Raw genomic sequence first — 142,160 nt, forward strand, 5'->3', positions numbered from 1 at the left:
GAAGCTCGCTGAAGGCTCCCTTGAGCACTGTGCCAGCAGGGAGGGAGGGTCTGCTGCCTGCAGCCGAGGAATGCAGCACAGTCTGTTAGACCTGCCAGAGTGACCCTGGTAAAAGAGCACACACAGGAGCCCGGTGTAAAAGCCATGCATTAAACATGGCCCTCACCTCCACCTCCTCTGGAGCTCCTTGCCTTGATGCACATCCTTGTAAGATGGTCCCCTGCAACTGCTTTGTCATGGCCAGATGCAATGCAGAGCTCAGGTAAAGGTTGGGTACTCGAAATTTTAGGCAGGTGACCTGTCAAGCGGAATGGAAAACTCATAGGTGTCACAGGTTGAAACACTACAAAGACCAGCCATAAATCTGCACAAAGCTAATCAGAAAGGATGGGCAGGGGCGTCTTTATGCAAACGGCATGTCTGAACCATCCTCTCTCTATGCAGATTAAAGCCATTCCCCAAGGCCTTGAGGGGTTCACTCTCGCCCACTTGTCTCCTTCATTCTGACAGGAAAGGGCATAGGCATTAACTGGGTTCAAGTGGCTTAGTCCTAATGCCTCTTCACCAAGGAATTAGGGAGCGGGAGATGAGCACTCCCTAAAGACTGGGGCACTTTTCTTTCCTCCTGCTGACAGACAGGGGCTCCTCACAGGTGCATGTGTTCAGGAACTCCTGCTGTTCTTACCTCTTCGGAGTAGTACAACTCATCCAGCAGATATCTAGCCTGAAGCTGGGATCCCTTGGCACAGTACACTCCAGATACCTTCTTCTTTTGTTTCTTAGGCAAGACAAAGTTGGTGAGCTGTGCCCATTCCTGCACACAAGCTCTTGTGTTTTCCATTTCATAGCCTGAGCTACAGCAAATCCTCTAAATGAGTGCTAAACACCACACCAATCCACAGGATATGAGACTGTCTTCAAAACCAGGGGTGTTTGTGTGTTAGGAATGAGTTCAGGCCCAAGGTTTAAGGCTGATGGAGGAGCCAGCATGCCAAGGCTGGAGGGAGGCTGGTCGAATAGCCTGGGATGAGAAGACTGGAGAGGGAGGCTGGTGAAGGAGCCGGGATGCCAAGGTTGGACAGAGGCTGGTAAAGGAGCCAGGATGCCAAGGCTGGTGGGGAGGCTGATGGAATAGCCAGGATGCCAAGGCTGGATCAGGGCTGGTGCAGGAGCTGGGTGTTGCAGCAGTCTCAAGCACCCACTGCCTGGTTTCATCCAGGTGGAGAAAGTCGTGACGGGTAGGACTCACGGTGGAATCTGCTCTGGAGTCTGGAGCCAGCCTAGGGTCGGCTGTCCACACCCAAACACTTTCCCAAGGGGAATAACTTTCACGAGAAGGAAAATGTCTATGCGCTTTTTGTCCCTCCTCATTTTAAGGAAAGCCACACTTTTTTCAGCTGAGCGTCGTCCTGCCAGGCACTCGACATTTCCCGCCGCATCCCGGCCCCGTGCCCCTCCTCCCCGGTTCCCCCGTCCCGGCTCGGCGCCCGCAGGAAGGGGAGGGACCGAGCGCCTTTCCAGCCGCCCGTGGAGCCGGGAGCTACCCGCCGCCCCTGCTTCTCTTCCCCGGGATCGGCGGCAGAAGCCCCGCCAGCAATGTCGGAGCGCGGGACGGGGCAGCAGCCACTGCCCGGGGAGGTGAGTCGGGACCGAGAGGGATGTGAGGGATGCGGGGACGTGCGTGCGAGGAGGGCGGAGATGCCGCTGCCCCGGGCGCCCCGCGGCCCTGGCGGTGGGAGCGGCTCCGCGCCGGGCGCCGCCCTGGGGCGCGTCCCGGGCCGTGCCGGGCAGTGCGGGCAGGGTAGGGTGGCGAGGAGCAGAAGCGGCAGCGCCATGGCTTTCGCCCGGTGGTGGTACGCCATGGTGAGTGCGGGGGGGGGGGGCGGGGAAGAGACCGGAGCACCCCAGGGAGGGCCCCGTTGGCGGGCGCAGGATGCGGAGGGCTCCGGCGGCCGGGATGCTCCCTCCGCTCCCCAGCATTCAGGCTGGAGAAGGCGCAGGGAAAGGGGGTTGTGGTGGCTGGAGGCGAGCCAGTGTCTTTTTTAAAGGTTCCTGTAGCGGTGCTTCAGGTCAGATGGGAGCGCACACTTGAAAACCAGGTGTTTTGGTGCTCTTGGAAGTTTTTCGTCACAACGCGAAATCGAGAAGTGACGAAAGTGCACCACGATTTATGTGCGGCTGTGCCTGCTCTTCGGAAAAAACTCCTCACTGTGCCTTCTTTCTACAGAGGCATGCTCTTCCTTGCCAGGTGGATGGCGGCGCTGCCGGGAAGAGCCGGCGCTTGCCAGATCCTCCCTGAGTAAACCACATTTCTTTGATGGCTCCAGGCGGTGTTGGATGGACTTGGGTCCCTACTCGTTGCTGTGACGAGCCTGTGATTGCGTTAAAAAGCCTTTAAAAAACCTTTATGGTTTATTAGTCATAGGAGGAAACAGTCTCTGTATGGACTAGTGGGGAAGAAAAGTTTGTGTTAAAGTTTTACAGAAAGTATACATTGTGCAAAAGAAAATATCACTTAAATGTATTTCCTAAATATATAATCAGGTAGATGAAACCTGCTAAGTTTATAACTGTACTTTTAAGTTGCTCCATGTAGTTCGGATCAATGTTTAGCACTTTTCAGGTATCATTCATTGTCAAGTCAAATCAGTGATACTGTGGTAGAGGTGACACAAAGTCACAAGGAGGAAGGTTTGGAAATTGCTGCATTGAGCGATGAAATGGGTGTTAAAGGCCTTGATAGTTCTGGATCACTGCATCCAGGGTAAGAAAAGATGCTAAGATATGACACCTGTAGTCAGAAGGAAACTTCTACGTCTGCTCTTTGGAAACCCATCATTATGGTTTTTGGCACCAGAAGAGCACCTGTGGGAACACATGGGACTGGAGTTCTCTCTTGTCTCCAGACACAAAGGAGATTCCCATGTTCCTCTAGCAAGGTTTTTACTGACTGGTATATTTAAAGCAGAATGGGTTGTAAGAAGAATCCAGGTTTCACCTTTCCATTTCTTACATGGCTTGATTGTAGCTTCCCTGGCAGCTCTTTATATCTGTCAGTTTTCTGACCAGCATCAAAGATCTTTATCCTCTTCCCCATTTCAGATGAAAAGGCAGGTCAGATTCCCATCTCCTTTAATATCTGTAGTGCAGAATTGGTTGACTTCAGCTGAGAGTCTTGCAGGGAGGCTTCACTTCTCACCCAGTTAGTGTGCATCCTCTGAGATGCTGCGCAATGGCGTTGAACTGAAGGTTCGTTAATGCTGACGGGGCTCCTGAGGTGTAGGATGAATTTCTTGAAGGAAAGCCTTTAGTAAGAGGTTGGATTTTTTTTGCACGCAGAGGTGTCTAGTCAGTTGTTAGTAATCTGCTCTGTACTTTTCACCCAGGCCAGTTACCTTCTAGTTTATAAATGCTCTTTGAGTCAGAAGTTAAAAGCGTGTCTCAAAATAATAGGTGGTGACATTTTCTGTGCACTTTAGAACAGGATGAAGGTCTCAGGATAAACTTTCTTCTTCATGATACACCTATATTTTAGTGAGCATGTGATTATAGGTGGGTTTGTGGGTTTGTTTTTTTTTAGTTAGGAATGCTGGAAAATATTTTGGGCCAACTTAAAAGATACAAGGAATTGTTTTTAGCTCTTGAGTAAAACTAGACATGTAACTTTAGCTGTACGCCCACTGCCCGTGTGAGAGAGCGGGAGATGCTCTGACCCACTGGCTTGGTTATGGATGTGTATCTTTGGCGTTGCAAGGACAGATGAACAAGAAAAGGAAAGAGTGCCAAAAGAAGAAGACAGCTCGTGTCATCAGCTTGTGAATACGAAGGAGCTTTGCATGCACACTGTCCAAGGAAACCTGAGCTTAGCCTCTTGCCATGCAGATTGATTTACTGTCTTTATTTTATTTATATATTTATTTTTTTACTGAAGGATTCAAAGCTTGAAAATAACAGATAAGGAAGGAACTGTTGAAGGGCATTTTTGAAACAGGGTCCCTCCTCATATCTTACACATCAACTGTTCAGGGAACCAGCATGGTCTCCTCAGAAGGTGTATTAGGAAGCTGTGCTTTCCAAGGTTTCCTCCTCAGGATGGCAGACTTTCCTGCAAGGCAGTACTTTCACAAGCTGTTTTGTTATCTGAGGCCAGCGGGTATTAGCGGTTGGTGTGTACACAGCGCATGACTCCAACTTACCAGTACTTTGGTCAGACTGTATATGCTTTGTTCTCTCTGTTCGAATAAGCAGTATTGGGCCTCTAAGTCAAAGTCTCTTTATTATAGGTATAGTCTGACACAGCATTCTGGAGGGAAGATGGATGCTTTTAATCTCTCTCTGACTTGAGATTAGGGGTGGCAAAGTAGTGGTCCTTGTCCTGGTCCATTCCGTGTCCTCCCTGGACATTAAAGCTGCCCCGGGGTCCCTCAAGGACATAGAGTTGACATTCTGCTAGCCCCCTTCCATATTTTCCTCTTCATAGTCCTGGGACTGGGTGCCCTTTTGGATGCCATGCTCCTGTCTGCTGCGGGTTTCTTTGGTATGAAGATGAGGAGATGGACTTAGGGAAGAAGGGTAAGACCAGATTTACCCCTGGTGAAAGTCTGGCACACTCAGTAGGAATTAAGTATTTAGTTCCTACATTCTCTGACTTGGTTTACTAAAATTTAAAACTAAAAAACTAAAAAACTTGCACTTTGCTTGGTGTTGATGCTTTTAAAACCATGTCTGAATTTGAAGAAGAAAGTGAATGAAAGCAAGGAAATACATGTGGCGTGTGGAAAGACATGCTTGTTTCAATAGCTGAATTAGCTGGATTCAGAGTAGCATTTGGCTTCTAGAGAGTTGTGATGCTGAGGATATCCATACAAGAAGAGAGCCCCATCGACAGAGTTTTGCTGGCCAGGAGCTGCAGCTCCTGAGCCTTAAAGCAGTGCTGTCTCTGGAATTACTGTTCTATCAGCAACAGCACTCACTGATGTTGCTTTTACTGGTATGTATGTGATATGCTTTTACTGTAGCAGTAAAAAGCACAGATAAATGGGTTAATTGTGTCTATACTGAAAGTGCTGTTACAGGGCAGTGAATTAATTCATCTCTTACGTGAAAAGACTACCTACGGGGCTTGTTTTTCCTCTGAAGAGGCACAATTCAAATATGAGAACAGCATTCTCAATTTTAAAACTTGTCAAGTACCTTAATAATGCCCAAACTCATTTTAAAAACTGGAATTATTAGAGGTTGTTCAAAACAATTATTGAAATTTTTGTTGTGTTCCAGTATAATGGAAACAATTAGAGACATGCTACGCTTCTATTTCTAGTTTTATTTTTTCATTCAGCTATAGTATTTTCCCAGCCTGTCTGCAGATGTGCTAGAACAGATTTCTGTTGAACATAGTGCAGTGATACATGGATCATTACTTTCTCCCTATAGCCATGTAAAGAAAAATCTGTAGGAACTCATTACTTAGTGGATTAGCAAACTTTACCCCCTGCTGCTCAGTCCTCAAAACAGAAGGGAATAAATGAGTCTTGAATCATCTCCTGTCTTTACTTAACAAAACAGACCTGACGGGAATCCTTGCTCCCAGATGTCTCACTGGCTGTGGGAAGTTACAGTATCTGAGATACTAAATAGTAGCTACATTATGTTGCCTTTTATATTAATTTCTTGCTTTTTACTTTTATTCTATTATTTTTGAAAAAGGTTTTTTTGAGGGACCATATTCACCACTTTTCAGAAATGCAGAGAGTTGCAACGTGTGATGAACAAACTGTGTACATTGCTGCATGTGGGAAGCAAATGGGGTTGCACATCAGGTGAGGTGAAAGGAAGAGTTTTAGAGTCTTGGAGTAGATGAAAGATTGAGGAGGTTTGGGAATCCTGGATGAACTCTTATTTCCTAATGTGTACCCGTGCCTGAACTGTTACAGCATTTATTTTTTTCTATATCAGCACCAGAATTATGGAAATCATGGTAACAGCTTTCTTTCAGGTAAGGAGGGCTGGGCATAATGAGCATTTTAGCGTGTCTGAGGGAAGTTCAGGTATTGGAGAGGATTGCACACATCCCGTTGGTCTCCCTGGGAGCTGTTCCAGTTTCTGCTGAAGCCTGTGGGACTGACAGCATTTCCAAAGCTGTTGGAGAGTGCTGTGCTGGTGAAGAATGAGTGATAAGTTGAATATCTTCCAGAGCTTTTCACAAGAGCGATCATGTTACACATACTGTCGTGGAAGTCCTGAGCTTCTGGCTGATTCCACATGAAGTTACCCAACAGGTCATTTAGAAATACAATCTATTAGTGAGAAGAAAACCTTCATGTTTCCTTCTGTCATACTGTCGTATATGAAAGGAATCATACTTGCAATAAGATGTTTGGCAGCTTTGCTATATAGAGGGTATAATTTAAGGCCTTACTAACTACACATCTATTTTCTCTATTTACAGCATGGTGACAAGAAGGCAAGTGGAGATTCTTCCAAGCCAGGAGAGAAAAAAGCAGAAGTGACAGAGGTAAATTCAAGTGTTTGAACATACTATGAAGAAAAGTCAGTAACAAATTTCCTCCTGTACAGATTTTTGCCTTTTGATAGCAAAGGGGGAGTCCTCAGGAAATTAACTGGTGACTCCAGCCACTCACTATTCATTCCAGGAATGTATAGTTTTGTCATGTGCTGCTGAGAGGCCTACTGGGAATATTTCTTTGCTGTGTTCATATTTTCCAAATATTTCATGTTAGTATCCATGAAAGCTATCTCAGTATCTGCTGTGCAGTGCCAGGACACTGTGGGACAGACCTGGTTTTTCAGTTTCCCAGAGGTACAGGTGAAGTGAGGGCACTGTGATGCTTTCGACCTTGTTTGCATTCTGGCTTTTCTTCCACAGGCGGAAATTCAAATTCATGCATAGACGTTGCACATGTGGGTCATCTACTGACACACTTGCAAATATATGGTCTGTGCTGTATTTTAGAAAAGATACTTATTTTTCAAGATACTGCCTCCTAAGGAGCTGGTATTTACGTTGAGTTTACACAAGCAACTTTACATTTGGAGCACAGCATCTCTTGTGCACCATCAGAAGGCAACAAGGGTTGCAGGCAGTGTTTGAAGAGTTATTTGGAATGGTCATCTCTCTCCCAGAAGCTCCCTGTTAGCCACTGGGTGGTAGGTCCTTGTGTGCTACAGTGAGTCGGCTGATAATGCAAAGAGAAGGTGTTGTTCAAGCCAGGTCACGAGTTCCAGCAGTGATCATTTCCCCAGGAGCCTCTGCTATTCCAAGGAAGGCTAACAGCAGATTAAAAAAGAGAAGGGTTTGTAGACATGACTGTTACAAGTTGTCTATTTGTCTTTAAATGTTAGTCATTGGTCCAGGGAAGCCAGAAATAGATGTGCCTGATGCTTTATCCTTAGGAGAACCTATGTGGGAAATAGCTTTGTCTAAGCTTGTTTAACTGCATTGCAAATAAAGGCTAGTAAATGCTTTTATTGCAACCCTCTGAAGTAGATGATTTAAGCAATTGCCTTTCTTTCCTGTCCAGAAAAGCAAGGAAGGCTACTCTAGCCTGGGAACATGTTCCTCCTTTCCTTTCTATAGATATTTTAGTTTTTTCTTAAATACCATTGTTCATTTATACATTCTTGGTTTAATGCCAGATTCTTGGACTGAGCATTTTTACTCTTAATAGAGAAGTGCTGACTTTTTTGTGGGAAGGGCAGGAGTTGAGGCCTGTAGGTTGGAGTTGTGGAGTTGCTCTTTCTGACCTCTCACTGAAAAGATCTGTTTCCAGCAGCAGAAGACTCTTACTAAATTTATTGTCTGGATACTTCTGCTTTTTGAGTTCTTAGAATACTGTGTGTGTTTCCTCTTGTGAACTTCTTTGTATATTTCACTCCTTCCATTGACTTTGCAGTGCTTAAAAGTGAAAGCAGATCAAAACCCTCTTCCATAAACCCACTGAACAGCATCAGCTCCACTGTGGTTCACACCTACCTCCAAAACACTCTGATTTGTTAAGCAGTTGAGGTAGCAACTCACAATAGTTGTACACAGCTCCCAAGAGTCTGCAATGTTACATTTTTGTTTAAAAGTCAGAAGTTTTTTCCCTAGTCTTTGATTTTTTGAAACAGGCAGCTTTGGGCAATCTTGTCTATAATGTCAAGGTTGTTCACCTGCCTACTAGAAAAGGTTTGATAATGCATTATGAAATTGACAAAGAAATAGGAAAGTCTTTGAAGAGTTTATATCCATATTGAAAGGAAAATAGTAAAATCCCATATGGTTATTGTTTAACTAAAGGTAACGATAAAAAACTCTGTTTCTCAGATTTTTGGGTAAATAGTCCTGAAGGAGTGGGAGAAGAAGAGTAGAGCTTTAAAAAGTCTGACGCTAGGAGATGCTAATCAGCCACGACATCAAGGAGAGTGCAAAATGAATAATGTTAGAGTGTAGAACAGGCTTCTTAAGCTTTTCTTCCTCGGAAACTTAAAAGTAGATTAAAAAAACCAGCAGGCTTACTGTAGATAGAAACCTGCTTGGTAAGATACGCCCTTGTGCAGAGCTGCTGAGGAGATTAAATGGTTCCATAGGCTTTTTCCAATTTTAGCCTCACAATGCAGTAATATAAAATAATACTTTAAAAGATTTAGGAGTTAGCAGTGTGAAGATGATTTATTTAATAACTCTAAAGTTTTGGAATTACATACACTCATTGCAGGGAGTACATGCAATTTATCTGTTATATGCCAACAGACACTGGTTCATAGGATTGTTTCTTCAGGAAGTATTTACTTTTGAGGTTCTCAGTGATTTTCTGCTTAACTATCAGGCAGTACTTTCATCCTTGGATCTTGAAGCATTGTATAAAGGAGAATAGACATGTTATCTGAGTGACACAGATGAAATGTGGGGAAGGGGAGGTGCTGAAGCACAGAGCTGGAGTCGCCTTACTTAAGGTCATCCTGCTGCTCATCATTAGAGAGAAGAACCAGGTCATCAAAGTAGCAGGCTGGTCCACACAGATAAAAGCTCAGCGGGAAAGCCATGAACTCACTGAAGGCAGTGAGCCTTCCCCTCTGAATCCTGGAATTGGCTACCCTTCCTGCGTGTATGAGTAGCACAGCTGTAGCCTGTGTCTGTCACTTCAAAACTTTTCTACAATCCCTTGTGTTCCACTACACTGGCATGGCTGACGCTGAAGTCATACAGCTGTAGCTTGCAGACTGGCTGGAAGAGACAGACAGCAGGTGTGTTCAGCAGCTGTTTCCAGCAGATTCCATTCTGCTTGGTGTCTTTATAACTTGTAAAGTAAAGGATGCAAAACAGTCCCTCTCTAACTCTTCCTAAGGGTCCACTCTCGCCTCTTCTGCTTTGTTGCCAGAAGCAGCAGCTTATTGCAGTACTAAGGTTCCAACTCTTCTAAAGTACTAAATTTATAGTCTGTCCAGTTTCTCAAAATAAAAACTAAGATGTGGCCTTAAGGCTGTAATATCCATTTTACCTTAACGCTGATCCTTCACAACAGCCTGTGGTAGTTACTTGGAAGACCTTTGGTTGTGCTAACACTCAGTGTTATTGCATCTAGCAAAGGAGAGAAATATTGTGGACAGGTTTTGGAAGGGATAGAACTGTGATACCATTGCTCTTGGAATGATCTCATCCACTTCATTACCTAAATATGTTAGCAAAGGAAAGGTACTGCCGTACTTGTTTGTATCATTTCAGCAGTGCTGCTCAAGCCTTCAGCCTAAACGGGGGGGGGGGGGGGGTGTCTACTGGAATGGGAAGGGTCAGCTTTAGGTTGAGGTACACATTGTCAGTCTAATGGTGAGCAACTGAGTGTGTATCTGTGCATGGTGCCTTGTAGAAATAGGCAAAAGATGTGCCAGAGGGACAAAGGTGAAAACTGCAGATGCGTTTGAAAATGTAATTGGAAAAAGGTAGAGGCAGTTCTTCATCAGTGTAGTTGACAGAATGTTTTATGTTGTATTGGGCACTGCTCGAGGACAAAGGCTCAAGTCACAGGGATACATCTTGTATCTTTATATCTTGGTTGTTAGAACCTTTACATTTGTTGAATTCACGTCCTGAGTAGAATCAGACACTCATTGAAAATCTACATCAGCTTTAATGAAATGTTTTCATTCCTTATGGATGTGTGTATGGTAGATGTTAACAGAAACAAAATTATCATTGTGGGAATTAGTGGTTGTTCAGGCACTTGAAGCTGTTGCATGTTTTTGCAGCTGGGATGCAGCTGCCATCCAGTAGAAGTGAGTGATGTGCTGCACTTTTCCCCATATCTGTCCCCCTGTTTTCTCACTGTATTGTGACATAATGGACCTGAGTCAATATGACTACAGCATACCTTTCTTCTCCTTTACTTCTGATGTTCTAGGGCTTTCAGCAATTTGTTAACATGTGAGGGACAGCTGGTATGGTTTTTCCTTCCCCCACAGCCTACACCTTACATATGCCCTTCTATCAATTTCAGATCACTGCCCATGAGGGGACTGGTGCTCTAGAAGCTTTTGGATACTAAAAGATAAATTCTTTCAAGGGCAGATGGGACAAAATCACTGAAGAGAAACCCAGGATGGTTTATAAAATATAATGAAATTAAGAAGTTCCTGGCCCACACATTATCTGAGTCTGCAAGAGTATCAGGAAGAAATATTGACATGGACCTGACCTATTTCTACATCACTGGTTTTAGTTTTTTTTATATCAGCTGCTAGAGACTACTGCTAGAGACAGGGAAATATTAGAAGTGAAGCTCATCCAAACCCAGTAGGGCAGGTCTTGCATTGTAATGGGTTGCATGGTCCTGCTGTCCTGTTCTTGCACACCATGTTCAGTGTTGCCCTGTCAGAGGGCTGCCCTTGGGGCACAGTGTGCTCTGCTGCCCAACCACATTGTATTCCTAAGATCAAGGCAAAACTAGTGCTCCTGTTGCGTGTGACTGTGCTCTGAAACCCCTCTGCTCTGTTTTGAGTGGATGCAGGCTCGAGTTAATAACTGCACGTGATCTGGAAAGACCTATTCTTTTTTTGCTGTTGTAGAGGGAAATACCAGGGAGAGGTTCTTTATCCCTGTAAAAGCCCAGCCTGTGCATTGCTGCTGTCAGGATGTGAAAATGTGGTATTAAAAGACAGACAGAGCCATATATCTCAGGAATTTGAAGCCCCAGCTTAGAGTGAGGTCACGTTTTACGGTGTGACCTCTCTCTGATGTGTCCTGACATTCCAAGCCATGCTTCACAGCAGTGTAGACAAAATCCATGCTGCTTGCTCAGCTCATTATACTTTACTTTGCAGGAAATACATTCTTTACTTTAAGAGGACGACAGTGATAATTGGCGCTGAAGCATTTCTGTCCTTTTAGAATTGTTTCTTTGCTCTGAAGCCAGGATTTCTGTGATGCTTTTTAATCCTGATGCTTGTCATTCAGGATTCCTTATCCAGAAAAGCATTAGAGTCACTCAGAGTCCCAGGCCATAGTGCCGAGTAAAGGCATTAATTATGACTGGTGACAGTCTGTTGGAGTGCCCGCTGCTGGTCTGAGTTGTGCATAGGTAACTTTTGACTGTAGCATTTGTGAGGGTTTTTTTCTACTTTGGTACCAAATTATTTACTTTAAACTGCATTGTTTGTGTGTTTTCTTTCTGCCCCTGTACCCCACAGCACTGTGGGCACTGGCACAGGGGATCGTGGCCCTGGTCCACCCTCAGTGGAGGGGTTCTGAGAAGCTTCTTTTTTGTCTCTCTTTTCTGTTTTGGTGGTTCTTTGGCTAAAATGCCAAGGGTAGTTGAAAAATAACATTATTTCAGTTAAATTTTTGGTACTCATTGAGAGCTGTTGTGATGTGAGGCTCTTTCTGATGTAAGAAGAAATATAGTGTGATTGCTGCTCAAGCAAATCTTGAATGAAGGATTGATAGGGGGAGACTGAAGTGCTGCTGATGGTTGTCAGAGACATTTTCAGAAAAGAGATTGCACATACTTTCCTTTTGTGGTTTGTTTTTTTTCTATTAAGCCGACTGTACCATGTCTTCCCTTGGAAGATCTGCATATCAAAAGGATTTATATTTCATTTCTCCTTTATTAAACCTGCAGAATTAATATCCCACTCTGAAACAGTGTTTTGTCTTTTTGTTTTGAAGCCACTGCTGATATTGAAGAGTAGATTATAAGTACCTGTATGCCATAGCATTTATTTCTTCTCACACTATTCTTTACAGGCTTGTGATTCTTTTAATTAATTTCATAAAGAAATTGTGCTTTGATAATTCATTAGCTCTGTTATCAGGTTGAAAGGTGAGGTGTGAGTACAGCTGCAAGGTAATTCTTCAGCTGTTTGGGTCTGAGACTTTCACAGAGGAAAAATACTCTTCCACTTCTTGGAGGGGAGAAGATGGGAACAGCCCTGATGTATTTGTTGATAAAGGGTGTCAGAGCTGGTTTGTATGGAGGGAGCATTTTGGGAAACATATAACATCACTGTATCAATAAGAGTGAAAGAAGGATGAACCTAATAGCATGATGTGGCCAATCTTTGTGCTTTTACAAATGTATTAAGTACCAAAGAGGTTATTTTTGAAAGATGATCCTGGGAGCTAACACCTATTACTTTACTTAGTGTGTTGTGGACAGTATTCAGTAAATACTCATTTGATCTGGTGGCTTAACTTTCGATGTAGCTTATCGCTAGGTAGTCTTTCTCTACTCCAGAGGAGAATGTATTTGCTTATTTTTCTTCTCTCGCTCTCCTACCTTTATTTCTGTTCTGCTTACCGTGAAACACAGAAATATTTACATTAACAATTTTTTCTTTATTCTGTTTAATGGGTTAAAATAAGTTCATACTCAGGGCAAGGATTTACTTCACTCTGTTACTTGTTTGTTTGGTTTTGGGGTTTTTTTTGTACTTCAGGCTTGGTGGGGATGAGGAAAATTAGCCTTGTGCTTGAAATTTTTGAGGGTGTTGGTAGGTATCATAAAAACTCCTTCTGTATAACAGTACTTTATGTATGGATTTCTGGTATTTTGTGATTCTGAGATTTTTAAGAGCATCACAGCACCATAGTCTTCAGTACCAAAAGTACGTCCTGAAAACCATGAACCATGAGTCCCTGAACCAAAGGCTGCTGAGCCTGTGGTGTCAGTCAAGATCTATGGTACTGAAGGCATACCCAGAATACTGATTGCTCTTCAGAGGTCTGCTCTTTTTTTTGGTGATTTTTTTTTGTTTCTTTTCTCTCTGAAATTGGGAGAGTAGCACTTCAAATTTTTAATTACTTGGACAACCTAATTAGAAGTGGAAGGATCTGTGGATTACAGAGTCTGTACTGGGTAGTACTGGTCTCTACAGGGCAACACTGGACTTTAGCAGCTGTGCAGGAGGGTCCTGGGCTGGGCCACCAGGAGGAGGCAGCCACAGTCCTCTATAGCAGGAAAAATCACTTTTACTCTTGGTTTTTGGAACATTCCTGTGAAGTCTTACTGGGATGTCATTGTTTCCAGTATGGCCAGTACTAAGTGTGACATCCTTGATGTACATGTCTGTAATTGTTTCAGTTTGTACCTCTGGGCCATATTTTGGTGATGTTAATCTTAGCTAAATGGCCACAGTGGGTGGCCCACTGCGTGGGCTCTGACTGGAGGTGACTGTTGAATGTGCAGCTTTGTTTACTCCAGACGATCTCCAAATTTTTGAGCTAAATCAGAAAGAGAACAGAAGCTCCGCCTTAATGACAGAGGTCTCCAGATCCCCCAGTCTGTTCCAATATCTAGTGCCCAATCCATTAAAAACTGGTGCTACTGAGTTCGCTGGTGGAATCTTTTGTCCTTCTGCAGCCTTCCCTGCTTGTGGAGAGCAGCTGGAAGAGTGAATGCTTTAATTGTGTTGGAATCTTAAGCTTCTTAGAAAAACTATAATTTTGATTTTAGCATTGTACCTTTACCTCCCTCCCTGAGGGTGATGTTACTTTCTGGGTTATCATTCAAATTATGTCTGAACAGCAATAGCTTGACCTTCTTATTTTCATTGATATCTTTCATCAAATAATATATGGTTTCTGTTACTTTAACTGTTACTTAAAATGGAGTCACTCTGCCACAGAAAATAGCACAGATTTATATATGAACCATAGGTGCCCCGCGCGGTCCCCGGCCCGGGGCACAGAAAGGAGTGAGAGAGGGGGAGCTGCGCTGGCGTGGACTGTGCCCTCGTGGGAGATGAGAGTGGGAGCCTCAGAGCACACGAAGGAGAAGGACAACTCTAAACTTGGGCACATGGAGCTCGTTTAGCCCTGTAAGGCCATCCATCTAAGAGAAGGTCACTCTAATTAAATCTACGTCCTGAGGACCTCGCTGCCACCGTCCAAGCTCACTTGGCCCTGGCAGATGAACCTTAGGATTAAAGGGTGGGTTCAGTTCCGTGCATGCTGTGTCTCACCTAAAAAATCCACTGCACAGGCTTGAAGGCCTTACCCACATTTGCAAAGCCAAACGGCCATCTTCTACAGATGCAGTCACACAAAGATCAAAAGACAAAGGCAATACACCTGCCTCCAGAGGTGTACCTAAATTAACTCTAGCATACTGGAACATCAGAACCATGCTCGATTCTGCGGATAGTGGACGTCCTGAGCGTCGTTCTGCCCTAATTGCCCATGAACTGCCTCGTCTCAACATCGACATTGCTGCTCTCAGTGAAGTTTGCCTTCACAAGGAAGGCAGCCTCAGAGAACATGGTGCTGGTTACATGCTCTTTTGGTCAGGTAAGCCAAGAACTGAAAAGCATCTCTCAGGAGTTGGCTTCATGAGCAAAAACTCTATTGTTCCTAAACTCAAAAATCTGCCGACAGAGGTCATTCTGACCGAATTATCTCCCTACGCCTTCCACTACACAACAAGCAACACGTTGTCCTCTTTAGTATATATGCCCCAACTCTCCAAGCTGACCCTGCTGAAAAAGATAAATTTTACACCGACCTGCGCCTCCTTACCCAAAAGGCGCCTGCAGATGATAAGATCATTATCCTTGGTGATTTCAATGCCAGAGTAGGAAAGAATTTTGAAGCCTGGAAAGGAATATTAGGCAAGCATGATGTTGGAAGCTGCAATGATAATGGTCGACTTCTGGTAGAATTCTGTGCAAAGCAACAACTCACCATCACTAATACTATCTTTCAGCAGAAAAACAGTCTGAAGACAACCTGGATGCACCCCAGATCCAAGCATTGGCACCTTATTGATTATATCTTGGTGCGACGGAAAGATGTCCGCGATGTCCATCACACCTGCGTGATGCCTAGTGCAGAATGCCAAACAGACCATCAGCTTGTGCGCTGCAAACTTAACTTCAATCTCAAATTCAAACCTAAAAGGGGCAGCATCCGAAGGAGGAGACTCCCAAGTTAACAATCTCCAATCAGCCACAGTGAGAAACAAATTCCAGGCTAATCTTCAAACTAGGCTTGATAACCATTCCATAGATTCTACAGATACCTCTACTGAAACACTTTGGCACCATATTAAAAACAGCATCCTGCAGTCCTCTGAAGAATCCTTAGGGTTCTCCCTCAAGAAGAACAAGGACTGGTTTGATGAAAACAATCAAGAGATCCAGGAATTGTTGAGGAAGAAGAGAACCACCCACCAAGCACACCTTGCACTGCCATCCTGTCACACAAGAAAAACAGCCTTTTGTCTTGCTTGCAGCAAGCTCCACCAGAAACTCCGTGACATCCAGAACAAGTGGTGGATCAATCTAGCTGAAAAAACTCAATTATGTGCAGATACGGGTGATCACAGAGGATTCTGTGGGGCCTTGAAAACAGCATATGGGCCTGCGTACCAAGTCCAAAGTCCTCTACTCAGCACAGATGGTCAAACGCTTCTTACAGATAAAACCTCCATTCTGAATTGTTGGTCTGAACATTTTCAGACTCTTTTTAGTACTAGCTGTGTAGTCCAAGACTCAGCAATTCAGTCCATCACACAACCACCAGTGAAGTATGAATTGGATATTGCCTCTACTTTAGGAGAGACCCTCAAGGCCATACAGCAGGTGAAAATTGGCAAGGCAGCTGGGATTGATGGAATTCCACCCGAAGTCTCGAAACATGGGGGCCTTGCACTCCACGCTAAATTTTACGAGTTTGTGGTACGCTGTTGGGAACTAGGCAAACTACCATCAGACCTTCGTGATGTAGTCATCATCACTTTGTATAAGAAGAAAGGAGTTAAATCAGACTGTTCAAATTACCGTGGTATTACTCTGCTCTCCATTGCTGGCAAAATCCTGGCAAGTATACTCTTGAACACACTAATACCCGCTATAGCAGGAGGAATTCTACCTGAAAGCCAATGTGGTTTCAGAGCCAACAGGAGCACCACAGACATGGTGTTTGTTCTGAGACAACTGCAAGAGAAGTGCAGGGAACAGAACAAAGGTTTCTACGTAACCTTTGTCGACCTCACCAAGGCTTTCGATACTGTGAGCAGAAAAGGTCTATGGCAGATTTTGGAACGCTTAGGTTGTCCTCCCAAGTTCCTTAAAATGATCATCTCACTCCATGAGGATCAGCACGGCCAAGTCAGATATGGCAACACACTTTCTGAGCCCTTTCTAATAACTAATGGTGTGAAACAAGGCTGTGTTCTCGCACCAACCCTATTCACCATCTTCTTTAGCATGATGCTCCAAAGGGCCACAGCAGACCTCGATGATCAAGACGGTATCTACATTCGATACCGTACTGATGGAAGCCTTTTCAACCTAAGGTGACTGAAGGCCCACACCAAGACCTTAAACCATCTTGTCCAGGAGCTGCTTTATGCTGATGACGCCGCCCTTGTCGCCCACACAGAAGCAGCTCTGCAGCATTTAACATCCTGCTTTGCAGATGCTGCTGAGCTCTTTGGGCTGGAAGTCAGCTTAAAGAAGACAGAAGTTCTCTATCAACCTGCACCTCAGGAAGTCTTCCATCATCCCCACATCACCATTGGCCAGTCAGAGCTCAAATCAGTCCAGCAGTTTAATTACCTAGGCAGCCTCATCTCCTCAGATGGTAAGATTGATGAGGAGATAGACAACAGGTAACCAAAGGCATACAGTGCCTTCGGAAAGCTTCATAAAAGAGTATGGTGTAATAAACACTTGAAGAAAAGTACCAAGATCAGTGTTTACAGAGCCATAGTGCTGTCTACTCTCTTATACGGTTCCGAATCATGGGTCATCTACCGCCACCACCTGTGACTCCTAGAACGCTTCCATCAACGCTGCCTCCATTCAAACCTAAACATCCACTGGTCAGATTATGTGACCAGTACAACTGTTCTAGAACAAGCAGCAGTCACAAGTATTGAGGCCATGTTACTGAGAACACAGCTGTGCTGGGCAGGGCACATCTCCAGGATGAAGGACCACCACCTCCCTAAGATCTTGCTTTATGGTGAACTTGCCACCGGCTGCCGCAAGAGAGGAGCCCCGAAGAGAAGATACAAGGACTCCCTGAAACAACATCTCAGCCTTGGCCATATTGATCACCATAACTGGTCTACTCTGGCCTCCAATCGGGAGGTCTGGAGACACACCATCAATAACGCTGCTGCTTCCTTTGAGAACTTATGCAGGATCACTCTTGAGGAGAAAAGACTGCAGAAATAATTGTGTCTTGCAGAATATACCACCTAAGGAGTCTTTCTGCTGTGCCTTTTGCAACTGGACATGCCTATCTTGTATTGGCCTTTTTAGCCACCAGCGCGCTTGTAACAAACATGGGTAGAGCCCTCCCCAAATCTTCTTTTGCGAAGCCTGGCCATGATATATGAGCCATAAAACAGTGCAAGAGAGCTCAGCGTGTTCTGGGCTGGGCAACACTGTGTGAAATGTGCCTGCGTGAATTAAAGTTACATAGGGGAATTAATTTTTTGATGACTTGCCTTGCAAAAATGTTCTAATTAACATTTTTTTTAGTGTCCTTTTTTTGATTTTTTTTCCCCTTCATAAATATTTCTGATCTTTACTATGTGTTTCTTTTCTTTTTTTGTAGGAAAAACAAGCAACTGCTAATATCAGCCAACCCCCCAAAACACAGACAAGGGGAGCACCTTCTGCTGCTAAGGTAATGTATACTTAAGGAAGTGGTCTTTTTTACCATTTTACCAGTGAAGAGAATATGGTGTGGCTTCACAGAAAACCATTTGTTCAACAGCACTAGGATGCTCTTCATGACTTGCTAGAAATCATAGTAAATTGAAATGAAAGGGGAGCAGAAGCCACTGTTGACTTCCTGAGGAAATAGATGTGGTAGCATTCTCCCCTTCCATGTGTTCTTTGTTAGTGTCCTAGATATTTTAAAGAATCCTGGTCCCATTGATATGAGTGGCAAACTTCATTTGACTTTTACAGCCCTGTGGTTCTTTTTTCACCTTTAGCTGTTGTATTTTTGGATTCTGTTTACTTTGTGGAACCTGGTGAGATTGAAGCACTGAGAAACTGTCTTTGCTCTCATTGTCCCTGGAGCAAGAGGCGTTATAAAGCTGAGTTGCAAAGGAGTGCAGATGATACTCTGAGGAGCAACAGGGTGCTCAGGTCTTGCAGAGTATTGAAAGAAGGTTTTGAAAATACTCTTTCTGATGGTGGTTGATGGCTGTACTTGGTAGTGCTATTTGTCACAGATGACTGAAATGCAGCTCACTGGAAAGAGAAGCAGCAATATGTTTTATTGAGGTAAATTAATAATTTGACAGTTTGATGGAAATTAATGAAGATTAACGGTGGTTTGACAACATTCTGTAAGTTTGATTGCCAGGTTCATCTCGTTAATTACTGCATGGAAGAAACATAAAAAGGAAAATTGAGTTAGAATTGAGTTGGAATGATTCACACAGAGAGACGAAAAGGGTAATGGAGACCTTCCCGCTGAGTCACAAAGTTCAGAGTAGACCCCCTTGCTTTCTAAATTCCTGATGAACCTTAAGTGTGGCTGAGTCCAGTCCTAGTCTCAGATTCGGACAAGGGTTTATGTCTAGTGGAATTATCCATATAATGTTTATAACAGTATTGAGTAACTATATATGGATTGGTGCTGTTTCATAGCATTAATTCAGCACACTACCACTCACTCACTGAGGATCTGTTGTGAGTAAGGGGTCTCTCTGCCACAGGTAAGGAAGGATCTCTGTCTCAGGTGAGGGATCCCAAACTTCAAGAGGCCTCCCTGCTCAGGGGAAGGGTCCCTGGTGTGCAATGCTGCTGCAGTTCAGGGAGAGCTCAAATCAGGCCCATCTTGATGGCAGAGTGAATTATTTGGCTGCTGGTCAGTAGCAGAGACAAGACTGATGTCTTTGTTTTAGCTCTAGCACCTTGTTCTGCACTTCCATTATTTTCCACTTTCAGGTTTCAAAAGCACTTTGTAACATATTTTTCAACACATCTTCATTCCTTTGTATGTGAGCCAGGGGCTGTCCAGCTCATCAGTTCACACCACGGATGTGAGGCTGGTTGCTCCTACAGATTACTCCAAGTAGTCCATTAATCCACCCCAGTGTTCCATATCTGGAGATATAACCCATTGTTTGAAGGATCCTATCAGCAGGAAATGTTTCTGCTTTTGAGTGGGATTTTTATTTTCTTAATCAAAGCTGTTGTAAAATAATACTCCTAAAGATTTCTCTAAACCACTTAAGTTATTATTTTTCCTTTCCGGCTAAGGAAGGAGGAGACAAGGGTATAAATGCTGTTGTCACTTACTTTCAATGCTTTTGTCTATCATTATAAAGACATCCCCAGCTTATCTTTCTATTGCTTTTACTTTGCCAGGGCCTTTTGCCTGCTAGTCAAGGTGGATGTAGTTGTCCATATGTAGTTCTCATGACAGGTGAGACAATCTCAGGGATCATCCTTCTGCATGAGAATCTACAGCTGCACAGTACCGTGGAAGCACATATCTAATTTTCTAACTAACACATCTCTAAGTTTTCTTTTGGGTTTTTTTTTTTCAGTTAATGTTCTTTTTATGATAAGTGTGTCCTCGACCCTAAGGGTGAAAGGCACGATTTCTGGTGATGCTACTAAGGATAAGAACTGGAAGGTAGTGTCATGAAAATAATGCAATGCAATTGCCAGGAATTGCTTTATATTAGGTTATGACAACCTAGGCTATGTATTTCATCAGTACTGGGTGTTTCCCCAGTTTCTTTAACATTCCAAAATATTTATAGGTAAAGATTATATAGTGTGACAATACTTATCTCATGGCTGTCTAATAGTGACTGTTATTGGATAGTTATTTTAAGTTTACCCATTTTAGTTCCCACTCAGCCATTTCTGCTTTTCTTCACTTAGGCTAAATCTTCTGTTAATTATATCTTTATATCTTTTAAATAATATCCTGTGAGCCTGTAGTGTTATTTAAAATAGAGCAAAACTCAGAGATGTATTGTTCTTATAGTTTGTGCTACCTGTAGCTTTTTTATTTGGCTTGCTGTATTTCTTTCTGCCCTTATTTTGGTCTCTAAAAATATCTATTGGAAACAAAAATTTTGCAGAGGTTTTGTTTTTTTTTTTTAAATAGAAATTTACAGGAAGAGAAGTATTTCTTGAAGAGGCAAGGCAGCCCTTTCTCTTTTGCTGCAAACTGATAAAATCTTTTAATGCAATCAGAAATACTCCACCAGGTCTTAGACAATTTGGAACTGCTGTTTCTTCCTTTATTTTTTTTCCCCTGATGTAGCTTTAATGTGTCCTGTGTGCAAAACCTCTTTTGATTCTTTAATAATTCTGTTGGTCAGTAATACTTGTCATTGATGCATTTTATCCCAGATAAATTTCTAACTCCTTAGAAGAGGCAGGGGAAGTAGGATAGTTAGTTGCTCCAGCTCAAGCTGTTTATTTTTTTAACATATTCATACTCTCTGGTGAAATGACTTACTCTGAATTGAACAGCCAGAGGGGGTTTTGCTGCCTCATGTTAGGTCTAAATAATTTTTCCTTTTAGTCAGTAAGTAATAATAACTGATGGCTTGTTCCTTCTTGGGTCACTTGTATTTCTTAGTTTTAAGATGCAGGAAGTTGTGTGTGATGACGCCTTGTCATTGTGTCATGGATGTGCGTAGTCTGATTGTCCTGTGATGGTACCTGTCACATGGACAACTCCTAAGGGACAGCACTGCCCCGTCCAGCTTTGTTTTCATTGTGCTTTCCATCTGAACAGTTCTTTGTGCCTTCATTTTACCTCTGTGCTCTTCGTTCGGTCACTCTCGAGTTCCTGGCATTGCAGCCAGGATGTACTCATTGCTTCTGCTCAATGTGGAGGGATGTTATTTGGCTGCCTATGGCAACCTTGATGTGCCTAGTTTCTGCATGACTCAAATCTAAATTAATAATTTAAAGGTGTTTAACAGAAACAGATGTTTTGACTCCTTTGTATCTATCACAGGCCTTTCTTTCCTTTTCGATGTGGAGTCCTGTTTGACTGCGGGTGTTTTCAGTAAGCATTTGTCTGCCTTGTCAGATAAATGGACTAAAAAGGTAGATTCAGGTAAGGTTATGATCATCAGGAATATTTATTGGTTGCCTATGAGCAGCCTCTTCCTTCTATACATTAACTGCAAAGGTGCCCAAACTTTTGGAGGTCATGGCTTACTAGTATTATGAGCCAGCGGTGAGGAGGAAAATCTGATCCAACCTCCTCCCTCTGCAGAAGATCCCCTACCAGTGCTGCTTCGTTTTCTTTTACAGCCTTTAATGATGGTTTTGCCAGTTCCACAGCCAGTTTCTAGCTTAATGTTCAATCATAGCTATTAATAGAAGGCACTGATAATTGAACACAGATGGATCCAGCCACCTTTCTTGCATCTTTGTGTTCTTTTGTGGTAATTCCATTGATAACAGATGAAGTTTTGCTGCTTTTTATGTAGCAGATTTTTTGCATTGCTCTTAACAAGTAATAATTTTCTTTTTGTGGCTGGCTGCCATAGCTTAGAGAAGTGAGAGTCTTTGCTCATTTTACTATCATGGACTATTTTTTAAACAGTGCTGGAAGAGCTCAACAACAGTGGAAATTTAGTAAGAATTACTTTGATTTCAGATTTTCACAGAAAGCTTCTTGACCTTAATGATTTAAGAAATTTAAGACTACTTGCTTTCAACTGGCATCCAAATTATCGCTGTTTTAAGGGGCCATTCAGTCTGCTTTCTTATACAATGAACAGGAACACAAGACAAAAAAGGGCAGTTACTAAATACCTTTGAGTGAAGTCCCAGTATTGCTGCAGTGGATAAGTTAATCTAGTTTATCATCAAAAGTTGTTCCTACTATCAGTATATTTACTGTTTAGGTTTCTTTTTGTTGCATACCTTATTTAACTGTCACCCAGTTTTTATTTGGTGACCTTTGCAGAGGCACCTTGTAAAGGAATAATTTTTGAGTAAAAGGTATCTGAAGTTACAATCCCATATGACAAGTATTGAGAATTTGATTATAGAGCCAAAAAAAAAAATTCAAGAGCAGGTCACTATGGGTATTTCAGGAAGAACCTTTTAATTTATAAATTAATATAAATCATTTAGATTTGTTATGCTTAAAAAAATTCCTAGTCAGTCAAGTTCTGATGGCCTTAACTGGTCCAAACCATGATAATGACTTTCAGTTAGTAACATTTGTGTACTCTGGGAGCCTGGTTAATCAGTTCAAATTTAGGGGGGTATCCTGTAGACTTCTAATAGGAATATTGGTCTCTTGAGGGGAAACGAGTGGTTTCCTTTCTGTGGCACCAGTGCAACTATAACTCGAAAGGTGAACACAGCTTTTCGAAAGCTGAATGTTGCACCATCCCAAGCAGGCATTTCACCCCTGCTTTTGCTGTGTGACTCTCGCAGTGTCAGCCTGCTGACAGCTGTCCCTGCTGGGGGACCTTGGTCCAGCCACTTACCAGAAGTGACCCCGAGACTGGGAGGCAGGTTTGCTCGTTGTCGTATCTCGCTTCCCCCGCGCTAGCTGGTTTGGGTCCCCTCCCCTGGCACCGTGGGGCTGTGCTGGCAGGGAGGCAGCCGTGCTGCTGGGTGGAGATTGCGCCACTCAGCACACGGGCTGGGCTTTGCCTGCGCTCCCGGAAGCCACAACCACAGCTGCTCCAGCGCTGGGGCGAAAAGCAGCCGCATCCTGCCATTCCTGCTGCAAACAGAAGGCACACGTCTATCCAAAGTGAGTTAGCTATTTTTGTTGGCTCTGCTTTCCTGCTGCTTCTGCTTGAGATCATTTGTGTTCGTGTTGCAGTCCCTTTTTTATATTATTTTTTTTTCCTTTCTCCCCCTCCCTGTCTTCCTGGAGTTTTGTGGGCTGAAGTAACACAGGCTGCCAACTTCAAGGCTTCCGACGTGATTCAGTTGTCAGCAGACTTGAAACGCTCCAGAGCGAGCTGCGTGTAGTTAATTAGCTTCTAAAATTATTTTAACATGCTGGAAACACCCTTTTTAGACGCTGTAACACCACCTGACATAAGCAGTTGGAAGTAGAGAGGGAATGAGAAACAAACTTTTAAAGTGGTGTCTAAGTTGCTCTTATATTGCTGTTGTATTTATGTTTTTGTTTTGGGGTGTGGTTGGCATTTTTTTCTTGCTCACAGCCCACGCTGTTCCTGCTTCCAAGACCCATATAATTTTTTTGGCATACAAATGCAGAGCCTATATGCCTGTGGCACATACAGCATATTGCGTAGTCAGGGTGTGGTGATCTGTAAGAGCAACATCTTGGTTGAACTGTGCTTAGGTATCAATACTTTAGTATTCTTAAAAATATGTAACCTAAAAGATGCTGAAACATCTGATACAGCACACATATGGAAAAAATAATACTTTTCAATAAATTGTATTCTTTCTGCAGTAGTAGAAATTAGGTAGGTGGGTGTTGCTTGAGGTATGCCACTGTTTTTACTTCTTGTTGGTAGTATAATACTTACGCCTCTTTTCTCTGGAGAAAGTGAAAATAGTGCATTAAATAGCCCAGAATTCTTGAACATTGCAGACACCTTTGCTGAGTTTTTGATCTCTTTTTTTTTTTTTTTTTTTTGACAACTAGCTTCCTCAATGTTAGGGTTTATTAGATTGATATAAAACATACAGTAGACTAGCTTATTTGTTACTATCAGCTTTTTGTATAGAATGGTGCTTTTTTGGTTTAGGGGCTTGGGGTGGGTCGTGTGGTTTTTTGGGGGTCGGGGTTTTTGTTGGGTTTTGGTTTTGTTGGAGGGTTTTTTTGTTTTTTGTTTGGGGGTTGGTTTGGGTTTTTTTTGAATGATTAGATATGCAGGGTATGTTGAACTTGAAGAAAATTCTGTTTCTGATTTTGGAGTTGCAGAAACGAGCTCCATGACCACTTTTTCTCACATCTAGTGCTTTGCACTTTAGGCATACACTCCTAGTTTGAAATCTAGGCAAAGCTGTGCTGCTCTGAAGATGGTGGCTCTTGGAGGATGCAGAGTGGCAATAGAGGAGTCCAGAAGGCAAAGGAACTGCTTTTTCAGTGAATAGTTCTCCAGCCTCTGCATTCTCACCATTTCTGCCCTTTGTTATCCTGAGATGAGAATGTCTCCATTCACTAACACTTGAGTCTCATCTGCCAAAGGAAGAGCCTGACAGGGAGACACGAGAGGTCGGTGGCCTTGGATACTCCTTGGGAACTCCTTAAGGCTCAGAAACCCTTCTGGTTCTGGAAGAAGTCAGGTCTGTGCCTGTCTTTATGCCATGCTTAGTAGGATTGCTTGGACCAACTAGAAAATTAACATTTTTGATCCCCAGGAGGGAAGTCACTGCTGAAGCAAGAAGTGCCCCAGTCTGCCTCTTTTTACATGGAAATGATAAAACAATGTTGAATTTTTCTAAAATGATTGAAGATAAAATCCCAACAACGTACCACCACCACCCCTGTTTATGCAGTGTTATCCCTAGATGATCTTTTCACAGCAAAGTTCTATTAAGATTCCTTGACTTGGTAGTTTTTATTTATTTTCCTTTATTGATTTCCATTCGCTTTGGTAACCAGTGCCACCATGACTGTGAGTGTATCAGTTCATACAGCTTCATGAATAATATTTTGTTTCTGCATCCTTGCAATTTCTAATTCAGAGTACTGCTCAGCTTGAGTATGGCCTGGCTTCATTGTTGTAATAGAAGTAATCGAGTTCATAACCTCGGAGATCTTCAGTCATAAAATGAAGTCCTCTTTTACGTACCATTTCTGTCTTTTTAACCCCACCGCACCCCGCCTTCATAGAGTACTGGTTCTGGTTGCAATTCCCTGGTTCTATCCCAACTCTGCTGAGCAGGGTTTTGCAACACTGCAGACCAAGTGACACAAATCCCAGCTGAGCTCAGCAGCGCTGTATGGCATGTGGCTGGCACCTAATCTCCTGTTTTCATGGTGTTTACTTATCAGGCTGCAGTTTGCTGCTGCAGATAGGTGTGGAACATTCTCGTGTTTGAAACAACACACAGAAATGGCAGCAGTTAGCTGTAGCTAAATGCTAACAGTGTGCAGGAGGTAGAACTGAAAAAAAGGATTTTTGAGCTGCCTACAAAAAAAGGAGAGCTCATCTGCAGTGACCAGCTCATACATTACTGTAATGCTGTATTGTGCAGAGTGGGAACCTGAGAAGAGCCGTGACTGGACTGGAGCACTGCTTCTAATATTTGAATATGACTGAATGAAAATGAAATTTCAGTGTGCGCCTCCTTGTTGAATTTATAGACGCAGAAACAGGAAGTTTCCGAGAAGAGGTAATTGAGGGGCACATTTTTAAAGAGAAGTAAGAACGGTGTGTTTAAGGCAGATTATTGATGTAATTTAAAAGGAACAAGGAGTGTGCAGCCTGTGATATTGACATGGTCTGTTTGCAGACACACAGATGTGAAGGCAGCATATGAAGTCTGTTACCCGCTTGGCATGTAATGACTTTCTTTCCAGATCTCTTTCCCTCATCATGAAAGGACATTACCTAGAAGTTGCCTTCATATGTAGTAAAGCCTTTAAAGCAGTAGCCATGCTGCACACTGGAGTTCAAGTAATTTCTTGTGGTCACAAGTTGCATTGTGAGTATGTAAGGGTTCTTCATGTTTAGGTAGTGTGCGTGATCTCTGACTAATTATCAAAGTCTTTTCCTGCTTCCAGAAGAAGTAAACAACCACAAACAAATGCACAGTGCTTCTTATCATTACCTGTGGGATAATTCTAAATTTTTCTACACAACCCTAACTTCCTGCATATAGGTAGCATAAACAGAGGTGTTGGAAGTTTAAGAAAGAGTCAAATGGTACAAAAATTGTTTAGAGTGAATTGTCATTCACTATCCTCAGTTGTTTTTTGTTTAAGCATAAAGCTGTTTCAGAGTCTTAATAGTTAATGAAATAAAGAAAAACAAACATGTCAATATTAAGCTTTGAACTTGAATTAGGTTGCTGAAATTCAGACATCTTGAAATAGACATCTAACTGAAAGGTTGTTTGGCAGATCAGTTAATTTCTAGGTGGTGTGAAGCCTTGTTCTGCTCTGTGGTAAATATGATACAGATCTCGTTCACTGATTTGCTTGATAACATTTGAAATAGCGTACACCAAATTCAAATAGGTTGTCTCAAAAACCACTGCTGAAAAACCTATTATGTTAAAATTAAGCAGTATGGTTAGCCAGCTTTAGCTGATACATAACATTCAGTGATTAAATATTGTCGAGTTTCTTCTCTGTTCCAAAATAGCAGAAATTTTATTCTAGTATTCAAAATAGAAGAAACCAGTAGGAGTGAGTGTGTGCTATGGAAGTTGTCTGGCTCAATGTTCCATGATGATCAATAAATTTAGCAGCACTTGAGGCTGTAAAAAGGCTTTACGAGCTAATCAGCTTTTCAATTTCCTGGTTCAGACCGGTCTCTTATAAAAATCTATCATGTTTTTATTTCAGGAGAAAATGGCTTTGTTTCCTATGTGTCTTTCAGCATCTCTCAGTGATGGTTAATCTTGATCCTGGGTACAGACTAATAATTGCTGCAAATACTTGTTCTGTGTGGTGAGAAAATTGCAGAATGATGAAATTGTGGGATTAATCTTTTCCACAGTAGCAAGCCAGATCATCTTCTGAACTGAGTTTTGCAGAGAGACATAGTCCTGTGTTATCAGGAGAAAATTCTTTACAGAGAGAGTAATCAGGCATTGGAATGGGCTGCCCAGAGAGGTGGTGGATTCACCATCCCTGGAGATTTTTAAACGCAGATTGGACGTGGCACTGAGTGCCATGATCTAGTAAATGGACTGGATTTGGACCAAGGGTTGGACTTGATGATCTCGGAGGTCTTTTCCAACCCAATCGATTCTATGATTCTATGATTCTATGATCAGCAGTCTTTTGGTCTGGTGTCTGATTTACTGCAGTCGACTTTCTGTTGGGGAAAAGAAGCGCTGACATAATCCTACTGTTTGTTACTAGTTTTACTGTCATTTAGCAGGAGAGTGCATATGGAGAGTTTGGAGGTTGTCAGACAGCAAATCCTCTTCTGGAGGGCTCCTAGGATGGCACTTCAGGCAGGAACATCCTGAGTCTCTCCTGATGGTTCTTCCAGGCGTGATCCCCCTCCCGCCCCCCATCTTCTCAAACACGGACGCTGTTCCCTGAGTCTCAGTGCAGTTTAATTTTGTTCTGAACATGCCCTTTGAAGTTTGTGTGTCCTCTGCAGATGCGTGTGCATCAGCTCTACTGCACTTTATTCTTCACATTTGCGGTGGGCTGTGAGTGCATATTGGCACAGAGCAAAATCGTAAGTTTCTTAGCTCTAAGGAGCAGTCAGTTTTTCTCTAAAATTACTTTTCTTGTTGTCTTTATCAAGTTGTAGAAATTTAAACTCTAATAATAGATTTATATAATATATAATATCTATAATTAATATATTTATATTTTATTTTATATGTTTATAATTATATTAATCAATAGAATTAATGTTAATTATATTAATTGATGTATGATAATTATATTCCTTATAATTCATTAATTATATAATATAATCTATAATAATAGATTTTATGCATTTTTCAGTTATATTTATAACAGCTGAGTTCATGAGTGATAAAAGCACAGGAAGCATCTGTAGAGAGAGGGTTTCTTCTTGTTAGTTTGGGTTTTTTTAAAGACAGGTATTCAAAACCAGGTATATTGATGAATTGATCTACAATAGCATGAACTAAAAAAACTGCCTAAAGTAACAACTCTAGCAAAGAATTTTAGATGGAGGTAGATCATAGCTACAGAAGAAGTAACTACCAACTGTCCTCCAAGGATTCCCCCCCCCCTCCCCTTAGTGGCTGAGAGGGGCAGTAGGCTTTGTTTATAACATGCAGTGTTGGTGAGTTTCAGTAACGATAATGGGCTTTAGAAATGAAAGAGGCACATGGCAAAGTCAGTCATTAGAATTTGCACTGTAAATTGTTTAGGAATCATTTTGATCACTTCTGCAAAGGAACTGATCACAACGGGACAGCATAATAACCTGTATATTAGCAGTGTTTTATGTAAATATACCAGTGTCTGAGTGATACACAGGTGCTAATTGGAAACCTGTATCCTGCTGCTCCATTTCGTTAAGTTCTTAATATTATACTTCCACACAATTAACTGAGAGCCTGAAATCTTGAAAAGAACACTGTTTTCTTGGTTGTGTGTGGATTTTTACCTTTCTCTTAAAAAGGTGTTGTTTTTTGTAACTTAATAGCACAACTACCTATAAGAACAGTAATTACAAAGTAAAAGGATATTTCCAAAATTACTTGGGATGGAAAATGACACAGAAGCACTCAAATTTGTAGTTTTTAAGTCAGCTGTTATAGATACCGCTACAGTAAAATTTATATAGAGTTATTGCTGAATTTTTTCCACTTTTAAATCACTGCATGTCTTAGCTGCTGCATAGCCTTAATATACATGTTTATATCTTTATGTATTTATTTGTACATGTCCACACGCACAGATGTTGGCTCAGATAGTGTCTCACAGCTCCTTGTGGGCTTAATGGAAAATTAATCAAACTGTGTTTATGCCACAGATCACAGAACTGCATAGCCCTTAGCACATGCTGTCAAACCAAGTGAGAGATTTAACCTGTAGCAGCTCAAGTGCTATTTTACACTTCAGTGAAATAACCCATTATTTTTCACAGTAGTTCTCTAGAAGAGCTTTTGCTGCCCACATCTTACAAGCACACATCTTAAAGCTTAATATCAGAACCATTCATATAAAGAACCATTTCTAATCAAACAGATTAGGTTTTCCCTTGCATTACACAGCTGGTGTGAGGTAACCCTATAAGTTAGTCATATTAGAATCATAGAGTTGATGTCGACTCTGAGCCTGAGAAGCTGTCCCAGCTCATTCATACGTAAGCTATGTTAAGCCCAAAAGAATATTTGGATGGCTCTTCAGTCTTCTGTTCTAGTCTGAGTTCAGGTAGATCACTCAGAAAAGACTTATATATTCCTTCTCTCTAGGAGGAATATGTTTGAGCTCTGACTTGAGAGATTAAGTAATCTCTCAAGAGTAAGTCAGTTTTTTCTTTGTTTCCCATTTTATTGGCTTCCTGACCAGCATACAAAAGATATGTGCTGACTTGCTTTTCCTGTCACTAAGCTGTCCCTCATGCATACTTTTTCTTCATTTTTTCCCCCCTAAATCTGTCCTCATATCTTTCTTTATCCATATGTGCTTCAATGTGATGGCCAAAATTGTCCTAGCATTTGACCTAGAGAAGGTCACGTCAAAAAGGTTGAAAGTTATATTTCACATTTACATTTATGTTGTCACGGTAACATATTATTTTCCCCCAGATTGCTCTTTCCTTGTTTGTTTTTGGCAAGAGTGTCTCAGTCTATGGCACAATAGCCTTCACATATTTTTGTCGGTATTGCTGCTGCTTTGGGGGTTTTGTGTTGCTGCGTCTGATTGTCTTCAACCTACCACCAGTGTCAGAGATCCCTTCAGGCTGAAAGCTGACAAAATTCCCTGTTTCATTGAGAAAATACTACCACAAGTACTGTGAAAAGTTGCACTGACAGCATGTCCTCTGAAGGTTCATTGCTTTATTCCTGACCAAACTGTTCATTCTTATTTATTCTCTTGTTATCATCTTAAGTGTTTCTGTATGGGTTGCTTGGCAAATGTTTTCAGCATCTCTTGTGGTTTTGAAGGTCTCCATCAGGTGCATTGTGCTCCTTTCTGAGGGTGAGCAGTGACCATCCTCAGTCTGATGAATTTTCTCCATGAATTTCCAGAATTTGAAGTTTAGTTGACAATATCTCTCACTGTGTTACCTATGGGGTAGTTTCAGTGATTTTTATCTGTCTGTAGCCAAGACCTGTCATGAATTTCTTCACCTGCTGTTTTCTTTTTCCAAAAGGCATCTACATCCAATCGTCTGAGCAGTTAAAATTGTTATCTTTTGGTATTTGTCACCATTTCTTTCTTCTTCTTCTTCTGCTGTCACATTTTCCTTTTTACTTGCAGATTTCTGAGGTACACACAGTGAGACTAGACAACCAATTTTGGGTAGTTTTTTTGTGGAGTTTTACTAACCCACTTCTTGGCTTCTGTGGCTTTTCTCTTTCAACAGTAGCATTAAGACAAATTTCAGATTAAATCCCATGTTTCTTCATCAGCTCTTCCTGGAAAGCCATTCTCTAGCTCAAGAACACCTGAGGTCCTTTGGTCAGCTCCTGTGCCTGTCCTGCCAGCTGTGTGGGCTGATGAGAGGACAGGCTGTGACCCCACAGCTGTCACACTGCCCATCACCAGGGTGGGGTAATGTCACGGTTTGAGAGCCCCAAAATCCAATTCTTGAGTCCTAGCCCCCCTCCCAAATCTCAACCCAGTGTAAGATGGGTTTTCCAAACACCACACGAGACTCAAAATGGGGGGAAGGGAATATATTACAATGACTGTACAAATAAATATTACAATACATTACACACACACACAATCTCAACTATCTCTACCATGATAAAACAGTATTTACAATGGATCAAATATCTTCTCCCTTCCAAATAAAAGTCCGGGAGGGAAGAAGGAAGAGATCCTTTCTACTTTCAGAGCAGCAATGTCTCTAAGGCAGCAGGCTCTCTTCTTTCATGCAGCAGCTGTAGCTGGATCTCTGCCAGTACACACGAGGGGTATCCAAGCCATCTCGGCTCTTCGTCTCCAAGCGAGGGTCTTCTCTTCCATGGGCTGTGTTCACCAGGACAAGGGTCACTTCACCACGTCATGTCAACGAAGTGCAGAAGCCTTCGTGACGGTCCGTATCTTCAGGGGATTCAAGCCCCCTTTGCAGAGCTCCCGTGCTCTGTCTCAAAACTGCCAGCTTGGTAGCAGCAGTGGGGGGGCCAAGGTCACCCCCTCTGCATTCCTTCTGGCCGTCCCGGTCCAGCTCTGGGAAAACCTTGAGCTTTTCAGCTCCTCTCTGCAGTGCATGCTGCATTTAGGACTTCCATTTAGTAGGAGTCCATCCTCTCCACTTAGGAGAGGTCACAAAAGGAGTTTGGGGGGTTTTGGTTCAGTTCTCACCCCAGCTCTCTCTCTCTCTCTGTAGAGCTTAGTTCTGCTCTCTCTGCTGCTGGCTCTCTTTCTCTCGGACAACTCTGTGTCTCTCTTGCTCGGCTGCATGCTTGTTTTCTGCTTCTCCCTTATCTCTTGGCTCTCTGTCCTCCCTACACTGCTCCTGCCGCTGCTCCGTCTGCCTACTCATGGTGGAGAAGAACTCTCAGCTTTCTCAGCTACAGGTACTTAGCCCAGTTTAACACTGTTCCAACTCCCTGCAACCCCCCCAGCTGGGGCTGGGGAGGGCTCAGCCCCTAGTGGGGCTGAGGGCCCCTCAGCTCGTGGCTTTCACAACATGGCTCCTCCTTCTACAACAACTACAACTACTTTCTTTTCCGGTCTAAGTGTGATATGTTTATATTTTGCAAAAGCGCTCACTGGCTCAAACCTCAAGGGTCAGCACCCCCTGGGGGTTTACCATTTTATAGCTTCAGGGGGAAAACTGTTTTCCCCCACCACAGCTCATTAACAGGGGATCAGTCTTTATTTAATCACTGTTATCCTGTAACCTCTTCTCTGTCTTTCAAGTCCCTTCTGTGGTGGTTGTGGGAGTCTGATGCAGGGAGCATCTCCATATTCCTCCCTGCTTGTGGACTACCTGTGGTCCTGGATGTTTTGCTGTGGATTTGCCTCCACTCCCAGCTTGTAGAAGAACTGTCTGACAGACAACCCTCAGGCTGGGACCCCACTGTGGGTCATGGCCAGGGCTGGCACAACACCCTCCAGGACCCATGCTTCTTTTCAGGCAAGAGAGCAGGAATCAGCACTGATCACAATTGTTTGTCCTTCTACTGTTGGCTATGCCCTTCAGGGATCCGTGACAGCTCAAAGGACACCCCTCTCTCTCTGCCCAGCCCCAGACTCCTGATCCAGTCCATCCCTTACTGTTTGTCATCCCAACCTTTCAGTGGGGGGTGTCTGACCCATACCACGGTGAGATTCCCCTCCATGGCAGCGAGCAGGGTGTGCCTGCCCGGGCCGGAGCAGCTCTGCGTCAGGCTGTTGTTATGCTGGTTGCCAGGCAGCACTTTAATATTTACCTCCACGCCTGACACACGTCTGAGTGTTGCTTCACCCTTTCTGCAGCCTGGCTGTGGTGCTGCAGCATACTGCAGAGAACAGGTGGGAACAGCTGGCAGGATCCTTGGGGACGGGAGGACCAGGGCACCCCTTGGTAAGAGGATGACCCCCAGAGCCAGGCTGGCACTGGCAAAGTGGCACAAGGGTGACCAGATGAAGGACTGCACCTCATCAGCCTCTTGGTTGTCAGCCTGCAAGGCTCAGCATGGCTGCACAAGCCCCTCGCTAAAGGGCTGGAAGAACAAGGACCCCCTTCTTCCTTGTAGTGGCTTTTCTGGGGGACAGAGTGGAAAATTGGAGGTCTTGAGTATTGTGGAATTCAGGCAGAAAGTAAGTGAGGCGAGGCACTCTGTGGTGGTGTGATGGAAGGTCGCGGTACTCCCTGTGCGCCCTTCCCCTTTCTGACTCCCCAGGACAAGGCTTTGTTTCCCTGAGTCAACCCCAAGTGTCCACAGGGCTCAGTGTTCTCCACAACCACTGATCAGCAGCTGTGCGTTGAACTGTTTTTCTGCTTTCAAACCACTTCTCTTCCTCCATGAGCATTTACACTCTTTGTTTCTCCTGGTCACTGCCCTCCAGCTGAAAGAAGCAGCTGAGGTTTTGGGAGGTTTTTGCTAATCTCTGCAGGCTGTAGTGGTGCTGCTGTGCTGGGACTTGGGAAGGAATTTTTCAGTGCTTTGTAAGACAGTGGTTTGGTAGGAGTTTTCTGAGGGGAGGAAGGGAGAAGGGCTCAGATAAGTGTTTTTATTAAATAGACAGGGACTAGGATGACTAATATGAAGGTGTAGAGCAGATACCTACTTGTTAGTCATGTAGAAGGAATTCAGATTAATTTCTTGGAGAAGAAAGAAAAGGAGAGGCAAAACTAATAAAGAGTGAATGACGAAAAATACCTTGTTGCCCACAGATTTACCTGATTGTACAGAAATATATTAAAGGCTTATTGAAAACCTTTTGTTAGTGTGATGGAGATGGCAAATCATAGAATTATAGAATACACCTTAGAGCATCTACAAAACACTGCAAAACACAGCTTTGAGCAGAGGAATGCAAAACAGGAATAGAGGAGTAGTATTACATCTGTATAAAGTATTGATGAGACAACTGGAATATTCATATCTGGGCTTTGAAGTTTGATGCAGCCACAACAGAAGTACAACATGATCTTCTTGAATTGGCATCTCAGAAGTTAGGGAAACAGACCATGTCCTTTGCAGAGTTGCAGAAGGGTCACGTGACATGTAGAAACATTTGTGCATGTGTGTATTAGATAGATATTAAGTATTCTTTTTTATCTCAACATATTTGAGTTTGCTACTTTAGTATTAAATATTTTGTATGACAGATTAGTGAATCCAAAAGTACATTTTTTGCTAAAAAGAAAAGAATAAGTGCGGACAAATCCTGCACAGTAAGTGTGTGTGCCTCAGTGTGAGAGTAGGATTTGAGTCTGTTTTGATACGTGATGCAAAATTTGCTATCATTACGTGTCAGTGGGCATCATCACACTGTCAAAATACAGGCAAAGCAAAAGATCTAAAATGATAACTCTATTTTTTAATTTTTAGCTGGATAACTGATGAATTCAGATTGTTTATGCTTGCTTAATACAAATGTATAACAAAGATAAAGTTCCTTAATTTATTTTTTTTTCTCTCAAAAGCAGTCTCCCTCTGCGGATGCATCAAAACCACAAATTATGAAGCCATCTGAAACCAAGGTAAGAATTCCTGAAAAAATTGTGCTTGCAGTTAAACACAAATGTATGAAGCCATGGAATTTCTTTTTTTAGCTCTTGGATACTGAGTGACTTTACTTTCCGTATTTCTTATCTGCAGCTTAGTTCCCTCTGCGAAAGGTATCTAATAAATGCTATTCAGAGCATTCAGAGGTTTTTATGATAGCAGTAAAAAACAAAATGTTAATGACAGTGTTTAATTTTAGCTCTGTCACACTTTGTAACATGTATATAGCTCCCTCCAGTGTAATTGCAGTGTTATTTACCTGGTTATAATTTTTCACATATTCAGCAAATTCAGGACGAGCTTCAGCTTCTTCTGTATATGCGATTGCACCTCCTCACTAATTTCCCGTCTTTCTCTGTCTGATGGCTCCCTTGTCTTTGTCCTTTGTGCCTGTTCTGTCTTGTTTTATGACTAGAATTTCCTTGGTCAGAGCTGTGTCATCAGTCATGTGCATTACTTGTTAGAAGACAGTCGTAATCCTCCCTTACACTTCCATTGCCTAGCAGAAGTTACTTGTGTTGTTTAAACAAATGATTAATGACTCTCCCCCTCTTTCATTTTCCACAGTCCTAACAGTGAGACCAACAAAAACATTGAATACCAAAGCAGGCCAGCAGGGACTTGCATGGCAGTAAAGGTTAGGGCTGCCTGCACTTTGTGTAAGGGCCAATAAAGGGATGCCCTGAGTGGTCAGGGTGAACCCCTGGAGGTCCTGTTGACCAGGTAGAGCCAACTCTGCAGGTAAATGGCACTGCCAAACACCTTTTGAACACCTACAGTGTGTTACGCAGGGTATCTGGGCAGCCAGATTGTGGCATCATTATGATGATTTTTTTCCATTTATCAAATGGGAAATTTCTTTGCTGTAACTTTTGTCTCTGGTCGTTCTGACGTGTATCTTCATCTAGGTGGAGCACCTATCTCCACCTTCTCTGCATTTGAGCTTAATCATTACATTTCCGTCAGCCTTTTAAAACTCTTTTCCTCCATGCACACATCTGAGACTTAGACTGATAGCAGCGAGCTGGATGACAGTTAAGCCTTTTCCATTTGTGTACAATCATCATTACTCATAAATGAAGGTATCTTCAAGTCTCTGTTTTCTTCCTTGTGTTATGTTTGTGGGTAAACTCATTTGTATCATGTTCGTTACTGCTGCAGTTCTCCATATGGTTTAGCCCAGACTGCTACCTGAAAATAGTTATGGTCTTTCCCTACTTGAAATTTAAAATAACTCTCAAAAGAACATGGTAAATGAGCCAAAAATAGAGGAGTGGAGGCATTCTTCAGCACTGTAAGACTGGTAAACACGAATCCCTTTGAAACAGTGTCCCGCATTTGCGTGTGTTAAGATAATTAGTGTTTTCTTTTAATGTCTGTTGCATTGTTGGTGTCTTTCTCCTGCTGGATTAAGCAAGTCACTTGCGTGTTTGACAGTAGACTTCTTTGAAAAGAGGTAAGGTTGCTGAGTCACTTTAATATCTAGTCCTAAATTTCTTGCAAATTGGTAACTCTTTCCCAACTGCCTGCTGTAACCACATCTCATTTGCCTTTTCTAGAGTCTTTCTAGTGTGCCACTACTCTTAAATGTGCTCTGGACCTTTCTTTAGCTTTTATTTCTCTGTATGTGTATCCTTTTTCTCTAATGAACCTTCAGTATTATGTCTCTCTGAGAAAGCTGTGAGCTGCTGCAGCAGAGGAAGGAATGTGAAACTTCTTGTTCTGCAGGCAAAGCCTGGGTTTAGGTGGAGAGTTTGGAGGACCAGACACTCCTGCAGGGGGATTAGAGGAAGCAGGTGCTGCCACCGCCAAAACCACATCCTGTTCAGCTCTCTTTCTTTTACATGTGTAAAGTAGGGAACTAGGTAAAAAAATACTATTTTCTTTTCCAGGCTATCTTTCACTTTCCCGAGTCAGCTTAAAATGCCTTCTCTCAGATCCTGGCACAGAGCAGATGGGAGCAGGCAGCTGAAGGGGAGGTGAAACATCTTTTTCTCCATAGGAATTCAGTGCACACTGTCAACTGATGCTATGGCTTCAGGCTGTAGCTGCTCACAGCTGACTCTTCTTAAAGGATGACTGAACAGTTCCCTCTGAACGTATAGTCTCCTACTAAAATTGTTTTACTTGCCTGCTGATTTTAATTGGATTTGAACTTTGTCATTGCTAAAAGTGTATTTAAATAGATGTGTCTGTATATAGGAGCATGTGTGTGTTTATGATCATGGATTTTACTGTGACCTTAGCATCCCCATGTGTGTAAGTCATGAAACAAAGCATGTGGACCCCCACATGGGTCCATATATTCAGCATTGTCATAGATAAATTTATAGTACAAGCAATTCTGAACATTTTAAAAGATAGAAGAAGAATAAGAAGTAATGCATACCCCATGCGCAAGAGGTGCATTAAGTATTTAGTAAAAAAATATTTACAGTATTTATAAAAAAAAGACTTGCAGTTGCTTATAATTGGTTTGGCAGGTTGAGAATTTGTATTTAATGTTCTGTGAAGGTTTTGTAAGGTGTTGGCAGAAATGCAAGTGCATATATTTTATTGTCCTGCAAAAAAAAGATGTGTTGGTCTTCTTCTTCTGAAAAGTATATAAGGCAAACCTGAATTTGCGCTCTGACAGCAGGGTACCTAAAGTCCTCATCGGGCAGCAGTCCCACAGCAGCAAAAGTCAAACTCTGTGTTTCTTGAACCTCATCCTTGCATTTCTGTCCCATTTTTTGCAGTCTTACTGCTGAAGGACGTCTCATGTCTCATCTTTGCTAAAGATGTTACAGAAATACATCCAACCTTACTTAGCTTAAAAACTGAAAATTTAGGATTACCTTTCAGTGTAATTGATTGTTTAATGCACAGGTACAAAAATGGATGTGTGTGTCTTTTGAGTTAGAGGATGGACAAATGGGAGCATGTAGAGTATGACTGAATCCAGGAAGTGCTGTGTTTTAATCATGTTAGGCATCAAGAGAAAATACAAAACAGGCAATCTGGGGGCAATGGAGGGATGAGTCTGAGAGCTTAAGTAATTATTTCGATTTTCTTAAAACTTATTTTTAACTTTTTTCCTCACTTTGTGAGTTTTTTGTTCCCCCTCTCCATCAGTGTTCTTCCTGTGGTGACTGACTTGTGTGTGGATGTGTGTTCCTTACTGTGGTTTACAGCATCTCAGTTTTAATGCATCTTCAGGATTTCCCAACCAAGTTGTCTGTAGTTCAGTATGTCGGTGTGAACACTTGCCCAACAAGTGGTAAACGAATTTAGCAAATTTCTCTATGTTGTCAGGTATGAAAAACAGAAGCTGGATATGTCTGAATGGTAATGAAAATTTGGCAGAAAAATGTTCAGCCATCTTGCTTAGACTGTGCTTTTGCTGTGAAAGGTTAGACTGAATGGTCTCTTCTAGAGACCTCTGATTACCCTAGAACTAAAGCAATGAAAGAATTTAAATTACCACCTAATGATAAGAAAAGTATGGTGAGGAGGCTTGCATTTTTGTTTTCCTGTCTTATAACCATTCTTTAATTTTTCAGTGTTAGTTCTTACATGTTTCTGGTAGTAGTAATTTATTGCTCACTGTACTTTGAGTTGAGGTGAATCACAGGAATTAGTTTTGTGGCATGGCTGCAGAAAATTTTCAGGTGTAAATCCTGGAAGTGCAATTATGTAATAACTATCCAAGCCAGGTTGTTCAGTTGTGTTGTAAAATATGAACATTAGGAAGTTACAGAGGAGAGGAAAAATACAAATTTCTGTTGTGTTTAGTATAAGGATACTGATTTCATATATCTATCCCACTCTGTGTATACCCTATTGAATCTAAGTCATTAATGTCTTTTCCATAAGGACTGTGTGTGTTTTTATAATTATTTTATTGAAAAATAATAAATTATTTATTAAATAATGTTTGTCATGATTTCAGAATTTGGTAATGGTAATTTGGGGGGTTTTTGGTCAGTAAGTCAAACTGCTCATTCATTATATTTAGTTTCTTCTTTCCTTCTCCTTTCAATCCCCCATATGAGGAGTGTGTGTGAGTGTGTGTTTCTACACATTTGAATGCTCACAGATCCCTGGCCTGGCAGCTTCTGCCAGGACATTGTAAACTGCAAGATCAAAGCCCTATGTATTGGTTACACAGCATGTGTGCTCACAAGTGCGAACCTGTCTGATATTCTGCTTTATATAAGCCAACCTTTTAGAAATAATCAAGCATATTAATTTCTGCCTGTTGTTTATATTTCAGTCAGCACCGACAACCAAAGCAGGATCTGAAAAAAACACCCAGTCAGCCAAGGTAAGTACTTAACTTTCACTTTTGCAGAGTTGTTGTACTTTGGTCTTTTACTTAGAGGCAAAACTTTGCTGTTACTGTGCTGCATGAAACTGTTGTGTGATCAGTAACATTCCTGTGCACAAAACAGCTGGGAGCTGCTGGGTGGAAATGTGGTGTTTGGGGGGAACAGTCAGGATGCTTTATTAATTCAGGACAGCCAAAGAAATCTTTTGTTAACCACCTTTAAATCTGTTTTGTGTTTATTTGAACTAGCGTAGATCACTTTCCATAGCACTGAATGGTGGAGAGGGTAAATAATCTCAATATTTTATTTCATGACAGCCAGCAGACTCTCAAAATAAACAGCTGTCTGAAGAGAAGCAAAAGGAACCCAGTGAAGTAAGTTGTATAATTTTTTTCTCTCTCCCTTAATTTTATTTTTTTAGTGAGGGATGCGTCCGGTATTTTTCTTCTGTCTTTCATTTTCAAAAATAATTAAAAAGAAATGAAAAGCCAGCCCTCCCTATCTAATAGCAGTTTATCTTTACACAGGCAAAAAAACAAACCTCACCTTCTGTGACAACAGCTTCTAAACCAAATAATGCAGAAAAAGTAACTACAACTCAGACTGACCAGCCTCCACAAGCAACCCCCACAGAGGCAGCAAAGGTACAATTTTTATTATTCATGCTATTGAAATCCACATCAAGGTGGATTCTTAAGCTGAATATTATCAGGTGAGACTGGGCCCCCAAAAACCACAGTGTTGAAAAGCACAAAGGCTGCCTTGTGTTTGGAAGGTGTGTATGACAAACATCCTTGTGCTGCTCTAAAACCTGGGACCTAGAAATGTCATGCTTTTTGTCACAAAGGTAATTTCAAAGGGGGACTTGTGGAGAAAAAATATGAAGCAAAAGCATGTGGTAGAGTCAAGGTCTGGATCTTTTGGTCTTCACATGTCTGGGTAGCATGAAGGGCTCCTGTAGCTCTACTACATCCCACTTACTGCAGTAAATGAGAGCGTCAGCAGTGCAGAAGTTCTGCATTTTGTGTGGTGTTGCTCCTGCACCTGACTCCCTGCAGCATTTCTCACCCCACCTGCTTGAGCACCATTTCCTCTGGCTTTACTGGTGTATTGAGAGCTTCCAGAAGTAAATGAAGGCTTTCAAGAGAGACTTGGAAGGGGCCTTGTAGCCCTTCTGCACTGCAGGTTTCTTTTACTGGCAAAGTAAAAGAAAGAGGTAGAGTACTTAAAATAGCATCCTTTCTTTCCCACAGCAGAATCACTGTTATTCCAAGTGTAGATAAGGATGACAGTAGATGTGGATGCCTGAGTAGAGGATCTCTGTTTTATTTTGTTTTGTCTCTAGCATTTTTAACATAGGACCATGAAATAAACCATGTCTTCATTTTTCTCTTTATTTCTCCATCTGAGATGTCCACAGTGGCTGGTGCAGCTTCTGCTGGCACAGCTGGTGCAAGTGTGGTTGCTGCAGCTGATAAATCAAGTACTGATGTTGGTAAACACAGTCCCAGGCAAATGGCTTCCCTTGTAAAAATGTCTCAGAGGGTGCTTCTGTCTCTGAAACACTTCACTTTCAGAAAAAAAAATGTGTAACTGCTGAAGTATTTATACATAGTAGTTAAGTACGATGGTGAAGGGCCAGCTGAAAGAATAGGTAAAAAACTACTGGTGTGTCATTTAGGTTTTGTCAAATAGGACTTATTTAAAATCACTTTTACCACAACTTTCAATTAAAGTTAATTACTCTCTTCAGTTATGTTTGGATATATGTACATCTATATGAGCTGATATATAAATACAGATTATCTTGTTACTGACATTGGAGAACAAGTTTAAAACAGTTCTGACTGAAAAATGTATAAATTTATAAATGCACACATGGTGCGTGTCCTACTGAAAGAAGGGGTTTGGTTTGGTTTCCAGGGGTCTTCTGGAGATTCACCAGATGCTTCAGGATTTTTTTTTATATTTTTTTTTTTGCTGTGTACACCATGGTAACTTCTATGATGGTTTGCTTATTTTGAAGGCTAGTATGGATGAGTCAGCACTGGACAGCTTAATAGATACCCTGGGTGGACCTGAAGATGTGCCCACTACTCCTGTTTACACTGGTCCAGAAGTTACGGTATTCTACACTTTGCATTTTTACTTCTTAGAAGATCCATACCCAAATTATGACTGTAGTTGCTCAGTACTGCATTGATCCAGTACTTGTCACTGTGATCTGCTAAGAGTTAAGAGTATGCACAGTTACATTTTAGTGTTGTTTTCGGTATATACAGAAATTATTCAGTTTTGGATCTACTGCAATAGAAAACACTTGGAAGTGTCAACAAAGTAAGGTTGTTGCTTTTTGAGCTGACTCCGAAGCATGGTCTGCAATGGATTTACAAAAGGCAGTGACAGAGGGAGGTATATGAGAGTGTAAGCAACCTAAGAGGTTTCATTTCTGCTTGAGAAAGAGTAAAACACTGAGAGTTTGGAAAGGAATGCACACCTTTCTGAGTCTGAATTGAAGAGTCATATGAGAAGGATTACTATTACAAGCTCAGTGGTTCAGTACAGTACTCAGCCATGATAAAAATCTTGGAATTTATAAATATATATAAAAATCAGACAAAGTACATCAATACATCCTCTGGTCTAAGATACTGAAATTGCTTAAATTAATGCAGAATAATCTGGGAATGGACATGCAGAGTTCTGCTTGATGGTGAGCATATGTTGAAGCATGTGCATGATACTAGATACTGAAAGACACTATGTAGTCACAGTCCAGGTTTGGCCCTCTGACAAAGCCAACCCCCTGCATTTTCTTTCCAGAAGTATCACTGTAGGTTGCTCTACATCAGAAATTTATTTCAGTAAAGAGCAGTGCACAAACATTAATGCGTGCATTCTTTTCACAGGAAGATGATATATATTCAAGGTACTTGGAAGAAATGGGTAAACGGGAGGGTAGTCTCCCTCCAGAGTATGTTAAATTGTTGAAGGTCAGTGAGTTACAAGATACATTATTCATGCGTGTTTCCTTTCATATTTGTATGTTTTTGCTTCCCATTTACAAAATTAATTCTCATTTTAGAGCAAAGGCCAAGACGAAGTCCTACCAAAAGCAAATGAACCAAACGAAGTAAGATTTATTTTTTTTTGTACTGGAAGGTGAAAGTAACCGCTGGATTCCTAGGAAAATGTAAATGTTGAACTGTTTTCCAAAAATCTTAGGAAGTGGGAGTGCCAGATAACATAGCTACTGATAAAACTAAATAGAACTTGGCACAGATGTTTTTAATAAAGGTGTAAGAAATTTTCAGGGCACTGAAGGTGAAACAATTCAAAGAAATGCTTACAGAGATATTGGTCGTAATAAGATCAAAGGGGAGAAGTACTAAACTGTGCATGCAAGAGTCTCTCTATAATGTCTTTAGCAAAGACTACTTGGATTTCTGCACTTAACTTAAAAAACAGAATTCTACCAGCCAGCTTAATTTTACTGTCTGTAACTTTAACATACTAAAATAAAACCTTATCTGAAAAATGAATCAACCAGTGAGGGAAAATACCTTTTTTTTTTTCTTGTGTCAGGGACACCTGCCAGTGAGGTCATTGTGTGAGTAAGCAGGGGGCACACTCAGACTGTAAACAGAGCTTGACAGGGTTGATATTTGAACTTTAATAGTCATAACTTGGTTTGCAATTTCTTGCTCAGAAACCAATGACAGATGATGAGCTTGCTGAGACCCTGTCTTCTGACTTTACCTGTAGTACTGCTTCTGCTCAAGAAAAGAAGACCAGTCTGACAGAGGTATTGATACTTTTCCTGCCATTGCAGGCCTTTATTGCATGAAACATTGCCATTATGGTCTTAATATTTCATTATAAACTGATATTAACAATTTTCCACTTCTTTTTACTTTTGCAAATTTGCCTGTAATTTCATTTCTCTCACAGAAACAAAGTAAGGAAGAAGAAATCGTGCAAGCACAAGCAGCAAGTTCAGTCAAGACCTCAGTTCCTCCTAAGGAGAAGAAAACAAAATCAAATGAGGTATACATAGCCATTCTTCCACTAGTTAACGTGTAATTAAAATTTACAGGCACATGCCATATTATATGTGCCTGATCCTTAAAGATACTCATCATTCTCATTTTTCAGTTGTAAATCCTCTTTATCATAGAAACAATAGGAATAACAGGAATTACCAGTGCTCAGATATCCCCTGTCTTAAAGATTTGGCCTTAGTGAGTCAGATGATTTTCCTTCCAGATTCTTTAGAATGATTGTGGCTCTTATGACTAGAAGCGTAGAAAAATTAGAAAAATAGTCTTAGTAATAAGGTGTATAAAACTTGGATACAGTGTAATTTCCCCATATTTTACAAACCTTTATTTTTTCCGCTGTATAGAGCAAGTACAACCTTACACTTCTTGGTTTGCCATGTCAAACCACATGACAGTTGTGTTACATGAAATTGTGACACTGTGGGGTTTTATACTTTCCCCTTTTTTTTTACTTCTCAAGAGAAGTCATATCTTGATTAGACTGTGCTAATTGTGTCACAGAATCTGATGTTAAGGAAACTGGGTAAAGCCAAACCAGAATGATGAATCTGGTGCTGGCTGTTTGCTTCACATAAAGCATAAAAATACATAAGGTAAAACCTGTGTAAATTTAAAGAGATAATTAAATGGTTCACATATTTTCTTAAATACAGGAAATTAAAGAAGATGCAGTGGAAGCTCTCCTTGATACTCTTGGAGGACCTGAACCTGAACCAGAGGAAGATCCTATGCCTGTTGTAGAGGCGTCAGAGGTAACATTTTACTCCTTTTTTACCCTAGTTTTTAGACTCTCCTGTGGAATCCTGAGTCCTCTTTGTTCAATCCTGTACAAATGTTTAAAATAACAAGAAAGGCCTGTATCAGAGGCCTAAGGAATGTGTGAGTCTTAAGGGATTAAGAAAATTAAAAAATTAAGAAATCCCAAGTGGATACAGATAGAATAGAACATAATCAGATGGCCTGGGAAATTATAAGCATATCATTTGGCTATACAAGCATACGTACGTGCACCTTCCCCTGCGGTAAATATAATTGCTCTATATTTTTTCCCCCCCCTGCACTGGGTACAATTTATAACCATCTTCCATTTTGCACGTATTTACTGTTTGATTTTTAATTAACTTTCAGTGCATGTACTCCTTTTTTCCATAAAACCCCATTTTCTTTCTCATCTGACTCTTGTCTTTCACTGTCTTTTAAGAGTTTTGCTTTTCTTCAGAAGATTTTTGACAGTAATCCTGTGTTTGCATGTTAAACTCTCACTTCTTAGTTTAGTTTTGCAGACTCTGCCTATAACCATACTAATAGCAGATTTTCTCCTGTCTTCACCAGTAGCTCAGAGCAAACAAATGACAGGGAAATAGTAAAAAAATCTCCTGTTGCTGGGCTCACTTTTGACAAAAGAAGAGCTGCTTCATTGCAGATTCAATCAGTCTAGGCCTTCTGGTAACTCAGTGGATGCATTGCTTCACAAAGGAGGTCCAGAGAATTAAAAGCTGAATTTCATTGTCAGTGATGGAAAAAGATACAGAATTATGGCTAGCATAATCAGAGTGATGAAATGCAAGAAAACCTGAGGGTTTTGTACACACAAAAATTCTAAAAGTACCTACCACAAAGTTAGAGCTCTGAATAGTGTCTAAAGTTTTCTTAGGATTTAAAATAATGCAGCCATATTCTCATATGACGTTTAAACCATTATGATTTTACCACAGACATTTGGTAGGAATAAATTGAGGAATTTCAATATTTTGATATATGGAATAATTTCATCTGATGCTACTTCTTCTGAACACAGTAGGGTGAAGAATCTTGATAGTGAAGTTGAGTGTACGTGGGGGTTTTATTTTAATTTTTTCTATGTGTTTTTTTTTATGTTATTTCTTTTTAAGGCAAAAGCTAAAGAGAAAAAAGAAGAAAAGGTTGGAGAACGTGATGATACGATACCTCCAGAATACAGGTTAACTCCAGAGCTGGTAAGTTTTCAGTACCTCTGATTTCCTCCCCTTCCTTTGTGGGCATGACTGGTTTTTCAGGCATTCTGAGCAAAGATCTGATCTTCCCAGGTGACACGTTCCTTCTCCAAGAGTGGTGTTTCTTGTTTCTTACACTAAATTTCAGTAAATCACTTTACAGCAGTCCTCTTTGGGATCACTCTGTAATGTAACCTTGAAACACTAATGTGAAATGGTAGGAAAAGTACACTATTTTTTATGGATTGTTGCTTCAAGGGATGGGTATTTGTTCAAGGTTAAGCAAATCAACAACAGAACTGAGACGTGTTTTTGATAAAGTTCAGAGTTGAAAGTTTCTGTGATGCTGTATAAACTGGCCTTGCTGGAGCTAAATGTTAATATTGGGTGTTGAAAGGTGCAGCTTTACACCCCATTTTAGAGATTTCAGGACTACCCAATTGCAGCCCTGGGGTTTCACTCCCTCTTTGTTCAAGTGCAAAGGTTTAGTCAAAGCTTGTTTTACTACTGGATGAATATCTGCTGGTTTACTATGGAATTAATTCTTGATACGTGTTGACACCAAAAAGAATGAACACTGGTCTCTTGTATTGTGCTGACATCATATTTGCTTCTTTTATCCACTTACCTGGCCATGTAAAGATTCCCCGTTTAGGGGAATTCCTGTTACTGTGTCACTAGTTTAATCTTGTGTGTGGAATTTATTTTGTATTATTTTGCTGGTGATTACTGAGTATGGCACTTAAAGCAATAGAAAAATGTCAGTAATGCTTATTTCACTTTTAGGATAAGAATGGAAAACCGATGTTACCGAAGCCTGAAGAAAAACCAAAGGTTAGAAAACTGACAATATTGTAGGAGTGTGACTGGATATTCATTCCTGTTTTCTCCCTCTCTGTCACCTCATCTCTCTCTGTGCCGTTATGTAAGTCTTGTGTGTTTGCTTCTTTCCACAAAACCTGCTGATCTGAAGTGTCAAGTGGAAGTTGTTTTTATTGAAGTGCATTGGCTGTGAACGAGGAGCTCGTAGTGTGGAAAAAGTCTAGAGACTATTAAGACGTGAGAGAGTTTCTGAAATTACTGCTGGCACAAAGAAAGGCTGTATGGGGAGTTAGCACAAGGTATTCTGTAGAGGGCTGTTGGAGCTGTTAAAGGACAAAGAGAAGTGAAGCAGGAAAATCTTGTGTTTTCTTGACAGTTTCCTTTCATTAGTGATCAATATAAAGAAACATGACTGGAAAGAAGGAAAAAAAGCTGCTGTGAACATTTTCCTAATCACAAAGACCAACTTGTACTTTGCAAAGAGCATCCATCGTGGCCTAGAAAAGTGCAAGAGAGAATTAAAATATTGAAAGAGAAAGTTGCAAAGATTAATTTAAAAGGGACAGGAAGAAAGCAAAGGAACTGTGCACTGAAGAAACTGAGGGCTTCACTTTGGAAATACTGTTTTTTAAGTTGAGGAGTGCTGCCAAAAATTGGACAAGTACAGGAAACCTCCATTCTTCTGGAATGAGCGTGAAGGTCAGGACCAATCTCAGTGAGAACCTCCTACAAGGTTGAGGTGTGTAGGAATGCCAAAGGCAGTGGTGAAAAGATTTTTGTCTCTAAAAATTTGCGTGTTCAGGTCTTAGACAAGACAAGTCTTGAGTAGGTGATGTGTGAGAGCTGCACAGGAGGAACACCTGCCAAGCATGTCATGATATAAAAAGTGAGCAGCTATGGCCCTGCTGTCAGGAGACAAGCCCTCCTGTTCCACAGGGAGCAAAACAGGACGGCAAACACAAAAAAGAAAAGTTTCAGAAGAGAATGTGGCATGAGTGACGGGAGGTCGGTTCACAGTTTGTCCAAAGTCCTGTATAAAACCAGAAGACAAGCTCAGAATCATGAGGTCTTATGCCAAAAGAATTTAAGTGGTTGGTAGAAAAATAATATTCCCATGCTCTTCTGCTTCTCTCAATTAGAGAGACAAATACAATTGAATATCTGTTCTGTAAGTGAATCACAGGAGTACTGCAGTATTTTTCTGAGCATCTCTTCACTGCTTGTAATTTAAATGAAGTGGCTTTGAGCAAGATGTATTCGCCAGTATTCCTGTGGTATCACCACTAATTTACATCTGTGAAACCAAAATCAGAAAAACCGAAAAAAGAGCTATGCTAATATCTGAATACTTTCAGTCATGTACAGTTGTTCCATGATTTCTGGTGAACGCAAAGTCCTTCCATCAGGATTTCAGCTCGGGCTTGTCTTGCTCTGGTGCTCCACTCTGCATACCCTTAAGCACATGCAGTGGAATAACTTTTGTGAAAAAAAAATTGGTTTTACCTCAATGCCTCTTTTTAGTGTCTGAGAGAGGATTTAAGACATTATGAAAAGTGAGGTCTTATGTGTTGAGGCATTTTGTAAAGACTTTCAGGGAGGGAATGAGGGAGGGAAAATAGGAGACTCTCTTTCACAAATGTCTTCTTTTCCATTGTGAATCTTTCTCTAACCATTTAAGTTGCACGTAGCAAGTGAATGGTCACCACTGCTAGCAAAGATTTAAACATTCAGCTGTGAACAGTAGTTTGGAGGATCCCAGGAGCATCAGGTATATGTATATAGATTGCATAGTGCTAGATCACATAATATCAATAGATACAGTAATAGACACACTGTAGGAAACTAAAACCTTTTTTTGTTCACTAAAACATGCACAGTGAAAGCCGCTGAGTGTCAGCAGTCAGCAGATCTCTGAGGTGACATTGCCCCTGAAGGAACTCTACTTCTGCTGGGGAAAAAAAATTAAAATGGGTTGATGGTGCTGCTTCCCACTACCTGTATATAGTTTGTACTTGAAGTATTATAACAGCACGATGCTGTTATAGTAAATACTAGATAAATATTAGCATTTTTTTCGTAACTAAGTGGTTGTACTTAGAGGTTGTATTTATTATAAGAGGTGGTACTTTTAAGTAGCCCTGTAGACAATGTTGAACATTATGTATCTGGGTCTCTGAATTATATTTTATGTTATCTCTACAGTTCTCTACCTTATACTGACTTTTGATGACAAAGCAACTGACTTATTCTAAAATGTGGTTTTCTTCATTTTATACAGTGGGAAGTTCATGCTGTTTTGTTGCATATAAGTGTGAAAGGTTATTTCAGTGTAGGCTACAAATGTTTTCCTTCTTTCTGAGTAGTTGAAATACAATTCTTGAAAAAATAAATTAAAAACAGGCAGTGAGTCACCTGTATCCCATATGGGTTTTTTTGCAGCCTCTGAGTGAATCTGATCTTGTTGATGAATTTTCAAAGGACTTTGCCTTCCCTGCACAGCCTGCAGCACAACCCAAACCTTCAAAGCCCAGTAGCACATCCAAAGTATGTCTTTCTAGTTCACTGAAGATGGTAACACTGATAGTTTTGCTAAGACTGGGTAATGCTACTGTTCTTTCAAGAAAAATATTTTCTTCTCTTTATATTTTTCCTTCCCTGTTGCCTTTGTTGGAACATGCAGTATTGGCACTCAGCTCTTAATCGAGCAGCTTCTACCTTTAAATTTAGACTCTTCTGCCTTGTTCAGTACTCTGTTTAGGAAAAAAAAAGACATTTCGTCTTTCTAAGCATATTCGGTAAATTACAGTGTAATTTTTCTGTTTCAGAAGCCTTCAGATTCTGTGTCTGCGAAAATCACTGAGAATAAAGTAGTCCCTCGTGCCACAGCTTGCACTGTGCAGTCTTCAGCTCCACCAGCCCTGTCTGCAGTAAGTGGTGGAGCTACTTCAGCTAGTGCTAAAACAAATCTTCAGTACTTCCTTTATGGAATGGCAGAACATATTGTCAAGATGCTCATTTCAGCATCGCAAGTTCTTCCTCCACAAAGGCTGAGTGGTTTCCAAAAAAAATGAACTGTGTGGGGAAGGTCAGTGACCTTCTTCATAGAGGAAGACAAACTGACAGTTCTTGCTGTCTCCTCTACCTCTTAATGCTCTAAAGAGGATGCTGTTTGTGAACCAAATATGTACTGCAGGAAAAAACAAAAACAGTGTTCTTTAGCTGCAGCCGAACTCCAAAGTAAGAATTGTTTTTTCGGTATCAACACCCACACAGGTTGGTCACGTAGCAGATGAAGCACTGGAAGCCTTGTCCAGCAGCCTGGGAAAGAAGAAGCCTGATCCAGGTGAAAAAAATCCTGCTATGGACAAAGTTAAGGTAGAGGAAAAAAAAATCAGACCTCAAAAAATAGACTGTTGATGTAATTGCCTTCAATTACTGTATTTCCTCAGGCTACATGCAATATAGATATAATATTTTCACTTTTAAAATAAAATTACTGTTGAAACCAGTTTAATTCTGCTTAGGAAGTACTAGTAGTATTTCAGCACAGTGACTGCACTATTTTACTAATTATGACTATGGCATTAAAGTAGTTCCCTCAGATTCTGAAAACTGCATTTTCTTATGCTATACCAAAGCGGAGTTAAGATGCACACAGAGGTAGCACACAGTATGGTCTTTGTCCTAAAGGAACCAAATTTATTATGAATAGTTTAAATTAGGGATGGATGATGCATGAAACTTTGGGCTTTGCCCTTGATCTTGTTATTTAAATTGGGAGTCATAAGAAAGTCACTGAAATACATGTATTCTGTCTATGGATGCTGTTCATAGTCTGAATGTCCCCAGTGCCATGCTAAACCATGGCCCAGATGGAATTGACTGGTGTCAAAAACCAGAAAAAGCAGCCCTTCTGCAATTCTGTCAAGTGAAAGTTCCCAAAACTGGCTTTACTCCCTTTCCTTATCTGTTATTTTCCAGCATAACTTTGAGGAGGCTGCTCCTTTTTGAGGTGGGCTACTGATTTCTCTGTTCAGCCTTCGTTTGCATGCAGCCCAGGTAGCTGTTGAGTTGATTTCCAAAAAAGTCAAGAATTAGGACTCAGGAGGTGTTAACAGTGTTTTGTTGTTGGTCCATACCTGTCTATTAACTTACTTATGTCACCTTCAGTGAAATAGGTAGAACTGCTTATGATATACAGAGGAAGAAACAGGCAGAGAAATTAAGGCTTTCTCAAGAGAAAATGCTTTCTTTTAATTTTCATAAGATTTGTAGTTGGATTGAAAGAAAAAGACTTAACTTGAATCAGTAGACTGAAAGCTAGAAGCTTGCTCAGCTCATGTGCATTTCTTTTGGGATGTAATTAGTTGTTTTTCTTGCTATGATTTCTATTTTGCCTTCATAGGAGAAAACCAAAACAGAACAACACAAAGAACTGGGTGAAGATGAAGAAACAATTCCTCCATTAACAGGAGCTAAAGTAATTTATTTAAAGTGTTGTCTTAGTCTTACTTTCCCTTCATTCCTCAGAATATGTGGGTGAAATGAGACTCCATTTTATTTTGAAATGTTGATGTTCATTTCAGCCAGTTTTATAGTATTCAGAAATTCCAGTTCATAGTTCCCAAATATCTGACATCTATCATTAGTTGCATACAGGTGGTTTAGATGCAGATGGATAATTCTGTTTGAGATTACTCTGATGCACAGTAGCTTTTGGTATTTTAAAACTTAATAAATTGTGGTTGGTTAAAGCTGTTAAAAAACCCAAAGCAGTTCTTCAAGGTGATATTTTTGCGAACATCACCACATACATTTGACATAAATGGGTTGTTTAGGTCTTGCCAAGGCTTTCACAACATGTGCCACAGCTGAGATTTTATTTATTAATTGTTTTATTTCCGTGGAAATGGGAACACAAAATAGGGAACTCAGAGTCCCTCACACTGAATCACTTCTCAGCATTCAGGTGTTCTTAAGCTACAGGACTCGGATTTTTTAAGTGGCACTTTGAGTAACAACAGTAGGTACCAGAGGTGACTTAGATCACTTTCTTGTGTAATACTGTTTGTGTTGCTCAGTGAGTGCTTCCAGAGTACCTGTATTGCAGAGTTATTTAAGGACTGCTTGGTTTAATGCAAGGGATCTCTCTTTGTAGGATAAAGATGAAAAACAACTCTTACCAAAACCGGAAGAAAAGCCACAGGTAAAAAAAGTGAATATGCAAATAACTGTTTCATTCATGAATTACTGGCAAATGTCACTAATGATACCCAGTATTCAGTTTAAAAATGGACTGGGCTACCTCCTCACTTTTTAAGAGATAAAGAGACTTAAAAGCCTCTTTTGTTTTTCCTTTTCAATGATAGCCTATGAGTGAAAATGATCTTTTAGAGGGTTTGACAGAAGGATTTTCCTGTTCTCCATCACCACCTGCACCATTACCTACATCAGCTGTACAAAAGGTGAGTATATTTGATTTCTGAAAATTGGTTTTATTTTCAAGTTGTTTGAATAATCTTGACATTTTACATATTTCCTTCAAAGTTTATGTAAAGTTTCTTACATAAATTCCAGTAACTAAAAATTTAAAATACTTTTTGCAGCAAACTAATAGAGGAGTAGAAAAAAGAAATACTCAAGTTGTCGTATCTTTTTATCAATTGCTTGTATAACTAATACTTTGCAGCTGAGAATTTTAGAAGTGTTACTTGGGAATGTGGATGGCCTAAGTGAATTCTTAGTTCTTCTGGAGTCATGTTAAACCTCTGATTTAGCTGTGCCAAGGTTTAACGCAGTAGTTGAGATGGTTGAACAAAGTGAGATGCAGAAAAGTTGCAGAGTGGAGGGGTTTTCAATCTGAAATAACTAAAGCTGCTGAGAAAAATAAACTCCTAGAAATAAACTGCATAGGCACTGTGTTTTAGATGTGTGGACTTTAATGCATGTTTTCCTCCTATGTTTGTGATGGCGCTGTGTACTGTTCCAGAAAACCAAGGAGGGTGGGAAGCCCGTGGTTTCCTCGGATGTTATCTCTGCTGCTACAGTTTCGGCAGTGCACTCCGCAGCTCCTCTGTCTTCTGCCTCAGTAAGCAACCCCTTCTGTAGGTCCTTACCCCCAAACAAATGAGAAGACACAGCAGCGTGGCCTGGCCAGTTCCACTATTATGGGCTGTTGCAAAGTTCAGTCATTTATTGCTGATAACTGGCTGCTGCAGGGAAGGAGAATGTTCCCCTGAGGAGAAAAAAAAAAAAAGTGTGATTTTTCTGGACACTCCATGTTGAACAGACTGGGGACTGGGCTGCCCATTCTCCCCACGTTCCAGTCACTGCTGCATTTCAGACTCCTTTGGAAGCTCCCAACCCATGCCAAGTCCTTCAGGGTCACTGAGGACATTGGGGGATGTGTCTTTCCTTTCTGCAGGTCCATGCAGGCAGTCACCTCTTTGCAAGTGGTTTCAATTTTAGGCTTGAGCCTTTGGCTGAACTTTTCCTCTTTTTCCTTTTCTTTTTTTTTCCTTTTCCTCTGTTTCCTTTTCCTTTTTGTCTTCTCCTTTTTCCTTTTCCTTTTTGTCTTTCTTCTTTCCCCTTCCTTCTTTCCCCTTTCTTCTTTCCTCTTTCTCCTTCCCTTTCTTTCCCCTTCCCCACCTAGGTAATGAGAACATTTAAAATAATCCCAACATAGTCATCACCGCAGTGGCCAAGTCAAGCCTGTAAACGGAGAAGTCCAAGGTTAATGGAGGAACAGGCAGTGCCATGACCCCCTTTGAATACCAAGAGAACCTCCCTTCCCACCATTTGTTGTAACGTTTCTCATTCCTTCTCCATTTTGATCCATGCAGAGGGATCTTCCACTAATGTTTCCAGCCTGATTTGGAGGGGGAATATAAAGCTTCACCTGACTGTGTTTTAGTTGGTTTTATGGTCTTTTTTTTCTTGACCAGGTTTTGAATAAAAACTGATGTTTGCAAAGTGAATGGCAATTGCCAAACAACCATCATTTTATAGATCTGTTCTCATTACAGAGGTTAGGCTTACATATAACAAAAGCCATTAAAATAAATCCCATAAGCCCTTCTTAAAATTATGTTTTCTGTAGGTCTAAATATTCTGTGGGTTTTTTCCCCAGCTACTGCACAACATTGCAATTACAAAGGGAGAGCTCTTTGTTCATTGAAGTTGACAGCTCATTAGTCAGGACTTAATTAGCTTGATGAATCAAATTATTTTTGCAGCACATTTGCACTCACAAATGTGTTTACACTTTGTTAGGGAGGAAAAGAGATGGATGAAGCCTTGGATCTCCTGTCTGATTCCCTGGGACAGAGGGAGCCTGACCCTGATGAGAACAAACCAGTTGTGGATAAAGTAAAGGTAACAAAAGACATTCTGAAACTTGATCAATTTGGGGCGAGGTGTGGGAGGGAATAAACCAAATCAACAAGAGAACCCCAAAATACTTCTCATATACCTGTAGGAGTATATGGCATAGGATTTTAGAAGTAAGAGTAAGGCTATTAGAAAAAACTCCATACTCTTATGTTTCCCACATGTAGGCATACCAAACACTCTTCAGTCAGCTGGATTACTTGTGGGTTTTGTGAAAAATACTGAATTGGTTAACATACTTCAGCCACTTGGAGGCAAGTGTTGAAGTGTTACAGGAGTTTGAAACTATTTTATTTCAATGCCTTTTATTGTGATTATTCTCATCATTTTTCATGTGTCTTCTTGGGCCTCCGTTTCTAAAATTAATTTTCTGGCTGAATTTTTCATCAGGCTTTGACTTCTATACCCACAAATACTGAGTTCATCAACAGATGTGTTCATTTAGTCACTAATATTTGTAAACTTGTTTGTTTCTGCTTATTTTGTGTTCATTCAGTCTTTCTTCATAAAATTCTATAAAGACCCTTCTGTTAATAAGAAAATCAATTTCTGTGTAATAGTAGTAGTAAGTTGTAATCTGCAATACCTAAGGTAAAGAACATTACTGAGGGAAAACAAAACCACCTTCACTTCATAGTGAAATCCGCATATGCTTTCTTCAACAGTAGTTTTAAAATTTTAAAGTCAAAAAGGGCATCTGCCCCAAGTTTAAGAAGCCCTCTCACTTATTTCTAATGTGAGTATTAAAGTTGTTAAAAAATTTAAATGCTTTCAGGAAAAGGTTAAATCTGAACACAGAGAAAAACTTGGAGAAAGAGATGATACCATCCCACCTGACTATCAAAAACTTCTGGAGTCAGGTGATCAGGTAAGGAAAAGCCTTAATAGTTTTTATTTGCAACACTGGAAATTTGAGTTTATGAGCCATTCTGTCCTCTTTGGAACTACAAGATGAATAAGTGAGTAAGTGCCTGTACTATATTTATGTATTAGGGCTAAACATGGAAATATCCTGTAGTTAGGATAGCTCTAGCCTTGCATGCATGTAAGTCAAAAAACAACAACAAAAAAATGTTGGTTTGTTCTTGTTTTTTTTTTAATTGGGCAGTCTGAACAAATAATTACTTTGAACTACCCAGTAACAATCAGTGTCCTGGAGGGTTAAAGTGACACAGCCGTGAAAGCACTGTGTGAATTGGCTGTGAATACATGGCAGGAGAAATACAGAAATAAATTCAGAATGGTGCAACTTTCTTGATAATCTGTGAACACCCAATGCTGTGTGTAAATACTTGTCTTAAACTAATCTGACCTGTTCAAAATAAAGGATGTACTCTTTCTTCTTCCCAAGGGTAAACCAGCAAAGCCAACAGCAAAGGAGGACATAAACCACAAAGGACAAAAGGTAACATTTATGATGAGTTTTATTGAGGATTTTTATATATATATATATATATATATATATATATATATATTCATGATATTTATTCTGTGTTTGTGTCAGGCTGTGGGCTCTGATTTTTTTTCAAAGCAGTGTCACTGTAGGCTTAAGGTGTGATTCACTGCAAATACTCATAAATACTCATTAATGCAGTAGGTAATAGTGTGGGCAGTAAAACTTTTGTGAGGAGTAACTCTTCACAATAAGTATAGCTTTTCTGTACAACTTCTCTGTGAGTGTTCAGGTCCAGTACTCAGAGAAATCATGCCTTTTGGAATCCTCAAAATAGACATCTCTCTAACATATGTGTAGAGTTCAGGTGTGCTTTTCTTTAAGAAAGGGATAATTAAAGCAGACATAAATTTCTGAATCATGAATTGGACTGTGGGAAGTGTTGCATGTTGTGTGACTTCAAAATTATTGCAGAAGCCTAGAGATGACAATGCAGCTATTGATGCCTTATCAGGTGACTTTGACACTTGCGCAAATGCTCCTGCTACACCACAGCACTCAAAGGTAGGACATTTTCTGCTAAAAACTTGAAAATTAAACAGTTTTTCACTCCTCACTTTTCACTGCAGTAGCTCACTTTAGGTTTACAGGAGCCCTGTGCAGATGCAGGGATTGTCTTACTACTGGAAATGGAGATTTGATGCATTTTGCTGTGTACTAAATATTTGTTAGAAGGAAGGTTTGTGGTATTTAGAGTGTTTTAGAGAGGTAAGACAGGCTTGGAGAGGTAAGTTGAACAGAGAAGGATAACAGGGTTTGTACAGATTAGAGTATCCACCAACTGTAGAGAGGCAAAGAAACCTTTCATCAGTGATGGGATGCACTACCTAGCAATGGTTGTAGGCTGGAGCTGAGCAGCAGTTCAAGAGGGTTTTGTAGAGAGAAATGCTGGAAACAGGAGAGAGTTTTAGGTGTGTTAGGGAAAACAGTAGAGCTGTCCAGAAAAATGCAGAAGGTATGGACTAGAGAAGTCTTGCAATGAGAAATAGAGCATTTATTTGACATATAATCCTCTTAAACACAACTAACAAACAGAATTCAGACTTCTCCCAGCATGTCTGTAATGTGTTCTAGCCCATGCCCTGGTCCCTCACCTGCAGGCAGAAGGAATGGTTTGGATTTTTTTTATTCATAATAGTTTTTGTACTCTGCTGAGCAAAGCAGCTGCCCTTGTCTGTCGTCTTCTGCTGGCCTCTCCCAGCTCATCCCTCCCTGCTTCCTGCTGCAGTACCTTCTGAGGTGGCGAATAAGGCACGAACCCTGCCAGTGACACAACCAAGTGCCAGGGCAGAATTGAGGTTTATTTCAAAACACTCAGGTTTAAATACAGCGCTTAAATATGTCACATGATCTTCCAACCAATGACAATCAAGTATTGTTTGAACATGCGTCAGAGCCTGGAAAACTACAACTCCTATGATTCCTTGCTACATCTCCCCCTTCCCTAAATAATTAACAAGTTGTAAAACAATACATTTTTTAAGCATTCTTAATGTAACCAATCTTACCTTAACTGTTTATAAAAACCAGGGCCTATCGTCACAAGGCCTTTATTGAATTGTTTACAACTTTATTGGTTTGTGCAATATTCAAGCAACCTTAAATTACCCAGGGTTTGTAGATGGGTAGAACCTTTTATCTGAGGGTGATTTTGTGTAATGACATCATCTTTATTTGAAAGGGAAATGTATTGGGTTGTAAATGTTGTGTTTGAGGTAGTGTTTAAGATGTTTTGCCATAAAGTGTATTTTTATTCTCTCACACATACATCTCCACTCAACCTTCTCATTCATACTCCGGTGGCCACCGTTTCATTCTCTCCTCACACATGCATTGTTAAACCCTTTAATGTGTTTGAATCATGGAGTTTTAGTTTTGTGTTGGTTACTGTTTGTGTGTTTCTTTTGGTTCTGTTGTATCATTTATTACTTTTTTGTGATTGTTCCTGTTTTGAAGAAGTGTTAATGTAGATTTACACATATAGGGACTAGACCCATGTCTCCTTCCCCCCCTTTTTTGTGGTTTTATAGCTTGTTTCTCAATGTGTCGTGTGTTCTTTTTGCTATTGTTGGTTATGTTTTTTCAAATCCATTTTCTTTACTCATTTTTTCTGGTGATTGTTTCTGTTGTGGGGGAGGGCTAATATAAGGCCTGACACATTTAGAAGGGATCCATTGTAATTTGGTACCCTTGGATACATAGGCATATATCCTCCGTCAAGTTACGAGATTTGCTGGTCCTGACCATTGCCAAGATATTAGATTTTTAATCATAACTGGTGCTTTGGAAGATGAAAGTATTTTAGTTTTATGTTGGTATTCATACCTGCTATGGTTTGTATCATCACAGTTTAAGAAATTTAGAACATATGATGTTTTCTTTAAGTGTTCCTGGGGGTTGTATACCAACCCCCTTCTTTTTTGCCTTTGAAGCATTTTTTGTGTGTTGTTGCATTATTCTGTTTGGAATGTGTGTGAATGGATGTGTCTTATGCAAGAGTTAGATTTTGTGTGATTAACAAGGAATTATGTGGTGTGTATTTTGACCAGGTAAATAAGGGTTAGTGAAATCTCGAAGAAAGGAGGCTTTGAGATGTGAAAGTAACTCTGTAGCATAGCATGAATCAGTTATAACATTCCTAGCTTAATTACAAAACAATTTAAATGTGCTAAGTACATGAGGAAGTTGTAACACTTGTATAGAACCTGGTCCAAGGTTTGTACCTTATTGTTCAGTTGTCCTTCCTTGTTTGTCCAGATGCAGGTGGTCTCAGTGTCTTGTTCATTTCTTGTAGTTGTTCTTTATCCTTAAAACAATCTTGGCAAACATGTTAATAACAGTTCAGTCTATTTCAGATGAAAAGTGGGCAGGAAGAGATGTGAGGATCAGGTGAATCTGTAGTTTTTGAAACAATAGTGGTGAGTCACTCTATGTCATAGTGTCTTTTGCTTTTTGGCTGAAGGCTTTAAAGATGACCTTTTGTTGTGTAGTTTTCTTTGTATTGGAGATTTCATTGTTGGTCCTGTTAAATTTTTTCTGGAACGTTTTACAGTCACCATTTCTTAATAATATCAGTTAGAGCAACTGTAACCAGGTTTAATTCAGTCTTTCAGGTGGTTGTGATTTCCAAGCAGCTATTTTGCACTCTTGTTGACATTACGTACGTTGTTTTGTGATAGCAAAATGTTTTGAGAATGTTTGAATGTAACAAATATGGGGATGTTTAAGATTCTATACTTATTATTTGAATAACATTGTTATGATAATTGCATGTATGTGGATGTATTTGAGAATTTAATAACTTTCTAATAACTTATTTTTAAAGCTACTGGGAATTTAATGAAAAAATAGGGAAAAAATTTTTAAAGCTGTAGTGTTCTGGTTTTGTGGAGATAAATGTTCTTGGTTAAAATGACACTAATTTACATAGTGAAAGATAATTACGAAGGCTTTTAGGCAACAAGGAGAATTTTTCTGTCTTTTTGTACTATGAAACAGAAGGTTTCAAATCCTTTTCTTTATCTTGAGTTCAGCAATTGATTGGTAACCAGCATGCAATCTATGCTGAAACAATCTGTGTGTAAAGTTATTTAGTTCAAATTTAGCTCCTTAGTAAATTGCTTATATTGCTCCAGTTTTTATAATATATGGAGCAGTTTTGTTTGCTGATTGATAAAAGATTTATCTTGCATTCTTTAGCATAGGTAGAAGAATACGAAACTGCTAAACCTAATAAAAGTTTTGTATCAGCCACTTTTATATTTAAAAATTATGAATTAATGAATATATTGGGCTTTAAAATGGTGAGATGTTAAATTTCATTCCATATGTAAATGTTTTTAAACTATTTTCTACCCTCTATTTCTATTGTTAAGAAAACAATTTACACTACTTTTAAGAAAACTGATTTGAAAACAAAAAACGACAAATGTTACAAGTAAAATTTATATCTTCTTGACAATGTAAAATGCAGTGGTATGAGTGAATAGTTAGTAAAGTTTTAGTTCGCTGTGTTTTGCTTTCTTTTTCCATATTATGTAAGAAAGGAGATTTTGAGTGAGAGATGAGAGGGGCTTGTTTGTCATTTTCCTCACCCAAAGGCAAGTCACTTGTTTGGTTAGCCAAGGAGTTAGTAGGAAAGTTTTTATAGGAACAGGAATAGTGGTAGAAAATGACAAAATCTAATTCTGCCCAGTTGTTAAGCAGTAAACTACTGTTATTATGTTTGAGGGGCAACACATTATTTCCTTTTTTGCAAAGGCAGTTATGCAAGAAGTGTTTTTTACCCTTTTCTTTACCTAAAAAGTAAGTTGTAAAATCTCGGTTTTCAAAAACTTCATTCTTTTCCAACTCTGAGGTAGGGGCAAAAAGCATGAAAACCCATCTTTCTCTAGGTTTGAGATATTGATAGATTAGTGAAAGGGTTTTTGTATATAGCAAGGCTGTGTTTATATGGGGTTTTAGTAGTGTATGTAAATGCCCTGGAGCCACATGCGCTCGGCACGGCCTGCCCAGCTCGGCCCTGGGCGCGTGCGCTCGGCGTGGCCTGGCCCCGGGCGCTCGGGCCCAGCACCAAGTCCCAGGTGGGGAAAGGAGCGAGAGAGGGGGAGCTTCGCCGGTGCGGACTGTGCCATCGTGGGAGATGAGAGGGGGAGCCCAGAACACACAGAAGAGAAGGACATCCGCAAACCCGGGCAGATGGAGCTCGTTCAGCCCTGTAAGGCCATCCGAGAAAAGGTCACTCTAATTAAACCTACGTCCTGAGGACCTCGCTGCCACCGTCCGAGCTCGCTCGGCCCTGGCAGATGAACCTTAGGATTAAAGGGTGGGTTCAGTTCCGTGCATACTATGTCTCACCTAAAAAATCCATTGCGCAGGCTTGAAGGCTTTGCCCACTTTTGCAAAGCCCTGTATCGACATCTTCTACAGTCACACAAAGATCAAAAGACAGAGGCGTACACCTGCCTCCAAAGGTGCAGCCAAATTAACTCAAGGATGCTGGAACATCAGAACCATGCTCGATTCTGTGGATAGCGGACGTCCTGAGCGTCGTTCTGCCCTGATTGCCCATGAACTGTCACGTCTCAACATCGACATTGCTGCTCTCAGTGAAGTTTGCCTCACAAGGAAGGCAGCCTCAGAGAACATGGTGCTGGTTCCACGTTCTTTTGGTCAGGTAAGCCCAGAACCGAAAACATCTCTCAGGAGTCGGCTTCATGATTAAAAACTCTATTGTTCCTAAACTCAAAAATCTGCCAACAGGTCACTCTGACCACATTATCTCCCTACGCCTTCCACTCCACAACAAGCAACACGTTGTCCTCTTTAGCATATATGCCACAACTCTCCAAGCTGACCCTGCTGAAAAAGATAAATTTTACACTGACCTGCGCCGCCTTACCCAAAAGGTGTCTGCAGATGATAAGATCATTATTCTTGGTGATTTCAATGCCAGAGTAGGAAAGAATTTTGAAGCCTGGAAAGGAATATTAGGCAAGCATGGTGTTGGAAGCTGCAACGATAATGGTCGACTTCTGATAGAATTCTGTGCGGAGCAACAGCTCAGCATTACTAACATTATCTTTCAGCAGAAAAATAGTCTGAAGACAACCTGGATGCACCCCAGATCCAAACACTGGCACCTCATTGATTATATCTTGGTGCGATAGAGAGATGTCCGCGATGTCCACCATACCCGGGTGATGCCCAGTGCAGAATGCCAAACACACCATCGACTGGTGTGCTGTAAACTTAACTTCAATCTCAAATTCAAACCTAAAAGAGGCAGCATCCCAAGGAGGAGAGTCCAAGTTAATGATCTCCAGTCAGCCACAGTGAGAAACAAAATGAAAATTGGCAAGGCAGCTGGGGTTGATGGAATTCCACCTGAAGTCTCGAAACATGGGGGCCTTGCACTCCATGCTAAATTTCACGAGTTCTTACTACGCTGTTGGGAACTAGGCAAACTACCATCGGACCTTCGAGATGCAGTCATCATCACCCTATATAAGAAGAAAGGTACTAAATCAGACTGCTCAAATTACCGTGGTATTACTCTGCTCTCCATTGCTGGCAAAATCCTGGCAAGTATACTCTTGAACACACTAATACCCTCCATTGCAGAAGGAATCCTACCTGAAAGTCAGTGTGGTTTCAGGGCCATGTGCTGGTTTAAGAGTTAACCAGCAGGGGAAGTGAACTCAACTCAAAGGAGAGATTATAAGTCAGAATAACAATTTACTAAAATAATACAGAAAGTACAATCATACAAACAAACAATTGGTCTTAACCCACAAAACCCAAATGTATAACCCAGTACCCTGGGGCATGAACAACGTGGTGTTCCTTGGGCCCCGCTTGAGTCCAAAGTAAAGGGAGAGGGGAAGAACCTGCTGGTGGGAGAGCTGTTGCAGTCTAGTCAAAAGTGGTGATTGCAGTGAGATGCTGGGGGGAGAGCTGTTGCAGTCTGGTCAAAGTGGTGATTGGAGTCCAGTATAGGGTGGTGATCCAAGTTTGTTTGAGAGCGATGAGCCGCAGTCCTTCTCTGGATCCCACAGAGTGGTTAAAAATGTTCCAAGACTCCAAGATTATATATCCTGCAGTTCAGGCAGGAATGCTCAGCACTTCCCTCAGGGCGGGGAGTTCCACAAAGGGTGTGAGGACAGGAGCATCCTCCTATCTCACAGGCCTCTTAACACCTAGTTTATAGCCTGAGGAGTCAGGCTCTATGGGCAGATGGTGTAAATGGTTCATTGATAACAGTTTCTGGGAAATGGCATGGAAGGCTATAGAATACACAGTTTTGGGTTACACCCATACCCTGATGAACTGGTCTCAGTTGTCCTAACTAGGACAGCCAACAGGAGCACCACAGACATGGTATTTGTTCTCAGACAACTGCAAGAGAAGTGCAGGGAACAGAAAAAGGTCTCTATGGAACCTTTGTTGACCTCACCAAGGCTTTCGATACTGTGAGCAGAAAAGGTCTATGGCAGATTTTGGAACGCTTAGGTTGTCCTCCCAAATTCCTTAAAATGATCATCTCACTCCATGAGGATCAGCACGGCCAAGTCAGATATGGCAACACACTTTCTGAGCCCTTTCTTATAACCAATGGTATGAAACAAGGCTGCGTTCTCTCACCAACCCTATTCACAGTCTTTTTCAACATGATGCTCCAAAGGGCCACGGCAGACCTCGATGATCAGGATGGTATTTACATTCGATACCGTACTGATGGAAGCCTTTTCAACCTAAGGCGAATGAAGGCCCACACCAAGACCTTAAACCATCTTGTCCAGGAGCTGCTTTATGCTGATGACACCACCCTTGTCGCCCACACAGAAGCAGCTCTGCAACGTTTAACATCCTGCTTTGCAGATGCTGCTGAGCTCTTTGGGCTCGAAGTCAGCTTAAAGAAGACAGAAGTTCTCTATCAACCTGCACCTCAGGAAGTCTTCCATCATCCCCATATCACCATTGGCCAATCAGAGCTCAAATCAGTCCAGCAGTTTAATTACTCTGGTAGCCTCATCTCCTCAGATGGTAAGATTGACGGAGAGATCGACAACAGGTTAGCGGAGGCATATAGTGCTTTTGGAAAGCTTCATAAAAGAGTTTGGCGAAATAAACACTTGAAGAAAAGTACAAAGATCAGTGTTTACAGAGCCATTGTGCTGTCTACTCTCTTATATGGATCTGAATCATGGGTCATCTGCCGCCACCACCTGTGTCTTCTAGAACGCTTCCATCAACGCTGCCTCCATACAATCCTAAACATCCACTGGTCAGATTATGTGACCAACATGTCTGTTCTAGAACAAGCAGCAGTCACAAGTATTGAGGCCATGTTGCTGAGAACACAACTGTGCTGGGCAGGGCACGTCTCAAGGATGAAGGACCACCGCCTCCCTAAGATCTTGCTTTATGGTGAACTTGCCACCGGCTGCCGCAAGAGAGGAGCCCCGAAGAGGAGATACAAGGACTCCCTGAAACAACATCTCAGCCTTGGCCATATTGATCATCATAACTGGTCTATTCTGGCCTCCAACTGGGAGGTCCGGAGACACACCATCTATAATGCTGCTGATGCCTTTGAGAAAGCACGCAGGATCACCCTTGAGGAGAAAAGGCAACGCAGAAAGAATCGTTTCTTGCAGAATTTACCACCTAAGGAGTCTTTCTGCTGTGCCTTTTGCAATCGGACGTACCTGTCTCGTATTGGCCTTTTTAGCCACCAGTGCACTTGTGACAAACATGGGTAGAGACCTTTCCCAAATCTTCGTTCGCGAAGCCCAGCCATGATTGATGATGAAATGCATTACCTCTGTTTTAAGGCCACTGTATCACGGATTTAGGGCTATTTGTTTCTTGGGTCAGTTGTGGGTTTTGCTGCAATAAAGCTGCCTTTGGGAAAAATCTGCTGTTAATTGACTTCCTCTTTGACTGAGGCAGTCTCTGTTCTACAGAATGAGTGATTTCAGTGGGTCCAATGGAAACAGAGTTAATGTCTGGGTTATTGCTGGTTATAATGTCTCTGTTTTGCTTTGGGGATGCTAGTTTAAGAAAATTTGTTAAATAGGCTGGGATTTTTTTTAAGGGCCATTGTGAGGTTACATCTGTTTTGCTATTAAAAATGTTTGATATTTCTGGCTTTGCCTCCCATTCTAATTGTTTAATTTGAGTATAGGCAAATTTATGTATGTTTGTGTTTTGAATGGATTTGGAGGTGTGTATTGCTGTATGTTGTAGTCTTGTGGGGTGTCTTTGGGCTTGTGTTGTATGAGGGATTTGTTTGTTTTGCTTTATCAAGGCTCTTGCAATGACTGTGTAAAGGGTTATGTGTTTCTGCAGTTGAAATTATAACGGGTTGTTTCTTTGCTACTTGTTTAGGTTTGGCTTTCCATGTTGTGTATGGCATATTGTCTAACAGTATTTTAAAATACTGAGAAGTAAATACTCGATCTGGGGCCCCTCCCATTATTACTATTCTTCCCCCTGTAACACAAAAGAACTTTTTATAATAGCAGATAATCTGTCAATTACTAAAGTTGTGCTTTTATGACTTAGGAAATTAAACATGGTAGCTGATAGCTGTATGTCTGCTGTGTTTTACAATGTTACCTTTAGATTGTTGGTCATGTCAGTATGTAGATTGTGTTATTCCAGCTGAAATTCTCGCAGCATAAAACCAACAGCTGCTATCGTTAGTAACGTAGTCAATACATATACTGTCCATTTTAACGTCGGTAGCTTTGACTTCGCTGATGGTCTCGGCTTGGGCAGGCATATGTTCTGTGTGCTTTCCCAGTCTGTATTCTCTTCCTCGAGCTGAAATAGTAGCCGTAGCCACGTTTGCTGTTCTTCTGCTTTTGCAGAATCCAAAACTGCTTGTCTTTTTTCTGGTTCTCTCGTCTCGCTGAGTTCAGTTTGTCACAGCTCAGCTGAGATTTCTCAGGCGTTAAATTCTCTTCTTCCTCCTCCATCAGGCCGTCTTTGGCGTAGAAGCTGTTCTGAGGCTGGCGAGGGCTGTGGGTTGGTTTCCTGGTAGGAGCGCCACGGTGGTGTTTTAACCATTGTGCATTTGCTGTCTGTTGGTTGAACCCGTGGTGACGGAAGAGGCACTTTCACTTCCGCCTCACGGCTGGAGTAAACTTGCTGTGTCCATGTTTCTGCATGGTTGTTCTGCAGCGGTCTCATGGCCGCTGTGCAGCCAGAGGGAGTTAGTGGACCCCCCTGACCCCCGCAACAGCAGTCCGTCCGTTGCTCCCCCGTTGCAGCCCCTGCTGCTGCTGGTGCTCTACCCCCAGGGCCCGCCCGCCCAGCTGCGTCCCCATATTTGCTCTGTGGTGGTCTTATGGCCACCACATAGCTAAAAGGAGCTAGTAGATCTTCTTGACCACTGCAATAGCAGCCTGCCTGTTGCTCCACGGCTGCAGCCCCCACAGCACCGGCGCTGGCGGTCTGTACCCCTGCCAGCGCTCTGCTCCACTGTGGCGCAGCCGCCGCTACACCACCCAGTCCAGGACCGCCCGCGAGGAACCCGGCCACCATTCCAGCTTCCCCCGCCACCGCTCTGCCCGGCCCGGTGCTCAGTGAGGGGGGAGCCGCTGTAAGCTGCAAGGCGGCATGAACCTGGCAGCCCCCCATGCCGCCACCACCCCAGCTCCAGGCTGTCCCAGCACCACTGCAAAGCCAGCAGCTCCGGGTGCCTGCGGTGCAGGGGCAGCCATAACCGGGGCGGGCGGCGTGGCTGCGGATGGCCTCTCAACGAAACTACCTGCCGGCCACGCCACCGCCTGGGTGGCGGGCACCACAGGCAAAGTCCCAGTCGCCGACCCCGTGCCGTTCCCCCCCCAGCCCGGGGGGGCGGCACAGCCACGAGCGGCTCTGCCACAGATCCGGCCGCCGGCCACAGCGCTGCCACCCCGGCAGCCCTGCGCCGAGAGGCACGGGGTCCCATGGCAGCCCCGGTTGGCAACAGAACCCCCGCTGCATGGACCGGGCTTGGCATGGCGGGAGGCCATAAGGCCGTGCATGGGGGGGGGGGGAGACTGCCCTCAGCAAGCGCCGCCTGCGACCCTGAACATGCACCAATGGCGGCGGCTGGGGAGAGGGGGCAGAAAGGAGCACATGGTTCCAGGGTGAACCCAGTGCCATGCGCTTCCAGACTACACGCTGCCACTGCACTGTCCCCCTCAAGGGCTCCCCCTTCCCCACATCTTTCTCCGCCAACATGCATACTCCCTACTCTATTGTCCTTGCACCACGCAGCTGGGGGGAGCACCGCGGCTAGAGCAGGGCTGGGGGCATAAAGGTCCGCTGTCCCAGCTGTTTTTGCTTCTTTGTAATGTAAGTTCAAGGCAGTCATAACCTCGTTCCATGCTGCTAAGTTCTTGATAGCTTCTATATCACATTCACTTGTTTTTTCAATTAACTTGCTTCCTGTTTTTCTCCAAGATAACACTTGGTGAATACCAGTTAAAGGTAGAGCTGGTTTATTTATGGAAATCCAATACAATAGGTCCCAAAGTCTATTTTTTTCTGTATTTCTATTCTGTTCTTTTTAAAAATGGATGATAGCTTCAACTGTGTGCTGGTTTAAAAGTTAACCAGCAGGGGAAATGAACTCAACTCAAAAGAGAGATTATAAGTCAGAATAACACTTTAATAAAATAATACAATAAGTACAATTATACAGACAAGCAATTGGTTTTAACCCACAAAACCCAAATGTATAACCCAGCACCCTGGGGCATGAACAAAGTGGTGTTCCTTGGGCCCCCCCCACCAAGTCCAAAGTAAAGGGAGAGGGGAAAAAACCTGCTGGTGGGAGAGCTGTTGCAGTCTGGTCAAAAGTGGTGATTGCAGTCCAGTTGAGGGTGGTGGTCTCAGTCTGGTTGAGAGCGGTGAGCTGCAGTCTTCCTCTGGATCCCACGAGTGGTAAAAAGGTTCCAAAACTCCAGGTTTATATACTCTCCAGTTCAGGCAGGAATGTTCAGTGCTCCCCTCAGAGCGGGGAGTTCCATAAAAGGATGTTTAGTCCTTCCCTCAGAGCGGGGAATTCCATAAAAGGGTATGAGGATGCTCAGTCCATAAAAGGGTATGAGGGTGCTCAGGAACATCTCCCCCCACCTCGCAGGCCTCTACTGACAGCAGTTTCTGGAAAATGGCATGGAAGGCTATAGAATACACAGTTTTGGGCTACACCCATCCAGTGATGAATCAGTCCCAGCGGTTCTAACTAGGACAAGCTGTCTTTTTAATTTTTGAGGAAAACCTCCCCTTATGGGATAACATCCCTCCCATTTTGCCAGTTTTTTGTTACCTCTGTGTACTGAAGCTCTGTTGTCCTTTCTTCTGGTCCTTTTTCTTCCTTTTTTGTCCCTTTTTTGCAGAGGTAAACTAGCAGGCTAAATTCTTCCTTTTCTTCCTTTTCTTCTGGTGAAATGGACACCTCCGGCAGGCACCCCAGAGCTTAATGCTCCTGGTTCCTGGTGTCTGGTGAAGTCTCGATGCGGGCAGCCATCTGAGGTGTTGTTAAGGCACGAACCCCGACGGTGATACAACCAAGTGCCAGGGCAGAATTGAGGTTTATTTCAAAACACTCAGGTTTAAATACAGCGCTTAAACGTGTCATATGATCTTCCAACCAATGACAATCAAGTATTGTTTGAGCATGCGTCAGAGCCCGGAAAACTACAACTCCTATGATTTCTTGCTACAACCTCCTGCTTCTCCTGTGAGGAGTAAGAATTACCAAAGCTTGAATTCAACAGATCTTTGAACAAACCAGTATAGTAGCTATCCAAAAATTAAATCCCATGGTCAGATGGAGCTATGGAAACGTAACCAGTTCCCAGGTGAAATTCTGCAGCAGCTTCCTTAAGCTTGCACTGCAAGGCACCAAGAATTAGGAGTTTGTCCATTTTTAGGTGTTGGTTATGATTAGCTGTGCTTTTATGCTCTATTCTCTTTGTAACTGTAATTACTTTTTTTTTTTGGAGTGTAGGACAAAAGCGGAAAGGAAACCACGACGACTAAACCAACCTCAAAGGACAAAGGAAAACCCAGAGACCCTAAAACGGTATAAACACACATACTATAGTGTGGACAGTCATGGTTACCAGGCAGTGTAAACATACAAGATGGGCAGCTGGATTTTAGATTCATATCACATGGCTGTTATTCTGAGGAGGATATTACATCAATAGGTCAAAATGGAATAGTTTTTGTAAACATGCTTATAGGAGAAAGGCTCCTGTCTGTTTCAAGGGAATTTGGCAGTAAACAGGCAAAAAAATATATATCTTTCAGAGAATGTGGTCTTCTGCAGTGCATGGTCCACAGGCTTCTCTTTCCCCAATTTGCTGATCTAAGAGTCCCACTTCACATGCCTGTAGCTGCCTCAGGTGGGATCCTCATCACTTCTCTTCCTTGACAGTTTTGAGCAACAGCATTCCAAAAGTGATTAGAAAGTACTCCTGCAACCACACTCAAGTTACTATCATAATTTATTTTTTTAAATTAATGAAGACCTACATACATTCATAAATAAATATGCAGAGTGAATCTGATGGGAAAGGGCAGGCAGCTGTTTCTATATTCAAAGAAAAAAAAGGGGGGAAAAAGGAGAAAAAAGATTAAAAGGGTAGCTTGGCTTCTGTCATCCCAAAGTACAGAAAAAGGATTCAGGTAAGGGTGAAACTTCTCCCATCACGTTGTTCTCTCACAAGGATATGCAGATAGATGCCTGAACCAGATGGTTAGATTTGGTCCGGAAATCTTAAGTTTCGCATGCCAAGTGATGAGATTTCTGATTGTTATTGTGAAATCGCCACAGATGTCTTTTGTGTAACAACAGAACTGACTGACTTAGAATTCTGGTTGTAAAATTGGAGGATGTCTCTAACTCTTCTTCAGGAGGGTGTTCTGAGCTGTGACTAAATTTTCTGTATTTCAGAGATCATATTTATATCTGGACTGTGATTCTGATGAGTGTCTGTCACTGTTTGATTTCAGATCTTTAGCTTAGTTCACAGTTTCTCACTGTCTCATCCTCTCTTTAGGCAAAGGGACAGTCCTCCAGCAGCAAATCTGAGAGGCAGAAAACAAGCTAAACATTAAAACATTATCAGGTGAGATTTCTTCTTCTCTGGGCTACTACAAAGACAACTCATGTGCATGTTATTAAGCCTAGATTTATGTTGTGAGGTTTATTTCCAGGTCACAGAAGATGAGCACTCTAACTTTTCTTTGGCTTTCTTCCCCCCAGGATCCTGGCACATCATGTAAAATGTCTTCTTTCTGTGGGTGGATAGTTACTCCTGAAGAACAAAAGCTGATGCTGAAAACGCATGGTTATTCTGGGTGGTTTTTGTACAGCGATACTTGCTGGACTTCATTTTCATCTTTCCTTTTTCCCCAGTAGTAGGCTTGGGTGGTTTGTTTCTTTCCCTTACCCAGTCAGTTCATTATAGTCTGACTATTTTTTAATTTCCTTTAGTGTTCAGAAGGAAAGAATGCTTCTATTTACAAGAAATATATTCCATCAATGAAGAGCAATGCCAAAAAAAAAAATTTCTGCAGACTTTTGCACATAACCTCCACATAGTGCCTGTAACTCTCTGAAGAGTTTGTATGTGCTAGCATTTTTAACATTGTGGTGAATGCCTTAAGTGTTCTGGAATATAGTGAGCTTTAGTTATCCTCAGCTGGGGCTGGCAGGCTTTGCTCAGGCCGGATCCTGGTAGGAAAACCACAGGTCATCTGTGGTTGGATAAAAGCTGAGAAACTGGGGATTAGCTGCTTCTTCCAGCACATCTGGTAATAAAGCAGGTATTTGGGATGCTGCCTTAACTGTAGTTAAATACACTAGGACAGAATTTTTTATTCCCCCCCCCAATTCCCCCAATTGTATCTGTACTGTTATAATTTCAGGAGTCTCCTGGACTGAACAAACACAAGTCTTAGTGTAAAAGTGACGCTGCTACCATCACAGAAAGGGAAATTGAGAAGGGGCAATGAGTCTTGGCCGAAATCAAAGTTCAGGTCCACAGGCAGACTTTTTTTTTTTTTTTTAAATCTTGTTTTGCACTGTTTCTAGTCTGTTCCTCGCACTCCAGCAGGGAATGCAGAAATAGGGCCGAAGTTAACGCTGCAGGGAACAGTCCCATTTTCCTGCCCTGCGAGAGAACAGGCACAGGCAGGCGCGTCTCACGGGTCTGCTGCAGCCAGGGCTGTCATGACAAGTGTCTCCGTGGCTTTCCCTCTGCCTTCTTCCTCTGCAGAATATCCTTTTGCACATCCTTACACGTGTTACAGCTCCTCCCATCGGCTGCCGGAGGAAGGTCTCCTACCAACACCAAAACTCGGCTCTGGGGTGTGGCCCAGGAGGCAGAGACAGCCCGGAGACTGAAGTTGGGGATATTTAAGACTCGTGACTCTGCTTCCAGTCTGCACCGTGCCACACTAATAAAAGTTTTTAAGGATGCGCTGTGTCGTTCCCGAGCTTTTCATTTATCCCTTGCTTGTGTCTTAACAGCTGTTGTAAGGCAAAAGAAACCCCTAGAAATAATCAAAAAACTCCAAAACATTGACGTATTAAAATTGAAAATTCAAAACACCCTGAGTGTTGAAGAGTTTTGAAGGCCTTCACAAACTCATCAAAATCCTGCTGCATTTTTTGCCCCCTTTCCTTTATATTTCAAAGCTGTATCTGAGTTAACTAGGACTAGATCTAACTTGGGGACTCCCATTGTGCAAGGGAAGCAGCTAAAAGATCAAGACATAAGCCCAGAATTTTCAGAAAAGAAATTACTTCGCTGGAGAAAATTCCAGTTAGAATTTGTGTTGAAATGTGCAGTGTACAAATAATTAACCATCACCCTTGGGGGACACTAGTGGGTTTTAACTTCTTGGGCAGGTGTGATCTCCAGGTGAGAGAAGAGCTAGGCACAGTCAGATACTTAGGATTGATTCCAGATTATGTATTTTTCCCAAAGACTTTACCTTTGTGTAGTGGGTTGGTTTCTTGGATTTTTTAGGCCTTCCTTAGCAACGGGGTCAGAAATCTAAGGAAGTATTCCATATCATTCCTTTCCGTAACACAGCATATAAAAGGCGCAGATAGGAGACCTTCACTCTCTTCGCTCTTCCGGTGGCTGAAGACGACAGGTCCCTCTTGCAGACAGTTTTGCTTGTATAGGCCAAAGCTTGCCTGCTCCGACCTGCCGTTATCTCCGTTCCATTTGGGAGGTGTGGGGAGTTAGTTCTACTGTCCTGTTCAGGGAAGTATTTAATTCGTTTTTGTATTTATTTGCTAGCTCTCTATTGAAGGTGTATATTTAGAAGATATTTGTTTTTAGTTCTTTTATCCCTGTTTCCCCCTCCCTTTTCTGTTTTCCCCCTTGGGAGCTCCCTATTGTGTATAATATATTCAAATTGTATATATATAATTGTAAATATATTTTTTATATAATCCGGTTGATCTGGATTGCTCTCAGTTTCTATAATTTTTTTTTCCTTTCCTCTCTTTGCCCAAAGAGGGAGGGAGGGAGGAGAGGGGCTTTCACTGAGCGTTTGGAGACTTGGCGGGAAGCCAGCTCAAACTTGCTCACTTTGTTAAAAGTTTCCAGCTGCTTCAGCATCTCCGTGGGGAAACTGAGGCAGGTTGGAAATAAAACACCAGGGCCTCGTGTCAAGGGCACAGTAGCAAGAGCAAAGAAATCAAGTACATTTAGGCACATGTGGAAGTTTGATTATTTTCTTCTTTTTTTAAAGTTTAGAACAGAACTGAAAGTTTTCTGCAGGTAAACAGAGAAGACCATTCACAAAAAAAGAAACTCCACGAAAAAAATTCCACCTCCAAGATTTCAGCTTTGCTTTCTTGAGTAACAGTCACTTCCAAGGACAAGATACTAATTTTTCGCAGAGCAATTACCTTCTCATTATTATCCAGCAGGTGCGATAGAAAGACCCTTAGGAACAACTTGAATTACAGTGTTAGGCAACATGTGAGGCCAAGGATGATGCTGCCTCAGGATTGCCTGGGGCCAGCACCAGTACAGGACTCCTGCTTCCCACTTCCCTGCATCATCCCTTCCCTGGAATACTGGAGTCCTGCCGACCCTACCCGATGCATAGCAGAAAGACACAACCCCTGTGAATAACCAGCAACAGCCAAGAAGGATTTGGCAAAAACCAGCTTTGCCATAGAAGCCTCATAGGGCAGAAAACAGATTTTCCGTGGCTGGAAAGCTCTAATGGGGCGTTTTTGGTGTAAGTCCCAGCCCAGAACATCCAGGCTGGGTGGGAAAGTAGAAGAAAAAACCGGAGTGGGCAGGGAAGAGCTGTGCCGGAGCCCCACAGCCGGGAGGGCCGCACCTCCAGCCCGGCAGCGGCTCCTTGAACCCGCGGCCGGGCCCCCGGCGCTGCGGCCCCGCCCCCTCCGGGCCGAGCACGCTCCGTTTCCGTTATGCTCCGCCCTCTCCGCCGCGGTCACGCCCTCAAGCCCCGACGCGGCCTCTCATTGGCTGCGGCGTCCCCGGTGTTGTTATTTCGTTGTTGTTGTTTCGTTGTTTCGTTGTTGTTCCAAACGAGAGCGAAAGGGGTGTGAGCCGAGTGTGAGAGGAGTGTGAGCTGAGCGTGTCACCTGCCACTGACAGCTCTGAGCTGTCCCTGTCACCTGTCACTCTCCGCTGTCCCTGTCCCCTGCCGGCTCTGGACCGGACGCAGCCCCGGCACAGCCCGCGCTCCGCTCCCGGCGAGGTGCTCCCGGAGACCGACGCTCGCTCGCCCGATCCCTCCCCTGCCATGGCGCTATGCGGCGGCCGCGGGCTGCCCGGGCTGGTGGGCACGTCCCCGGGGGTGTCACCGCTCCCCCCGCTGTCGCTGGACGCGGGACACCCGGCGGAGCTGGGCAGGTGAGGGGCTGGGGCGCGCTGGGGGGCTGCGAGGGGCTTTGGCCGCCCGCCCCACGCGGGACTCCCTCGACACGGGAGACATGGGCTGCCCCCAAGTGGGGCTCGGGGATGGAGGGCACCGTGCCGGGGAAGGGACGGGCACCACGGGGCACTGACCCTTCCCCTCCCGACCGTCCGCAGGCTCTGGGACACCTCAAAGCGGCGAGGCGGGGGGCTGCCCCTCCCGCGGCTCTCGCCCACCCTGTCCCCGCAGCCGGCGGCTTCGCCCTGTGCCCGGGACTCCGTCTGCTCCCAGCCCTCGGATGCCGGTGAGTGATGGAGCTGCTGCGCCCCCACAACCGCCCCCTACCACCCCCCGAGCCGGGGGTCGTGCACAGGGTGCTGGGGGGAGTGTTAGAGGGTCCCTGGATATGGAGGTAGGGCTTGGCCGAGTGGCTGCCGAGGGAGGTTGAGGCGGGGGATTCTGGGGGAGGATGGGCAAGAGCCGCCAGCTCTGCTCACTGGGGCTCAGCCACGGAGCACCCCGCTGGGGTCCCTGCTCAGGAGGACACGGGACATTCCATGTGGGACCGGTGCCACCCGCCTTGTGATCCTGGCGGGCAGACTGACGGCCCCCCGTGAGGGCACAGCCGTTGCCCTTGGCCGTGGTCCCTCTCCGGCCCTGGCTGGAACAGAAGGGAGCACAGCTGGGATGTGGGGGGCTCCCTGCCCGGCCGGATCCTGCCAAGGGCCCTGGGGTGGTGGCAGGAGCCCGATCCCCACCCCGGGGCTACCCCTGCCCCTTGTTCCCGCAGGATTGGGGCTGGACTCCCCCACACAGCACGACCCGGCGGCGGCGGAGGAAGCGTGAGTGCCCCATCCCCACGTCCCCCCCGGGGACACCCCCTTGCCTTCCCCTGCCTCCCACGGGCAGCAGTGCCCAGGCTCAGCCTTGCTGGGGACCTGAGCATCCAGCTGTGTTCCCCCAAGCTCCTTCTGGGGGGTGAGAACCTGGACTGCTTGGGCTGGGACGTGGGGTGCCACCCCCCCCTAAGCCCAGCTCTCCTCTGCCCACAGCTTCGAGAAAGCAATCCTGAATTCCAGGAGAGTTCTCCAAGGGTAAGTGAAGGGGCTCTGTCCCTGTACCAGTCCCAAAAGCCAGGCTGTCCCTGTCCCAGACCTAAAACCCAGGCTGTCCCCATTCCCCTCCTGGAGCCCCCGTCAGTCCATCGGTGTTTGCTCAGTGCCTGGGTGTGGTTTTGTCCCAGGGTCCCTTTGGGAAGCTAGGACAGCCCTGGGCAGGTCTCACCCCTCTAGGAGGACCTGGGGGACACAGGGGACCATGGCAGAGGGGTGGCACACTGCTGGTCCAGGACACCTGCTCTCATTGAATCCTTTTCTTTCCCTGCTCTTGCAGCACAAAGCTCCATCTGCGGAGGATCCGCTCCTTGCCAGTAAGTCCTGGAGGCTCTGCAGGGCTGAGCACAGGGAGGCCGGATCCTGCTCTATCCCTGCCCGAGTTGGGAGGAGCAGGATGGAGCCGGGGGTGGGGGGGGTTGTGCAGCACCTCTCAGCCCTCCCCTGTCCCACAGCCATGTCTCCTGGAATCCAGCACGATCCTGAAGGACATCTCCCACTCCGGGGAGTTCAACATCCGCAGAGGCCGAGTGCAGAGGGGCCGGAGGGAGTCTGAGGATGAGGTGAGGGGGGCAGCGAGGCCTGGGGAGTGCAGGGCAGGGACAGAGGGGCGCTAATGTTGTGCCCCCCCACCGCAGGAGGGCTTTGTCCCAAAGAAGCTGCCGACACTGGATCAGCAGAGCTGGCTGGCCACCGGCCATGGGGCTGCCAGGAGGGACTCCCTGGCCACGAGACCCTGCTCCACATCCAGCCTGCTGGTGAGAGGGGCTGGAGGGCTCGGGAGTGACCTGGGGCTGGGGGATCCTGGGGCTGGAGATGGGAGCTGCTGCTCCAACCTCCCCACCTGCCCTGGAGACCTGTGGATGTTGGAGATGAAGGGGTTGAGGGGGTCACGGGGACACCCGGTCTTCAAATTGGGCAGGCATGGGGCTGGCCCCAGTGCTGAGCTCCTCACGGAGTTCCTGTGCCTGTGGAGATGGATGGACCTTGGGCATGGGATCCATCCCTGCCTGGGGCTGGGAAGCAGCCAGAAGGACTTCTTCCCTTCACCATCTCCTCTGCTCTCCCCCGTCCCTCCCTTGGCTGCCGCCCTGGCAGAGTGATGCCACCATGCCCCAGGAGACTGAGAATGTGCTGACCATGAGGATGACAAGGAAGGAGGAGGCAGAGCTGGTAAGTGGGAGCCTTGGGGGTTGAACAGAGCCCCAGGCTGCACCCACAGGGTTCTCCAGGTGGGGCCTCATCCCCTGCCCTCCTGGTGCTGGGGGCTTGCTGGACCCCCAGGCAGCCACACGGGCTCTCTCCACACCGTCCGGGGAAGTGCAGCAAGTGCCGGCAGCTCTTCTGCTCGTCCTCGGAGACCAGCAGGGCCATCAGGCCCATCCTGAAGCGGGGACACCCCTGTGATGGGGACACCCTTGTCAAGGCCAAGCAGCACAGGAGGGTGGCCAGCACCCCCCACGAGGAGGTGTCGCTGGAGCCGGTGGGGAAGCCCTGGGGGGAGATCCAGCCTGTCCCTGTGGATCCAGGACTGTGCCATGCCCCGGCTCTGCTGGAGCCCCTGTTCACATCAGGGGGGCTCTGCTTTGTATCCTTACAGGAAGAGGGGCTGCAGCATTCCCGGTCTGCCCAGTATGAAGAGATCAGGAGCCTGCCAGACAGCAACGATCAGGAGCTCATTGGGGACTTCTCCAAGGTAGGGCCACGAGGATGGGGCAGGTCTGGGGGTGCTGCCCACCTTAATCTGAAACAGGGACCACCATCAGAGCCCTGCATGGGTGCAAGAGCCCAAACTGACCTGGCGGCCCTTGCCTGGGGACATGGGGCCTTGGGGCTGTTACTTCCCAGCCTGCAGCCTGCAGAGTGGATGAAGAGCCCAATCCCTGCTCCTCTGGAGCCACCCCAGTGCCACAGGCACGTCTGCCCTGGGCAGACTGCCCCCCTCCCCTGGGAACAGAGCTGGCAGCTGGGGGGGCTTCTGGGCTGGGGAAACAAGTGGCACCCTCTAGGAAGTGTCCCTGGGATGGATATGACTCCAGAGCCCATGGTCTCCTCCAGGCTCACCTCCTGCCAATGGTGAAGGGGAAGGACCCAAGCCTGAAGTACATCTCCCCTGACACGGTAAGGGGGCAGCAGCCTCTGCCCAGCCCCCCCATGGGGCTGCCTGCCTGCTCCCTCACCACCCCCCAGCTGTTCCCCCTTGGTGACGCACTCCCCCTGCAGTTGGTGGCAGTACTGACTGGGCAGTGGAGCAGCTTCATCAAGAGCAGCATCACCGTGGACTGTCGGTACCCCTATGAGTACGAGGGGGGCCACATCAAGGTCAGAATGGCTCCTGTGCCCCCTGGGGCTGGGAGGAAGGGGGTGTCTGAAACCCACCAAACCTCAGAGGTGCTGAGACCCCCACTTAAGGTCGAGCAGTCCCCCCAGGAGGTAATGAGACTACCCCAACAGGGTTAAAGAGCCCCCCCAGGGGTCACCAGGGTTCCCCAGAGGGGTTGAGTAGGCCCCTCAGCAGTGCCAAGCCCACTTGGAGGGGTTGATCCTCAATTGGAAGGAGGAGGGGGATGGTGCCCAAGTAGGTTGGGGGATGGTGGTGGCAAGGGGAGACTGGGGGCAGCATCCTTATGTCCCTGCAGATGAAATGGGAGGCAGAAGGGGAAAAAGGTGCCTCCTGTCCCTCCCCAGGGTGCTGTCAACCTGCCCCTGCAGCAGGATGTGGAGCAATTCCTGCTGGACCAGCCCATCCTGTCCCTGGACACCAGCAAGAGGGTGATCATCATCTTCCACTGCGAGTTCTCTGCTCACCGCGGGCCCAAAATGTGAGTGGGGCAACGAGGGGGGGAGGGGGAAGGCATTGGCTCTGCCAGCCCCCCAGGCACGCCCAGATCCCATCACGCGATGATCCCCCGGCCTTTCCCTGCGTCCCAGGTGCCGGTTCCTCAGGGAAAAGGATCGTTCTTGTCACGAGTACCCCCAGCTCCACTACCCCGAGCTCTATGTCCTGAAGGGGGGGTACCGGGACTTCTTCCTGCAGTACCCGGTGAGTGCCCCCACTGTGTCCCTGTCAGCAGGGCGAGGCCTGGGGACATGAGAGGGGAACGCCCTGGAACCCCGTGTGCCCTGCCCAGCCCAGCGGGGAGGGGGAGCTCTGGCTCTGAGCATCCTCCGTGAGGGCAGGATCTCCAGGGCCGGGGGACCGCGGGCGCTGGGTTTGCCCCGGGCTGGGTGGGGGCCGGAGGCTGCGCTGCGGTCGGTGACAGGGCCGTGGCTTCCCAGACACACTGCGAACCCCAGGACTATCGGCCCATGGAGCACGGGGCCTTCCAGGAGGAGCTGCGCCAGTTCCGCTCCCAGAGCAGGCTCCGGGCGGGAGAGCGCAGCCGGCGGGAGTTCTGCAGCCGCCTCCTGCCCCGCTGAGCGCTCGGGGACCCGCAGCCCCTCCGTGGGCAATGGGAGAGCTGGAGGCTGCGAGGGCTTCCCTTGGCCGGGCAATGTGCTTTGGGTTGGTCTGATTTCTTAGGATTGGTTTAATGTAGAGGCTATTGTTAGGAGTGGTTTAATGTCTTAGTTATTATTAGGATTGGTTTAATTGGTTATTGTTAGGAGTGGTTTAATGTCTTAGTAATTGTTCGGATTGGGGGTTTGTGCCTTCTTTATTGTTAGGATTGGTTTATTGTATTGCTTATTGTTAGAATTTTGTTTGTGTCTTGTTTATTGTTAAGATTGTTTTTTCATAATCTCTGATATCAAACTCCTAAGGTGGAAGGAAAGAAGGAAAAAACACAAGATACTCAATTAGCTACATAGAATATTCCTGAACTACTTTATTTTGTACAAAATCAATGCACAAAGACCTTCATAGTAGCAAATTACTTCCTTTATTGTAAATGTGGCAACGACTTTAACCACAATCCAGTAAAGGTGTTCCATGGCTCTCCATGTCCTTCAGAGATAAAAAGTCACCCCCAAGGAAATGGGTGGTACTGACAAGCAGCACAACTGGTTTCCAATATGGTTGCTTTTTTCTTACTGTGAAATTTGCTGGCACAAAATTCTTCATACTATGATTTCAGCCAAAACATAAGAGAAAATGTCACTGTCAGAATGGATAAACATCATAATAATAGAGATTTATTTTTATTTTGTTTCTCTTTGAAAAGACTTTTGCTATTGCTTCTAGCAGGACAGCTATAGCAAGCTATAGAAACTTTGCTCTTACTGCATATACACCAGATACAGAGTGTATGAGAAGTTTCTTTTTCAAAAAAATTGATTACATTTTCAGCTGAAGAAAATGCATTTCTTCCCCTCAACAGCAGAGGAATGAAGATTTTATGGTTAGATCTTGCTGGATCAGCTAGATCTCACTCCTTTACTAATATGGTTCCAGGCTGCAATCTTATTATTATAGTTTTGTTTTTTTTTAGGGGAGCATTTATTAATGCAGCTTCCCTGAAAAACGAACAAAGAAATGATCAAAAGAAACCTCTCAAACAAGAAACAAACCTTAAGCATCTAGCAACTAGATTCCTTTATATTAATAACAACAACAACATAGATTCAAATAAAACTCAACTACTTTTAGATTTAATTTCACAGACAGGAACTACAAAATGATCAGGCATCAAGAAATTTTCATATGCACAGGGAATAATACAGAAGCCATATTTCTTGATTTATATATCATGGTATATGTTTATATACCATGAAGAAACAAATGATTCTGCTTTCTGGATTAGAGCCTTGAATGGTTTAAATAATGGAGAGTGTAGCCATTGCTCTTTCTTGTGCCAGCCAGCTGCACTAAGTCCAGAAAAGGTTCTCCTTCACAAAAAGCAGTGTACGCATCTTTCCAGCCTGGAAAGTGCTTTCCCCAGAGCCAAGCAGTGGATTGTTAAACTTTTGATGCTACAATAACTCTGTCAAAGCCTTCAGGCTGATGTCGATGATAAGATTTACAGTAGCCTTAATATTTATTGAAAGAAACTAATTGTAATTATAAACACCTAAGAAAATAATTTAATTTTTCTGTATGGGTTTTTTTTTGTTATTATTATATTTATGACTTTAAAAAAATAAGAGAGACAGCACTGCCCTGGGGTTGCGTCATAGCTGGAGGCTGACATGTTCCACAGGAGAGATAAATCCACCTCTGATACCATAATGTGGAGCCTTTTCCTCTTCCTCCCACCTTGCATGGCCTTGCACCTCATCTGTCAGCTTTCTGATTATACCATGGAATGGAACTAGGGCTCAGGTTTGGAATTTATTTCCAGGATTCAGCCTATGGGTTTTGATTACTTTCATATGCAAGCATCCATTTTTAACTGCTGAGCAGCGTCCTAAAATGGATGTTCATAATAAAATTGAAAATCTTCAGCTTGTATAACTTAATTACAATGCATTAGTATGATGTAGAGGTACATTTCAGAGGTGATAATGGTTGTTTTCCATTAATGTGTCCTAATCATCAGCAAAACCTTGCTCACACTGATCTTTAACCCTTTTAGAAGCAGTTGATGGTAATGTACAAGGCCAGGGGCACTTACAAGAAAACCTGCTGTTTGTTCACAATCTGAAAGCACTGCTTAAATATTAAGGGTTATTATACAATACAATTATATACAATATCTGATGATCTGTTAAAATATGGATTAAAAAGAAGATAATATCAAAGAGAATTAACTTTCAATGAAGTCAGTGTTGCCACACCAGTTTGGCTGTCAAACAGTACATTTCCACTCTTCTAATTATGAAGGATTAGTTATTTAGTTGTCCATTTTTAGTATGGGTCTATATTCTTTGAGTCTACAGCAAAGTAACAACACACCAAGCCTGACTCTTTCTCCAGGAGTCTTTACAGCCTATACTAAAGCCTCATTAAGCTTTTGTCCTCCTCGGAGTGTCCAGCTGCATATTCTGCTGTAGTAAAAGGGTGATAATATCACTGAATACTTTGTATTACAGAAAAATATGTAACATCACAAGAAATGGTTAATAAAACTTAATTCAGCATTATGAAACTTAAAATTACAAATGTTTCTTCATTCTCAAGATGCACAGTAGAATTTCCCTGCCCTAGATATTCATAGACTTTGAACCTTTAACCACTGCAATTTATACTTGGCCATTTGCATTTCACTCCAGGGGCACATTTGTGCTGTGAGCAGCACAGTGCAGAGACAGTGATTTTTTGCTTAGGTGACTTTGAGCACCCAGTGCAGAAGTGAATCCTGCAAACACAAATTCATGACATGAAAGTGTGCAGTGATGGAACCAAACAGCACCTCATCCTTGGACAGATATATCTAGTTCCAATTCCAGGCTGGAACCACTAAAAAGCTATTATGGCTAAAAACATAATGTCAGGCCACAAAATCAACTTAGCCCCACCCTCCCAAGTGTTTGAAGTATTCATTACAGAGGTTAAAAGGATGAATTTCTAATGGTGGTAATACTCACTTTCTATTTTGAAGTAATTTTCTTTTCCTTATCGTCTCCCCCCTGCAAGTGTGACACACACTGTTTCTGACTCCATTAACCCTTTTAAAACCTCTAATAAAAGTCACGAGGTCATTCTTTTTAACTTTTTGTCTATTGTGTCTCTCTATTTGTACCTCTTAACATTTTTTAAAGCCATCGCTGAGCTATGAAGCCAATTGTCTGATCATTTTTCATTCAGCTGGCTGGCAAAATTATTTTTGCATATTAGCTACCAAAACAGAAGTATTCTTTCCCAGCTCTCTGCTGTGTGAATTTACACAGACAGTCTTTACAGCATTGCTTTGGGAATTCTCTTACTCCAACATGCAAATGCACCAAGCCTGGCACAGGGGCCTTATTTCTGCCAGTTCAGCATATGCAGAACTGTACATCCACTTGTCCAAAGCCTTCTGGAGGCAGAAAGGGTGTGTGAGTGTCAGTAAGTGGGTCTGTGTCAAGTCTCCTGTTGGCTTGAGGTCCCAAGTGGAGGTAACACCACAGAATCATTGAGGTTGGCCAAGACCCTTAAGAGTTTTGAGTCCAACTGCACTTCCAGAGGCACACGAGTCATCGCACCACGTTAGGGCCTGGCCCAGGCTTTCAAGTCCTGTTCAGCCCCGCTTAGGGCCTGTGGGAGCAAGGGAGAATCTCTGGAACTGACCAGCACAGCTACAGCCCCTGCACCTGAACCACTGTGCCATTATCAGTTGCCCCTGTACACAAAAAGAAATGGACATGAAAGTCATCTTATTTAGTAAAGGAGGACAAGGCAGTCTAAGCAAGGCTATCACAGGAGCAGGAGGAAGAGGCAGAACAAGAGATATCCAGTTGATCCCTACCCTTGAGTGAGCTGCAGGAGAGATGGAAAGATTTCAGCCACCATCCAGGTAAGCACATTGTCACCTGGCTGCTCTGATGGTGGGATAATGTGACTAGTGGTTTGGAATCAGAGGATAATGAAGCCAAGCAGCTGGGGTCACTTTCTAGGGAAGCAGGCATCAACAAAGCAATTGGAAGAGAATGACTTGTGACATTGACTTGACTAATGACATCCTTGTGCTCTTTGCAGAGGAGGAGGTGAGAGTGCTGAAGACCCACCCGATATAATAAATAATCTGAAAGTGAGAAACATTATGCCTTGCTTAATGATGCATCCTTGTACTGTAGGAAAGCAGGAGAGAGTGAAAGTAGCTGTACAAGCTGTGGAAAATGCTTTTACTATTATCGTTGTGTTTATTGCAATTTTGTCAGCAAATTGTGACCCCATCTTATAATCTCTCCCAGTATTTTTTTCTCCAGTATTGAAATGGGGCAGTTTGAGTGGGCTTGGTTTTCCCACTGAGTTTTAAAACCAGCACAAGGGGTAAATGCATCTGGGCTAGCACATTGTGGCAAGATATTGTTGCCTGGGTGGAGAACCTGTTTGTAAAGGTGAATCATGTTCATGTACACAAGAGCTGAGTCAATGAAGAATACCCGATTAATCAACAGGTGTCTCCAGCTGCTAACAGTGAAGTGGATTTGGATTGGCAACATAAGGATGAGTAATTTCTGTCTCAGTGGGCCTGTGACAGCTTGGGCCATCAAGGAGGAGATGCAGTATATCAATGGGCTCCTGATCGAGGGGTGGACTTAACCATGGACACTATCACACAGGTGTCTCGGGTTTACTAGCCCTCCCCTGGAACTGAAGATACTTAGTTCCAGGTGGATTTCCTCATGCTGAGCCAATGAGAAGCTGTAGTAACGCCTCTGCAAATTACATATTTAAGTAGCCGGAAGAGAAGGCTTGTGGTGCAGAAGAAATTAGAGCCACTAAGCTGGCAGAGAGGCCGGCCCTGGCCCAGGAGCAGGTGTGCCACAGAGGCCGAGCTGGGCCCCTGGCTCAGACGTGCAGCAGAGCTGAGAAGAAATTCCAGAGAGCGAGACAGAAACTGCCCAGGAGTTTTCCAGCCAGCCTCGCCGCTTCCCCCCACCGCGGGGAGAGGTGGTGGCAGCCTGGCCAGGCTCTGCGGTGCCTGGTGCAGCAGCAACGCACGACCCGACTCAGAGCAGCCCAGAGCAGGCCCAGAGCGGCAGTAGTGCATGGCACGGAGCATGTCCGGAGTGGAGCAGAGCGGAACGAAGAAGAGAAGCACAGCTACCACCACCGCTTGGATTTGCAAGAGAGAGAGAGAGAGAGAGAAGCCATGCTGAGCAGGTTTATTCTGGGTGGAACTCTGGTGAAAATTATCAGGGTATAAAGAGACTGAGATGAACACCTGAGGAAGGCACTCGCTGAGAAAAACAACTGTTGCAAAGATGGCAACAGGAGCTGAGGCAGGTGCAGGAAGAAGCAGAAATGGCCAAGCACCTACTTGGGATTGATACTATGCGACACTGTTACCAACGACTAATACAGAAAAGGTCTGTTTTATTGTTACCAGGTTTTACCAAAGAACTTGTTCGGACAGTTTTATTCCAAGTTTTTCCAATTTCAATGTATTTTCCCCTCACAAATATCTCCATTTTTCCTACTGGTTCCCATCTGCAGCATTGCAGATACTCTCCCCATTGGCTCCCATTGATTCCATATTCCCTCCTTCCTTCCCTGATTGGCTGTTTCCCCTGCCAGTCCCATGCTCCTCCCTCCTTTCCAGCACTTTCCATCCTGACCCTATATAAGTCCAACCCCTGCCTCAATAAAGTGTGATAGCATTGTGATTGCTCCACCACGTGACAGTGTGTGTCCATCCTTTACTTCGCCTGAACCTACTGGCTGTCGCAATCCCCTTCCTACCCCAGACTGCGGCAAACCCCAGAACCTGCGACCCAGGGGAGGGGTAGACCTGACATGGAGGGGGCCTCCGAGAGCTTATTCCCCTGGGAGGGACCCCATGGAACAGGGAGAAGACTCAGAGCTTTAGCTCCCTGTAACGCGTGGTGAAGATCATGGTGTAGTGAGTTGTCCCCTTGCAGCCCATGAAAGGACCTCGGGGGGTGCAGAGACCCCTTACACCCCTATTGGAAGAGAGACTTTAACTATTGCCCTGAGAGTTTCTCTTCCGGCATTGGCCAGGGGGCCAAGGGGTGGTAAAAGTGTGTTTAATACAGTATATTTCATTACTTTTTAGTTTCTATTCTGTTAGCAATAAATTTTAATATTATTCCTCACATTGAGTCTGTTTTGGCTGTTGTGGACCTCTCCTAACCTTTTAGCAATTTTGTGGGGGTTTGAAAAATTGGGCTAGAGTAAACCCATGACAGCAGGTTATCCATGAATGTGAAACATGCACTGCAGATAGGCAAGTCAAGTGTTTAAAGACTCTCTGCTATGGAGAACTATGGCTGAAATATAAATATGGGGCGCCCTGGCAGATTGACTATCTCACACTCCCACAAACCCACCAAAGCAAGTGCCGTATGCTTGAAATAGCAGAAGCAGTCACTGGATGGTTGGAAACACAGTGTCCTGGGCCTTGAAACATGATATTCTGAAAGAATTGAGTCAGATAACAGGACTCATTTCCAAAACAATCTTACAGATGCTTGGGCCAAAGAAAGTGGCTGGAGTGGGTATTGATGCCAAGAAAAAGTGGTGGTGGTAAAACTCAATAGCCACAGGTACTATTAGGACGGTATTTGTTTATTTCAGTGCCAGATTTGTGGGGGATTGACGCCGCCCTTGTTGCCCACACAGAAGCAGCCCTGCAGCGTTTAACATCCTGCTTTGCAGAGGCTGCTGAGCTCTTTGGACTGGAAGTCAGCTTAAAGAAGACAGAGGTCCTCCATCATCCTCACATCACCATTGGCCAATCAGAGCTCAGATCAGTCCAGCAGTTTAATTACCTCGGTAGCCTCATCTCCTCAGATGGCAAGATCGATGGAGAGATAGACAACAGGTTACCAAAGGCATATAGTGCTTTTGGAAAACTCCACAAAAGAGTGTGGCGTAACAAACACTTGAAGAAAAGCACCAAGATCAGTGTTTACAAAGCCATAGTGCTGTCTACTCTCTTATATGGCTCCAAATCATGGGTCATCTACCGCCACCACCTGCGGCTCCTAGAACGCTTCCATCAACGCTGCCTCCATACAATCCTAAACATCCACTGGTCAGATTATGTGACCAACACATCTGTTCTAGAACAAGCAGCTATCACAAGTATTGAGGCCATGTTGATGAGAACACAGCTGTGATGGGCAGGGCATGTCTCCAGGATGAAGGACCACCGCCTCCCTAAGATCTTGCTTTATGGTGAACTTGCCACTGGCTGCCGCATGAGAGGAGCCCCGAAGAAAAGATACAAGGACTCCCTGAAACAACATCTCAGCCTTGGCCATATTGATCAACATAACTGGTCTACTCTGGCCTCAAATCGGGAGGCCTGGAGACACACTATCTATAACGCAGCTGTCTCCTTTGAGAACACACGCAGGATCACTCTCGAGGAAAAAAGGCAGTGCAGAAAGAACCGTATATTGCTGAATACACCATCTAAGGAGTCTTTCTGCTGTGCCTTTTGCAATCGGATATGTCTGTCACGTATTGGCCTCATAAGCCACCAGCGTGCCTGTAGCAAATGTGGATAGAGCCTTCCCAAATCTTTGTTCGCGAAGCCCAGCCATGATGACCTTGTGGGGGATAGCTCTGCCTAACACACACTTGCTCCCCCTTCCCAACTTCTGCTTTATACAGTTAGTTCATACGTATTCATTCCATATTTTTACATATTCATGACCTTTCCAAAAGTGGGTGATGTTTTATTTAAATCTTGGGACACGCCTTCTGGCATCTATGCACTTGTCTCTGGTGGTCATCTCCAGTGGTCATGGGGATGAAGGCTCGAACTCTTCCTCTCTCTGAACTTTTCACCCTGTTCTCGGAGCACACACAGTCCCTCAGTACCGTCTCACAGCGACAGCTCCTCATTGGCCGCTTATTTGCTGCATTTTGCTACATTACACACCCTCTCATTGGCTGCCCCTTCACGCAGCTTTCCCGTTGGCTGCTTATTGGCAGCTCCTTATTGGCTGCTTATTGGCAGCTCCTTATTGGCTGCTTACCAGCAACACGGCTGCTTTCTTAGCAACAGCACACGAACCGCAAAACTATACTATTTAAGTTACGCAGACTAATATTTTCCCTTATCAGTATATCACATGCATCAGCATCTAGGAAAATTGAAAATCAAGGAACTGTGAAAGGCTACATGGAGAGCAATGGATGATGGGATCCTCAAACACTGGGATACATATTTAGCAAGAGCCACCTGGTGAATCAGGCCTGTGGGATCTGCAGTCAAGCTGGCTCTGCCCCATCAAAACCCTTATGTATCACAGAAGGGAATAAAGTTCTTGTTGTGCACATTAAAAATATACTGAGGAAAACAACCTGGATTATTCCTGCCTCAAGCAAAGGCAAGTCCATACACAGGACTACTTTTGCTCAAGGACCTGGGTGAGTCATGTGGGAGGATGGGGAAGTCCAGTGTGTGCTTCAAGGGTATTTGATTCTGGGTAAGGATGGACAATGAATCAAAATGTGTGATGTTAATTGCTGTATAATACTGCATATTATGATTTCCATGGCACTCATATGCCCATCACCACCCTGGGTGCCTTGCAATGCCTGTCTCTACCACTCCACATTTGGGCTTCTGAACCTGACTCCCTTTTGATTGTCACATTAATGAAGAATGAATTTTGATAAGAGTGATGGAAACAGAACTGGCATCAACATATGACAATCCACACCATCTTTCCTACCCTGAAACAGTTACGATAGATGGAGCCCAAGGTCACAGACTGCGTGAACTCAGAGATGGCCCACAGACTAATGATAGCTGTGTATATACATATATCAAAAGACAGGAAAGATGCATTGGGAAGTGTAAGACCCGGCATAACATAAATGGTATGGAATAAGGGTAAATAATGTCTTGGTTTCAGCTGGGACACAGTTAATTTTCTTCTCAGTAGCTGGTGTAGTGCTGTGTTTTGGATTCAGTATGAGAAGCGCTTACCCTAAATTGAGGACTTTTCAGTTTTCCATGCTGTGCCAGTGGTAGGTGGATAAGAAACTGTCAGGGAGCATTGCCCAGACAGGTGAGCTGAACAATCCAAGTGTTTCAGAGAACATCATGTTCTGTATATCAACTGGGGAGCGTTAGCTGGGAGGGCCTGATTGCTGCTGGGGGCTGGGCACTGATCAGTGGGTGCTGAGCAACTGTACTGTGCATCACTTGTTTCTCTTGGGGTTTGTTCCTCTCCCTTTCTCCTTTTCATAGCAATTATTAGTAGAATTAATAGCATTTCAATCATCACACTGTTCTTATCTCAACCCACAAGATCTTTCTGATCTCTTCCCCACTTGGGGTGGGGGTAGAGGGGGATGGAGTCAGTGGCTGCTCATTAGTTACATTAAACAGTGGAAGAGCTTTATCAAAATAGAATTTGCTCCCCGAAAAACCCAGAACAATCTCCGAGTGTGCAAGTCTGTGAACTTCCCAGAAGTTCACAGCTCAGTACAAGGCACAGGCAGCATCGTGAGCCTAAACAGCAACAGCTTTGTCTGCTATTCTGTTCCTTGCTTTGTAGTCACAGTAATGAAATCCTGGGGGAATTAAAAGTATCCTGACTGCAGAGTCCATCTGCAGAAATACATAACCACTGACTAGCAAGGACTTTCAGCTAATAAAATCAGTGCTTCATTATGACCCTATTTTAAGCAGGCTGCTGATAGAGTAATTTTGACCTGAATTTAGCATGACAGGAAATGGATATTCCATGAAACTCACTGTGTGCTCATTTAAGCTGTTTTACAGAGAAACCAAGAAGTGATTTTTTTGCAGGCTCTCACCAACAGGAATTTCTCTGCAGGATGCTGTGCTGACAAACAAATTTTATGTGTGGTACCCTTCCCCAAGCACAGCCAGCAGGGCATGGTTACAAATGCCATCTGCAAAGGTCAGAGCTCCCCTCACAGACCTCAGCAAGGAGAGATGTTGCTGCTGTCCAGCATCATCCTCAGCTCTGCAGTATCCTTCAAAAATAATTCCATTCAACTCAAGTGAGCATGCATTAATTCATATTTATTCCTCTGGGGCACTACTGGTCTGCTCTTTCCCCAATGTATGAGCAGGAAACCAAACCAGCCATGCTCATTTCACTGCACATCCCAGAAAATTGAGTTTGCTGGGACTGCTGGATCTCACCAGCAGCTCAGAGCTCATTAGAGAGTCTAAACTAATGTCCTGGCACTGTAGACTTGCTTCCCACAGCATGCATGGATGCACGGCACTTCCTGGGCTTGGAAGCTCTCCCAGCAATGGTGCTCCCACTGTCCTGAGTGGAGTCTCAGTGCAAGTCTCTCAAAGGAAATGGAAACATTATTTTTTTTCTCCTCTAGTTTCTCCTATAAGAGTGCACTGCTCCTTTGTATATCTGATCTAGGCCTCTAACAGAGGCTTTTGGCACAAAGGTCATCTGCTGCCTTTGTGTTTCAGTTACAGTAAGTGTAGGAAAGGGACAGGACACCCATGTCATGGTCCCCAGACTCTTGTGGGTCATGCCCAGCCATACTGTGTCTTTTTTTCTTGCTGCCAATCTTCTTCTGCTGTGCAGCTAGAATTCCCTGCAAGATCTGAGAAGGGGTCAGATCCATCATCCATTGCTGGTCTCCTAAGGGGGGACACTGCAACACTGCCTTCACAGAGGTGCAGAAATGTGGCTTTCAACCCTTTTATAATTCTCTTTTTGTCCTTAAGGTTCATATACCTTGGATTCCCCTTTTTACCTCACCTCAGTCACTGCATTCCTAATTTCTTCTTTTCTTTGAACACATGGGAGATCTTCATGCCACATGTAAGACTCAGTTTGTGCTTCTGCTGACACTTTCCTTCCCCACTATCTGCCTTAAGCCCCTTCTCTCCCCCACACTCTCACCCAAGCATTGGCTGTTTGTGCCTCCCTCTGATTTTCTGCTGTCCTGTTATTTTCCAAGATCAAGCCCCCAGCCCCCATACGTCATACACCACTTATGATCCCCACCCAGACCTTCCTTCCATAACTCTCTACAGCTCTTCTGTCTCAGATACTGAGGTGTCACACAGCCATGGCTCCTCCTGAAATCTGAGACAAAGTTCCTCATCTTTCCACCTTTCTCTCTTTGCCATTTGTCAAGCTAGATATAAAATTTGTCTCTCTCACAGAGTAAACCACCTTTGGGGGGCAGAGCAATGGAAGCCGTCTCCATTCTGCAGCTCTGGCTTGCCTCAATAACCTCAGTTAAGGTAGGCAGATGGGCAATGGCTTCAAATCTCTGCCCTACCTTTTACAGGATCAGTTGATGACAATGTAGTTATGCTGCTATTTTAAGCTTTAATCTCCTTGCTTTCTAGCTAACTGCAGGCAGCTGAGAAAGTGCATATGTTGCTACCTCCTTGCACGTCCACACTGCAGTTCTTCTCTCTGTGTAGTAAACCAGGAGTCCTACTCCAGTACAAAATGTCATGGTGGAATTTCAGTTGCACTTGGCTCTGACCCCCTTAAAAAGCAGAGAGGAGGACAGAAATTCACTTTCAAGTACTTTTAACCCTCTTCACCCTAAAATTATTTGAACAAGGATTTGATACCTTATGTGTGGTGGGTTTGAACTCCATTCCTCATTAAGTAGCATTAAGGTGAAAGTGCTAGATGCAGGCTGTTGGATGTTGGCACTGCACTCTCCACAAGGCAACAAAACCGTAAATACAAGCAGCAATCTGCCTACATTTCATTCAGAGACAGAACCTAGACCCAGACCTAAACAACCCTGAAACTTTGCTTTAGAGTGTGCATTTGCCTTGGGGTCAGTTATAATTTAAATAATGTATTTGAAGTGCTCACTTTGGGAAGACAGGAGGGAGTTACACACTCCACACTGCCCCCATGATCCTGGGCACACAGGCCAGCATACATGGGAGCTCTTCTAGTTCCAGGTGATCTCATGATGTCCTTTTCCATATGGAACCTCAGCATCTCCTGGGAGATGAGGTCTGTGGAGCACAGGGCCAGACACGTGCCTGCAAGAGCAGGGACTAAAAGGGAGCCTGTGGCACAGGTGGGGACAGGGAGCACAGCAACAGGTGCTGCTGACACCCAGGCCTGGGGGAGCTTGTAGGGATCTGGCAGAAGTCCTGGGATAACGTGGGTCATGGCAAATTCACATCTTCCATCTCTCTGCCTTGTCTTTGCTCTTCAAATCTTTTGCAAAGTTCTTCAAATGTGCCCAAAAAACTTCTGTTTGAAGCTGAGCAAAACTGCAGGTGTTTCAAAAGAGCACATGCCCCCAGGAAGATCCGGTAAAACCACTATTAAATATAAATGCTCGTCAGTGAATAGCAAGTGACTCATTTGGCCGGCAAATGGCAGGTTTTTCCAGCCAGGCACATGCGAATTCTCCTCCGACCAGGCAGACTGATGGAGAGACAGTGCCATCAGCTGGGCACTTGCAGCCACCTGCTCGGAGCTGTCTGACCAGAAGAGGGGGGGAGGGCTCCAAATAACCACGTCTTTTGTGCTCGAAAAGCTCTTTGTGGCAGACAACACTACACTCCGAGCATGGGTCTGCCCCAGGTGAGGAGGGGAAACCAGTCTGCAGCACAAAATCGAGATTAGGAGGTCTTGAGCCCACTAAGAGGATAGCGGCTAATCCTGGCTCTGAAGCAGCTTTAGGGACCTTGTATCCCGCATGGTGCACCCCGCCATCCACTAGCACTCACTACCTGCAGTGTGTGCTGTATTTGACTGAGATAGAGTTAATTTTCTTCAGAGTAGTCAGGGCTGTTCTGGATCTGTGCTGGAAAAAGTGCTGATAATACAGGATTTATTTTTTTTTTATTATTTCTGAAGAGGGTTGCACAGCATCAAGACCTTTTCTGCTTTTCTCACCAACCCATCAGCGAGGGGGCTGGGGGTGCACAAGGAATTGGGAGGGGACCTAGCCAGGACACCTGCTCCCAACTGACCAAAGAGATATTCCAGACCATATGGTGTCAGGCTTAATATATAGAGCTGGGCAGAGAAAGAGGAAAGGAGTGTGTTTGGAGCAATGGCATTTGTCTTCCCAACACCTGCCTGCCCATGGGAAGCAGTGAATAAACTCCTTTTTCTGCTTTGCCTGTGTGCATGACTTTTGCTTTACCTGTGAAACTGTCCTTACCTTAACCCATTAATTTTCTCACTTTTACCATTTTAATTCTCCCCTCCATCCCTCTGGTGAGGCAGTGAGGAAGCAGCCGTGTGGTGCTCCTTTCTGGACAGGGTTAAACCACAACAGTATGGCACCAGCAGTGCCCCTGCCACAGAGGCAAAAGCCTTTGCCCACAATTTGCATTGGGAACCTCTTATAAAGGAGAGGGAGGTGGCAAGTTAGAGAAGTGGTATTCCATAATCTTTAATGGCCAGAGGAGTGCAGCCGACTGTACAGCCCAGCAAAGTGCAGAGAGACTTGAAAACCTTATTAATTATGCTCCCTCTCTTCCTAACTGCAACTGGCCTCTCCACTGGAGTGTACCAGCACATCTCTCCCTGAAGGTGAGAACTCATAGTTCCTCCTCTCCTCTTACCTCCTGCTGCCTCATTCTCTACTGGAAGAACAGCAGCAGACCCTTTTTCCCAGGTGTGCTTGGTGTTATGCCATGTGAAAAAAACCTTCTTTTCTCTGCTTTGTCTCCTTCTGTTGCCTCTGTTCCTCCCCAGTTTATCTCCTTGCTGCCTGTCTTCTTTTTGCTGCTGGCTGGCTGCAGGGCTTCTCAAATCTCCAGGACTGCATGGCTCTGGGCCAGGCCTTCACAGGCAGTGGCTGAGAAAATGTACTTACTCACTGCTTTCTGACATGGGTCAAAGCTTGTTCCAACAGGTGCTTTGGCATGAGAGGAGCAACTTCAGAAACTGACAAAATTATGTGATTTGAAGAACTCAGACTTCAGCTTCATGGATGGGTGACTCCTGAGCAATATACACGTTTTTATGTAATGGGTCTTTTGTTTCTTTCCAGCAGCCCCCAAGAACTTTTTTGGCTCTGCTTAATTTGAGTTGTGTATATGGGTATATCCTACTTATATAGATATATCCTGTGTCCTGAAGAGTTTCTCTCTCTCTCAGCACTTATTGAGGAAATTTGCCTGTCTGGCCACCAAGAGCCACTACCCAAGACTTTAATTACTAGAACTGAAGCCTCTTCACAGCAGACAGTGTGAGGGGTCAGAAAAGAAAGAAATTCACACTAGTTAAGTGAAATTGAAGGTGAAGGCATACCCAAAATGTGCACAACCCATCTTTGTTTAGTTTCCTCTGCAGCCACATACAGTTTTTCTTATCAGTGTACTGAGCTGAAGAAGACTGTGACCCAGGGTGCAGCTGTGAGTGTCTGTGATACTTCTGGTACCATGGCATGGGGTGGGATCCAGGAGGTTTAGAAGCCTGTCTCTTGGAAAATACACTCTCACACTCATGGATGAAGCAGCTGATTTAAAAAATGAAATGGCATGTGGTATACATGGGAAATTTGTGCATGGTAGCAATACCAAAAGTATAAAACAAAATAAGAAGTGGGAGAGAAAAGAATCGTGGAATTTAACAGTAAAAGGTACTCTGGAGAACACAAGGTATGGTTTGATTAGGTATGGTTTTCTGTCACATCTTTAGGAATTTTATAATGTAGGTTTTGGACCATGTGCAGATAATAACCTTTGTACGAACATGAGGAGTACCAGGAGCATGCAGAGATGCTTTCACCAAAATTACAAAACTAATCTGTGTGAGGAAGGATGTTTATGTCTTCTGGAAGAGTCTGTGGTTCAACATCAGGCCAGCAATACTCCTGTCCATGAGCTAAAGGACTTCCTGTGGGGCAGCCTGTTGTGCACCTTCCCAGCTGTGCTCACAGAAGTCAAGTTTCTACAGACGCAATCAGCAAAACCTCCAAATCCAAGTGCTGCAACTGATAAAGGAGATGCTCCATGACACATTTCTTTTTTTCTTATTTTCCTTTCCCCTCAGAAATACCCAAAGCTTGAACTCCAGGCTGCATGGAGCAAGGGAGAGTGAGCCAGCACAGGCACTCTGCTACTGAATTCTGAGGCTTTGGTGCTCATCAAGGTAACGAAGCGATAATCAAGAACTGTCATGATCTCTTAGCCCATCCACAGTGGCTTCCAGGAAGCCCTGGGCGTGGCCCACAAAAGCTGCTACCCAGCTCAGCTATTTTCAGGTAGTTTCCTGCAGGAAAGCCAGGGAAGTCCTTGCTGTTTTTTGATTGTTTCCTATCCCATACATCGAGGCACCTTGAGGCACAAAGGATTTTCTGCTGCTCCACTGACCTCCCCTCTAACTGGCTGGTTGTGCTGATGGTTTCTGACCTTCTTCTCAAAGAGAGAAAAAAAAAAAGAAAAATGATGCAGGAAGAAAAGTCTACATCAATGAGAAGCCTGTTGGGTTAGTTTGTCTGGGACTTGCTCCTTGCTTTTGTACATGTCCATATGTACCCTCAAAAAACATGGAAGGTCAGTAGTGGGAGTGAGCGGCCCTGTGGGATTTTTTTAAACACCAAAAAAAGACCTTTTCAAAGTCACAGTGACTTTGAGCTGCACAAGAAGAAAGGTAACTTGATGCCAGAGCCACGCTGAGTTGCACATAAGCAACTCCAGTGTCTGTAGGCAGTTGTCACAGGGTCCATCCCTTCTCAAAGCAAACATACTATGTCATAAAGGCCATCCATAGCTTCCTTCCTCCCTTATTATTTAGTTAGCTTGGTTTTTCAGACAGAGTTTTAACTACTTTCAAGCCTTCATCCATACAGAAATGCAACAACCTGCTGCTTCCTCCTCTCACAATACATAGATTTATCTGGCACTGCAAATGAGTGTAAGTCTGCGGTCCAACTATTGTTTGAAGAAAATACAACAATGGCATGCCTGGAGCAAGAAGAATAAGATATTAACTTTCTAATTCTCATGAGTCTCAAGGTAACAAGTGCTTCTAGGAGGTGGTTAGGTAGGGCTGAATCTTGGTTTATGCTTCAGATGTTAAATGTAAGAAAGTAGTATGTTTGGTGCCAGAAGAAAATAGCTCTGGAGAAAAGTCCTTTCTTACATTTCTAACCTCAGTTTTAAAGAAAACTGACAAATAGATGCACCCAATTCACCATTCTCTGTGGACACAATTTAAATGCAACTTCTAGTTATTCTGTGATTACCCAAGTTGATCCATTCTTGGTTTAGGGACCTGAAGTATTTTCCCCTTCTCCAACTTCTTGCCATTGTTTCCTTTGAGTCTTCTTTCTGTGATCTCTTTTTTTGGCCTAAAATATGCTAACAGCTTTAACTTATAAGATATTCTCTGTCCCCTAGCATCCTGCCAGTAGCATTTCTGCCCATACATTAGTTCAGTGACCAGTGACGATCTGCTTGTCCAGGATCCAGGTTCCCAAGGGCTTCCAAGAAATCGCACATGTTCCTGTCATGTTCCCCAAATTCCCAGTGTATAAGAGAGCAATAAGTCATTACAGGTTCCTTTAGGACGAACTCTAATCATCTGAAGTATTTCTTCTTATCAGTCCTTTCCCTTTTAAAAATCTCCCATCGTGGGAAAAAAGAACACAAGCAACTATAAAGAAAATATTCTTAGTAGGTCTTTCGTTGCTCAAATTCAAAGATTCGTAGAATGGTTTGGGTTGGAAGGGATCTTAAAAGATCATGTAGTTCCACCCTCCTGCCACAGGCAGGAACACTTTTCACTAGACCAGGTTCCTCCAAGTCCCGCCCAACCTGGCCTTGGACACCTTCCAGGGATGGGGCAGCCACAGATTCTCTGGGCAATCTGTGCAAAGGCCTCACCACCCTCACAGGGAAGAGCTTCCTCCTAACACCTAATCTAAACCTTCTCTCCTTTAATTTGAATCCATTCCCACTTGTCCTGTCACTATATGGCCTCATCAAAAGTCCCTCTCCAACTTTCCTGTAGGCTCCCTTCAGGTCCTGGAAGGTTGCAATTAGGTCACACCAAAGCTCTCTCCTCTCCAGGCTGAACAATCCCAATTTTCTCAGCCTTTCTTAGTACGAGATGTGCTTCATCCCTCTAAACATCTTGGTGGCCTCCTCTGGACTTGTGTTCACAAGAGTGCTGAAGGAACCCATAAAACTGTGGAATAATGTCTTGATGGCGACCCTTTCCCTGCATTTGCAGTTTAGAAATGAGAAGGCATATAGGAAGATGTGAGGTTGAATCTTTCCACATAGTCCAGATCTGGAATTAAGAAGTGGGCCCACAGCTGCAGAAATCAATTTAAACACCCACTCCAACACACTGCAGAGGGTTTCAGAGCCAAATGTGCCCCTTTCTGAGGATAGTGTTATTGGCAGCCTGGGTGACCACAGCCACTATTTCTGACTCTGCTGCCAACTTCTCTCCCAGGACAAAACACAAAAAGTCCCTTTGGATTTTAGTATTTTGTTGGTAAACAAAATCTGCGGATAAACAGGGACCTCTGGAGATCACCCAGCCCAACCCCGCTGCCAAGGCAGGGTCACCGGGAGCAGGAGATACAGGAACACGTCCAGGTGGGTTTGGAATGTCTCCAGAGAGGGAGACTCCACAATCTCCCTGGGCAGCCTGTTCCAGTGCTCTGCCACCCTCAGCGGAAAGAAGTTCTTCCTCATGTTGACGAGGAACTTTTTGTATTTCAGTTTATGGCCACTGCTTCCTGACCACTGAAAAGATGCTGAGACCATCCTCTTGGCACCTGCCTTGGAGATATTTATATGCATTAATGACACTAAGCAGGCCCAGTACGCCTGACAGACACTCCAACCTCGGGTTCCTGGGCCAGGACTCTCCTCCTCAACCCCGCACGCCCCGGCCCGGCCGGGGCCGGGACTCGAACCCAAGGACCCGGGAGCGGCGGAGGGCGCGCAGGCGCGCGCATGCTCTGTGCGGGCGGGGCGGGGTCGCGGGGCCGCTTATCCCGGAGTGGGGGGGGAGCGCATCCCTGTATCCCTCTGTCTCGCATCCCCGCCCGCGTCGCTCCCGCCGCCATGGACGAGGAACGCGTGAGTCCTCGCGGGGCCGGGCCGGGTGGGCAGCGCCGAGGCGGTGGGGGGGAAGGAGGGGCTGGAGGGGTGTCGGCGGAGCGTTTTCCCGGCGGTGTTGGCGTTTCTCGACGCTCGGCCTGGCTGCCTGGGGAGGGGTGGTGGAAGAGGGAGTTGTACGGGAGGACAGCGGCGCAAGGGAGGAGTTCGGGGGATGCGCATCCAGAGAGGCTTCCTCGAGTCTGCTCGCTCCCCGCCTGTGTTGCGGGAGCAAGGAATATCTGCAGACAAGAAATGTCTCCCTCTCTCTGGAGATATCCCGGACCCACCAGGACGCGCTCCTGTGTCACCTGCTCGAGGTGACCCTGCCTAGGCAGGGGGGATTGGGCTGGATGATCTCCAGAGGTTCCTTCCAACCCCAACAATTCCTATGGTTCTGTAAGGAAGTGCGGCAGCGGTGTGGAGCCCTTTCACCCTGTGTATCCCTGTCATAAGTGATTACGGTGCGTACATAAGCCCTTCTGTTTGCCACTGATGCAATCTAGAGTTGAAGGGAATTAATGAAGAAAAGCGTTTTGTGGCGTTTCTTTTCCCGGTGGCTGCTACCCTACAATTGCCTTCTTCCTTTACTTGCTATCACCCCCCTTGGAGAAATCACTGGCCAACATTTGGGGCTTTCTAAAAATGATGCTCACCTGAAAAAAGTTGTGACTCAGCCTTTTGGCTCTCAGTCTGTTGGTGCCAAAGGGCTTCTGTTACTGTCTCTGTGAGGACTGTGCTTTCCTCAGCCTAGAAGCTGGTTTGTGAGTGGGGTCAGAGTGACTTAGCGCTATTGATGGCTTGAAACTTACAAATTAGGGATGTTTGATACTTCAGTTAAGTGTTTGTGCACTGCCAGGCTGTGTGTTAGAGGAGAAGCTGTTGCTTGAACATTCTCACACCATTCAAGGAGTCGCAGCTTCTTCAGGCTTAGCCTCATAATGAAGTCTTCAGGTGTCAGATTTATCAAAATAAATCCCTTAAGAGAGTGGTACAGCAGCAGGTCAGCTTAAGCTGAGTCCCAAAACAAAGGCATCTCCTCACAGTTGTACCCTGATGACTTTGCACATGCTCACGTGCTCTTGGTCTGGTGCTGATTTTTAGTCTGGAGTCTTCTGGCAGGTCTTGAGATTGTTTCTCTGTATCCACACAGGCAGGCTCTTCACTGTTCTTACCTTGTTGAGTTACAGTTTCTGCTGATAACTGTATCTTCCTAGTCTTCTGCTTTGTGCTTCCAGTGCACCTGCTCGCTGGCAGAGCATGGGAAGCTAAAAAAGCCCCAGACTTGTGGTGAATGTTACTTAAAGACAACCAGAATATCAGTGTTTTATCAGTATGCTTCACATCCTAAAGCCAAAACCCGGCACTGTGCCTGCTACTAGGAAAATTACTGAGGAAATTAACTCTGTTCCAGCTGACAACAGATCTTGGTGTGAGTTCACAGTTTGTGGTCAGCAAATCCAGCTGCTCATGCTAAGCAAGTAAAGCTAAGGAAGCAATATGCCAGATCACACAGTATTGTATCTCTGTGTAACTCATTCTCCTTAAAACTTATTTATGCTAAGCAACTAATGTCTCTGAACACATGCTTTGGAAGCTGAGATGGATGTGAAATGGCAATAAGTGTACTTCTGGTAGGAACTATGTGAATTTGAGTCTGTCTGCCTTTGCCTGCTCTGTGTGAGATTAGTCTCTCTGGAAGAGAAGTAAATGAGGGCTGCAGCTGTTGTGGGTGCCCTAAGTGATTGTTTCGGAATGGAGTCATATTTGAATTTCAGTGCTGCTCAGAGGTTCTGAATACAGTAACAAAATTGCAGTGGATCTCACATTTTACAATGCTTTCTCTAACAGTATTAAATTGCTACTGTCACCTGCACTGTATGAAGTTCTCCTTCAAACTTTGGCAGCTTCAGTGTGTTAACAAGTGCAGAAAATTAAATTAATGGAGGCTAAGTAAGCATGTCCTCTTTGAAATTTGATATGGACGTGAAGGTTAAAATGTCTCACAATTTTGTCCTAGGCCCAAGACTGCTACAGAAACTGCTCTGTATGCAAACAGGTTATAAGCCCTCAATATGATCTTGAGCAAGTTGATAGCTCCTTCTTAAACAGAACTGCTGTAATTGTTTAATTTATCAAAGTTTACTCTTTAACTTTTATGAGGGGCCTCTATGCTTCTAGAAGTGGACAGCTGTCTTCCAGTTGTTGCTATGTTTTTGTGTGCCTGAATGCTTTTTAAATTACCCTCACACATAGATCTTCTTCTTTAATCATAGTGTGGCTTAAAATCCAACAACATTGTTCAGCACTGTATACAAGAAGACTTTTTTTCCCCCGTGTGTTTCAACTGAATAGGCTCTAAGATCCTTGCTGAAAGAGGATTGTGAGTTTCTGTGTTCATCCAAATTGACAGTTCTGCTCATAGGATCTAAGGCTTATCTCCAGGCTATCTGGCATGTGAAAACAATTGCCTCTGGTCAGTGGTGAATGCAGAAGCAGCTGGTTGGACAATGGTGATTTGTCTGCCATTCTAATGTACACAAAACTGCCTTTAGCCTTGCTCAGTTTTCACCAGACAACAAAAAAGTTCAGTAATGAAGTGGTCAAGACTTGCTGTACTCTTGTTTCTGAAAGAAGCCAAGGTCTTGTTTCTGTTCTGAGAGTCCTGGCTTCAGCCACTGCCAGCTGGTCTGTTACCTCTGCACGTAACACCATCAACACCTGTGCTAAAAGCACTAAAATTTCAGATTCCTCTGTCAGTGGTTTAACTTTGTGAGCATGACACCAGAAAACAGGCAGTGGGCTGGGGTACCAGTAAATACCTCATTGCAGATTTGTTGTAAACTGCTGAGGAAGGGATCAGAAGAAAGAGGAATGAGCATGTCTTAGTAGTAGGGGAGAAGTTCCTTGTACTGGATGTAATGTTGATGTTCACTGTGGATGTTGTGAAAGGATAAAATATTCTTCTTGCTTTCCAGCAGACAAATGTGATCTAAACAGTACATGGTTTTTAAGGAATTGCTTGTGGAAGGAACTTCTGCAACATCTCTCTGGTGGTCTGGCTGCTTTTAAAGCATGCTTATTATTTCTCCATGCCTTGAGTTCTTAAATGTTGTCAAGTAACAGTGTTAGGCTGAGCTATTGAAACTCTGAGTCCAGCTGATTAATAATTTGTTAATTATAATTAGGACAGGGATTACTTTTTTTTTAAAGAGCCAAATTTAGCATATTAGAGTTCAGTTTGCTTCTGAAACTTCTTATCAACCAGCCTGAAGTAAAATTACAGAAAATTCTTAGTTGCTTCCTCACCTTGTCCTTTATTTTTTCTTACATATGGTGATATGCTTTGAGCTTTACTTGACTTAAGTACCACACACTTATGTGTTTTTGTCAAATTCTTAGAATATGTGACTGGCAACTCAACAAAATTAGACTTGGTAGTATTAAATAATTTAGAATACGTTTTGATGTACCTGATAGTTTTGCCTGCTTGTATGTGCTTTGTAAGCTGAATCTACTGCTTTTTGAACATTTAGATTAGTACGTCACTGAAATAACCTTGATTCTCTTTCTACGCTCTCAGAAAACTTTCCTCTTTGAGGTCACTTTTAATTGGAATATAAGTCTATTCAACCAAACTATTTTGCCACTTGTAGAATAAGTGTACAGATCACTGTTATAGGTTTATTTCTGTATATAGAATAAACTGTCATCTTAGTTATTTAACACTTGTTTCTTTCAACACTGTGAAATGCTAGTTTTTGTTCTATGTTACCTTTTACCAGCTTTTTAAAGTTTCTTTATTAGTTCTCTATTTTGTTGCTCAAGCACTGCCTTCCTCATCTGGAGAAGTTGTGTGTGCCAGAGGTGTTCTGGTGTAGGTGACTTGCTTAGCAAAACGTGGAACAGTGGAGTATTATTGATTTCCCTCAAACTAACAGCTGGAGATCTTCAGTTTGGTGGAATACTTCTTAGACCTGTGGTATCCTTTCCCTTTACTAACAAAATGCATTTCCTGATCCCATCAGAACGCAAGCTCAGTTTGCCATGCCTGGGATGTGTATGATGAGTTTTCACGTATGGTGAAGTGGTGATGATCAAAAAAATCACAAGGTGATTTTACAACTTCTCTCACTTGTTTTTGTAATTCTAGGAGACTCTGCAGAGGATTGTCAGTACTCTAGTGAACAAAAATGATGAAATTCACAACTTCATCGACATGCTGAACCATACAATATCAAATGTTCAGGTACATATATATTGAGGCTCATAGCTTGTAGCTGAGAGGGGAGCACCTTTCCAGTTTTGTTAGTCCCAAACTGGATAGCGTCTAAGGGGTAGGCTGTAAGAATCAAGTTCAAAATACTGCATGTCGGAAGTCTGTCTCTAGATAAAAGGCGTGATGGTTTTGCATCTCACGAGAAAAGCTGTTGTAGAACTTCGTGTGGAAGAGAGAATTTGGATTCTGATGCAAGATCTCAAACTCCTGTTAGATGGAAGTACTCTGTTTTTTAGACTTCTACTCTATTTGGCAAGCTGAAAAATGAGCCCATCCTGGTACTTGAGAGAATATTATTTGCTCTTTCACTTTTTGGTAGTTGCAAATTGTTGGGCTTAAGCTGAAAGTTAGGCCTAGCTGTTAAAGCATCTAAACGAGGATGAGATTTAGGTTCTTTTAGTCTGTCAATCAGCTATAAGTTGTTTCATGCTAAAACTGAGACACGTTAAATGCAGATATGGAAGTTGTCCAGCAAATCTTTAAATTGATGTCTTGAGTGCAGCTTTTAGTATGAAGTGAAATCACTTTACGTGGAACTGGATAACTGCCTCCTTCCAAACATCTAGCAAGCCATGTATAATTGGAGGAGGGAAATCAAGGCTTTTTTTTGATATGGAACAAAGCTGCCAGGTATGCTGGTTCTGTGCAAGTTTGAGTATCATGGAATTTTCATGGGTGTCAGCATCCAGAGTCCCCCTGTAGAGTCTGCTTAGGATTTGTCCGTTGTTCCTAATGCTTTTCCCCTTTTGATAAGTTGAGGGGCAGTCACAAGGTATCTAGTGGTCATGGCAAAACATGTGTGGGCAAATAATGTGAGTTTCAGTCTAAAAGGCTAGTTTTCATTGTTTCCAGTGTAAACAGCATTTTCAATTCTCTTCTTAGGTAAACTCTTCCAATGCAATCAGTGAGCTGGATGAAGAATTTGATGGTCTGTATTCTGTATTGCATGAGATGAAGGGGAGTATGGCCAACACTATCCAGCAAGAAGAGGCTCGTAAAATTCAAGCTCTGCAGGTAACTATATAACTACATTTGTAAACTTCCTCTGTTCCTATTCCTCTGCTATTCCCATCTGTCATATAGCAATATTGATTTTCAGGATTGTCTTGTGACAGTTCTGGAGCTGGTTGGGGATAAAGTCATTGCCTTTTTTAAAGCTACTGCTACATTAAACACTGTCATTCATAGATCAGTAGTATGCAGTTCTGTAAATAGAAATTGTAATGCACAAGAATATAAGTGTTTATTTCTTTACTTCTGAAATCCTTATTTTTTGGGGGGGGGAGAAAAACAGGCCTTGAAATTAAATCTGGCTTTTAAATGAGACTTCACCACCTATCCAGCTTTTTCCCCTTTGGAGTTGTAGGATGTGGCATGTGTCGCTGTGCACTCGTGAAGCACAGTGAAGTTTTGGTTGCATGCTGTGTCAGAGGTAATCACCTTGATTATATAAGGTAATAAGTTGTTATAAATGCATAATAAAGCCATGTAGTTTCTAGGACTGGTACTTCATAAACCACTTTTTAAAATGTGAATACATCAAATTGTTCTCTCTGTTTTTGCTTCAGGATCAGCTTAGCCAGTGCAGTCATGCCCTGGAGAGTTCTGAAGAGCTGCTGGAAATTGCTGTGCAGTCTCTGGACATAAAGAACCCTGCAAAACTCTTAGAGGTAGAAAACATTGAGCAGATGGGCGTAAGGCGGATGTTGGTATCCATCTCCATTTGAAATATCCTTTGCATTACTCTCCTGGACCCTGTAAACTTACCAGCTGTACTGACAGTAAGGATAGAGAGGCATCATCATGGCCAGACTTCGCAAACAAAGATTTGGGGAGGGCTCTACCCACGTTTGTTACAAGAGCACTGGTGGCTAAAAAGGCCAATACGAGACAGGCACATCTGGTTGCAAAAGGCACAGCAGAAAGACTCCTTAGGTGGTATATTCTGCAAGGCACGAGTCTTTCTGCGTTGTCTTTTCTCCTCAAGGGTGATCCTGCGTGCTTTCTCAAAAGCATCAGCAGCGTTATGGATAGTGTGTCTCCAGAGAGGCACTCAAAACACAGGCAACCCCAGGCTACTAACAGGGTATCCAGGTACTTATAAAACATTCTGTACACATATGGCCCCTGGGAGTCACTACGGTGACCGCCAGTACAGCGAGGCCAGCAGTCAGCCTCCTCGTTCACACACACTAGGACCCTGCTGACAGCTGACCAGCCACTACAAACACACAGAAAGAACCCCCAGGCTGAGAGGGGTTATTGCTCTGTTAAAGAAGCCAAGTCAAGCACTACAGTCTTGAATCTTTATTCAAGACTAATTTCTAACAAAATAAGGGGGTTTCTTGTTATTCAGAGTGAGCAGGGAAGGAAAGCAGTGCCTTCTCCTGAACAACTGCCATTGTTAAGCAAACTTGCACTGATGAATTCAGGAAGTGAAGGTGAAATAAATCTCTCTAAAGCTGAGTAAAGACTTGGAAAATGTGTGATGGCCAGCACTCGAAGTCACTCGAAGTGACCTGTCCATTCCCAGTGCTGATCCATGATGCTTGCGGACAGTCTCTGGATTCTGTCTGTAGGTGATGTTTGTTTTGCAGAACTTAATGCAAACTGTGGATCTTGAACTCTGCAGCTGTGCTGAATGATCTTGCAAAACTAGATTCAGTTCAGAACCTAGTTTGAAACTGAATTCTGTATATTCCCCAAAACCTTCCAACACATTTGTGTAGACAAGAGCCTGGATTTGGGCCTTGCATTGTGATACCAATACAGATAATTTTTCTTTAGCACAGCAGATTTGTAAATCAGGTAACGTGTATCTAACTGGAAGAATATGCTTGTAAGTTAATGAAGCAGTTCCCCACATACACTTAATCAGTACACTAGTGCTTGCTACAGTAACCCTTGTCGTAGTACTGGGATCAGCTGTGCCAAATCCAAGGCCAAATTACTTTTTTCCTCCCTGCATTTTAGCGGGAACAAGGACACAAATCTTGTTAAAAGAGTGAGGAGGAAAGCTGTCTTACTGTGTCAGTTTTAGCTTTTGGCAGCATGTTTGTGTGCTTTCCTGCTTTCTGGGTGTAAGCTTTGATTTATGTGGCTTGAAGAGCAACAATTCCTTAAGCTGAGCATTTTTGTTAGGACTTCAGTTGGAGTTGTCCTTTCTGTCTTGTCACAGTGATGTGTAAAAAAATAAAGTCAGCTCTATGCAGAGTGTGGCGTAGACTTTATTGTAAGGTGTTTTGTTTCAGATATCTCTAATGCTCTTTTCCAATCAAATAGACTAAGGAAAGCTATTTGAGTGTTTGCTGGGGGGAAAGTCTTTTCAGATTTGGCGTCTGAAGCTTAAGATACCAAAGTCCAATTCAATGACCTGTTACTATCTAGGATATGATACTGGTATTACACTAACTAGCACTTGTGCATTTGGATATGGCATTTTAAGGCTATTAGGCAGACAATTTTATTACTCTGCTGGTAAGAACAGCAAGTGTTCCTGAAGGGGAAGCTCCAGCCCATGCTCTTTCAATTAGCACAGATTTTCTTTGGATACTCTAGGAGTGTTGTGAAGTAGCTCTATTTATCTACAGCTGTCATACAGGAGAATCAGCCCATAGCTTCTACAATAACTTTGTTTTGAGGTAAAATAAGACTACCTCTTTAATTAAATTCTTTCTAAACACTTGGTTTTTTCCTGCTTCCCACTTTTGGAATATACAATTGGTTTTGTAGCAGGGACACGATTTTTTTTTTTTAATTGAATATGACTTGTAATTAGTGAAAAATTGGGAAGTTCTCCACTTTCGACTTCAAACTGGAAAGCTACTTGATGTTTCTTGTCTCCTCTTTGGAAGGAAAACCAGTTCAGCTGCATGGCAACTGCATCAAGTAGCAACGTTAGCTTCAGTCATGGATAACAGACACGACTAGGCCATCCCTACTTCAGCAATAACATTTGTTTTAGGTTTGTAGCTCCTCTTTGTGAAGGACAGGAATTTTTGTCTTTCTAAATGCCAGTTAGTCTTTATCTTTGAAATATGTCATTACCGCTTCTGCATCTGCTTGAGGGGTATCATTTAAGTGCTGGGAAGAACTATGTTCTGTCATTTTTTAATACTGACACACAGAGACAATGTTTAGGAAGTATTGTTGGAAGAGTTTAATAACTTTCATAGTAAAAGTTAGAGCAAGTCCTAGTTTTTCTTGTTTATCAGACCATACATCTCTATGATGTGTAGCCAAACAAGCCATGTGTGGTCACATGCCACTAATAAGCACTTCATAACTTCACAGAAAATGCCATGGTAGCTAAATGTTGCTGACTTCGTCCTGTACCTACTTTAAAATGTGATGGGGAGTAGATTTCTCTTCATCAGTTTAGTTAAAAAGACACCCAGGAAGTTGAGCAATTTGGAATTGGTTTGGTGTGGTTGTTAAAATCAGTGGTTTTTTCTCAGGTGAGATGCTGTTGCCATGCTAACCCATGCTATTAACGTGCTTAATGGGACAATCTGTTTTGATAAAAATGTTAAGCTCATTTTGATCTTCAAATTTGAGCAATGCAGCGGAGATGGTTCTCAGCCTTCTTGCATGTTACTGCCATGGATACTTGCATGGAAATACTAACTGCTTTCTCTCTCTCTTCTTCCTGACATGCATCAAGGCTGCCAGACAGATCAAAGATAGGTACAGTACAAAATCTATCACTTTTCTGTCTTTGAATTAATCTTATCCTTGAAAACACATTTATTTTGAAAGGGCCATAGTCAGCTTAAGTCAAATTTGTTGACTCTTCCCTAAGTGTTAGCTGCCACAACTCTTGAGAGAGAACTAAAAACTTCTGTGCTGCTCATGTAGTATTTTTCCTGGCTTTTCATATCTTTAAATTAATAGAAGGTTTTAATGAAGGGAATAGAGCTCTGTATCAGCTACTGCTATTATGATTATCTCTTTTTATATATATATGTATATAAATTATTTTTAATAATAAGCTTATTAATACCTGATGGCTGAAATTTGATGATGTTTCAAGCTGACTCTGCCCCTTTAAGTTGTGAGAAAATATTGTTCTTTTTCTATTTTTTAAAGTGCTTAAGGACTTTTGCTAGCTAATTTTCCTTCTGAATGTCAGAAGTCTTGTAGCCGTTAAAATATTTCTGGTGACATCACTCTGACTAATGACAGTGAAATTATTATTTCTGGTAGCTTTTCTTTGAGCTGTGTTTTCAAACTATTGTTTTAAAAGCAAAGCTTTACTGTTTCAAAATAAATGCTAGGGCCATTTTTCCTTCACTTAGAAGAATGTTAACTATATTCCAAGAGTCTGACCTTCTGGTTCAAAAAGCTTACTATGATGTGCATAATACTTTGAAAGGCAGCTGACAGGGTGCTTTCAGCATATGTTGCTCTTATGGACCAAATAGTTTGTCTTTGAATTTACAGGTTTTTCAAGGAAGGGTCTTATGGACTAAATTCTCTTAAGTGCTGTATAAAATGAGTAATTGCTAGAGAAATAAAACTTTGTGTTTTCAAGGGTAAAGATTTAGGGTCCTTATCAAATCAAAGGGAAAGTGGATAGTGGCAGTGATGGGAATCTTAATACTTTTTATCAGTAGTAATTTCTGGTTTCTTGAAATGCTATATCACCTCATCCTGCGTGGTTCTCTAAGACTGGTGTCTAAACAGAAGTTAAAAAGCTGTCTGAAGCCGACTGCTCCCTGGTGTTCTACTGCTAATCAGAGGATTATTTTCCCTTAAGGAGAGATTTACTCTACCCATCTGGCTGAGCAGTGGAGTGTGCCAGGCAGCCCATACAGAATTTCAGACCATGAACCCTGTCTTGGGAAATCAATTGACTTGTCTTTTATGATATTCAGTTCAGTCTTGTGTCCCAAAATTGTAGAGCTTGTCACTCCTGATATATATATATCTTTAGTAATAAACTTGATATTTCTTCCCCCTTCCTCACTACCAGATTTTTTGTTTTTCACTATTATTTGGTGTATCTGTGGTTAGCACACAATCTCTCTTGCATGCTGGTGAAGTACATGGTACCTCACAGGGAGTGATATGAACTAGATATTCTAAAGATGCTGCACATCTGTGGGTGTAGAATAAATTTAGGTATTTACAGTTGACTTTTGTGGTGTGTATAATACTTTATAGTTAAGAATTTTATTTTTTTTTTAAGCAAAATTTGGGACCTGTGTGCTGTCAGAATCGGTGTTATTCAAATTCTTCTGCATGGCCTGATGTCTTCGGAGTCAGAGAACTATTCTAGAAACTTGTCCTTATTTTTAGTAGTGTAGTTGGAGTACAGAATTATCTTGGGAGTATTCAGAGCAAGTATTGAGCTAAGATTTCAGAAGTGGAAATGGGAGCACAGGATCACAGGATGGATCGTGGAGGGAGTGACCACAATGAGTCATCTGGTCCAACCTCCCTGCTCCAGCAGGGCCATCCCAGAGCACATGACACAGGATTGTGCCCATACAGTTCTGGAATATCTCCAGTAAGGGAGACTCCACACCCTCTCTGGGCAGTCTGTTCCAGTGGTTGGTCACTGCACAGCAAAGAAATTCTTCCTCATGTTCAGGTGGAACTTCCTGTGCATCAGGTCTGCCCATTCCTCTTGTCCCATTGCTGGGCACCCCTGAGCAGAGCCTGGTCCACCCTCTGACCCCTCCTTGCAGACACTGACAGACAGGGATGAGGTTCCCTCTGTATCTCTTCTTGAGACTGAACAGGCCCAGCTCCTTCAGCCTTTCCTTGTTGGAGAGATGCTCTGGTCCCCTAATTATCTTCGTAGCCTCCGCTGGACCTGCTCCAGGAGCTCTATGTCTGTCTTGAGAAGCTCGGAACTGGACACAGCACTCCAGATGTGCCTCACAGGGCTGAGTAGAGGAACGGGATCATGTCCCTGACCTGCTGGCAATGCTCTTCCTGATTCACTGCCAGATGCCACTGGCCGCCCTGGCCCCCAGGTCCCACTGCTGGCTCAGGGACAGCTTGTTGTCCACCAGGACCCCCAGGGCCTTCTCCACAGACCTACTTCCCAGCAGGTCAATCCCCAACCTATCCTGATGCCTGGCATTATTCCTGTCAAGGTGCGGGACCTTGCACTTGCCTTTGTTGAATTTCAGAGAGTTCTTCAGTGTATCTTGTAAAACAGGTCTAATACATGCATGTTCCAAAATGCAACTTAGCATTTCTCATATCTGGATACAATCAGACATAGATATGAAAGCAGCATAGTCAGCTTGTTCACTGCTGTTTAGAAATGCCTAAATATGATCCTGAGTCTGTGGTGCTTTAGATTTTTCACACTTACTGATTTTATGTCAAGTGATATGGATTTTGTTTTGTCTCTTATCCAAGCTTTTCAGTAGTAAAAAGGTTTAAGCTCTTCTCTAGTTGCCTCTAGTATTTATTTGCCTAGTAATATAGAACAACTGGTAGCTTGCACTGAGACAGTTTATTTTTGAGTGTGCTAAATGGTAAACAGTTATCTGTTAGAAAAATGTTCTTCTCTTTGATCAGTAGTTTGACGTTAATGTTACAGGTTATCCGATTGCAGTTTTGAAAAATGGCTTAAACAATGTAAGATACATTTTGTTAATGCTTCTTTCTTGACTTCAGTGTCACAGTGGCTTCAGCATTCCGCCTCTCCCTGAAACCAAAAGTCAGTGACAGTATGGCTCATTTGATGGTGGACTTCACTCTGGAAAAGCGCATGCTTCAGGCTGTGAAGTTTTTGCCAGGTAAAAACTGTATGCACTGGGCTTAATTTGTTATTACATGAAACAACTTACTATCTTCAAACCAACCAAACAAAAGAAAACTGTACCTCTTGCACCCTTTTTCACAGTACCTAAACTCATTCTTACTCATTGCATGTTAATTTGAATACCTCAAGGATAAGAGTTTTCTGGCTTTTTGTTAGTTTCTACATATGACAGGATTTTGGAAAATAACATTGACCTTAGAAGTGAGAATGAGTCTTCCAGACCATGTTTTTTTCTGAGTTGTCAGTTCTCTGTACTTTGCGAAGTTATCTGAAGTTTCTCTTGATGCTCAGTGACACTCCAAAGTCCTGTTTCTCTGCAGTAGTGTTACAGATGGAAATGTAAACTACTATGTCACTTTCAAGAGTGGTGAAATGGTTTGAAATATAGGAAAGAGATAGTCTACTAGTGCTGTGATTATGATTACCATAATACAAAATGTGTATTGATACCTGACCGTAGACTTAGGTGCATTAGACCAGTATATATCTTTAATGTCTTTTTATTCATACTGCTTCCCTATTTAGAACACTTTGCCCTTGACTGTTACCAAGAATATATTGACAGGAATATGCTGGCAGGGGTGCAGGTTGTTCCATTTCTGGGTCACTGATCCAAATCTGTTAAGGACTTAGCAGCATCAGTTTACATCTCTGCCCGTTTGTCTTGGATGTTGCAGATACAGTATGTGGTAGCAGGTGTAGTAAATGACCAGTGTTATTCCTGGTGGTCAGCTACCAGAGTCCGGGCAGAAATTTACCTTCTAGTCTTAGACTCTGGGTGTCAGTCATTGCTCTGTATTCCATAGCTAAGGGAGCAGGGTAGGTCACAGTGTACCTGTTTAATAGGAATGAGAGTGTAAAGATCTAACAGCAAGTATGAACAAAGTCTTGTGTCTAGATAAAGGTATTATTTAGTATGACCTTTCTTATACATGGATTTTCCTTGTTAAATACTTAGGAATTTAAATTGTTTTGGGCCTTTGATTTTTTTAAATAGGAAAATTGACTTTCTGGGTATAAATCTTCTTTTCTATTTCAAATTGCTTTCAAATTACTCAGACACCAAATACAACTTAAACTGTTACAGGCAAATTTGCACTGAGCATTGACAGGCTTTTATACATCAGGAAATACTAATGTTCTAGTCTAGGAAACGGAAAATGGGTTTGGTGGTGTGGTAGTTTGAACACTGCTTGCCAGAGAATTATGCTGAAGGCTCGGTGTCACCCCAAGCATATGTAAGACTCTTTATCTGGTATCTTATGACAAAAATAATGGGAGTAAGTAGCTAAACGTAAAGGTATAGGAACTGAATTGCTTGTCCTAATCTTAATTTTTCTTTTGCCTATTAAGGCATCATATTGAATTAATTTCAAATTATTGCTGGATGACTTTGATGGCAAATGCATGGAATTAACACTTGAGCCTGTGTTGTAGTTTAACCCCAGCAGGCAGCTAAACGCCACAGAGCTGCTTGCTCACTCTCCCCTTCCGTGGTGAGATGGGAAAGACAATAAGAAGGGCAAAAGTGAGAAAAATTGGGGGTCGAGATAAAAACAGTTTAATAGGTAAAGCAAAAGCTTTGTGTGTAGGTGAACTTATCTCCATCATGGGGACTTGGGAGGACAAGGTGCCATCACTCTGAACATCCCCCCCACCCAGTTTATGTGCTGAGCGTGACGTCATATGGCCTGGAATATCCCTTGGGTCAGGTGGGGTCAGCTGTCCTGGCTGTGCTCCTTCAGCTCCCTCACTGACAGGGTGGTGTGAGAAGCAGAAGAGGACTTGATGCTACTCAAATTAACTAAAACCCCTGTGTTATCAAAACCATTTTCATCACAAATCCAAAGCACAGCACTACACAAGCCTCTGTGAAGAAATGTAACTGTCCCAGTGCAGACTTGAATATTTTGTGCTTTCAGTCTCTTCTATGCTGCTCATTTGTTCTCAGGCATTTTAAACCTATAACACCAGCTTCAGTGTAATTCCCGCTTGGCTTAATCTGCAGGGATGTGAGGGTTAAAAGGGTGCATTTCAGCAGTGCTGCCTTTGAAATATTTGAAGAGATTGTGAAGAGAAGGTGTGAAGGTAGTGTTCATAAAGCGAGTTAGGCCTTCTGCTTGTAGTACACCTGCTGTAGCTCTAGGAGATGTCTGTATCTAGAGTGTAAAATTACACATCTCTAAAGGACTGAACCATAAATAATGTGAAGTTGATTGTCATCAGTCACTGTGAAGGGGAATCATGGATAACAATCTGTTCAAGAAATAGTTAAGCGGAAAACTGCATAAAGACAAATGTATATGTAATTAGGACTTGGTCACTGGGACCTCTATAGAAAGCACAGTTTAGGGCCTGAGAGGTATGAAGAGATGATTTTTGACCAAAAAAAGTCTGCAGGTCTATCAGTTCCACAGATGCATCGGGATTATCCTTTTTTGATGCTCCTGCTTGATACACTGACTTGCAGGCCACTCTCATGTGTATTTCGAGCTTTTATCAATGCTGAAACAAAGGAAAAGATTTTTTGCAGAATCTTCCTCCAAAAAATGCAAACAGTAAGAAGTCTTTATTACTTCCTCCAGCTAAAGTCTTCCTTGAATGTACTTTAGACACTATAAATAGTATGTAAATGCCTTCTTTTGCAAAATATTTTCCACAGACTGAAGTGCTCCTTGATTTCCTGGAAATAGACTTCTGTTGTATATATACAAAACTTCAGCCTTTAGTGGATCTTTGGAATTGTTTTCCCTTCTTTCAAGACGGGGTGAAAAGGAAAGAAAACTAGGTGACTGTGGAGTGGATAGTGGGAAATACTGTGTGTCACTATAGACATAGTGATACTATGTATCACTATAGTGATTTTTATAGGAAATATAAGTGATACTCTGTGGGGGTTGCAGATGTACTTACCTTCCAAAGACTCAGAAACAGAAGTTTGCTTTTTAATGTTTTCCCTGTAGATTCATAATTGTAAGTCCACTCTACTCTAGCAAGTCCTTCTTGCTGCTTCCAGAAGGGAGTCAGCCTAACTTACAGACAAAACAAACATCTGGAAGATTTGACACGGATGCTCACTCTAGAGCTCATGTGTACTTCTCATTTAGTGAAATGTGTGTTAAATAGAAGAAATGAGTAATAAGCCTAGTCTTTGATCATGCTTTGCTAATGAAATAGATCCTGTAAAAGAAGGAGTGTTACTAGGCCAGGGGCAACTTCCGGATTCTGTAAATCCAAGGAGAACAAAGTAATACCCATTGTCGTCTTTAAACTGACCTGTGTGCTTGTGCAGTCCCTAAAGCTCCAGAGATAGATGTAGCAGCATGTATGGTTGCTGATAACTGCGTAACAGTATCATGGAGGATGCCTGAAGAAGACCCCAGAATTGATCACTTTGTACTGGAGTACAGGAAAACCAACTTTGATGGGCTCCCTCGACTAAAAGGTGAACAGCATTGGGAAGTGATCAACTACATCAAAGCCACTCAATACACGTTGTCAGGTAAAGGCCTTTTATACTCCAAACACCAGAATATCAATATAACTCTTTATGCTTGGAAGTTTTGCAAAATACCCCTTTTTCTGCATGTAATGAAGCTTCCGTTATATCACATTAGTCTTGGGTGCTGTGTACAGTAATAGCTCTGTCTTTTATTTTGACTTTGAGGTTTTGTAAAAAAATCTTGTGTTAATTAAAGTTTGTGCTGATATTTAAGCATGATTTTGCAGATTGAGGTAAATGCAAGACAGCTGCATGGAATAGGCCTTAGTCTTGTAAAAGTTGTCAGTAACCAATGTAATTCCAGGTTTCTAAACGTTTGCTTTTTAGGTCTGAAATTTGATACAAAATACATGAACCTTAGAGTACAAGCTTGCAACAAAGCTGTAGCAGGGGAATACTCTGATCCCATAACTCTGGAAACCAAAGGTAAAATTTGAAAGACTAATCTTAGCTGTAGTGAAAAACCTGTACTTAAACTTTTCTGCCTTCTTTATGAACCTGTATGTTGAATCTGCTTCTGAACAAGCACTGCTGAAACACATCCTAAGTAACAGGGAAAACAGCCATCTCTGTAAAGGATTAAGAAGCATATTGGCACAAAGCTGTGCTTTCAGCATTCAGGCCTTGAAAAATGGCATAATAATGTCAACTTTCTCCAGCAGAGCTTGACATTGGCTGCTTTGAATTGTGGATTGACAGTGCCATGTGCTCCTACATCATGCCAGCATACAGCAAGAGAAAGATGAATGTTGTGGATGAATGACTCTTGGGGCATCTAAACAGTTGGTGTAGTTATCTGGTTATTAGTGACAGATACAGCTTTCTGTAACTAGAAGGGGCTGGAAAGGGTTGGGTTGGGGTTTTTTGTTTGTTTGTTTGTTTTTTACTTTGTAGCTCTAGATTCTTACCACTGTCAATATTAAAAAAAATAAACAACTTCAAATTTGCTAAAGGTTTACAGTCATTGTGTTCAAAATTGGTTGGTGTGAGGACTGTTAGGATGGCTTCCTAACATCATCTTTTAAATAAACTATCAGTCCTGGAAGTGATGTTTTGTGAGAGAACACAAGTCTTAACTCTTAAGGTGGAGATAGTGATCCTGTGGCTTGAGTTACAGCCAGGTCTGTGATGTAAAGGGCAAAATGACTGGTATCAACTATATAAATTTATATGTAAATGCTATTACTTGTGGAAGCTATTTCATAAGAACAAAGCTATATGCAGTTTGAATGAGCTAATGGGCATTCTGATAACTTTCCTAAAATTACTTTAATACTCTTAAAAACAGTCATTGTCAGACACATAGTATCCACTTAATAGCCACTTACATTCCCTACTCCAGTAACAGAAAAGTAATTCTGGTTTTGATTGTTTGGGCAGTTACCACACTTCCTATATTATTTTCATTATTTATGGGTGAACATTTGGTTCACTTTCTTTATTAATCCACCCATAGAAAACCAGCTTCCTTATCCATGTGATTATCTGACTGTTCTTTACATTTGTGTACTGTTGAACTCTAAACTCTTAAAAATCTAAAGTATACTTTTTTTCAGAATCAAACTGCAGTATCTGTTGGTATTAGGACAGTTACAGAACAGTCTGTAAATATCTTTAGGGAATTTTGCCTGTTGTATTAGTTTTGTTTTCTTGCACGAAGGGCTTGGCTGCCACAAATACCAAGTCTCTTCCTGCTCCATGAATCCTCTGCTGTTCTTGTATCTGCAGCTGACTTCACAGTTCAGCATTGTCTACCTGGATGTGCTACCCTGTCTATTGAGTATTCCCCAAGTTTGAAGTCCTTATAAATCATAAACACCTTGTTGGAGAATCACTGCTGCTGAGCATGGAAAATATGCCTTCCTTTTTAAGAAATTCATAATTATAAGAATCTTGAGTAGGCTGTAAACAGCAGCAGCAAGGACTAGCTGAATTTACTTCCTGACTCTGAAGCATTTTAGAGATGATAATACTTACTTTGTAACCTGTGTACTGAAAGTAGGTTGATGGGCTTTATTTGAAGGGCTCCTTACATTGATTACAAGTGTCAGACTGAAAAGCTGATTTTTCTGTTACATCTAATAACGCTGTGCTGCATTTTTCTTGCTCCTTATATAATTTTCTATGAATAGTCACTGCTGGGAGAGAGCGTTATGCCATTTCACTGTTTTCTATTTTATCTTGACCAGCATTTTTGTTCAGTTTGGACAGTACTTCATCTCACCTGAACTTGAAAGTTGAAGACACCTTTGTTGAATGGGATCCCACTGGAGGCAAAGGTCAAGAAAAAATAAAAGGGAAGGAAAATAAAAATAGGTAAGACCTCTGTTTTGTAAATGTCTGGAATACTTCCTCTGGCAATTGGAGGGCAGGGGGGAATTAAAGCACTTGAGGACAGCGGGACATGAAAGGAATTTTCATTCAGAAATCTCTCTCCAGAAGAAATTTTAATTTTTTTTTTCCCCTTCTGTCACACAGATGCGGAGGCTAGAATTGTGTCATAGTTGTTAAATAATATTTTAAAAATACATTTGTTGGGCTTATCATTCAAGGTTCTGAAGTAAGTTGTAGATCTGGTGGATTGGCCCTGGCTAGCCACCAGGTGCCCACCCACCTGCTCTATTGCTTCTCCTCCTCAGCTGGACAGTGGGAGAGAAAATATGATGAAAGGTTTGTGGATTGCAGCTTCTTTCAGGGCACATCCACCCTGAAGTGTTTGATGTTATCTCAAACCCTCCTTAGTGAGGGAAAGGTACCAATTAAACAAACCCGATAGCAAAAGATAATGAATAATGAAACATAACTCTTGTGAAAGTGGCTGAGTTCGTGGTAGATTGTTAGATGTGTGCTATTCTGAATCACTGAATAAAGGAAGAACATTATTAGGTCAGTCTGCTCTTGGCTGAGCCTTTAATATATCCAAGGATGAGGGATGTGTGGATGAATGTGTTGACTCGCTGGCCCTCTATTCCAGGCCACCTTCATGGGAGGGCAGGAATATCCTGATACCTGACTGGAATTTCCTGTGGTGCAATGAGTACCAAGTGCCTCTCAATGTGCACCCCTCTGAGGAAAGCCTGGCTTGATCTTCTCTGTTCCTGTTACATCGTTAAAGACAGCAGTTAGCTTTTGTCTTCCTCATGCTGAGCAAACCCAGTTGTCTTTTGACTGTGCCCCAGTCCCTTAATTGGCATTTAAAATATGGGGATAATTTACTGTAGTAATTGAACAGTTCTTTAATGCCTACTTATTTCTGTCGACAGTGGCCAGAATCCTCTGCTGAAGAGCAATAGAAGGTGATAATATACCTCTTATTCCTAGGATCTAGCACCTAGTTTTGTTGGGGATCTATGCTACTTTCCTTTGCTTGATGTCATGAGAAACAAATCTAATAGCCTTTATTAGTAACAGGACATATGCTTTTAGAAGTTATTTGAAAGTTTAATTTGGATTTGTAGAGATTATGTTTATTATACATTTTCCACTGACTGGAAGAGAGCCTTTCTGGAAGGATGCATCCTAGTGTGTATGAAACCTAAATTGCAATAGTTGGAAGAGCATTATGTATTTTAATGTTGATACAAAGATCCCTGTTATTTACAGACGTATTGAGGCTTACTTACAGGATGACTCACTGCTTTTTTACAAATGTAGTAAAGATCTCCTTTCGGGGAACTTTAAAATATTTTTTTGGTTCTTATTTTTGAATCTGAAAACCTCTTTCCATCTGAACTTGTTCTGTAGCTTTTACTAGACTTCAGAGGGTAAGAAGTAGATGTTTTTACAGGCTAAAAAAAAGATGAAATTTAGCCTGATGACATGTAAAAGGCTTCATAGCAATTCTAATTGCAGAACCAATTGTTCAAATGAGAGAGCATCTTTTTGAGATTTTAAAGTCAGGTAAAATATTTTCCTATTCCTTGTGCAGTTGTGGGTTTTTTAGGGTAAAATTTTTTCTTTTGTTTTAATAAAACTCCTTTTTGACAGATTACTTCTCCTGTTTTTGCTCTCACTTTTTTTCGGTGGTTTAGAATTGAGGGGACAAAAGACATGCCTGTCTTGTAGGTGTTACTCCCCTGTGTTTATCTATCAGGCATATCTACCTTTGACTTGAGATCAGCAATAAAGAAAAGCTTGTGTAGGCAAAACAAGCTCTTGAAGTTGTGCAGTGTCAATAGTTCCACTACACAAAGCGTATCAGTTTCTGCTAAACTAAATTTTAAAAGTGTCTTGGAGGTGTTCCTACTTGCCCAACTCTGGGAATCTTGTACTTTGGCCTCTCTTTGTAAAGTTCTTGCCTTTGCTTTGGTAGAAGGACATGGTCACATGTTCAGCTTTACAACTTAGACCTACCTTTTCTAGCAGGAGATTTAGATGAGCTTTATTCTGGTAGGAGGCTTTTGTTCCCTGTTAAGAGCATCTGTGGAATGTCTGCATTAGAAGAAAAATTTTTGGAGCTGGCTCCACAGTAGGTGGGGAAAAAATTGCACTATAATTGTTTTAATGCATAATTTTTAAGGGTTGGAAACACAAAATGGCAACAAAATGCTTAATTATCTGTAACTTATTAGACTAGAAAAAAAGCCTCTGGATGATTTCTGATCTCTCTCCTTGACCTTTCTTCTCCAAAAGAGGATACATATTGCTTGGAGTATGTTTTGTGTGCTGAAATGGATCCTAAACAATCCTAAACCCATGAGATAAGAATATTTGGCCACTGAATAGTGGAAGAAATGTGTCAGTTACTAGCTGTTAAAGACTGTGCTGTATTGGAAAGTGGGCACCAAACTGCTATAAAATTTGCTGCCTTTTCCTGTTGGAAGGTAAACTTAAGCACTGTGAGGAAAAAAAAAACAAAACAAAACTGAAAACCTGTTTTTTGAAGCTTTTATGTCAAATATTTAATGTCATTTTCTCAATTCTTAAAGGCTATTAGATTTTGATAGGACAAAGCACATGCAATGGCCGTTTACAGACTTGAGCAAAATAAATGATATTAATATCCTTTTAATGCTTTCCTAACCTTGAGAAAATACTAGCAAAGTACCTGTGTTTTTTTCTTATGGTGATTCTCTAAATGGCCACATTGCTTTCTGCATAACTCATTTATACCGGATCTAATAGAAAACTTTGGGCAGCATTTGTTGGAAGTGTGAGTGGAAGATGCTTGATGCAACTGAAGAAGGATGCAATCTGCAAAGAGTGATGGTTCCTCCTGAAATTATGCTTTAATTCTTGGCTTTGCTTTTCCCCCCCCATGCTATCACTTGTTAACTTTTTATTTGGTAAGTAAACTGCAGTATCTCCCATTTTTACGGAATTTAAAAGTACTTGATGTGGTGCACCTGCACAATATTACACTTACCCCCTTCATGTAACTCTTGTCTGCAGTTTACAAACATAGCTGTCTTCTGATCACTGTTGTCAAATTTGTGTGCTGAATGGTGATGAACAACTTTTTCATCATCACAAGTGATTTCTTGTAGAATTCTGTAACTGGAATAGAACAAACCTGGTCATGAACTAGATTTTAGTATAATTATGTATGACAGCTTAATATCTCTCTGTTTTTGATTCCCATGTGACCTTATTTTAATGATGGTATTAAGCAAAAAGGAACCCTTTCTAATCCTTTCTGAAATGCTATTTGAAAATAACTCCAGAAAACTTGAAATTAGCATTGAGTGAAGTGGAAAGGAAACAAGCTGTATTAGTGGATGTTAAAGTAGCAAATAGCTTTACCAAATATTAGCTGAAGGATAAGTCAGAGAGAAAACTCTTGTGTGTGGTAACTCTTCTGAGGCTAATGTATTGTAGACTACAGGAGATGAAACATGGAAAATTCCTTATCAAGGGTATTTCAGAGACTGATTTTGTACTTACTTGGGGTTTTTTTGTCAATGAAATTAACCTCAAAACTGCATAGCTATTTCTGAGAAATTAAAATTCTTTGCTACTGATTGCCTTTAAAATAGTAATCAGATGTGATTTTCTGGCTACTGACGAATATTGCAGATAACCTTCACTTGGTTTAATGGTTAAATTGCTGAGAATTATTTTTGAGGGTCTAACAGGTTAAAAAATAGTTTGAAAACCTCATTAGGTTAAAATTATTCTCTTATACAACTGATTGCTCGTTAGAATATTCTCCAGCACAAAGTGTGTTTCATTCAAACCATGCACCACACGTGTGTTTTTTCCCCCCACTCCTGTCTGTTCTCAGCTGCCTTTGAACTTGTTTGTTACAACATCTTGTATTATTTTTCTGTCTGTCACCTCTTCCCTCCCAGTCCTTGTGCATGTGAGCTGTTAAGAGCTACTAAGCGGCTTAACTAGTGTGTCGTTTCAGTAGCTTTGCGTGTCTCTTGCTGACTCGGGAACACTTACATGTGCCATTCTGTAGCTGTGTCCAAATCTTGAGTGCTTCATCTCTTTTTAGAAGCAATGCAGCATCTCCGAAGAGAGCCACCAACAGCCCAAGAGCCTCGGCCAGGGGCAGCAGGGATCGCTTTGCTGGTGAATCCTACACGGTGCTGGGTAAGGTGGACCTGTTTGCTCTGTTAGGGGTGTGATGCTGTGGAAAGGGCAGATGAGGCAAGAATTTGAGGGAAACTTTGTGGCAGTTCAAGGCTGCGTCATTAACGTTGTCCTGCCCCATTTGCCCATAAAACACCAGAATTTTGTACTGCAGTGTCTTCAGGTCTGTTGAAACTCTTTATTACAAAGCTTTTAATGACTGACATTCACTGCTGTTCAATGTAAATTGGTGTTAAATATGTATTACCTGAATTATAAATACAGTCTCATTAGTCTTTTATATTTATATTCTATTGTACTTTTTTATTAATCCTTATAGTTCAGATTTTTTTAATGCCTTCACTTTAAAGTAAAACAGAGTAGACATCACTGGTGCCTGTTAGGAAGGCAGCATTTTAAGGTACACTCAATTACAGCAATTAAATGTATTTCTTTGGTAGGAGACACTGCTGTTGAGAGTGGACAGCATTACTGGGAAGTGAGAGCCCAGAAGGACTGCAAATCCTACAGCGTGGGAGTCACATACAGAAACCCAGGGAAATTTGACCAGCTGGGAAAGACTAATTCAAGCTGGTGCATCCATATCAACAACTGGCTGCAAACCACATTCTCAGCAAAACATAATAATAAAGCAAAGACTCTTGATATACCTGTTCCTGACAGAATAGGAGTATACTGTGACTTTGATGGAGGTAAATTACAGTCTTAGGGGATGGAGGTAAAAACTTGACTGTCTGTGTGGAGTTGGAGCAGTACAGGGCTGAAGCAGTGCATTACTTCAAGAATGACAGTCTGTTATGAAAACACAGGCCCAGAGCTGTTTGTATTCTAATTCTTGTAATGTCGAATGACTTGAGTTCATCTGTGTGACAGAGCTACTAATTGTGAACTTTTCTGTTTTGTGGACTGTACTTAGCATGTTCTGGAAACCTTTCCCTGGGAAAGAATCATTTTTTTGTAAAAGTTAGACAGCAACAGCATCTAAGCATGTTTAAATGCTTATGTTTTAAACTGTATGCCAACTTGTTTTCTTTCTCTTAGGTCAGCTCTCATTTTACAATGCAAACTCAAAGGCGCTGTTACACACCTTCAGGACTAAATTTACCCAACCATTACTACCAGGCTTCATGGTCAGTATCTATAAAATTTTGTTCAGCTTTTAGCACTGAATTCAGTTTACCGAAGACTTAATTGCTTTGTCAAGAAGGAAACTGGAAGCACTGGTTTTGGCTGACTAGTAATTTTTAGAAGATGTTTAACTCTTTTCTATTTGATTTCATGTGGTGCTTATAGTAGCACTCCAGTAGAACTTTGCATGTACACAGGGACAAGTTTAGCTTCAGAAATGTTAGAATGTGTTAGCCTTCCCTCTAGCATTGCTAAGACTGACTCATTAAGTCAGTTCCTAAGTAACACAAAATAATATATTATAAATAAAACATAATATTTTATAACTATATAATTTCATAAATATTATATTATGAATACATAGATGTATATAATATTATGAATAATATATTAGTAAAGTAATAAACAATATATTAGAAAATATATAATATTATAAACAAAACATTATTTTAGAAAATAAAACAGATTTTTTTGTACTGTGTTTACATTGACATAGTTTTAGCATGACATGGAAGAAATAAGCACTGCTTTCAGGCACTGGAGCATAGCGATGTTGTTGCTTTTCATTGTCGTTTGAAGTACTTGCTGCTGGCTCATTGGCCTTCAAAGGAATTCTCCTATTAGGAGCAAGTCTTTTTGTATAAAATCTTAGCCTTAGTTATAAACTTACAGTCATAAAGCATAGTATGTGAAGCATCTTAGACTTTGTCGACTTAAAAATTAGCTTGTCTCTGATTAGAATGCTTTACAGAATGCTGTGACGAGAGCAAGAGAGAAGATGTAGAGCTGCAGGATAACTTTTTTGTTAGTTCCGTTGTGGGGCTTGTGGGATGGGAGGAGAGAGATGTATGTAGTCCATAATGTAGATTTTTCTTTTTCCCCTTAGATCTGGTGTGGAGGTCTCACAGTGAGTACTGGATTGCAGGTGCCAAGTGCTGTGAAAACCCTTCAGAAAAGTGAAAATGGATTGAGTGGCTCAACAAGTAGCCTAAACAATGTTGCCTAGTAGTGTCTGTTAAACATTTCTATTGCTGAATTTTGATTTTTTTCTGTGTAGCTACTACTCACAGAAGCTTGTGAGCATTGGATTAAACTGGGTTTGCTACCTTCTGCTGTTTAGGGCCTGGGTACTGATAGCGCAAAGGTTTGAGGCTAAAGTGTTAGGAACCTACTGGGAATCCAGACAAATGTCAGAAAACTGAACTGTTGCCTATTTAAAAAAAAAAAAAGAAATCAAAAGCTGTAACTGTGTACTTTTCTAATACTGTATTTAATAATTTTATTATGGACTCAAATATTAGTTTTGTTGCAGATGTTATTTTTCTATGAAGAATATAGCAAATACCATTTTATTAGCTCTCCTAATACAACTTATTTAATTATGTATTTTATTATTACTAGGCTTCCTGTTAGAACTTGTGATGTCAGACATACGTTTTGAAATAATACTGATTTGCTGGCTTAGCCTGGTAAAACATCACAGCAGCATGACTTCAGAAGAATATTAAAAGTATCTGTAGGCCTGATATGAAGAAACAGTAAGAGCAGACTGTGATTTCTTTTTTTCCCCTAATATAAGATTTTCCTATTTCCCATGAGAAATTCATTTAAAAATCATGTATATTGAGATTGGCTCCTGTTTGTCACAAATTACAGAAAATGTAACAATGTATAGGTATTTAAAAGCATTCTTATGTCCTCAATGAAGACACATTATGATACCCAGTCATGAGCCAGGAAATATTTTGGAGAAGAGGTTCAGAACCAAAAGATCCAGAGCTTTTTTTTTTAAACTACAGGATGATACCAGTCTGTCAAAAGCTCTCAGCTTTGGGTCCTCTCTTGGCTTTTGAAATGTTGAGCCAGGGTGTTCCATCACCTTGGTTCTTAGTTGGAAGCTTAGTAACAATAGTCAAATCATTCATAAGAGAGAGAGCTAAAAAAAAAAGTAAAAATCATGTTACATTCTTCATGGAAAATTTCAGCTTGTCAGTGAGAATTACTGGTGTCATATAGATTGTTTAAATCTGTTTTCTTCCCTCTTATCAAGTCCAGGAACCTAGAAATAGTTTTCAGGTACACATTTAAATCAGCTGTTTCCTAACTGAAAATTGTTTCCTGGTATCACCTGAAAACTGTTGTGTAAATTCATGCTGATAAGGGTCCATAATTAATTGGCTCCTTTCCTACTGGGCCAATGTACTTTTTTATTTTATGTGTATCCTTTAGCCCATAAAAAAGATGAACATCTAATTATGTTAAATCTTATTATTATCAGTGGTTCCTTTCTGTCCCAATTTCTGTCCCAATTTCTCAAGAGGAGGAGAAATTTAACTTCTAATAAATTGGCTATGGTGTTCAGTGGGAAGTTAAAATTAACAAGAAAATTAACTATAAAGTTTGTGGGGTTTTTTTTTTCGGAAATCATGAAGTTGACAGGATGGTTGAGCCCTTAGTGTTTATTTTGCATCTGGAACTTGAGCATCTCTAATTATTTACATTGTGAACAGTTACCTGTAATCTCTTTTTGCAGAGAAGAGTACAAAATAATTCCCAGTTAATCTCTACCTTCTCCTGCAAGTTCAGTGATTGGGATCTTGGGGCAAAGATACTCAAAGGTGACATGGTTCTTAGTTAACAGTGTCTGAATCTGTTTCACGCATTTTTCTGCAGATGTTGTTATCCCAATAATCTGTGTATAATCCTTTTCTTTTTACTGCAGTGGACACCTGACTGGGAGTTTTAGGGGATCAGCTGCTGGGAATTCAGTTTTGAGGCCTGTTCTTGTCTAGGACTGTGGTACACAGACATCAGAACAGGCTGACATCTCCTCACAGCACCCAGCCACTGGCTTGATCTTGGGTGTTCAGCTGTAGTTCCTCTTTAAATTTCCCTTTTTGGAAGGAAAGGGGATGTTTACAACAAGCTAATGTGTAGTAAGAGCAAACTATGACTAATCTCCAGCCCTATGTAAGAGCATTTAAATTATAAACTTCTTTTTTTTTTTAGCAAGCTGTAGTGCAACCTGCAAGGTGGATTTGATATGCACAAATGTAAAAATGTAATTTTTTCTTTAACATTTAGTTAGAGAAAAGCTTGAAGTGTTTTATACTGTGACTTGTGACTTGCAAGTTTTGGTTTAACTGATGTCCTAGGTGAACATAACATGTGATTTTTTTACCCTTAAGAGGATGGATTTGTTGTATAATAGTTTGCACAGATGTCAAATTTTGCTGCTAACATCTAGTACATTTTTTTTTTTTTTTTTAGTAAATGGGGATATGAAAAATTGCCTTAAGCACTTTAGATTTTTTTAGACTGTTTTTTTTTCCTTGAACTAGTGTCTCTCAGTACCCATCATCATACAAAGATGAGCGATGCCACACTGCTTCCAGTGATGTTTTGTTGCAGCTGGTGCAAGTTCTGTACCTGCAGCTGGAGAGGGACACCTGGAGCCCAGGGGGTTACCTTTTTTCTATGTGAATCTGTTTCAGGGGTTTGAGGGGTTGTTCTTTGGCAGTGGATTAGACCTTTTGAATGTCTGTGGTTGAAGCTACCAGGCATGTTGTGCTTAATACTCCCAGACTCTTTGCTCTGGAGCTGATGCTGTGTGGTGGCAAAACAGAAATTTTCTGCTCTGTGACCAAAAGGAGGAGTTCAATTTTCTTTTTTTTTTTTTTGTTTTTTTTTTTTGTGTTTTTTTTTGTTTTTGTTTTTGTTTGTTTGTTTTGGTTTTTTTTGTTTTGTTTTGTTTTTAGTAATGATTGCTGGTAATCTTTCAGAGTTAAAACAATTTCACAACTTGTGAAGAACTAAAGGGTTTCCCCTTGAGCTCTTAATATATTGCGAGTGTAGCTCCCATTTGATTCTGTGGAAAACAGTATGAAGAAAAACTGTATGAACTGCAACAACGGATGTCAGTGTCAGGATGATTTAAAAAAAAAAAACATCCAGGGGATATAGGTGCTTCTGCAAACACCAAATATTAAATAAATGGCAAGAGGTGACAGGTTCATTTCTTAGCCGCCCTCTACACAAAAAAAAGCAGAGGCCAGTGTATAAATCCTGCTTCCTTCCTCGTCCTGTGTTTCATATGAAGACTGGGGGAATAATCTGAAAGAATATTGGGCTTTGTCAGTGTTTTAGTTGAAGGACGGTGGTTGTTGGTGGGGACGGTGGTCGTGGGGTGACTTGTGTTGGTGTTGTCCCCCAGTATCACTTTGTTTGTGGCAGGGAGGAGCCTGGGCGTGTGTTCCCCTCGGAGCAGAGCCCGGTGGTCCCCCGTGTCTCAGTGGCCCCTGTGACCGAGCATCCCTGGACCGGGGATGGAGCGGGGCGGGGGGAGAAGGGCGGTGGTCGCAGGGCAGGGGGGCGTGCGTGTGTGACACGATGTTTTGTACTAATACAGAAATCCTAGAACCTCCATGTGCCTCCGTTCTCTTTTTTTTATCCGGGGCGTGTTTGGGGGGGTTTTGGGGTGGTGGTTGGGGGAGCTTTACGACGGCGAGAGGAGGCGGCTTTACGACGTGTCACGAGGCTTTGCGGCGGGGGCGCCTTACGGCATGAAGCCGCTGTGCGGTGAGGGCAGCCGGGCAGGCGGGTTCCGAGCGCTCCAGGGGCTCCCAATGCAGAAAATCAACAGGAACGCGGTGCTGGCGCTCCTGTCGCTGGCCAGCCTCGTGTTCCTGCTCTTCCAGCTCTGCTACTACAAGTTCTACCTGTCGCAGAAGGTAAGGAAGCGCTGCCTCGGGCGTCAGTGGGTGGTCACTGCCGTCGTCGAGGGGCTTTGTGGGCGTTGATCCCGCCCCCTTCCCCCCACCCCCCCCGTAATTCCCTGGGGCGGCTCGAAGTTCCCGCAGTGTGGGCGAGGAGACAGTGTCTGGTAGCAGGGGTACAGTCAGGTTTCGGTTGTCAGCCCATTATCCAAGTCACTGTGTCATCCAGGGGCATCCCATGGGAATGGTGCTCGAGCGCTAAGCCGCCACGGGTTTTAAGTCTCAACTCTTGTTCGAAGACTTTTATATGAAAACTGAAGTCAAACCAGGACCCTTGGTTGGTCACCTGTTGGCCACAGGTTTTTCAACACTGGTGTCCTGGACAGAAAACCCAACGTTTTCTGCAGTTTCAGTGCTTTGTGTCTCAGTGTTCATAATTTTCTCCATATTACAGATTAAGTCCTGTTCTTATACCAGGAATGCTTTTTATACCTGCTTTTTTATACCGGGAATGCTTTTTATACCTGCTTTTTATACCTGGAATGCTCAGGCGAGTGATTTTCTTGTAACAGAAAGAGTTCATTATTACTGTAAATTAGGTAAATGTTACTGTAAATTAATTACTCAGGTGTTTTCATAGTTTACAGTTGCAACAGAGGAACTCTTTTTATTTTTACAGAAGAACTGTGTGGGTATCAAGTTTCCTGACTTTGGGGTTTGTTGTTTTTTTTTTCCTTAATTAATTAATGCAGGCAGTTTTTGGTGCCAGGTGGTACTGCAACCTTTGACTTCTTTCTTCAGTTTCTGATGGTTAAACGTCAAGGCCATGAATGAGAAATTCTTCCTACTTTTGAAAAGCTTAAAAGCCGAGCCACAAGCTGCCCTGACCTTTATCTTTAGGATTAAATTGTCTAGAATTACACCTGGAAAGACTGAGGCACAGTCCTGCTGTCTCTCTCCCCCAGTGGTATTTGCCTGGTAGTGTTTGTCATCTCCCTATTTTATGTTTACTGGCATACTGACTTGGAAACCTGAGGCCTCATCACACAATCCCTACATGTCTGGAGGTCCCCGAGGCTTGTGTTGTACTTCTAAATATACCAATCCAGGGAAGTTGTTTATGATTTCACATTCAGTGCTGTACTTGAGTGACCAGAGGCAAAACCACAGCTATAACTCTAAAGTGCTTACTTGGATAAATGTCCATGAATGTCTTTTTAAGGAATCCTAAGCAAGGATTCAGCTGAAACTTTGGGTTTTTTTCTCATCTTTCTCTCTCCTCCTCCCTATCTTTTTTTTTTTTTTACTAGAATGGAGCAACTTTTTCCAAAGTCAGAGGAAGCCAGTCAGGCCAGGACAGCACTAGATGGGTATGTACATGCCATTGGTTCATACAGCTCTTCCCCAGGTCTCATCAAGAACTCACATGGAATTGCAAACTCAGGGTCCAAGTCTCTTCCCTCTTGATATAGTTCTATATAATAATAATAATAATATAAACAATTTCAGTCCTCATAACCCAATGCCAGGGATGCCATTAGGTACTTGAAATGAGATTTTTTTGTTGTTGTTGTTGCTGTGTCCTGCTTAACGTTTGCAGGATTGAGCACAGCCAACACATCACCTCACCCTTGGGGTGGAATGGGAAGCTCAGTTATCATATTTGTACTTAGGATTTGTTTGGAAACACTCTTACAGAAGTCTTTTAACTGATCTCCCAGTGGAAAAACAGAATAGATGGATAAAGGGAAGGATGTGCTGGGAGCTGGCTGCCTTTCAGTCCAAATGCAACATGATAATGTTGCTAGTTAGCAAAATAGCCATTTAAAGGCCCTGTTTCTGCTGAGCAAGAGGGAAGGTGCTCCAGTTAAGAGCTCCTCCTGGACATAATCCAGACCAGCTGCTCCATGGGCTGCTTGCTTGTGCCAGGAATGTCTCACCGTTCTTGGAGATGACATCCCTTGGTGTTGGGTGTCACAGTCAGCTCCCAGTCTGTGGGCAGCGTTATCCTCAAGGTTTAACTGGCTCTTAGCACATCATCAGTGACACAGCAGAATGTTCCACGGTCCTGCCAGGGACCCACTGCTTTCTCCAGGGCCAGTGGAGAAAGTGGCCACATCAGTGATGTGTCCAGAATACTCTGTTTCAATGTGTTTCTCTTGATGGCTTGACATCAAGGCCATCTCTTTCTACCAGCTATTTAAGTTTCAACTGAAAGCATCTGTTTTCCTAGAGAAGTGACGGCGTAAGGGAGGAGAAGTAGACACTTTTGCGCAGATTTGCTTCCTGTCATAAGTCTTATCTGCCAGTTCTAGTTACAGGTATATTGTGAGCACATCGATTACCTTTTAGCTCCATGTAACTGAAATCACTAAGAGGGTGGCCTTGCTTCTGCCTGTACCACACAGGTAGTGCTGCTGCCAAAACTCTGTTGGTCACCCACATCCTGTCCTTGTGTTTTCACATCTCTCTGAAGCCAGAGCTTCTAAGCCATTAAGTTTAAACATTATAGTTGAATACATCAGCTACATTTTAAATAGTAAGATGACTATGACTGCTGTCAATGCCATCTGTGTGCCACAGACATTTAAATGAGCTTAGTTAAAATTCTCCACTGAGTCAAGTTAATAAATCGTCTCATCAGGCACAGAGATGGTACAGAGACTGGTACAGCTTTTAACCCCTTAGTACTTGCATCCTACCTTCTCAGTCAGTCCTCCCACATGTACAGCAGTCCTTGTACCTGAGGTCTGGGCTCCCTGTTTGGGATTGAATCAAAAGCCTTGGAAAAGTCCTGGTGTGAACAGTGTCCATGGCCTTTGCCTTGTGGTTATGTGCAGTGTGCCTTTGTCTGGCTTTCCCAGACACATCCTTGTCCTTTATGTGTTTGGATGGGACTTTACAGGAGCTGTTGCTCCAGAAGCTTCCTGGGGGTTGAGTTTAAGGTGACCAGAGTTCCCCAGATCCTCCTTTTTAAAGATGGCACAAGATGTGCCTTTTCTCAGAACAGCTCCTGATCACTAAGACCTTTAAAGATGTTGCAGAGAAACCTTGAAATTACAGCAGACAGCTCCCTCAGCAGCCACATATACATCACATCTCATTCTGTAATCTCTGGTTTATTCAAGTGCTTTCCAACTCAGTCTAGAGTTGGAAAAAATCTTGAGTTTAACCTAGAATTCTTTCTCTAGTCTAACACTCCAGAGCCGTAGAAAGTTCTAACTGAAACTGGGAGGTTTTTACTCTAGTCCTAGAGACCTGAAAAGCCTGAGAGCAGTCTGTTCTTATGAAAGAGAAAACTTCCATTTGCACAGTTTGTGGAAGTAAAATGTACACTCAGCAGATGTTATTAGGAGATAACATCTCCTTTCAGTGGTTTGAGTTTTCTTCTCTCTGTCAGAGTTTGAATGTTATATATATAATATTAGTGTTTAACATTGACCTCTGTATGCTTAAAGATGGTGTTTCTGTCCTCTGTCAAATAGCACGTTGTTAGGAAGTTCCTAGGCTTAATATCCAGCCATAATATTCCAGTGTATTTGATTGATCCTTTGATTCTGGGACTGGTTGATAAAGACATTGAGCAGATCAGAAGCTCTCCTGATGGCCCCAGTCCAGAATGCAAGTATTTCTGTGCTTCGAGAGACTTCACTACGTTTGCACTACTGGACAAAACATGGAAACACGAAGTAAGTGTCTATCTGCAGTACACATTTATGTAATGCATTCAGCTGTTCTGTGATGCTGTGACATAGTACTTTCCTGTTTGTATGAAAGCGTCTGAATTCATTTTGTAGTAATATTTTAGGCAGAGGAAACTTTGTTTTAAAGTAAAAGTTATCCAGGTACTAGCCTGGATGCATTAAGGGTCATTTACAGAGAGCTTGAAGTTCTTAGAATATTCATAAACACTTGCAATAAGAGGCCACACAAAAAGAAAAGAAAAAAGATCTGTTAGAAAGGAAGAAGGACGACCTTAAGTCTGTGATGTAGGTGCAGCTGTTATAAATCTGGAGTTTGGGGATTTGTCAAGGAGGAAATGCAGGTATTGATGTGACAAGACTGTAAAGATGATCGTAGTCTGCTGGTTTACATTTCTTTTAGTACATCCTTGTACTTAGTACCATTTCACTTAAATCATTGGTACCTCTGCTTCTCTTTGGTGTTAGGAGTTTTTTTTTATTGGATGTGTTACAAATAGAGATGTAGTTCGTGATGAAGGACAAAATTGAATCTAAGATTATCTCATCAATTAAGTCTAATCTGGAAATATTTATTAGATTTAATTTGTACAGACTAAAGATACCATTGACAAACTGCTTTTTGCTTTTTTTTTTTTTTAAATAGAAAAAGCAGGAGACAGAAATGGTCTGTTACTATTTCACTGAAGAACTCAAGAGTAGTGTCACTCTGAACTTGATTAGCAGTTGTTTTACCCATGACTGTAAAGGAATAAGTTTGTGTGGCAGCACACTGATATAAATCCATCTCCCCATTCCTTTGTGGTTCACTGATATCTGTAGCATCCAGAAGAGAAACTGATAATGCTTATATAAAACATTTCAAGGAAGGGCAATTGGAAGGATTTTCAGATGCTGATTGGCCCTTTTCTTATCAGCCGGAGTTTCTTTCCCTTTTTCTATGGAAATATGAAACCCTGTTACCTAGTGCAGTGTTCTGTGTTTGGTGAGATTCAGACAAATATTTATTTGCTTTATAAAAGAAGATTTTGCAGTAGTATTTTTTGTATTAGTGGTGTTGTTATTCAAGGACTTAAGAACACCAAGTTTGGCAGAAGAGTAATTGTAGAGAATGGTTTGAGAATGCAGCGAAGGGTGCTATGGCAAGGAGCAAACCTAGTCCAGGCATGGCTTACAATGTTTATTTGTTGTTTTACTGAATAGTTTGAAGGACAAAATTTAAGGAAATAAGGTGGTTGGAGTTGCTTGTGGCTGTTGATCTTCATCTTAGAAATTTTCAATTCATTTGTGCTTAAGTCTGATAAAAAAATGAAAATGGGTAATAATGTCAGTTAATAGTAAGCAATTTAGCATTCAGTGTTTATTTTTCTAATCTTCAACCTACCCCAGCTCCTGCCTCTCTCGTTTTTTAGGTGGGTCTTTTTAGAACTGCTGAGAAAATGGGGTTCCAGTGGCTAAAGATTATAAACAAGGACCCCCGCTTGGATGGGATGGATGACCTGTCTGGAATGGAAATTCCCTTGCACTACATATTCAAGCTTGCATCTCATGCCATTCACCTGGTGGTCTTCTATGAGAGAAGTGGAAATTACCTGTGGCATGGACCCCTGAGGCTCAAGCAGCACATGGACAGAAAGTTTGTACCTTTCCGGAAACTCCACTTTGGTCGCTACCCTGGAGCGTATGAGAAGTGAGTTTGGAAGAGGGGAAGTAAAAAGCCATAATAACACTTCCAAAATAACTTCTGTGTATAAAACTACACTCTTTCCTGGAGCCAGGTTGTAAAACTTACCTCATGTGTAATTCAGAACCATAAAGTGGAGGTAAAATAAGATATGGAGGTAAATCCAATTCTGATTTACCTGAAAACAAGAGCTTCACACTATTCATAAATTAAGAGCTACATTTTAGAGCAAGTTGCTCTGCAGCCAGATTGAAGCAGACAGAAAGGTGAGAAAAGTAAGAGCAGTCATGACTGAGGTACCAGAGGATCTTCTGCTATGGTCAGTGGTTTACCATTTATATATTTAGAAGTTTGAAATCTTTTGATAGCCATCTGTGCTATCAACACAGGGGTGAAGTAGAAGTGGCAAAAAATTTATTATAGATAGATATATTATATAGATATCACAGTGTATCCAAAAGTTGAGTGTGGGTATGGGACATTAAATGAAAAGGGGAAACAACAGAAATCCATTCAGGAACAGTCTAAATAATCCGTGGTAAAAAAATTGAATAAAGAGAGGTGACATTCGTACCATAAAGACATGTGCCAACCACTGGATCTAATTCATGCTCTTAATGTTCTGAGGGGATTCTTTTCTAATTTTTAAAAGCAAATAGCCTTAAAGTACAGGGTAAAATTTGGTTCTTAAGTGCATCCCACACTTAGACAACTAACCAAATAGCCTGAATTTTCAAATGCACTAAACATTTCTGAACAAATTCAGTGCAAGTTGTGAGTCAGTAAAGGAATCAGTGATCTGACAAATTAACTATGGGCTTGTAGGCATAGAAATTCTTTTTAAACAATATTTTTGAAGGGTATGGGGAATTTGTTGAAGCTCATGTTGCCTTTTTTTTAATATAGTTGGGTTTGGTTGCGTTTGGACAAAGGAACCACTGCCTGTAGTGTGCATTAAGATTTTAACTGGAGTTAGAGGAAGAAGCGCCTTGTGGTTTTTAAGGGAATTAAATGGGGTAATGTGTTATCTTCCTTTCCCTGCAGACCAGAACTTCTGCATGTTTTCATCGATGACTTAAAAGTTCAAATCCCAAAAAATCCGTCCAGTTTTCTAGAGGAGATGTCACACTCTAGATTCCTTGAATGTAGGTACAGAGAAGCTCGGGCTTTCTTGCAGGTTAGTGGTAATCAGGTTGTGTCTCTAGGATGTAATGTGTGTTCTCACTGATTGATTCAAACCTAGGAACAGTTTACTGTTTGCCTGAATGGGACTGTTTGCATACCTAAAGCTTAAACACAGACCCTGATTCTCATTCCACAGAGTTTAAGTGGTAATAAAATCAAAACTTTACCTAAAGATTATGAGGGAACCAACATGTCCATAGTTCTCACACTGTTACTGTTAAATAGGTCTCATGTAAATAAGAGTAACATCTTGTGTATCTTTGTGGCTGAAAACTTTTCTTATGGCAATTCTCAAAGTTTTGTGTAGTGTTTCACTTTACATTTTTTGAACTATGTGCTGCAGTTTCATGTTCTTCATTTGGCTCATTTGAAATGGTATATTTATTCCAAAGTGACTTATTTCATTGCTTTTTTGACTATGTAAGCTAATGGGTTTACCACTATTTAGAGCATTATATTACTAGCTGATTTAGTACATAGTAGAAAAGTTTCTGCTGCAGTCTGGGCAGCATTTTGTCCTTGTAACTTGAAAGGGGACACGAGTTATAAAGTGATCAAGAGTTAATTAATTAAGACAATTAAACAATTAAGACTGTGGAGGCAGAATCAGGTCACTGAATCTGAGCCATCTCTGAGTTCATGAAAGGGGAAAAAAGGACAGTGGAGGCTCCATTCTTCAGTCCTTTATGTCTTGGGGAAAGGGAGCATTTTTGTTCAGTCTAATGGGCTGTAGTTTCCTGTACATGTAGCAGGACAGTCACTTTACCCCAGGGTGTGTTGTCACTTCTCATGTGAAAGGCAGGAAGGTCTATTCCCCTTCAGCTCTGGAGCCTCCAGGCAATATTCACCTCCAGGCAGAGAAAATGTGGCTTTGAATGTTTATTGAACTTTGCTGGAGTTTGAATACTGAGATAAGCAGGTGGCACCTGTTTAGAAAATATTCATTTCAGCCGTTTGTTGCCCAAGAGCTCTTCAAGAAATCAGCCATGAGGCTGAGTGGTGTGTAGTGCCTTTGTTATACTTGGTGACATTTGCCCAGCCTGCCGTTGTGATTTTGGCTTTGCACTGACAAAGTGCTGATTTTTGACTTTGCAGATCCTGCCACAGGTGTGGCTGGAAGATGTTCAGGGATTTGTGTTCATGGTGTTTACTCCGTGGCCGTTTTTCCTTAACATTGAACATCCAGTTTTAACACTTGGTGGCGCCAGATAAACTAATCACGGAGTCCTGGAGGTTGGAAAAGCCTTAATGTGCCGAAGGGGACTGATTCTGGCCCTCTCTTCCCCCGGGGCTCAGGTTATTGACTTCAGCATGTGCAGAACGAGGGCTCATCCATGTTGCTGCAAAATGATGAGAATCAGTGTCTAATATGTATTTTCTTAACCTACTCTACTGTGAATTTGCATTCTGCTGGTTTGGAAATACTGAAGGTTGAGGTTCCAGAGTTTAAATTTAAACTTGCCATTTCAGTGCATGGTCTCAAACTGGACTGCATATGTAAAACCAGATACTAGCCCAGATATTAGATAAGTAAATTTTTTAAAGTAATTTTTCCTTGGGACACTAAAAAGAATGAAGGGACATGTTTGCTCTCTGACAATAACTTTCGTACTCTTCCTTTGCCTTCCAGTTGTATCCTGATGATGCCTCTCTTGATGCAGTGGAATTCAGAATAAAAGCAAAATCCTTGCTTCACCTGGCTGCCCTGACACTCAATAACTTGGGAGTAAAGTTCTGGCTGAGCAGTGGAACATGCCTTGGTAAAACATTTGTGTTGTGTTGCATTTTTAATCTCATCTGAAATTTTCAACATTTCATCCTCCATTACTTGTGATGTCAGCAGATGCCAAATGTACTGGGTTGGAAGGTAATATGTGGCATTAGCTGTATTGAAATAGGCCTTTTTGCTCTGGACAAAATGCTTTCTTTAGAAACCTGAGCCCTGGAGATGCTGGGCAAATTTCCACTGAAGTATTTAATTTTGACAGTTATCTTTGTTGTGTTCATCACTGCTAGAAAGTAATCAACAGTTCCCTAATTTGTGTGACTTGGAATTTACTGAAATGCTGGTGGGGAAACCCAGTGACGGACACATATTTCTGCTGTACATGTAGACTTGCCTGATTTTTCTCCCCATCCAATTTAATGCATATCACTGACTTTTAAAACATAGTTCATGTTTATTTATTTTTAAAAACCATCTTCTAATACAATGTGAGCCTATTAGAGTAGGTAATGCAAGCTTTCAGTTCTACTGAACATGGAAGTAGTACCTTATCCCTGGTGAGGATTCTTTTGTTACTGAAACAGTATGTGAAAACTTGTGTGTGCACATTTGACTTGTATTTTTTAATCCTGGGGAATATAATTTTCTGAATGAAGTTACTAAAAGCTCCCTTAATGAAACAGGCAAAAGGGTGTCCCACTTCTTGTCTTTCTCTTTTGCAGTGGTGATTGGAAGATGATTAACATCTTGGATGCTCTATAAAACAATGGTTGCAAATCAGAAGCACAGCTCTTGCCCTGTAGCTGTTCATTGCTGATTAGATTTGGGTCCAGATAAAGAATATTTTTTTCTATAAAGACATTTAGATTAGAAAAATGAAGATATTTTATCTTTGAAAGAGTTAGTGCTTTCTCTCTCATTCTTGGCTTTCTGGGGGGAAAGAGCTGTGACTGCAAGTGCAGTAACATTTGTTTTCTTTGTGGTTCATTTCAAACTAGAGAAAGGCAGAAGTCTTGTTTATGGCCTCAATCAAAGACTTCTGCCTGGTGACCTCATGGCAATTCATTTTTATGTTGCTTTTGTTCTACTGAATTCATGTTCCTCAATTAAACTTAATTTTTTTCTGGTTTATTTTCTCCCCCTTAGGCTGGTATAGACAGTGCAATATCATTCCTCACAGCAAAGATGTGGATTTGGGAATCTTTATAAGGGACTACAAAGCAGAAATCATTCCAGCCTTTCAGAAGGCAGGATTGCCACTGAAGCACAAATTTGGCAAGGTACAGAGATAATGAACACTTTACTTCATGTAGGTTTGTAAGTTTGAGTACAGTTGCAGATCACTTGTGTAGAAGTGGGTGTCTGAAATCTCGTCATCAGATGCTTACTTCAGTAGGGTTTTACCTAAACAAAGAATTGCTGATTTTTGTGTGTTCTCTTGGACTATGTGTGAGAAAATACCCTTCTTAATAGCTTCAGCTTTGGGTGGTCTGAATTTCACCTCAGAAGTGTTTAATGAGTTTTAAAGGGGTCTCATCTGTGTCAATGGTGCTGAGGAAACATAAAGCAGAATTTAGTCCCTGAGATTGGATGGGCCTTGTCATATTGGGAGGATTGGCACTGAGATTATTTTGCTTGTAGCAGAAGGCAAGGAGATGGTGCTGAAGCTTTTGGAGCTAAAGGGAAGAAAGGGAAGGTAGCTCCACTGAGGTGCAAAGAAATTTCTAAGGTTCTTAAGGCATTAAAAAATGGCACAATTAGTGTGTTTTCTTCACTTAGGATAGGAGTCACCCTGTATATCTGATGAAAATAATTTTGTTTTCTGACCTGCTGATGAAAGTTGCCTTGTATTTTTATGTGTATATACATTGTGTATTTTTGTCTTGCAGGTGGAAGACAGCTTGGAACTCTCTTTCCAGGGAGAAGAGGATGTGAAACTTGATGTTTTTTTCTTCTATGAAGAGGAGGACCACATATGGAATGGAGGAACTCAGGCCAAATCGGGCAAGAAATTTAAGTAAGAACTGGATTTGTACCACTGATAGGAAAGAAATTGAAGTTACTGTTTAGTGTTGGCATTTTTTGTGTTGTGGAGATTTTGCACTCTGAGACCAGGGTACTAGAAAGAGAACAGTCCTGTGCTTTACTAGAGAGGTGCTGGGCTCGGGAAATCCAAAGCAGTGCTGGCATATCATGTATCAGGCAGATCTTATCTGACTGTGACAAGCTCCAAAGTTACATAAACACCAAGATGAGAAAGAAATCTCTAAAACACAAATCAATTTTGCAGTAGAAAATGAATCCTTAGGCAACTATCGTAACGAGGAGACATGGCAAAAAAACCTCAACTGTCCTTGCAAAGTAAACCCCATAATTTGGAATTTTAAGGTAATGATTTGGAATACTTTATTGACTGTAGTGTTGTGACAGCAATGCACATGACTACTTATTGTTCATGTTGTGAAAATGGAATTTTGAATAGGATCCTGGTTTCATACCCTTCAGTATTAAATGAGCAACAGCTTCCTAATCTAGTCAGCAAACTGAATATACGTTTTCTTAGTTAAATTTGTTTCTTTCCATCACCCACCTTCACTAAGAAGGAGACAGTTGCAGACTAATTTAAAACCTTGCTGACTTCTGTAGGATTTCTGTAGGATTATCATAGAATCATAGAATCAGCTGGGTTGGAAGGGACCTCTGAGATCATCAAGTCCAACCCTTGATCCACTACCACTGTGGTTACTAGACCATGGCACTAAGTGCCACATCCAGTCTCATCTTAAAAACCTCCAGGGACGGAGAATCCACCACTTCCCTGGGCAGCCCATTCCAATGCCTGATTACCCTCTCTGTAAAGAATTTCTTCCTAATATCCAACCTAAACCTCCCCTGGCACAGTTTAAGACCGTGCCCTCTTGTCTCCCTGATAGCTGCCTCGGAGAAGAGACCAACCCCCACCTGGCTACAACCTCCTTTCAGGGAGTTGTAGAGAGTGAGGAGGTCTCCCCTGAGCCTCCTCTTCTCCAGGCTGAACAACCCCAGCTCCCTCAGCCTCTCCTCACAGGACTTGTGCTCCAATCCCTTCACCAGCCTTGTTGTTCTTCTCTGGACCTGCTCCAGCACCTCAATATCCTTCCTGAACTGAGGGGCCCAGAGCTGGACACAGCACTCCAGGTGTGGCCTCACCAGCGCTGAGTACAGGGGAAGAATCACTTCCCCGGTCCTGCTGGCCACACTGTTCCTGATCCAGGCCAGGATGCCCTTGGCCTTCTTGGCCACCTGGGCACACTGCTGGCTCATGTTTGGCTTCCTGTCAATCCAAACTCCCAACTCCATTTCTGCCTGGTTGCTCTCCAGCCACTCTGTGCCCAGCCTGTAGCGCTGCATGGGGTTGTTGTGGCCAAAGTGCAGGACCCAGCACTTGGCCTTGTTGCACCTCATCCCACTGGAGTCAGACCATCTCTCCAGCTTGTCCAGGTCCCTCTGCAGAGCCCTCCTGCCTTCCAGCTGATCGACACTCCCCCCCAACTTAGTGTCATCTGCAAATTTGCTGATGGTCGATTCAGTCCCTTCATCTAAATCATCCATAAAGATATTCAACAGGACTGGTCCCAACACTGATCCCTGGGGGACACCACTAGTGACCAGCTGCCAACTGGATGCAGCATCGTTCACCAGCACTCTCTGGGCTCAGCCCTGCAGCCAGTTCCTAACCCAGCACAGAGTGCCCCTGTCCAAGCCATGGGCTGCAGCTTTTCCAGGAGAATGCTGTGGGAGATGGTGTCAAAGGCCTTGGTGAAGTCCAGGTAGACACATCCACAGCCTTCCCCTCATCCAGCAGGCAGGTCACCTGATCATAAAAGGAGATCAGGTTGGTCAGACAGGACCTGTCCTTCCTAAACCCGTGTTGGCTGGGTCTGATCCCTTGTCCATCCTGGAGGTGCTGTGTGATTGCACTTAGGATGATCTGCTCCATCTTTTATATTTTGCCTGAACTGTATTTGCTTATATTTGTCTAATAGGAACTTAGTGAACACTGTGGCAGAACATCCAGTTGGTGATAGTGTCTGAGTCCTTGTCTTAGTTTCTTAATTCTTAAAGGTTACAAACGTGGCTTTCTAATTCAATAAGAACTAGATAATAAGTTTGCTTAGGCATAGGAGTGTAAGGAAGCCAACCCTCTAATTCTGAGCTAGTGCTTCTTAGTCTTAGTTTAATGAATACAGAAAAAGAGCAAGAAAACTGCTTGTTTACCATTATAAAGGCCCCGAGCCCTGACAGAACATAGCTGTTCAGAATTCTTAGCCAAATAATTCCAGTCTTTAGCCCTGTCAAAATTTTGGAGGAAGGTAAAGTGAGGAGGTCAGTCAAAAGAGAAGTGATTGTTTGGTCCTGCTGAATCCTAAATCCACTCTAACAATTTAAAGGAATCTCACTAGCTGATTATGTGATATCAGAAGACATATTGGTTGCTACTAGATCATCACACAGAAGGGTGGAATTTCTCTTCTAAGATATTTATGTTTTTAAACCTGAAATGTAAAAGATTTTCTCTTCAGAAAGCCAAATATTTGCGAAAGCATACTTTCTATACATCTTGCCACATGAAAGCGTGGAAAACTGCATCTTCTCTCATTTAGTCTCTAAAGTATCTTTTCATAGTCCATTTTAGTCTATTTCCTGGGAAAGCTGGTTTCCAAACCTCACAGCCTGTGTGTTTTGCACTCCCATGTACAGAAATACTTTCCCAGCATTGCAGACACAAACAGGGATGTGCATCTTCCTTATCTTGTCTTGGAGTTGCAGCAGTTGAGACCTCCTGTTTGTTGCATTCTCCAGCAGAGAATAAGTATCTACAAAAACTGACTCTGGGAATCAGATCTGTACTTTAGGCTTTAATCCTTAAAATGAGTTAATTCTGTAGGTTTTTAACTAAGAGGACTTTGTGTCTAATCCTTTCAGTGCTTTCATGTCCAAAGATTGATAAAACTGAAATTGGAAGAAAAAAAATTGTGAGTACTGTGTATGTACCAGAGCCTTGTCCCAGCAACTTGGCATGAGGAAATGGTGAGCAAGGATTCCAGCAGTATGAAGCAATACTGAAAAGCATTGTTTTTCTTCAGTCAGTGTAAACATCAGATTTTTAGTAATAGTTAAGTAATTATTTGGGTAAAAATTCCAACTGACTTTTTAATTTGCAGATTAGTTTATTTAAGTTACCTGTATGTTCTCCATAGAATTATTATTCAGAGCTTTCTATCTGGAGGATATATCATTTCAGTGGTTTGCTGATAACTTTTTTTTTTTTAATACATGTCCACTGATTTCTGACAAATTAATTATTTCCTGGGTTAGTAATAGCTGAAGAGAATCACAGAACAGATTGACTTGGAAGGGACCTTAAAGATCATTTCATTCCAACCCCCTGCCATGGGCAGGGACACCTTCCACCAGACCAGGTTGCTCCAAGCCCTGTCCAACCTGGCCTTGGACACTTCCAGGGATGGGGTAGCCACAGCTTCTCTGGGCAACCTGTGCCAGGGCCTCGCCACCCTCACAGGGAAGAATTTCTTCTTAATGTCTGATCTAATACTGCTTCTTTCAGTTCAAAACCATTCTCTGTTGTCCTATCCCTATATGCCCTTGTCAGAAGTCCCTCTCTGGCTCTCTCCTAAGCCCCTTTTAGGTGCTGTAGGGCTGCTTCAAGTTCTACCCGTAACCTCCTCCAGGCTGAATAACCCCAACTCTCTGAACCTGTCTTCATGCAAAATAGCTATTTGATGTTCACAAATCCAGTAATAAAGTTTGTTTACCTTATTTTCTCCTTAGTAGCTGGCATTCTTTTGCTTTTTTGTTTAGTTTAAAGTTAATCAGTAGTCTCTGGATATATATCCAGAAAATATTTGATCACTTTGTTCTTTCCCTCCACTTAAAGCATAAAGCAGAGTTATTTTCTGATACTGTTTCCTCAGAGCTTAGAAATAAAATTAACTTTATGCTTACAAGAACAAACATGGAGGGGGTGGTTCTAGTTCATGCAAATGCACAAATCTTTTAACTTTTTTTCAAAAGGACTAAGTACTTATGGTTTCATTTTAATCTGTGGAAAGGAGTTTTAAGTTCACTTTTTTATTTTGTGGAAGTCTTCAGAGCTTCAGAAGTGCAAGTTACCCTCTGCAGAAACAGTACATAGACTTTGGCATTTATTTGTTTAACACATCAACTCTGACACTGTGCTCCTATAGGGTGTCATCCTGATTAAACTCTGCAGTCTGCCTGTGAACTTCCACTGCTCTAAGTGTGTCTGGCCCTCTTGACACCTTTCTAAAGAGGGAACCGTTTAACCCCATTTGTAAGTGGAAAAACAGAGGGACCAAGTCATTTCCTATAGGTGGCAGAATGATATTGAAATAAACAGCAAAAGAATTAAGAATGCTCCTTCCTACACATGAGGCAGTTTCACCACTTACTGTTGATAACACCCTTGTCCTGTATGTGAATAATATTTCATAGATAAGAAGTTATGAAATAAGAGAAAAAATATTAGAATAAGCAGCTTGCTTTCTCCTTGAACTTACTTATTGAGAGGTTTATGTCAGTCTTCTGCCAGTGACTGTGTTCTTTTATTATGACACAGGTATTTCTTTCCAAAGTTCACTCTGTGCTGGACTGAGTTTGTAGAACTCAAGGTACATGTGCCCTGTGAAACCCTTCAGTATGTTGAAGCCAACTATGGCCCAGACTGGAAGGTTCCTATGAAGGTGTGGGACTGGAAGAGCTCCCCATCCAATGTGCAGGACAATGGTGTCTGGCCTGTCGACGAGTGGGATGATGTTATCCAGATCTACTGACCCCTGACTGCTGTCACAACATGCCTACTGCCCTCAGAACTGTCCACTTGTGATTCCCTGTTGCCCGAAGGCATCAACACCCGTTCCTTTTGTAACTTCTCATGTGTTTCCTAAGGAGACATTTACCTTCTTTTTGCTTAACAGGTATTTTTTCACCTTCACCATGCATTTTCCAGGTGGTTAAAGGAGAAGATGAAAGGCAGATGAAGAGAAGGGAAGCTGAAAGAAAAGCTGCACAAAGGAAATAGAGAAGAAATGTTATAGTATACAGGCAGTTGACTGTTTTAAGTGTAAACAGTGGCCAGGTGGCTTAGACTTTCCTGGGATCATCAAAACCTTCGCTGTTCACTTCTCAAGCTTCAGAGAGGGTTAAGATGGAAAAATCTCAGGTAAGCCCCTCTTTTTTCAAAGGAGATCTTGTGAATATTCATCTTCTAAACACTAGAGTTACAAGTACCTCAGATGTCCTTGATTTGAGACTGACACATTCCTACAATATGCAACAAGTTGCTCTTGGGAGTGGAGTGTTTCTGTTGCATAGAATCCGCATGGCCAACCTGCTTTACATGTAGGAGGTAACGGTGTAATACTAAATGAATGGATGGAGAAACTATCCACATTGGATGTCTTCCAATCTGCTTTTTTCTTTTTTAAGAACATGAAGTTGCATGCTGCTGGGATGTATTTCCCATGAAAAGAATAAAATTCTGGTTTTGACATCTCAGTTCCTATGTTCTCCCTGTGAAAGTTTTGACTGGGTTTCAGAAAATTAGAGCTATCCCTGCTTTCTTGCAAGTAGGTGGAAATGGGGGTTGTTTATAGTTTCCTGTTTCACATGGGCTTACAGAACAGAGGCCTCTGAGCACTGCAGATCTTCCCTCTCAGCATCAGCAGGACTGTGTACAAATACCAATTGCTTCATCAAATTTGCAGCAGCATAATTGAAAGTGAAGTGTCAGTGCAACATGAGGCTTTGGATGGGAAGAAAGTGGAAGCCTGACAGCTCTCTCCTGCTTCTGATTGTGCTTTTCCTTAATGAAGTGAGCTTTCTTCAGCAATTTGGAGGAGGATATTCACTTTTAAAGGAGTGTGTGTCCAAGTTTGTTCCAGTGCTGCTGTGCAGGGGACAACAAGGGCACTAGAGCTGCTTGTGAGTTACAACTACAGTACATGCTACAGACCCAGGAGTACTGGTGAATCAGTGCCAAGGCACTGGATGGCGCTCATGTTTACTTGCAGCAAACCTGTATCTGTTCATCTGCAGTTTCTAGCAGTGTCCAAAGTGTGTCCAGTTCTGGAGAGGTGGCATAGCCACAGCCCTGTGACAGTTTTACTGCTGCATTATTCCAGGTGCACTCTGGGGCTTCCCTGCTGTTGTCCTGGAGTGTGCTGCATGCTTTTTCCTGCCAGTCCCTTCAGTTCCAGTTTCTTCTGCCACTGGAGCTCCCAGAGTGAATTATTCAGCTTCTGGCAGCGACTTGTCATGACTGATGGCTCTTCGGTTGGTATGGTAACTTTGTTAGCTTTGCCTAATTAAGAAGAGAGAGATGTGAAATCCTGCTAACTTGGTAAACATTACATCGTATAAGGGATAATTTCTCAGGTAGAATTTTCTGTATTTTTTCCTTTAAGTGAAAAAAGCTAATGTTCTTACGGTTTTCATGTTCATAACTCTGTTGTCATGAACTTCTTTGTTTAATAACATGCAAAAAGCCTGTAAGTTTTTCAAGTGTGATGGATGCTTTAGAATGAAAGAAGAGATGCTGTCAGAAAATTATAATCCTGTCAAATTTTTGACTTTGTAGATGAAAAGACTAATGGAAAAAAAAACGCATGTCCCTGAAAGGGAAAATGTCTTGAACAGTTGATTATACCTGTAAGGTATTCTTCAGGTTAAACTATTTTCTCTTCAGAAGATACAAGTGTGTGTTTAACACTGATTAAAAGAAGAAGAGTCTAATTTGCAACTCAAGATGCTGTTTCATCCTTTGTTTTGTCATCTTGGGCAGCATTTACCACACTTCTTGCAGTTACTGTGACATAACGCACAGAGAAAAATTTTGAACTGTTTCTTACACTGCTTATTGACTGTCTGTCTTGAGCTTTTGTTTTTTAATAAAGATAACTTGGACACAACAAAGATATTTGGAATAAGGCAGGTGCCCATTTGTAGTAGAAAGGATCCTTCAACTGCACAAACAGATTGCACTTCTGCATGTCTCCTGTCATGCTTTATGCAGTTCCCTGACCGGAGATCTCCTGCTTGGACACAGATAGAGTCCCAAAGGGTGGTGTAAACATCATGGAACTGCTGCTGTTGGAAAGTTTGAGGTGCCAGCCTCACCATTCCCATAGAAACAACCAGATCTAGGCATGTTTCCTGTGAGGTTCTCCTGAATTGCCTCATCTGAAATTGATTCTTAATTCTATGTTACCTTCCTAACTTACTAACCACCTTCATTTTGAAAGTACTCTGCAGCGGAGGGCAATGCCTAAATTCTCTTAGTGGTCTTAAGCAACAACATGTTATCAGTTACCTTGGCTGAATGCCTGGTGTCCACTGAGACACTCACCCTCCCCCAGAGGGAAAAGGAGGAGGGAAGGGGGGAAAGAAGAGGGAAAAAAAAAACTTGCAAAACCGAGACTGCTGAGAAAGGCAGTTTTATATTTACACAGAGAAGGAAAAATAAAAGAACTATAAGCACTATACACACAGGGAAAACTGACAATAAAGACTATTTCCTCACGAAAGGTGTTTTCCTCCTCTGAATAACAGCCGTCTATCTCATGCAACTGTCCCAGAAGAGAAGAGAAGGAGTTCTTTCCTTCTGGTCTCTTTATATCTGAGCTGACATAACATGGTATGGAATAGCTTATTGGTAAAATATACATCAGGTAACCTATCCTAGTTCCGTTTCCCTCCCAGGGAGGGTTACAAACCCACTACAATCTCCACCCCTTATTCCATACCATTTTACATCACACTCATATCCCATATTCGCCTATATCCTGCGCTTATACAGGTCTTGTCTTCTACAGTTGTCTTATCGTTGAGCACCAGCATCAGCTTAGTTCAGGTCTTTCTCATCTGGTGACTTATTTCCTGCAACATACAACTCAGAATACAAATTAGTTTTTTCCCAAGGTTAAATCTTGAGGCACACATGGGGTTTTTCCGTCTTCTCTCATTATCCACCAAGTATTTCTTGGTCCTTGAGCAAAAACAATCCCACTAATGGGTTGCCTTTGCTTGAGGCAGGGTTAATCCAAACTGTTTTACTTAACATACCTCTCAAGTGAATTACTGGGACTTTGTCTCCATCCACAGTGTGAAGGGACTCCGATTGGGCAGGGCTGGCTCGACTGACAGAGCCTCTAGTGTTGACTAACCAAGTAGCCTTTGCTAGATGCTGATCGCAATTCTTGAAAGTCCCCCCACCCAATGCCTTGAGAGTAGTTCTCAGCAGTCCATTACACCGCTCAACTTTCCCAGTGGCTGGTGCATGATATGGGATGTGATATACCCACTCAATGCCATGTTCCCTTGCCCAAATAGTAGCTAAACTGTTCTTTAAATGAGTCCCACTGTCTGACTCAATTCACTCTGGGGTGCCATGTCGCCACAGTACTTGGCCTGGGCTTCCTGCATGGCAGGCAAGAATTCACTACACATGTATATATATGTACTTCGGCAGCACATATACTAAAATTGGTGCTGAAACCCAGGGAGACTGCCAAGAAAGGTTGTTTATATAAACACTACCTCGCTTATCTTTTTGTTTTTGCTATCTTGGGAACATACTAATATAAAACATGGCCTTACGCCCAGCTTTAGTATTTATACTTTTACTAACAGTCTTTCTGGGATGTAGGACTTACCCTTTGAAAGACCTCCAGGGGGACGGATACAACTTTCTTTCCCTTCTTAATTTTGACATAGATGGCTCTGCAATGAAGGTACCAATGATCTTTACAAACCCTTACTTGAGCTGTCTGGCAATGAGACTGCTTATAACCAACACTATAAGAACATTATGGGTATTAGGGAATGTAGATTGTCTTTGTTGCCTTGTTGCAGGACAAAACAAACTTCAAGAGAGAACTTACTGGGATGTGCCTTAAAGGGCCCAGTTCCTGGGTGGCAGAGAATGTGGATGAATTTAGGCAGGTTCTTAGGGCGTTTAACAGCCCCCATTGCCTGGGACTTCACATCAGAAGAAGTATTCAACCCCAACAAACTGACATGTCGTTTAATGGAAGGATGCCTTGCCTACCCCAGTCAAAACCAGCAACTTCTTGCCCTGTACTGGGGCCTGGCCTGTGCTTATCGAGCTGCACTTCAGTACTCTAAAAAGACCATGACTGAGACAGGGACCCAAACTACGACATCTGAAGTCATTATTGCCCCTGTAGTGAAAAGGAAGACGTGGGTAAGGAGATCTACAGGACCTACAGGCGATTAGTAAGGGAGGAAGAAGGAGAAGGA

General features: G+C 42.5%; 4 protein-coding genes and 1 long non-coding RNA gene across 11 annotated transcripts; 4 read left to right on the forward strand and 1 right to left on the reverse strand.

Annotated features, from left to right (window-relative positions):
• The first annotated feature begins 1,521 nt into the window (after positions 1–1,521).
• Positions 1,522–69,458, forward strand: CAST (calpastatin). The gene is made up of 29 exons (XM_027722889.2): positions 1,522–1,638; positions 6,449–6,514; positions 18,059–18,130; positions 34,374–34,430; positions 38,711–38,761; positions 39,083–39,139; positions 39,293–39,409; positions 40,792–40,890; positions 41,675–41,758; positions 41,851–41,898; positions 42,475–42,570; positions 42,717–42,812; positions 43,480–43,578; positions 44,719–44,802; positions 45,586–45,633; positions 48,061–48,165; positions 48,447–48,548; positions 48,895–48,996; positions 50,027–50,101; positions 50,780–50,827; positions 50,991–51,086; positions 51,611–51,709; positions 52,894–52,995; positions 53,786–53,878; positions 54,362–54,415; positions 54,878–54,967; positions 66,975–67,049; positions 68,032–68,100; positions 68,238–69,458. Exons 1-28 carry the CDS (start codon positions 1,597–1,599, stop codon positions 68,080–68,082), a joined length of 2,208 nt encoding a protein of 735 aa, XP_027578690.2. The 5' UTR covers positions 1,522–1,596; the 3' UTR covers positions 68,083–68,100; positions 68,238–69,458.
• Positions 18,707–22,994, reverse strand: LOC113988892. The gene is made up of 2 exons (XR_003541049.2): positions 22,944–22,994; positions 18,707–18,837 (listed from the first exon to the last, which is right to left on the reverse strand). It is a non-coding gene; the product is annotated as an uncharacterized LOC113988892 (long non-coding RNA).
• Positions 69,459–71,495: 2,037 nt separating the features above from the next.
• LOC113988893 (M-phase inducer phosphatase 2-like) lies at positions 71,496–79,591 on the forward strand. Of its 4 annotated transcripts, XM_027722905.2 has the most exons (14): positions 71,497–71,886; positions 72,067–72,194; positions 72,681–72,732; positions 72,943–72,984; positions 73,283–73,319; positions 73,458–73,565; positions 73,641–73,760; positions 74,101–74,175; positions 74,603–74,698; positions 75,061–75,123; positions 75,226–75,324; positions 75,691–75,824; positions 75,934–76,045; positions 76,282–76,520. In XM_027722905.2, exons 1-14 carry the CDS (start codon positions 71,777–71,779, stop codon positions 76,420–76,422), a joined length of 1,317 nt encoding a protein of 438 aa, XP_027578706.1. In that variant the 5' UTR covers positions 71,497–71,776; the 3' UTR covers positions 76,423–76,520. The 4 variants fall into 4 exon arrangements, with proteins under 4 accessions (XP_039244278.1, XP_039244280.1, XP_027578706.1 ...); XM_039388344.1 differs by lacking the exon at positions 75,934–76,045 and having other exon boundaries at positions 71,496–71,886; positions 76,282–79,591; XM_039388345.1 differs by lacking the exon at positions 75,226–75,324.
• Positions 79,592–94,469: 14,878 nt separating this feature from the next.
• Positions 94,470–121,115, forward strand: FSD1L (fibronectin type III and SPRY domain containing 1 like). Of its 4 annotated transcripts, none has more exons than XM_027722882.2 (14): positions 94,470–94,559; positions 98,731–98,826; positions 99,739–99,870; positions 100,425–100,526; positions 103,520–103,542; positions 106,495–106,616; positions 109,935–110,144; positions 110,472–110,570; positions 112,334–112,460; positions 113,408–113,440; positions 116,584–116,681; positions 117,122–117,373; positions 117,723–117,811; positions 118,696–121,115. In XM_027722882.2, the coding sequence occupies exons 1-14, from the start codon at positions 94,545–94,547 to the stop codon at positions 118,813–118,815; spliced, it is 1,518 nt and encodes a 505-aa protein (XP_027578683.1). In that variant the 5' UTR covers positions 94,470–94,544; the 3' UTR covers positions 118,816–121,115. The 4 variants fall into 4 exon arrangements, with proteins under 4 accessions (XP_027578683.1, XP_027578684.1, XP_027578685.1 ...); XM_039388341.1 differs by lacking the exon at positions 94,470–94,559 and adding an exon at positions 95,023–95,041; XM_027722883.2 differs by lacking the exon at positions 113,408–113,440.
• A 1,236-nt stretch (positions 121,116–122,351) lies between these two features.
• On the forward strand, positions 122,352–139,825 carry FKTN (fukutin). Its single transcript, XM_027722885.2, has 9 exons — positions 122,352–122,539; positions 123,835–123,894; positions 126,010–126,213; positions 127,638–127,915; positions 128,954–129,086; positions 130,725–130,854; positions 131,967–132,100; positions 132,710–132,837; positions 137,461–139,825. The coding sequence occupies exons 1-9, from the start codon at positions 122,372–122,374 to the stop codon at positions 137,672–137,674; spliced, it is 1,449 nt and encodes a 482-aa protein (XP_027578686.1). The 5' UTR covers positions 122,352–122,371; the 3' UTR covers positions 137,675–139,825.
• Positions 139,826–142,160: the final 2,335 nt, after the last annotated feature.

Source organism: Pipra filicauda, unplaced genomic scaffold (assembly GCF_003945595.2).
Source record: "Pipra filicauda isolate LSUMZ 115617 unplaced genomic scaffold, ASM394559v2 scaffold638_size211741_pilon, whole genome shotgun sequence".
Classification (NCBI taxonomy): Eukaryota; Metazoa; Chordata; class Aves; order Passeriformes; family Pipridae; genus Pipra; species Pipra filicauda.

Excerpts from the sequence above, each read along its gene's own strand:
- FSD1L (XM_027722882.2), top strand. Across the intron at positions 98,827-99,738 it reads ATACAATATCAAATGTTCAG|GTAAACTCTTCCAATGCAAT; the intron begins GTACATATATAT and ends TTCTCTTCTTAG. Across the intron at positions 112,461-113,407 it reads GGGAAGGAAAATAAAAATAG|TGGCCAGAATCCTCTGCTGA; the intron begins GTAAGACCTCTG and ends TTCTGTCGACAG.
- CAST (XM_027722889.2), top strand. The coding sequence starts at position 1,597 with ATGTCGGAGCGCGGGACGGGGCAGCAGCCACTGCCCGGGGAG. Across the intron at positions 38,762-39,082 it reads AAAACACCCAGTCAGCCAAG|CCAGCAGACTCTCAAAATAA; the intron begins GTAAGTACTTAA and ends ATTTCATGACAG. Across the intron at positions 42,813-43,479 it reads AGAAAACAAAATCAAATGAG|GAAATTAAAGAAGATGCAGT; the intron begins GTATACATAGCC and ends TCTTAAATACAG.
- LOC113988893 (XM_027722905.2), top strand. The coding sequence starts at position 71,777 with ATGGCGCTATGCGGCGGCCGCGGGCTGCCCGGGCTGGTGGGCACGTCC. Across the intron at positions 73,566-73,640 it reads GGAGGGAGTCTGAGGATGAG|GAGGGCTTTGTCCCAAAGAA; the intron begins GTGAGGGGGGCA and ends CCCCCACCGCAG. Across the intron at positions 75,124-75,225 it reads AGTACATCTCCCCTGACACG|TTGGTGGCAGTACTGACTGG; the intron begins GTAAGGGGGCAG and ends CTCCCCCTGCAG.
- FKTN (XM_027722885.2), top strand. The coding sequence starts at position 122,372 with ATGAAGCCGCTGTGCGGTGAGGGCAGCCGGGCAGGCGGGTTCCGAGCG. Across the intron at positions 129,087-130,724 it reads AAGCTCGGGCTTTCTTGCAG|TTGTATCCTGATGATGCCTC; the intron begins GTTAGTGGTAAT and ends TTTGCCTTCCAG. Across the intron at positions 130,855-131,966 it reads GAGCAGTGGAACATGCCTTG|GCTGGTATAGACAGTGCAAT; the intron begins GTAAAACATTTG and ends TCTCCCCCTTAG.